The 127014-nt window shown below is 42.0% G+C and overlaps 2 protein-coding genes across 2 annotated transcripts; both read left to right on the forward strand.

Annotated features, from left to right (window-relative positions):
- The first annotated feature begins 36166 nt into the window (after positions 1 to 36166).
- API5 (apoptosis inhibitor 5) lies at positions 36167 to 51396 on the forward strand. Its single transcript, XM_042815103.1, has 14 exons — positions 36167 to 36293; positions 39342 to 39503; positions 40455 to 40548; positions 41434 to 41499; positions 41831 to 41982; positions 42893 to 43099; positions 43615 to 43719; positions 44369 to 44458; positions 45016 to 45197; positions 45345 to 45438; positions 46240 to 46296; positions 47202 to 47278; positions 47641 to 47777; positions 49271 to 51396. The coding sequence occupies exons 1-14, from the start codon at positions 36225 to 36227 to the stop codon at positions 49348 to 49350; spliced, it is 1572 nt and encodes a 523-aa protein (XP_042671037.1). The 5' UTR covers positions 36167 to 36224; the 3' UTR covers positions 49351 to 51396.
- An 832-nt stretch (positions 51397 to 52228) lies between these two features.
- On the forward strand, positions 52229 to 103262 carry TTC17 (tetratricopeptide repeat domain 17). The gene is made up of 25 exons (XM_042815102.1): positions 52229 to 52444; positions 62850 to 62939; positions 64672 to 64841; positions 65745 to 65856; positions 66981 to 67112; positions 67742 to 67851; positions 68110 to 68254; positions 68625 to 68764; positions 69003 to 69163; positions 69760 to 69872; positions 71442 to 71582; positions 71972 to 72087; positions 72606 to 72780; positions 73334 to 73411; positions 75429 to 75653; positions 77820 to 78006; positions 90549 to 90719; positions 91107 to 91357; positions 91952 to 92117; positions 94361 to 94481; positions 94802 to 94961; positions 95439 to 95522; positions 97628 to 97747; positions 99623 to 99766; positions 102150 to 103262. Exons 1-25 carry the CDS (start codon positions 52229 to 52231, stop codon positions 102279 to 102281), a joined length of 3660 nt encoding a protein of 1219 aa, XP_042671036.1. The 3' UTR covers positions 102282 to 103262.
- Positions 103263 to 127014: the final 23752 nt, after the last annotated feature.

A 127014-nucleotide genomic window follows, 5' to 3' on the forward strand; every position in this document is an offset into this window, starting at 1 on the left:
ATCTGCATTTATGGTTTTGAAATATTGGCCTCTGAACAGCCTGGAGCGATAATATGATACGCAGAAAAGTACCCAGCTGCTGGTTGTGAACAGAATCTCAAGTGAAAGATCATGCAAATAAAACCTGTTTTATCACTGGCAGTATCAAAGATTACAGAAGGAACGTTCACTATGCTACACAAAGCTGCTCAGTCCTGTGGATGCAGAGGAATTAACCACAGGAACATTAACTGACAGGGAAAAGCTTTCCCTCTTGCTAAAGAAGTGTATTTGTCTAGGTGGCTGAAAAACTGTCCAGAGGAGTGTAATCATGTCTGTGGAAAATATTTTATATCATCCATGGATATCTATGCTTCATTTCATATTTAATTTCACTTACATTAGAAATTATAGCACAGTGTTGAAATACTAGATGAATATTTATAGATGTTTACTTAGCATTAACAGCAAGTAACTGTGTTGAGTATATCTCTTGTGAATATAATAAAGGCTTGCAAAAGCAGAGGTGAAATTGGACTCATTCTGTGTGAAGACAGCTCAGAGTGGGTTCCAGCTATTTTGTGCCTTTCAGTCCTCAGGTAATGACAGAATACCTTCAATCACATTGCACGCCTCTTCAGTCTCCAAGAGAAGCCTCCCCCATCTCTTCAATCAGAATAATTAGCTCCTTCTCTCTCCACTCTCCTCCACTATCAATTTCCTTAGTCTTTTCCCTGAAGGTATGAAAAGCTGGGCACTGCCTAAATAAGTACTGCGGTATCTTTTTGAAAATGTCTACACATGTTTCTTCATTTGCTCGGATTCTTCAAGGAGAGTTTAGAGAACACAAAACAATCAGTCACTGTCGGCAATAATCAGAGGAACAGCTCTGTTTCTCTTTCCTGTGTCCAGTCAAAGCTCACGGATGAAAAAAGGTGATTGAAGTTGAATGCAGACAAAACAGACCAAGTGGCTGACAGCACTGCTCATGGATTACACCGTTATGGTGCAGGCAACCTAGGCTACTGATATAAAAGCACCTTTGGTGAAAAGTCTGCATAGACAATTTTCTATGTCCTCAGTCACATATGCTGAATTCTCACAACACTTCTTATGAAAACCCAACTAGTAAAGAAAGCTACAATACATTACCTCAGCCTCAGAGGTTATGGGAAATCCACCTACCAGTCTTCAGCTGTGTACATGAGCTTCCCAGAGTACAAGGAATTAAGTTCTTAGTACCAGTCTATCCTCAACTTGGCCTTGATTTGAGGCCAAAAGAAACTAGAAGCTATGCACCCAGAAAATGAGAAACGCACATGCTGTGTTTAAAAGAAAACAAAAACCTGGTTTAAATTACTTATCAATTTCATAATAGAAATTTTCTATTAATATTTTTACACAATAGATGAAGAAGCAGAGGGGCAAGCACAGAATATGCTTCTGTGCTACCAATTCCATTTCTTCATGACACTTGTCTTATTGACTGCACTTAGGTTAGCATTTCAACATGTGACAAAAGCGCTGTACATGAAATGATTTCATGCACTGTGCAAGCCTGACACGGTCCACAAGCAGGGCCCCTGCTGTGCAGTGAATGAGATTCCATGAGAAAAGGTATGCCATAGCATCATCAAAGAGCACGTCCTAAAACATAAAAGAATTACAGACAAGATTTCAAGGGCAAGTTTGGTTACATCTACTTTTCTTGCTGGGGCTAAACCCTGTATCTGAGATTTCCTACTTATTTTGCCAGCTTAATGACATAGAGTTAAAAAATGAGCAAATACTATACAATACAGAAATCAACTTGTTTGGTCTTGAGTGTCACCGAGGCCCCAATTTATAACAAAAAAAGCCAAATTTTTTCAGTATTTCCTAGATTTTTGTTAGCTGAATTTACAGGTTACTGTTTCTCCTGTCTTGTGTAGCCTCAAACTTTCTTCAAAAAATTGTTACCAAAGAGCAGTACCTGAAAAGCAAGTTCTTCTGTGGAGGCAAAGCCAAATGCTAAAAGAGAATGATGATCCACCAAGGCTACCAAACTGTTCCTAAGAACCTTGTTCCTGTCCATAAAATTATTTCTTTTTTCTCCTGTATCTTAAAGGTATCTTCAGATACCTTTAGATCTTCGGGTACCTTCAGATACCTCTTCAACTCTGTCAGATACCTCACCACTTTACACAGGGTAGACACCTTACTAAAACCTGTTTGAACTCTTTCAGTTCATCTAAATCTTTCTAAAATTTATAACTTGAAACTCCACACGCTGCTAGTGAGGTTTCTGTTTCTCCTGCCCTCTATGTTTTCCTTCATATCTTCTCTAGGATATTCTCTAGGATCTTCTCTAGTGCATTGATAGAGCAGAAAGCAGAAAATGTCCAAGGTACTCAAGTGTCTCCAAATTCTTATCACAGAAATAGGAGATAATAATCATGCCTCCACACTCACTGAAACAACAGAGTCTAGAGGGATTTACCAATCAAAGAAAAAGGCAGTAAGTAACTTCCCTAACCATCTAAAGGAGTTTGTGTCTTGGTGACAGCATGTTAGAAATATTTCGGAGAAGCTGCTTGTATAAAATCACAGTATATCAGGAGCATCTTCTTTCCATCCAGTAGTGTGCGTCTAGTTGCTGAGCTGCATTTCAGCCTTCTTCTTGTAATGTACAGCAATCCTCCAGCACTGAGCCTCCCTCGTAACATTTCACACTATGGCCAGCTGTTCTGACCACGATCTGCCAGATCCCAGTGCTATCCTCACTCTGCTCCTGCATATTGCTTCCTCACTGGGTGAGTGCAAGGGTGCTGTGATTCCTTAGCCCAAGGCTAATCACGTCCAGTGTCAGGCTGAGAACAAATGTTGCAGCGTATGCCCAGCACTCACGAAAGCATAACATTTGCTTCAAATACAGCAAATAACTTTGGCTGTATGCACCATGTCTTGGCAGAGTAAGCACAAGTCATTGAGGCTAGTGACATTTTGTCTGCCACTTCATACAGATGCTCACTTGTTACAAGTAAGTGTTGTGTTTATCTCCTGCTTTGTGTTATTTGTCTCTTTGCTTGGATTTCAGTGAAGTGGTTTGAAAAGAGACAATGGTTCATGGCAAGAGAGGGACAGCTTAAGAAATGGGTTTGATGTCAGCCCAAAGAGCCATTAGAAGCAAAAGAAAAGCCAATCCAGAGCTGGCAGGGTGTTATGAGTGCTTTGAGTGCACACAACTGCGTGATGGATGTGACAATCGGATGATGTCCCAGTCGTCCTTTCTTACTGGAAAAAGCTTAAATGCACCATCATTCTCTGGGAGATAAAATTATTCTAGGGCAAAAAGGTTTTGTTTGAGGGTTGAGAGGATACTGAATGAGCTTAAACTTACTTAAAAAAATTATTCATAACCACTGTTTTTATTAGAAATTCGCAAGGGAAGATGAAATATAGCAAGAAGGTGCTAAAAGCATATGCATAAATTTAAACCTCTACTGAGTTAAGAAAGTAAGCTTATGTAGCTTTCCTGATTTACCTGATATAATTTCATGTTTTCATTAAGTCCAGTCCCGAAATCATTTTGGTTATCCCAACCTTCAGAAATGCTTACAAGAAAAATAATATTTTATTATCAATAAAATTATATTTTCTGATCAGCCTGTGAAAATTTCAGATCACAATGTTCTTAATACTACTATGATGATGATTTTTTTCTAGAACAACTCATAATTTGACCTCATTACCTAGAAAGACTACTGAACTATGAGACAATCTCATGAAACTAGGGCCTTTTAAAACGATTGTAGCTGACTCTGGCAAGGAATTCCTGGAACTGCTGCCATCTCTACTGAGCTCCTCCAATTGTCCCTGTGGAGCCCTCTCTGGTATATGGCAAAGGAACAGATGCCCACACATATTCTTCATCCTTCTGAGGGAAGAGCTATGCTGCTGTAGGCACAGCTGTGGATTGATTATACAGCAGGGATGGGCATATTCTGACTTGATTGAATGCTGAATTTTGCTGAGCAGAAAAATATGTGTAAAAATATCTTTGGCAGAACATCATCCTACAGCGTTAATCCTCCCTTCCATCTCTGCATATCTCTGCATCTGAGGTTCTCTCCAATGTTATTCTAATGCCAGAAATCTTGCTCGTGTCACAGAGCTTTTGGAGAAACAAACACAAGTGCATGTATGCCTGTGTAATAAAACTTGGAATATCTCCATCATTGTCCATGGAAAGGCATCAAGAAGGGGAGGATGCAGAACATGTGCAAGAACTGGTGAATTAGTCACCTTTACAGAATAATTTGCCAGAAATTCTCTTCTTTAACACTCCACACTCCCTCTCCCTCCCAATCCATGGCAGCAAAATGTGCTTAATGGATCATACTGAACCTTTACATAATAGCAGCTGCACATTTTACAGATTTAATAAATTAAAAGCCAGATTCAATGTGCTATGGGTCTGCTAGCACCAGACATTAATTGTTCCAAAAACACATGCTAAGCCTCTTCCGTGACCTTCTTTTTTCCAGACTACTGGCCAAGAACTTGAGTTAAATGGATAGCCACAGCAATAATGAATTGAGAGTTTGTCAAAATCAATAAAGAAGGTCCCACACTTGGAAGCCAAGCTCAGTCCTATTCATTTTATAGTTCCAAGGTATATCCCAGTTTAGAAAAAAGAAAAAGTCTGCATTTATTTAACAAAGGACTTGTACTATTTTCAGTGGATTTTGAATTTATTTATTTTTTTCTGAGAATTTCCTGAGTCTCTCTGGTTATCCATTCTTGAGCTGGGTTCTTAGCCAGAGAAGTCAGTGTGAGCTAATAATGGTTTTGGTCCAAGGAAGCATTCAGTCACATCCTAACTTTGATACTATGATTAGTCCTATTAGAATCAAACTCACAGCTCAGATGCTCAAAGGTAGACACACATAAAAGTGTTTTTCTGCCTAAATCCTCCAAATGAAGAGCTAACATTTATAAACAGTAGGTAAGCTGAATAAAAGCACAGAGAGATCCAAAAGTGGAGACTGGCAAATGCAGTTGCAAAGTGTTTCCAATCAAGAAAGGAAGTAGAGGGAGACTGAATGGATGCAAGACAGATCGCTAAATGTAGAGTAGATGCAGTAAATGAGCTGCTGTATTGAATAACAGTACTGCTGAAGGACAACTTTCCCCAAATGCTTGGCCACAGTACTGCCACTGAGGATGTAAATAGAATTAGATTAATAGGAATGTGAATGTCCCCTTTGAAAATATAGCTGCTCACGTACACAGTTGCAATTATTTTGTGTTTAGCAGACAAGAGAGATTTGTATGTGAAATTAGCAACAAGGAGAACTATTGCAAAATAAATAGGATGGGAAAGTACAAACTGCACAGTCAATGCAGCAAAGATCCTGTGTTCAGCCTATGACTCAAGGAATGAAATAGAAAAGTTAAGGGCTCACACCATGAGCTCCCAGCAGCGTGACTGTTTATGTGCAACAAAAGGACTAAGTAAATACAAGGAAATGGGGAGAAAAAAGTTTCATTAGCAGTTTTTAACCGTATGTTCTCTAATGGAACAACCTGTCATGGAACTTTAGCTCCACTTACTGGCTGTAAATTAAATTCTTCATACATACACACTCAAAGGACAGCTCTCAATTTTTGCTGCTTTCAGTCTGATCTCCCTCACTGTTCAGCTGAGCCACCCAGACTTTCCTTGATACAGCACTGTTCAGAGGCACAGCAGCCAGCAGAAGGCAGTGAGGTCCACGTGTGACTGGCCACAACAGAATCCATCATATGTGTGGTGCTCTGAGCCCTCTATGCTACCTACTGCTATTAAGTGGGTCCACACCTAGCTAGACAAAAGAGCATGCCTGGGTATGCAACCATGGTTCATGAAGCAGAAAGATCCTATAAAAGCCTTCATGCAGTTGCAAGACATCAGTGTTTATCAGCATGACACAGTGGCCCCACCTACTCAGTAGAAAAAATCATAGAATCATAGAATCATGGACTGGCCTGGGTTGAAAAGGACTTCAGAGATCATCTAGTTCCAACCCTGCTGCCACGGACAGGGTCACCAACCACTACATGAGGCTGTTTGGAGCCACAAAGCAGACAAATCCCTCATGAACTACAGAGAACTGGGAGCAAAATACAAGCTATCGGTGGTCAGTGTAAGGGCATTGCATTATCCTAATTAAGATTGAACATCAAAGGTCAAAAGTACAGAGCCACCTTTACAAGCATTATAAGGTGGACTCAGAAAAGACTGAGACAAACTTCTGCCACAAAAGCACACCCTTGTGATACCTGTAACATCACATCATTCTTGAAAACAGAAACAACTTGCTTAGTCGACCTCCTGTTCATTACTATATGTTCTGGACATGTGTGTAGCTTCACAGTTACCAGTATTCATAAACATTTTTCTGACCTTCAGAAGGGAAAAAAGGGGAGGAATTTTCCTACAGACTCCTAGCTGTGCCCTGTGGGAGGAATCTAGAGTGAATTAACCGTCTGCTCTTTTAGCTCACCCTCACATTCACCTCACAAGTGCCTGATGCCTGTTGCAATTTGGGAAGCTGGGGTGGTATGTACAGGCAGAGGGTAAAGCAGGAGCATAGGTTCTAGAAAGCACTACTGTTATGAACACTGAGTCTGTAGGGAGTCAAGACTACCTCCTGACCTGCTCAATTGAGGTAAAAAACATTGCAGCACAACTACATTAGCAAAATGGTCATCTTTATGTCAGAGTTAACTGCACCCAACATGACCTTATTTCTGCTCCTTTTTCTAGCCTAGAAAAGCCCAAAGGAATGATGCAAAGTAACATGCACTAAGAGGGACTACCTTGCAAAGGTTACCTCTTCATTTAATCATACATTTCAATTAACATACCTCATGCATTTTCATTCCTTTATTACAGCTGCAGTATCTTTAGACTTGAAGTTGCATGGCTCTGTGCCAGGCATTTACTGTCATCTGCTCAGATAGGTAAATCATTTTCTTTTGTGTAGACTGTCAGCATGTATCCTTTTGAAATAGAGGATAATTTCTGTGGTCTTTCATGAGGAACTACGTCTGGTGTGCAGCACAGTGAGAGAATGCCTGCTTCTTCTCAGCTCCATCTGAATTAGGGTGGGGAGTATGCCTGGCTGTGTGCAGGTTTGGGACCCATCCTCACCTCTAAAGTCTTCTACTCATCAGGAGCTTCTGTTTCTGCACAACTGGTGATATCTAACCTCTCTGCCATTTCAATGAATAAGACTCTTCAGAAGTTCAGAAAGAATGATCAGGAATTTCATAAGCAGAACATCTCTATAATACATCAAATTACCTCAGATCACAGAGTGAAAGATTTTGCTTGCTTATACAATAGTTTGCCATCATGACCATATTGCATCACACACTAGAGCACACAAGTGAGAAGAGATCCCTAGGCAGAATAGTTTGGCAGAGCTCTGGAAAGAATTAGCTGTAGCTCATACTGAGCTTCTTGCCAAGGTGGTCAAGCTGATGTCAGGGCAAAAGCCAGTATCTCCAGACAAGGTTGCACAGCAATACAGCCTGCTCATTGGTTATGCAGAGACCTCAGCCCACACTCCAAGGCATTGTAGATGAGACTTCTGTTGCTTATGTTCTCAGTGAAAAGCATTTGTAACCAGGGCAAGTGAGTCACAGTTTTTGTCTAAAGTGAACTCTGGCAGCATAAACTATATTTAGAGCATCTCCTTTTTCCTCTCCCAGTGAGGCTCATCAGTCACTTCAAATTCAAACTGTCCTGTATCATGCATGCAACAGCTACTGCCCTAGCTGCTTGTCACTGTAAAAGGCAGAATCTTAAATGGAGTGCTATAGAAAATATAAACTGGGTTCAAAACAGGAATTCTACAATATACTGTATCCATCTTTTGGGATATCATCTTCCATAGGGAAGATCCATAGGAAAAAAACGCACATTAAATAATAGATACACAGTGATGCTACTTTGCACAAGCAACTACTGTGTTCTGACCCACAGGGCTGTTTGACTCAATTGCTAAACTTGAGATGATGCTGTTATGGGGAATGGCTTCTGTGACTCCATATGCAGAATTGAAGGCCTTAATCTTACATCTTTTGCCTGGATAGGGCACAGAGTTTTTATGTTAGCAGTCTCCACAGGTAAGAATTATCCTCAACAAAAGCCAGGACGAAAAACACAATCACAAAAGTCTCTCTAATAGGAATGCATTGGCATAAAGGAGAAGAAGAAAAAAAACTTTGAAACTGAAGATGGCTTTGCTTGCCCAGAAATACTTAGCCATTTAATATGAACCCTCAGGAAGGAAACGCAATAATCTACAATATTATCACTGAACTGCTGTATTATCTAAAGTGTACATTAAAAAGTCACCCTGCTGTGAGACAAAAAAATCATTAACTTCCTGATCTTTAGAGCAGCCAAGTCCTTCAAGGGATACTTAATATCAAAGCAAACATATCTCTTTCAGCCAAAACAAGGCTGTACAAAGCATGAGAGAAAAGCAGGCCTTATTTCCATTAAGTATGAAAGCTGAAGACTACAACAAAAACTTTTGATCTTCACATAGCTCTGAAACAAAACACCTAAAGAGAAAGAGAACCACTTCATCAAGAAATGGTCCATCTTTTTTTTTTTTGGTTTTTTTTTTTTTCCAGATTTACTTTCTCAGCATTTGAAATACCAGTTTTCAGTTGGGATATAATTTTCATTTTCATTTTCATTTTCTTTTTTTTTTTTTTGTTCCTTCCCTGTGCATTCCTTCTGGTGTTTCAGATAAAGTTAATAGTGATGGAAATGTGCCCACTAGGTGGAAAAGCCCCATGACTGAGTGGAGGAAAGAATGGTATTCCCTAGGAGAAGATGAGTGAAATAAATAAATTGTAGGGCACATACTTCATTACTTATGAATAATTAGTTAGATTGGGATTCACCTGGCTCAGAAATTGAGCTTAATGTCTTTGGATTTCTTAAGTCTTACAATAAATATTAAAATCATATAGCAGCTTTGGACCATTCATTCTGAACCCACTTCCCACCACCCTGGTCTTCCACTGCAACATTACAGGTAGCACCCTGCCTTTATTCGCCAGACACACTTCTGCCAAGTAAGGTGATACACAGAAATAAAAGGGAGAAAATAGAATTTTGTACAAATATGAGGCATTGTTCCATGAAGATTGCTCAGAAATGTCACAATTTATGAAAAGATTGTGGATCTGTCTTGATTGTTACTAATAATGTGGAAAAGACTAAGGGAAATAATACAAAGATAGAGCAAAAGAAAGACTCAGTTCAGAAGCCAGCATGAATAAATGAGCCATCTTTGTATGCCACCTGCCAAAGCAATTTGCAGCAGTTATGTCACAGCCCCACCGCAGCATCAGGAGCAGTACTAGCTGACACTGGTTAGCTAAATATGAAGGCTTTTCTCTTCCTGAATTTTTGGTCATGCTTATGGCTGCTGTATAGCTCTCAATCCTACAGAGATCTGACAGCCAAAAAAGGGCTGTGGATGAATTTCACTTTTTTATATGAAGTCTCAGCTAATTCTTCAGCTGTCACATGGGACTTGAGCAGTACATAGACCTCTCTGTGGCTCTCTGCAAGGAACAAATATCACTTTTTGGTACTGCATAGTTTACTGTGGCTGATTCTGCTATTCATCTGAGAAGTCAGTAACAGAACTATTAATAATGGAACTATTAATATCAGTATAAAATAAATATGAATGGAAATAGGAAAGCATCAGAAAAAATTGTCAGGAAAAATGTCAAGGGAGTTATGTGTGTTAACTGCTATGGTACACTGCAGCTGTGATTTTGTGCAAGTGGCCAAAAAAGGAAGAAAATACTTGTTTCAACATAAGGTGGAGACGGGAACAGTGCTGGAGCCATAAAATACTCAGATAAGTAGAAGGCAAAATTCATGAGTTTTATCTAAAGCATGTACAGGGCCAAGAAAAAACATGAGTCAACTTTACGAGCATTATGCACTCCACATAAAGACACATGTGTTTCTCACATTCCTACAATAACCTAACACTGCCCAAAGGTTTCAGAAATAGTCCATATATATTTACTTCCTTACTCATAAGTAAGTCATTTTCTCCTTCCCTTTATTATCTGGTCTCATTCCAGCCTATCAGCATCCTCTCTTTTTTGGATGTCAAGTATTTCCAGAGTTCCTTCTGTACACACCCTCTCCAAAAAACATACTCTTTCATCTCCTTGGGTAGTTGCTAGGTTTGTTGCATAAGTGGGATCCTGTAACAGCAAACAAGTCATCCCCACCTCAGTCCAGTCTAAACAGACCAGCAGCCAGCTGCCAAGGAGGTGGAAGCACAAGAAGCACTCCATTTTTCAGCCTCGTGAGCTCTGGGAGAAGAAACCATTGAAGTATATGGGAACAAATGTGTATATGCTTCTAGGTGCAATACACAGCACATAGCTTTGCTGTCCACATCTAGCACTGGAGCAGTTAAAGAATTGGGACCCCTCAAAGCAATCAAGTAACAGAAGACATTGTTAAGTTTCTTTTAAAGATATAATTGAAGACACAGTGGGTTTGGATGCCAGGTGAAACACAATTCATTCAGGAAAGAAACTACTTATCCCACTAAATGTCATGTTATTCTGGCCCATGAAGGAGACTATTTATTGACTTAACAAAGGAATATCAGGAAAGCAGTGGGTTAGGAGCAAGACTGAGAGTGATGGGAAAAGCAGGGGAGATTGATCTCTCTGAAGTCCACTGCCACTTAACATAAGGTACTCAAACTGATGGATGGAGCACATTGTCACAATGGCTAATGCTAATGGCCATTCCTCTATCTGTAGCTACTGCAGTAATTCAAGTTTTGACACCGTGGCTTTCTTTCCTTCTTGTTCTATCCCAGCCAAAGCCCACACAGGGACACAATGTTCCTGCAAATCCACAGGGTGCAAAGAAGCTGTTGGAGACAGGCCTGTTCCTCCTCAGTCCTGATGTTCTCAGTTACCGCATCCTCTTCTGTGCTTTGCTTTGTGCTGTTAGAATTCCTGCAAGGAAGAGACAGTTGCTTGAAACACCAGCACAGCACATGAGCTCTGATTTTTGTCTTTACTTCCAATCTACATACACCTGCGTCATAGAGTATATGTTAATTCTCTAAGCAAATCAACAGCTTCAAAAGTAACACTTTTGAAAATTAAATCTTCCATTTCTTCCATCAGTTCAGCTCTTCTGTATCTCTTTTTGATTTTTAAAATATTCTTATTACAGTTAAAATCAAGACAACAGATTTACTGTCATGACAAGATGGAAGACTGACGAAGACACTCACATAAAGGCTGTTCCTCCATGCTTGGACTGGATTGACTGCATCTTTCCTAAGAGCTGGATTTCTTTGCTTTTTCAATGCAAGGTTATCTAAAGTAATACACACTGCCCAATTGGAGCAGTTTTCATGAGAAAAACCCGTACTGAATACCATGGCATGCTTTCTGCCACAATTATCCAGCTGGTGCTGTTTCCACATCTCTGTAGACTCTTGGTGACATTAATAGCATGGTGAATCCAACAGAATTACCTTAGTTTCTGATGTATTAGATGGCAGTTTTGCAGCCTAAGCTCGCTCTTCTTGTACATTTTAAGTCAGCTTCTTCTATTTTATTCTGGGATATGGAACAGAAGGGAGAATACCAGATGATTTGCCAAATGGAGAGGAGTTAAACTGCCAAGTGCTATCTTGAGTTTACTCACAGACACATACGCCCATTCCACAAACTGTCTTGTGGCAATATTTTTCCACTAATCTAAAAGTGGTGCAAGAGGTGTTACTGTGCATTTCTCCATGGATTACATGCTTCATATGCATTCAGATGCCATTATATTGGTAATATGTGCCCTGCTGTTTTGAAACATGCATTTATGTGTCAGAATGTGGATGACATATATCAGTAATGAAAGTGTTAATGTCTCAGATGCAATAACGCTTCAGGAAAGTTAGCACCTTCATCAACTCAAGTTTATTCCTTGGAAGGCAGATAACACTTTTCTGATCATTTTGACTAAATTCCTTTACAGGAACTCAGATTTTTTATGCACCACACCTCAGCAGCAGCTGATCACATGCAGTGGTCACCCTTCTGTCCTGCAAATGAAGAGCATTTGCAGGCCCATAAGTATATTAGAGATGGCTGGGCTTTCTAAGCTGAACTTGTTCAAAAGCATGGTTCATCTTGTAATTGACTGTCAGTTTGATTTACAATGGCACTTTTGATGGGTTTAGAGACTTCAATCCAAAATGCACTCTGAAATAAATGAAGGGAAAAGTCAACGCAGTGAGGCAACTCAATTTGTTAATATCATCAAAGAACGGGAAACAATTTAGGCGACACATCAGCCCCAAACAAAAAGCACTTAGAACAGAAGCAGCCCAGAGAGAGGCAGTTTATAAAACAAAACACAACAGCTGTAAAAATTATAGAAGCAGATGGAGGAAGGAAGGTCAGAAAGGGGAAGTAAAAAATCTGTCTATTCAAAAGTGAGGCAAGAAATGAGCAACAATGTTTAAGTTCTGAAAATCTTGACTTTTTTTTTTTTTTGCCTTATGTCACTTGAGGAAAAAGCTCCATTTAAAGAAAAAAAAAGTATATATGTATACATGGTGGGCTTGAATTGTTGCATTGCAAATCTTCCAGTCAACCACATTTTGCCTCAGAAAAATTGTGCCTTACGATTCAATTTTCGTAAAATGCCTGGAGCCCTGATTATATATTAAGAATACAGGTAAAGGAGAAGGACAGAAAATGCTAATGAAGAGTTCCAAGTTCTTTCACTGTTCTCTGGAACAACAGCCCCTCAACAATTTCTCCACCTCAGACCCTACAGTAATACTTTGCCTGATACTTCTGTATGGAAGCAACCTTTCTTTATGAAGGCAGCTAAGGAGCATTTTCGCATTGTTCTGTGAAAAGTTAAGAAGCCTGAAATGAAGTGATTTTTGGAAGAGGAGCTGGGTTATTTCCAAATGCTTTTCAGTAAGTCTACAAGAACTCAGTAAGTCAAACAATTAGCCACATCAGCAAGCAGCTGGCTGGAAATAATGCCTGCCAGTTTTGAACTTGACATTGCAAACTTCAAGTGCTGTGGTTTGTGTTTGGGTGTATCAATCCTGTCTGTCAGGCAGGTTCACCTCTTTGGTAACTAAAGCACACAAACAAACATTTGTTTTAAAATCGTGAGTTTCTCCAAAGTGAGCTATTGAATAACAGTCACCTTTGTTCTCCTGCCACCAAAGAAGGAGGACTTTTGAATGCGTGATTCCAGTCAGAAAGGGGACTGTATACATATGCCCTGTATACAGGGCAAAGTCCCATTCCTAGTGCCCCAGTATCTGTCTTTCCTGCATACCAATGGCACTCTTCTCCCTCCTTGAGAAGGATTAATTATTTCTGGCTTTAAAACCCTTCGTCTTCTTTCTATTTACTCGACTGAGTTGTAAAATTATGTCCATATTGTTTACAGAGACAATATTTACATATACGTTCTTCTTTCAGCTAAAAGGAATATATTTTTTAAAGAAAAAACATTCTGTTCCAATTTCTGTTGAAAAATATTTTACCTTACGATATCAGAAGTAAACATAAAACACAAATTCTGTGAAAATGTGTTTCAAGTAAACCGAAATACGAATAACAGATGGTGCTTTTCATCAGTCTTAATTCCTTCTTTACTTCAATTTCATCCCCATTTCTGTCATTTCCAGACAGCCTAGTACAAATCCATTCAACTGCATGACCATTCCCTTTCCATGACTACCTATCTTCTTGGCTTCACTAAAAATTCTTTTACCTTTCCGCTCCTTTCCACCTCCTATTCTTGTTTTGATGTCCTGTGTCCCTCTACAGTCAGTGCCTTTCAGTTCAGATAAAAAACAATGTTCCTAGCTTTAAGGTTCTATTACAGTTTCTCCAATTGATATGAGCTATGGCAATGTTCCCTGTAATACAAAACCAGATCCATTAACTAGACATTTTCTTATGATGCCCTTGACCTAACTCATTGAATTTGGCCTTTAGATATTATCACTTACCTGGCAAAAACCTACAGAGTTTCAGTAAAATTCCTTGCTTTTGCCCTTCTTACCAGAAGAGAATGTAGGACAACCATATTAATTAAAATATAGATGGATCCCAAATTCCCAAATTCCCAATAACATACCCCATGAGGAACGTGCTCACAAAATTCCATCCATTCACATTCCTCAGGAACTGGGTTATTTTTTCAGCTGTCTGTAGCCCTCTTGGGATTGTTAGCTGGGGACTGTCTCTGAGGAACGCAGGAACTGCTGCAGCTGCATAATGCTACTGAGACAAATCTGTTAGCACATTTCCATACATGAATTACTTTATTAAAGTATTTTAAACAGAGCTGGAGAGGCTGAGGTTCAAAACCTCCTGAGTGGTTCAAAAAACTACTAAGATGAATATGGGATTTGACAGCAATGATCTTCAGGGCACTATTACAGAAAGGAGCAATGAAAAGATTCAAGAATGATACTTTGGGGTGGTAGAGAAACAAAGAAAAAAGTATAAAGGAAAAGAATAGGAGAGAAGATGTGGCTAAAATGGAAGTTTCTAAAAATACTAGAAATCTTTGGAGACAATCTGAGTGAGCATACATCAAACATGGCATCATCCGTGTGTAGGGATCAGGGGGCTGACTTAAATTAGATTAAAATATGAGGAAGTAGATGCTCCCTCCATAGCAGCTGTCTTTTGGAATACAAAGAAAATGAAGAGAAGGGGGGAAAAAAAAAGAGAGAGAAAGGATAAAGAATAAAATACGTAGAGTTCCCTGAAAAGATGAGATGTGATGAGACAAAGCCACTCTGGGAAAGCTTTCTTTACAGGTTTCTGAAGAGTCACTGCTTTTTAACAGAGAACTCTGCTCCCCAGGAGACTCCACTACTCAGGTCTGTCAAACCTGCAGCCTGGCTAGCAAAGTGCAGCTGCCTAGAAAGTAAGTTTCATTGTGATGCTGAAAGAAGGGACAGTGTTCCTACTTTAACCGTGCTCTGTTCAAAAATGCAAAGAAGTGTCCTAGACTGGGGAAAGCTCCTGTGAAAGAGTGAAGGATTTCAAAGGGATGCACAGGACGCCAGGAAGTGTAAGAAGGAATGGATGGCCAAAGCCTGCTCTGCACAGAGTACTGGAAGTCTTTGAAAAAACTTGGAAAGAACTCTCATCATGTTCGGTAATATTTTAACATGGAGATCTGTGAAGGAAAAATTAACCTTTAAGTTCCTTACCTCCTTTGGATCTGTCTGCTTGATTACTGCATCTAAGTTGTTACTTCTGCTGAAAAGATGAAAAGAGAGATACAAATGGAAGTATATGCTCAATAGAAGGTTATTTTGAGTGTAAAGGAGGGAGAACTGAGGACCATGAATTAGCTCAATGCTCAGGAACAAAACCAAAGTTATGCCATTGGCATCTAAATGACCATTCCTTATTCTGCTGCCATCAATGACAGCAGAATCCAGCTTCAGCCAGTGATGGCCAAAATATCATCTGCTGTAAATGTGTGTGCCAGTTCTGGGCAAGTCCATCCTCACTGGACAGAATCTGCACTGTGATTTCTGTTTATCGGGCAGAAAATAAAAATAATCTGAGGTTTTTGAAGCATCAGTTTTTGTATGCTGTCAGATACTCTCTTTTATAATAAATGGAAATGAATGTGAGCCAGCAACCTGCTTTGCTACCTTCCGGTCATCCTTCCTTCTACTCATCTATGTGAAGTACAGTAGAAAATCCAGAAGGAGAGGGCAATTATAGAAACAGAGTAACAACGCGAAGTCCTCCTGAAGAGGTTTGAAAGTACACACAAGGAAAACAGGCAAATGATAATTGCCCTAACGTCCTACCTCCAGCAAGGGAGGGAACATGGCCAGGATGCACTGGATGCTGTAAAGCTGAGCCTTTACTGCCAGAGGCACTTTGCAGTTGTGGCCAGAGGTCTCACCACCCAGATGTCCCCAAGCACATCTCCCCCCCTCTCAGCATGTGTGTGCTGTTCCACTGCCTTGTCTCCACAGGAGGATTTCTGCAACATATGGGAGCATTCCTGAGCAGGGAGCTGCTGGAGAGAGCAGGGCAGAGGGGTTTGTATCTGACACTGAAACAATTCACCAGGTGCTAGCTTGATTTTAGGGATACCACAAGCTTTTTTTTTATTCTTTTTTAAAAATGTATTTATTTTATTCCTCTTACAAAAGAGAGTGGAACTTACTCAGCTCAAGTGGAAATCCACTGACTCATTCTAGGGATAAATTTGCCTCTTATGACCCGAAAGTAAGCAGACAGCATTCTGGAATGATGAAGGAAACACGCCTGAACTGAGAGCTGAGACCATGTCCAACACTCTGGTACTTACAGGATCTCTGAAAGTAACATCTGAGTTTTACCAAGGGCCTGTAAAAGCCCTTTTAGCTAGTGTGAGGCTTAAAAGATTAAGTTGTTGGTTAAAAGAAACACTGTTGAGACTAGATTGAGATTCTCCTGATTCAGCAGTACTCAGTGTGCCTGAAAGTGCTTATAAATTTCATCACTCAGCACCTACATGGATGACAAATGGAGATAGACTGGTGACAGCAGAGGTGGGGGGTGCAGCATTTCTCTTTGTTTTTTGCTCCTTAGTGAAACAAACGGCAGCCAAATAACATGCTCCAAACTCCCCCTTCTCTACAAGGTAACAGCAGCTGCAGGATGTACTTCTTCATTAGCTCAGTGGTTTGAAATGTAACTCAAAGGTCGGCTGGTATTTTTCGCAAGGAATGAGGCTAGAAAATATAATTGGAAGGCTTGATGACTGCTTGAGCCTCATCTCTTATTTCTGTGATTTCAGCTGAGAGCTAAGTGTGAAATTTTGCATACAAAATTATGTTATAGAAATAATGCAATACAAGTGACTGTAGAGCTTTTAAAGAAGCAGAAGGCAATGAAACCTTAGTTCTCACATGTTGGAGTATTATTAGTTCTCTTGATTAACTTGTACTATTGACCACTTTTGCCAGTATATTAATTTTGTACTGGTAAAACATAACAGAGCAAGATTCTTGGAATCCTGAATCCTCTATCAGAGGATAAATAAGGAACGTGCAGCAGCAACATGACCTCTCCATCCTTCACTATTAGTGTTTTCTTATTTTCTTTCGTGCAAGAAGATGCAAAACAACCTCTATCCTTTCTTTAGGCTATATATATTCTCCATGGATTCTTTAGGTGCAGAGTGAGAAATGCCAGGTTTGCTCCACCCTTTAGGTTTCTTCTCTTTAATGAACTGTTTTTAATCCATGGTCCAGCTGTGCTGGCCTGTTGTCTACATCCTCTTCATTCTCTGTGTCAAAAACACTTGCTATAGGTGCCCAAAATAGGTCCATTTGTCTTTTTTCCTACTCTGGATGTTTGAGTTCTCCCAGCTTCTTCCTCTGTATCTGTGCATCTGTTATCATTGACCCTGTCACTTTCTGCATTTCATTCACGGTGAGCACATACATCATATAGTTATGGCAATTGTGTTTCTTCATATTCAGCAGCTGTATCTCATCCCAGCAATGTCTGCATTCTGCAATCTGCATCTATGAAAACACAATAGTAAGGGACAATAGTAAAAAATTTGTTGCTGTTTGCAATGGATCTCATTTTCTGTACTTCATTGGGTTTTCTGCTCCTGAAGAAATTATTTTCTTTGCCTTCTTGGAAGATAAAACTTTGCTATTTTTATGGTGTTCTTTTGCTCATCTCAGTAATGGTCTGTTGTTATTTCCCAGAAGGGAGCCCCAGGTGGGACCTAGGCCTGAGACATCAGCTGTTTAAACAAGTGGAACGGCTGTCATTAATCTTTGCTTCTGGAGCTCATAACAGGAAAATGGAGCAAGCAGGGAATTGGTTCTCAATAAAAGAAGCGTCCTTCAGCCTTGCACAGTTTCATGTCCAGCCACTAATCAATATATATTGTTCCCATAGATCACAACAGCAGCAGGTGAGAAATTGCTTGGACTAGAGGCTTGTGTATAGTGGACATGTGAGGATTTCCCATGCACACTGCAGACAAATCAATCTTGTAGAATAAGACTCAGAAGAAGTGTCAGGAAAAGGCAAGAGATGATACCAAGGATATTTGGGAACAGACCCCTTGGGGGAAATATTAAGACAAGAAGAAAGCCTTGCTCTTCTCGTAAGAGTTCTCTTGTACTGCAAAAATCAATACAAATATGTTAGAAAATAAATCTTTGCAAAACTATTGGTAGCTCAGAGCTAACTGAAAAGTGTCACATGGCTGCACAGTAGGATCTCTTTGTGTAAATGACTTTCTGGCTAGTACCTCCAACAGCTGCACCCTCAGGTCCACAAGGAGATCTCAAGCAGCTCTTTGCTCTGACCAACTCACCCCTGCCCCTTACTCCTCTCTCCACCGCAGTTTTCTACAGCAATGCTACATTCATCAATAAAAAGTGATTCTACTTGCTCAGGACAGTTCCTGAGTGCTGTGAGCTGACCCAGCTTTCTTTTTGCACTCATAAACTAATGCAGCTGTTGAAAGTACAATTTACAACAGACTATGAGAGCAGCCCTGAGATCCAAAAGGACCATAGTGCTTAGATAATGGAATGCAATCTTCAGGATACTGCTCTCTGAGTCCACAGAGCTGGATTCAGTGTGGCAGAAGCAGTTCCCATCATGCTTCTGGCCCTTTTTTAACAGAAACCAATTCTCTGGAGTTTGTGTACTACATTTCCTATTAGAGACTTGGGCTAAAAAAATAAATAAATGAATGAATAACCACCCTGAATCATTTAATTGGATTGAATTGCTTATCTAGCTCTGAGCTATTTCATGGCCTATGGTCCACTGCTGGACAGTAGCACAAGTCAGAGCTAGCATGCACTGAACTGAGCATCCCTGCAGGAGAAGTGTAACGGGCCTGATAGCTGTCTTTTCTGTAAAGAAGAGAGGGCACCTTAAAGTGGGCCACGATAGAAAATAAAGGTTTTAATGGCTAAAAATGTGCCCAGTGGATAACACAGCCCCTGTGGTTTTCTTCAGCTGTCGCACAGGAGAGGTTAGGGCAACAGGCATTTCAATTCCCAGAAGGAAAAAAGGATTTCTGGTTATATTACCAAAAGAAAAAGTGCTGTGAAATCAGTTCTGAGAGATAAGAATTGGTCCTGAATGACTGACTGAGTAAATTTTCAGTACAATTCAATTCATATGCTCGTTTGGTACTTTCTATTTTTTCCTCATAAGCAGGTGGTGGGCAGCACAGAGAGCAGCAAGTTCTTTTTCATGATTGGTGATTTGAACTCTTCAATTAAAAGTATGTTAGCAGGTTTCAGCACATCTCTGTGATGAGGAAGATGGAAGAGTTGTGTGTAAGAAGAAAGTCTTATTTTCTGTGTGCATGAACACCTCCACTCCTGTTTTAATCCTGTCATTATTTGACAAGGGGTAAGGCACCGCAGCATGCTGGGGTCAAGGACCAAGCCATCCTTGCTCCTCTGCTTTTGAACACTTTCTAGTAAGCACTGGACTGCTGGATTGCTAAAGCAAGCCTGAACCCTGACAGTGGTTTTGAAGAAGATATTTCACCTTTTTTTTTGCTGAATGACGTGCAATGAATAGTCAGATATAGAATTATAGAATTATTAAGGCTGGAGAAGACCACTAGGATTGTCTAGTCCAACCACCAACACATCGCCACCATGCCCACTAACTATGTCCCTCAGTGCCACATGTCACTTGTCACATGTCACTCATTGACACATATCCTGCAACTGTTAATATAAACGAACTTGTTTATCCTATAAATGATAGATGGTAGAACAACCTTATCTCATGTTTTTAATGAGATTCAGTATCTTTGATGCTTAGATATTTCTATTGCCCTCCAAGCAATGGAACTTATATTGATTTGTTTTATAAATAGCCATTATACGATGGTCATGATTGCTGAGTGATTGTAAGCAAGTTTTTTCTTTTGTTTTCTCTACTTTATTTTAAATTACTCAATGAGGAGCATCTCATTGAATGGCTTATATTTTCACTACCTGAACAGTCCTGGGATGAAAAATGCTTGTTGTCTGTTGGCTGTGAGAAAAGCAGACTTTTATAGCCACGTTAGTATCAGCTGTACTCTGAGCTGGGAATTCACTGACTGTTATTTGCCAGACACTGAAACAACATTGTAAAATGGCTTGTTTCCAGCCCTGCTTTGGAAGGAGTGCATAAACAGTTCATATCGTTCAAACATATCGCATTCCAGAAAGCTAGTTTTGTTGGAAATTGGGGACACAGAGCCGTGTTGATACATCTGTATGGCTTCTGGACTACAGGTGTTATTTCAGTTAGCTGTCATGTCCTGTTAATTTAAGGGATGTTCCTATAAAACTGCCTCTCACTATCTAAATCTGAATTATTCTCTGAAGGTCCCTCTCCTTCTTTCCCTTGACTATAGATATCTTGGTAAATCTTGGTTCCCAGTAAAAGTATCTAGCTTACACATTTTACTCTAAACAGAATGCAGCCAGTCGTGTGCAACCCCTCCTTCATTAAGAGCCATGGAAGGCAATACAACCCTGATGAATTCAAAGAGATTAAAACTGTGGTTTTTCAGAGAGACTGCTAAAGTGTACAGCCTACATCAGGCTGGATCCACAGTTTGAGAAGCTGAAAATATTCTCATTTTAACAAACGTTATCACTGGACCAGAAGTGGCTTGGCCATCCTATATTAACTTTAAATGTATTTAGACAACCAATACAGTGAGCAGTCCATTGTACAAACTTGTGTGGTATTTGGGGTTGGAAGATATTTTAATCAATATTGGCTGTTCTGGAGTATAAAGCACACTGTTGCATCATTTCCACCCACTCCTAGGCCCTTCCAGGTGATGGATTGCTTCTCTGTAAGGTTTCTTATGGCCGCAGGCTGTGTTACGGGTTGATAAGCTTGGCCTTTCCCTCTTTTGCGGTCTGCAGTGGCTTAGATCTGAAATGCACATGCCCAGGCCTTCCTTCAGTTTCCCTTTACGGCAGCAATGATAAAACCTGAGACATGTATCAAGGATGTAGCATTAAATTATTTTGACAGAGCTAAGATTACTTGCCGAGAGTGTCAGTCAGGAAGAAGAAAAAAGATAGCATGAGAAGTACAGCAGCCGAGGCTGGGGTCCAGAGAAGTGACTTGAGAGGTGACAAAGCAGCAGCCTGGGCACAAAGCTTCTTAGAAGAATTAGTCCTGGTAGCATCTGCAAATACTATGCATTGAATGCTGAAAGAGTCTGAGAGTCTCTGCCCTTTGAATATCTATGGATGTTGAAGATAAGCAAGACACAAGCAGTGGTAATTAGCATCTCCCTATCTTTTGTTTACTGTCACTGATTTCCCGGTACCATGGTACATGCACCCTACTGCATCACTGCTTAACGATGACTAAATCAACTCTTATCTGGATTTCCATATGTTTGTTATAAATATTCATGTATTTAGTTTCACAACAAAGCTATAAGGTACATAATTTATTATTCCCATCCTGTGAATAAGGACCTTTCAGCCAAAAGACCATCATTTCTGTGTGTGGCTCCAATATACACTTTTTAAATGGAAATATGTCTTAAAGGAACATAGAGTCATAGAATGGCCTGAGTTGGAAGGGATCTTAAAGATCATCTAGTTCCAAGCCCCTGTCACAAGCAGGGCTGCCACCGACTGGTTCAGGCTGCCTCAGAGCCCCATCCAACCTGGCCTTGAACACCACCAGGGATGGGGGTACCCACGGCTTCACTGGGAAGCCTGTGCCATTGCCTCACTACCCTTACAGTGAATAATTTCTCCTTTATATCTAATATAGACCTACCCTCTTCTAGTTTTAAGCCGTTGCCTCTTGTTCTATCACTACATGCCCCTGTAAGAAGTCTGTCTCCAGCTTTCCTTTAGGTCCCCCTTGGAACTGGCAGGCTGCAATGATGTCTCCCTGATGCCTTCCTTTCGCCAGGCTGAACAATACCAGCTCCAACTCAGCATCACAAGTAGCAAGTGAAAATATTCTGATAAATCTGTCAGGATAAAGCTCTATCTGCATAAATTCATTAAATATTAAAAAAAAAAAAAAAAAAAAAAAAAAAAGGGGAGGGGGGCTGGAACATATGTTTGGGTTTTAGTACAAATGATCTCACAAAATGCAGTTGTGGATAGATAAAGGGGTGGAACTAAGGGGTTATGAATGCTTTCTACCTATTCTTGAAGTTGGAAATTCGGTTCATAGCATTGCCATTCGAAAAATTACTTATTATATTTGTCATTAATTCTAGTTCTTTTTAATGCATTAGCACAGAGTCTATAAAAGTTATGGGAACAGAGACATTGGAAGCTACTTCTTACACATCAGTGAAATAATGAAACTCTGTGAACTAAAAGAGGAACATGAGTTTAAAAGAACAAATTGCATCTGGAAATTTTATTTATGTATCAAAACTAATTATTGTAAGTTACACCTCAGTAGCACTTGAGGATTTCATTACAAGATCTAATTGGACTTACATGTACTATAAAAGTTTTTTATCTTTTAATTGGTAGCAGAGATCAAAGCAAAGAGAAAGAGAGACAAACTTGGTATTTGTTCCAAAAACTCATCTTCTGGCTTCATTTGCATTTACATGGTTCTTTGGAGTCGCTCACAGTGCAGACTTGTATTAGCATGCCAAGAGAGAATCTGCTACTGGTCCTCCAGTTCAGTGCTTCAGAAGTTTGTCAGAGTCATTCATCCAGTCAGATCTTAATTATCAAAGGATGTTGCTTCAAGCTCTCCTCAAGCTTCCCAGGAACATGTTTGGTGAAAAGACAAGTAGCAGCTGTTGTGCTATTTTAATGCATGTTCATGATGAGGTGCAAGCCTATTTTCCCAAGGGTGAATGAGTCCTTGGAACAGCTCATCTGAATTAGGTTTGTGGGTCTGGACCACAGCCCTTTTAATCCTCACCCAACCTGGCAGCACAAATATTTTTTTGGTTCTACATTAAGTGTAGCCAAGCTGAAACCTCCTTCAGAACCCATGGATCTTGAGAATGAGAATGGCTAACTTCTGCCTGCACTGTCCAGTGCGGTTTTGTGCACTCCACTAATGCCAGCCCATCTAACACCAAAACCAGAAGCATTCTTGCTGTTCAGTTTGGATGTTGGTGGCTGGATGCTAGTGTTACTGACATACCATACAACCAGATAGAGCAGTGGGTAGAGTTGGCTTACATGGTAACATCTCCAATATTAGAAGTAGTAAAGCAGCAGTGGGTCACTTTAGAGCCTCAGTGATGAAACCAGTGAGAGACCAGACATCGGTGACACCAAAATATCTGCTCACAAAATTCAAGCAGCGTTCTTCATCTGAGCTGAAGTTAAACTGACCAGAGTGCATCACTGGATGCTAACATCCAATATCAAACTGTAAGTGGACACAGCAACAGAGAGGGAAAAAAATTATATAATAGGGTCTTTTGAATGTTGAGCATTCATCCTGGCAGGCTGAGAAGCTGAATGAAAAAAAGCTGCCCAAGAGACTGAAGATTTTGAGTTGTAATTATTGCTGATAACTGTTCCTGATTTGATTTGTTATGTTTTACCAAATAATAGGTCTAACCTTTCTTCCTTTAAGTTTCTGTTTTGTATGCAAACTCAATGTTTACAAGGGAATTATCAGCAGTTCAGGTTTCAGCTGAGAGGAATATAATCTTCCCAGTCTTCTGCATGTTTGAGCCAGTTTTGTGCTACAAGTATAAGAAGCCTACACTGGTATTGTCCACCTAGACTGGAAGAAACCCTGTGTGTTAGAAGTATAACATCTCCCTATTTGAAACCATGCATGCTGTCATACTACCTTTCTGGTTCTCCAGCAGAAAACAGAATAAACATATTCTGAATCTGCAAATAGAAATGACCATCAGGTTGCATTTACATCACCAGCAGAAGTAGAGAGGATACAGGAGCATTATTTTCAGAAGTTGCTGACCTCCTTGCTGTCACCTTCCTCTGCCACCTTGTGGTTTTTCACTTTGCTGTATTGAAAAAGGAGACCACAATACTTACACACTGTTCTCCATAGGGTAGAATTCAATTGATTTGGGAACCTTCAGAGAAAATGACTCAGGAAAGACAAAAGACAATGCTGACCCAAATTATACCATCATTTTATCTCTATGATGGTCCTAGGATGTAACCTCCACTGAAAAAGAATCCTTCTCCCCTTGTATCTGAACATCAGAGGAGTATTAAGGAAAGTATCTCTGAGGAAGCCCTTTGATTTCTTTTTCTCCAGCTCGTTCTAGCTCTTACTCTCTCCTTAAAAAGGCCTAATGGTTTCAATAGTAGATTCTTCCCTTTCTTTTCCAGATATTAATTTAGAAGTTCAATCTCCAATTCATTTGTTATAATAAAATAACCAAGAAGTATAAAGCAATCTAATTTTCTGTACTTCACAGAGGCCGATAAAATGATCACTTTGGGGCTTTAACATAATGATAGAGTTTGAGAGATACCTAGAGCCATGCTGGAGATTCACATGTTTATGTAGGTTGTGGGTGTTTTATTACATCCTCATTACAAAAAAATTTCTTATTCTATGATGAGGAGTTCCACAGTGACTGAAAGCAGCAGATCATGCTTTATAAAAGCACTTGTAAAAGCAGCCAAGTTATTATAGAACGTATGTGCAGTTCTGTCTCTAAATTAATAGTTGCTCCCAGCTAAACAGCTGCAGAACTGATAGTGATCTGTGATACAGCTATACGTGCATTTGTTCCTGAATCATGACAGCGCGCTGCACTAGGATGTATGAATATGATTCTAAGTCAAAGAAAGGTTGCTGCTTCCCTCTCATGGCCAGTCTGCCCCAGTGGCAATGCTGGGAAGTAAATCTCATTCTTGACTTATTTTTCCTATCTGAGAAAATGTATTTTTGAGATATGATTGTCCACACTCGACATGAAACAGTCCATATTAAGAAAACTGACTGAAAAGCCTCACCTGCAGCTTGTACCTTACAAGATTGAAGAAAAAAACAGCCATGACACACAAAACCACCAGAAAATAAAAAAGACTCCATTAGCTCCTTTGCTTTCATAACTACACGTTTATTTACTGTGGTAAATCTCCTGTAAAAAAGCTCTTCATTGCATGAAAGTTCTCCTCATTCATAATCCTCTGCCTGGAAAAACCTTAATCCTCTGTTTGCACAGGGGTGACCATACTTTGAAGGGCTAAACCACTGGAAGAGGACACTTCACAGACCAATAGCCCAAAAATGCATTTGGAGCTCTGGTGTATCAACATATACATGCAAGCTGATATCCCCCTGCCTGAGCAATCATTTTACATCTGTGAAAATTAACATCAAGCTTCTCCATTTTAATTAGTTGAGTTTCAACACTCTTCATGAGTAAGTTTAAATGATAACCTAAGCAGCAAGACAACAAAAAATCAAACACTATGATATGGATATGCCAGCTCAAAATGGATAAGGCAATAATAAAACAGATTAGCATTGTGGTTTTCTTGCCAGGAATCCTAACATAATTTACATACTCGACAGGAATCACAGGAAAATAGATAGGGACATAGGATTGGCAGGGATTGCTTAAGTCATTGAGTCCAGTCCCCTGCTATCACAGGCAACCATGTCATATAATCCCTCTCATAAATCCTTTGACTTGCCAGTGAGATGCAGCGAACACAGGAGAGAACACTGCAGCTGTTCAGTAGAGCAAAGAAAAACCCACAGCCTGTTTACAATAGAATATTCAATTGAAGTCATACAGGGTTTTAATAGGGGTGAACATAAATGTTGGTTTAATTCATCTCTAACTCCAAAGTTTTCTGGCAGGTGTGAAAGGGCTATGAGTATATGATGCAGGAAAGTCACATTCCTCCTTCACATATGAAGAAGGTCTATGAGAAGTGAGTTTGGGTTGCAGCACCAGGATGGATTTTGAATCATCAATACTGGTCCAGTATTCCAATTTACATATCATTTGAGGCATATTCAAGATGACATTTGATTAGGTTGTCTGCTGGCTCCAGGAAAGCAAATCTGGAAGGAGGAATAGAGCTGGTTCTTAATTCCTATTCTGAGCCAAATATCAGAGACATTCACCTGTGACCTGTAGAGTTCTGAGAAAACCACAGGTTTTCCCCAGAAACGTGAAAGCTTCTGTTCAATATGTACGTCAGACATTTATTTTTGTCTTGCTCTATTTCAAGATACAAATACATAAGCCATTGCCAGCTGATTTGGCTGCCAGAAGGGCCAAATTCAGTGGCAAGAGAAAGGGATTAAGTGGAATAGCTCACTGAGGCTGATAAAACTAATGAGGAAACAGTCTGTATTGTTCGCTTCTATCAAGTGCACATTAAGCAGTTTAACTTCTTGCTGTTTCTTTGTCAGTGGCTGATATTTATGTCTCTGTCTTAATAGGATACGCGTAGGTCTCTCTTTCAGAGCTTTTCATGCTCTGGGATGTATTAGCAAAAATATGAGCAGTAAATAATCAAGACCTTTGAACTAGGATAGTTCCCTGAGGAAAAGAGAGCTGCTATTTATTTATTCCCTGCGGAGGCAGTTAATATTGTGAATGACCGAGGAAGAGAAGCATAGCTGTGGAGCATCTTCTCATCTATCTTGCCAAGTCTGGACAGAGAAGTGGCTGCTTTGGTCAGCAGTAGGTAAGGGCTAAGAATTCATTGGTGTCCCATTGTCATAAGTTCAGTGCAGGAAGAGGAGTGAGTAGGAAATGAGGAAAGTGTAGCTAGTCCACAAAAGTTGCCATTGTAATGCTCATGCTCAGTTACCTTCACTAGCCACAGGTTTGAAACATTTTAAAGGCAGAACTGAGATTAATCCTCTCCAATCGAGCCTTTCCAAACTGCCATGAGATAACATGGTGGGTGTAGCAATGTTCTTAAGTGAGTATTGCACTTCTACTATATATTCTGCTCTTTTTTTTACGTTGGGTGTAAGATTATATTGTGATTTCAGGTTTCCTTTATGAAAGGATATAATTTAAACTACAAAAACAGTTCATTAGGATTCTCTAAAGGACACAGAGAGAAAAGTGGCACTACATCAAGGAGCAAGTGCTTGTTTAGAATATGGTACAGATAAGATGAGGAAAAGAAAGAAAAACGGCCAGTTCACAGAGCTGAGGTACCATTCTTCCAGAGGTATTAATACAGATGTGTACATAATGAGCTATTCTGGCCTTTGAGCCTTGGAAAAGAGAGAAACAAAGAATAAATGTGGGAAGTAAAATAAGAATTAAAACACTGGCAGAAAATGATAAGCAAATGACTTCGAGTCTGTTAGTGCCAAATATATCCAGGGGGTTCCAGTAATGGCCTGACTTACCAGGAAAGCCCTCTTACTGTCTGTCACCTTGTTCAAAACACAGAATGTTGATTTTTCTGTCTGTATATCACAGTAATTTGTGGATATTCAGTAGACTAAACTTTCTGCAGCGTTCCTGACTACTTATAAAAGTGAGATGTTAGTGGGTGTTGGGTTTTTTTTGCCATATGGATGAACAGGACGGAGTGGTAACAGTTCCCTTGCCTTTGTCTGTAGACCCAAACTGGTAGACCTCAAACAGAGACTATACCCTTTTAAGGGAGGTCAAGAAATTCAGACATGAAAAACACACAGACAAGTATCTCTAAAGTAAAATAGTAGAGTTTTTGGGGGTGCAAACTGCAGAAGGCGAATGCAAATGCAAAGTCTCGAGAGGATTTGTCAGTCAGCAAGCTTAGTAAACAGTAACACTTATTTAGAAAATTCATGAAGCTTTATGTCCTTCTTCAAAAGCCTTAAAACATTTTGAAAAGCCAGAAGTATTTTCTTAAAAACCTTTCATTGTGAAGTTTCTTTGTTCTTATTTCCACTATTGAAACTTACAGCATCCTCTTCACCAAAGCATATCCAACAGCACACAGAAGTTATTTCAATCTCCTGTTAACAGTGGATCTATATTCCCCACATTTCCCTGTCACTTGCTAAGGTCCATGTTTTAAGGTCCATGGAGGACTTTAGGTCCATGTCCCTCTGAAAAAGCAAGGAAGGTCAACTGTGTACAGTATTCCTAACATCACAAAATCACAAAATCTTCACACTGTTGCCACAGTGGATGTAATTAATTAGTGTCCTGTATCTTCTGGGCTGACCAGGTGAGGAGCTGACAGGCCCTCGTCCTGTGAGTTCCTGAGTGCCTTGGGATGCCCAGACAGATATGAGTGAGAGCATCAAAGTGACCAGAAATGCAAGAGGGAAGGCAAATAAACTAAACTGCACAAGAACAGGACTCCACACACTGGGCAGGAGTGGCAGAGCCCTGCCAAGAAGTGTCACTGCTGATATGTGTCGATGGCTGCTGGTATTTCCTGAGATTAAAGGCTGAGAAGGGATAATTTCTAAGAGCAACAAAAAGAAACAAAATATAAGACAAGGACAGACACTCACTGCTGCCACATGTTGGAGAGTAGAGAGAAGAATAAGGGATAAAAGAAGCAGTAGCTAATTAAGGAGTAATGTACTTTGCGTCTCTCCCTCCTCTAATTACAGTCACGCTGGCAACTGACTTGCTCCTCTTCCTCTGCCAGGAAACAGGAATGCTGACAAAATGCACTTACACAGTGAAGGGTCCCCAGTGCTTTTCCTGCAGAGTGGCATCATCTGTCCATAGAGAAAGCACACCCTCATCACTTACAACAGAGACGCACTGTGCTGTTCTAAGGGGAATGAGACATCACCCGTTCAGTCACTAGCTTTCCTGCTCAGTACTCTCATAAATGCACCAGATGATACTAACAGGAGTGGGCTGAGAAGGGAAATGACTTGTTTCTTCTCTACCTTTCATCCTGTGCAGCGCTGCTTACCTATTTATATAGCACACTAATACAGCCTGCTGATGGTTGCAACTAGTCTACCTCCTTCTGGGCAGAATTCCCTTCTGTCTGAGGTACAAGAGCAGAGCATATTGCAACTGTGAAAATGTCACCAAATTACAGGAAGGTGAGCATTTACAAGGGAAAAAAGGAAGAAAAAGAAAAAGACCTGCTAGCCAGCAAGCATTTTTAAAGCATGTTAACAAATCCAGCTTATCTCACATGCCAGTTCTCCCCCGCCCCATTCCTATTCCCACTGAATAGACACTAATTGAAAATTATGTTTTCAGTGTGAAGCCTTTTTCTAATTCGGTCTTGTTTAGAAGCATTTAGGGATCCTATGGTTTGTTGTATTTCTGAAGTGGCTTGCATAAAGTCCCCAGGGAAGCCAACAAAGGGCACTGTCAACACTTTCTGGCAGACAGCAAGGCTTTCAGCTCAGCACAGAATATTCATGTGCTCCAAGGAGGACAGATTTCTGGGGCAGAGGATACAGATGCAGAGCTCCAATACAAAGCATCTAGCAAAATATGCATACAGGGGAAATGGTTTCAGACTAAAAGAGGGGAGATTCCGATTGGATATAAGGAAGTTCTTTACAGTAAGGTGGTGAGGCACTGGAACAGGTTGCCCAAAGAGCTGGTGGATGCCCCATCCCTGGAGATGTTCAAATCAGGCTGGACAGGACTCCGAGCAACCTGATCTAGATTCAAGTGTCCCTGTTCATTGCAGGGGAGATGGACTGGATGGGCTTTAAAGGTCCCTTCCAACTTAAATGATTCTATGTTTCTGTGAAAATGCCGCAAAGTCTGTCTCTCTTCAGGGTTCGTTTGCAGTCTTTGAGCAATCAAGGAAGAACTCAGTATGCTGAGTGTATTAAAATATTAAAGTATTTTTTTAATGAAGAAGGTAGAATTACCAATGCAGTATCATTAGATATGCTCACAAGCATGCTTCATAGTCATTAAATCATGTATACACATCACATTGCATATGCAAAAATCTTTTCATGCATTTATATACACTTCCACATAGTATGACAAATGAATATACAAATTATAAAACACTTTGTGTTTACCCAACAAAGTATGAAGTCACACACTCAGACACGCATTATGCATACGTCTAAATATTTGGCATCTGCATACCAGACATTTTTTATATAGGCATATATGTGCAGTGCATTATAAATGAACGTCTTCCCCAGTCAGACAACGCACAGGAGCAGCATGCACCTTTCAACATGCTCTTGTAGGATCTGCCTACCATCAGCCCTCCCAATAAATTTCCAATTGGTTATACCTATGTGCATTAACAAAACCTGTGTGGTTTACTGCATCTTCGAATCTATACATATAAAATACATGCCTGTATATTCATTTACTTAGTACAGCATGGTAATGAGGAGAAAAGCAATGCAATGGAATGCAGTGAAGACTTCAGAAAACAATTTATTAAACAGAAAGCCCTGCTCCTATTTTTGAGTTTTCAGATTAGTGTAGGAACTGGTCTACATCCCAAAGTTTTGCTGGCACAGCTAAGTTAAGAAGATAACAAATGAGCACATTAATTGACATTCCCATGACAACAAAAGTCTTAGAGCTATGCCAGAAGAAATCTCCTTGACAGTCTAATTTCTCTAGCTCGTGAAATGGGAGAAGGGAAAATAACATTTTCCTCTATTTTTTTAGGATAATTTGAGATACAAATTACCATCAAACTTTTTCCAACTTAGCAAAGACCTGAATCTGCTTAGGATGATTTCTCTCATTAAAATGGCTCACGGTGTTAAAGGAATGTTATTTAACTCAAATCTAGTCAAAATCTGGATTTCTGTTCAGATCTGACTGCTCGCAGACTCTTTTTAAACTACAATACAAGAACAGTACCTGCTGCAGTCTGTGGTTTCTGTAGCCACGCTCACACAGCTTGCTGCCATACTTCATCCAGGTGACTGAGACCTTTCATAAAGTGTTAACTGCTATTTTGAATGGCTATTCCAATTATTTCAGATATTCAACCCTATATACTTGGGATTTTCCTTAAGTACCTCTGGAAAATATTTCCAAAGCCTGCTAAGAATAAACATCAAATCCTTCTGATTCTTTTCTCTCTTTTGTCACCATCCATCTCCTCCCACACAGCCTGCACCATTTTCACAGTCTCATCAGCCAGCACAGATGAAAGCAGCGCTCTGTGCCATTCCAATTGCCACTGCAAACACACAGAAGCTGTGGAGATGTTCTCACAGATTGCTGCCATGTGGCCTTAGCTCTGTAACCTGCCACCATGCTGTGGATTGTCCCTCAGGGTTCTGGACATGATTACAACAGCTGTCCCACCAGCTCAGGAGTGCTGGAAGATGCAGGGGGCAGGCGAGTCAGCATTCAGGGTGGAAATTCTCTTTTTGAATGTATAATTCAAGAGGCAAGTGGTAGGGAATGTCCTGGGACAATAGTCAGCATCTGTTGGCTATCTGGGTAAAAACAGGTCAAATTTTTGGATGTCTGTGCAAGATTCGGCTCAAAGTCACTGCCACTTACTACTTAAGCATCAGAGTTCCTGAAGGTAAACATGCCGCCCATGTTTGACTAGGCTCAGTTTGGTGCAGACAGATGGGATGCTCTGCTGGAGATGGGCAGTGACATGAGAAAGGTGGTGCCAGCAGATGTTACAAGGCATGCCGCTGCTCACAGCTCACTGAGGGCTTTGTACACACATGGTTTGGAGTTTGAGAGGAAAAACACTGAATGCTCTTACACTGAATGCTCTTACAAGGTGTCAGAACCTGTTAGTAGAAATGGGTACCAATGCATTGGGCTGCAATATCTGGATGAGTACAACAGCAGGCTTACTAGTGAGAATGCAGATGGTCTGGAAACTTTCATATTCAATAAAACTGGTGATCACCATAACAGACATAAATGTTGTTCATATTCTCCCCGTAATTCCCTAGACAATTTATGTGTGATTAAATCTTCTACTCAAAAACGTACACACTAGAAATGAGTTGTTTAATCATTTGTAGCTTCAGGATAATATTAGAAAGCATTTTAGTGTCAAAAAGGGAAATGTAGCTGCCTCTCAGTAAATGGGAAGACCATAGAGGGCTACCCGTTGGAGGCAGAAGCAGTTTTGCCCAATACTTGTGAGAACAAGGTGGAAATGTGCTCTGAGCATTGTGAGGTAGCCATGCATAATTCCTTCTCCAAAGTGACAGCTGCCTGGGACATGTACGCAAGGATTCCTTATGTTCTGATTTTGTCCTTTTGCTTCATTAAACTTGTAGTTGCATTGCTTTCTTTATGCTTGCTGTGGCATTCCATCGATACTGCTATGAAATTTCATGAATTTAACAGAGTATCAAGAGACAATGCTTCATGGATGGTAGCACAAATGTTTTATGTAGTTACATGAAATATTTCACAAGATACCTGATGAGTATTTCGTATGGTCTGATTTGTGTGATTCCAGGGTTATGTCTTATTCAAGCTGTAGAAACACTTAATCAGAATGGCAAGGAATAATTCATGAAATATTGCTCGAATATTCATATGAAACTGCTTGAGATGTTTCATGACTAGCCATACAACCATTTGGGAAGAATTTTTTACAAAGCTTTCTTTTTGTACCTTCCTCAAAATATTACTACCACTTTTCAATTATGCTAATGTTTAATTCAAAAATACTTTGAGAACAATAGCTCTCTTTCCTTCTTAATGATTGTGTAGACGTGAAAGGGTTTTTCAGTAAGTATGAAACATAGGCACAGACACTGGTTTAGTTTCCCAGTTCATTAGAGCTTTCTAAACATCCTCTTCCCAGTTGTGTCTCTGCACCTCCTTCTCCTTCCTGGGAGTCTGGAAACAGCCAAAACTAAACGATGGGTGCAGATGGACAGCTGCTGTCCTGCTCCAGGATGCTGTTTGCAGGCCAACAGTAGAGGCACACAAACACCTGGAGGCAGAAGTAGGTGTCTGCCTGTGAGAATCCTTCTCTGTTTTTTTGGCTCAAAGGTTGCTTCCTGAGGTTTTTCTTGTGATAAGACTCTGAGTGACTTGTGAAGGAGGCAACTGATGGGTGCTAACTGTGTGACAATCGATATCGCTTTGGGAACATTTGCAAGCCCCTTCCCCCAGAGCTGCTTGCTCTGTAGAAGAGCGGAAGAGAGTGCTCAGGAGTGTTTACTGGCGGAAGATCTGGCCTGTGGCCAAACCGCTCCAGCTAAGTATGGAAGGCTGGGGGATGATACCATTGTATCTTGCGGAGGCAAGATGCTAGTTGTGCCCCCCTGCTTCCTCTTATCTGCTGGCAAGGCCAGAAAGATAAGAACAAAGGAGGTTCCTGCTGAGATCCCAGAGCCAGAAGCTGCCACCGCAAGGAGAACTGACTCAACCACCTTGGGTTTGATCTGTCACTCAAAGGAGAGCTGATTCGACCACTTTGGATTTGACCTGTCACTCCAAAAATAGCTGACTCAACCACTTTGAAGCATTGAAAAAGGGCCATCATCACCATGGTTGTCGTCGTCGTTGGCAACAGGACAACAATGCCTGACGACCCACCGCTACTGAGGATCAAAGACGGAACTACGAACCACGCTGGATCCATGGTGGTGACTATGTCCCTCTTGCTTCCTATAAAGACTCCTTGCTCCTTCTTTTCTATCTTTTCTATCGCCCTCCTTCCCTTCCCCTATTACCCTAATTCATAATAGTGTCCGTTCTCCCCTTCCCCAATTCCCCTAATTAACATTTGTAATAAACTGGTTGGACCAACATTTGAACCGTTGCTTCTTAATCTCACGCCGGGTATATAGATAATAAAAGAACCTCCTCTCCCTCCTATAAATTGGAGCGAGACACTGCCCGAATTATTTTCCATAACCAGTATTGTATACATGTGGATCTTTATAGTACGGGTAGAACAAACCTAGAATAAAACAATTATCCACCTCCCTTTCACAGATTCCTTTGAGCTGTACAATCTGTAGCCGCTATCTCCATTTTTAAGTTGTCTTGCCAAACATTGCACTTCACAGTCACATTTTTCTGTGCTTTGAGATGTTTGCTTTCTATTATTACTCTATGAATGGTCCAGACAAACAAAATGCAATTGGCTTTGGCAAGTGCTGAGTTTTCAATCTTTACATGGCCTTCCCTATGTCGAAAGGCACGCAGCATTATGGGCTCCAAATAATACTGCCAATTAGTGATAGTTAACATGCAAGGCATGAATGCTTCCTGCCAGGCCCTTAGCAGCTTTTGAGCAACAGAAGAGAGCTAAGATTACTACCTGGCTCACAAATCCTTAGAAGGATGTTCTGCAATTGCTACTCAACGCAGTGAGGTAAGTGGCAAAACTGATATCATCAGGCTGCTATCACACATACAAAGTCCACAAGCTGGAAAAATAGGAAAAATAAACATTTTATTTCCCTTATCTCGTTGTCCTGCTGATTTTGGCGATGTCACCGGGAACAGCCTATTGTAACGCTTTTTTTGGGCAGAAATGCAGCATGGTTCTCAATGCTGCATACAAATCGTTTAATAAAGACTCAGTACTGTTCTGGCAGACAGCCGAGGAAATAACTCTTCATCTCCTCGGGATGGCTGAGCTGCCGCCGCTGAGCCCTTCCCGACGGGAGCGGAGGCTGAGACACCCCGCTCCATTCGTGGTGGCCGAGCGCCGCCTGCTGCACGGCCCGGGAACCGGCGGGCGGCTGGTTAGAAGAATTAGAATTCGGGACTGATTGCTCGTCTGGCATAAACGGATAAATGGAACGGGATGACCTCTAAGGTTCCCTCCAATCTAAGCCATTCTATGATTCAATGAGTTGACTGCGGTCACTTTATCTTCCAATGGGAATCTGTCCCACAGAAGCTTTTCAGCCCTGGTCCCTGAGGATTCGTGCAACTAAACCACAGTTCCTGTGAGAATCTTCTATGCTTGTCCACACAGTCATAGCACAAGTCTGTTAAATGCAGCTTCATCTGGTCTGTTCTTCACCAACAGGCAGGGCAGCTGTGGGACATGAGCAGTAATGTTTTATCCTGAAGACATAAACAAATTCCAACGATTTCACAAGTAAATTGTTTTTCCTTTGGAAAACCCACTGAAAACTGTGCAGAGGTCTGCAATGATGTCATTGTATGGAGTTTAGTGGACAGTGTACAGGAATGGAAGTCAAGTGCGCAGTGGTAGCAATTCATTATCAGATAGCTCTGTAAAATTACCGTAGGGCAATTGCCACTTGAACTGGTGCGAGCAGACTCAGGAGAAAGAAGAGATTAAAATCCTGACTGATTGATTACATCATTTGAAATCCAGGAGGCATGCGCTGCACAGCCTGTTAGAAGCTATGTTGCCACTCATGGATATGCATTTCAAGTTTTTGAGTTTCTAGAGATGCATTTCTTTAGATATCTCCGTTTTAACAGACCAACAGCTGCCTGATTAACATTGAAAAATAATTTTGGTATCTCCTAGATTTGTATCAACTTCAGCTCTTTGTTCATTTTCTTTCCATATTAACAGTAAAGACTCGCAGTAACTTGTTTTAAAGTTCAGTTACAAATATGTATAGGTGTGTAAGGTGGAAGCTAGAGAGTGGAAGATGGAAATGGTTGTAAGGAGAGAATTTAGGCACTCAGGGACACGGCTGTGGCACAGAGGGACACAATTAGTGGGCATGGTGGGAGTGGGCTCACTGTTGGATCAGATGGCCTCAGAGGTCTTTTCCTAGATCCACTACACAATTCTGTGTATAACACTGCAGTAATGATGCAAAGCAATAGGAAAGTAGATGAAGAAAAAAAAAAGAAGAAAAAAAGTGATGCATAGAATGAGGAAGACAGCAACAGAATAAGCCCAGAGGACAGTTCTTCTAAAGTGGCTCTGAATACCCTTTCCCCTTCTGATGCCTGTCGGAGCAGCCTTGGCGCCCCTTCTGGAATCGGTGCGATTTGTCGGGTGCTGGTGATTTATAAACGCAGCCAACGCTGCACCGGGCCCATTTCGTTTCCTTTAAGCGCCGAACGCCGACAGGTTTCGCACAGCAGGGCAGGCAGTCCGCCGGCAGCCGCGCAGCCCTGCAGGGGGAGCCATGCGAGCACCGCTCCCGCCGCGCCGCGGCCGCTCTGGGACTTCCGCCTCGTTGGTGCTGACGGCGGCGGCCTGCGCGGAGCGGCGGCGGCCCGAGTGGCGGCGGTGGCGTCAGCGGCGGCCTCGGTTGCAGCGACGGCTCTTCCCCTTCCCCGCCGTGCCATGCCCACCGTCGAGGAGCTTTACCGCAACTACGGCATCCTAGCGGACGCCACAGAGACGGCGGGCCAGGTGTGGCGCGGCTGCGGCCTGCAAGGCCTCGGCAGGCCTGGGGCTCGAGTGGTGCGGCGGGGAGCTCTGGGCTGGGCGGGCCGGGCTGCCGCCGGGGCGACGCTGCAATGGGGGCTGCTTCCGTGCTGATTGCGTGCGGGTTTCCACGGCTCGGGGCAGGTTGTGAAACGACCCTTTCGGCCCTTTCGATCCCGCGGGGTGGGGGGGAAAGGGAGTGGAGCAGCTCCTGCGGTGGATGCCCTTCATTATATGCGGCTATTTAGGAGTCAGTAACAAGAAGCGGGCTGCTCGTGGCGTGGGGACGCGGAGTTTCTCCTACCGGGTTCCGGCCTTTAGGAGGGTGTCGGTAGCCCTGCTGGTGTGGTGCGGTGCTGTTATAACACGCCTAAGTAGTGGATAACACCGCGTACCTAACAGTGGATTGTAAGTATGTTCTACGACACGAGGTTATTTGGGCAGTCCTTTAAGGTTTTGTAGTTTGTTTTTAAAGTTAGTTTAAGCTCCAGTCTGTTTACTTTGCTTGTGTAACTGTGCCCCAGCGAAACAAAGTTGCAGGCAGGTCAATAAAAATATGAGTTCAGAGTGTTGAAAATATGGAGCTAAAATGTTGGGAGCTATGAGGAGAGAAAATAATTAGGTGCCATAAGTATGCTGTTTTAAAGTGTGTAGTCGCTCATCATTTTCACAGTTGTGGGTAGCTCTTGTAAGACAGGAGTGGCTGCATGAGGTAGAACAAACTCCAGAATGGCTACAATTGCTGCCTGTAGCAGGGATCGGTACCCCCGGAGCTGCCAGAACCTCTCAGTGTCAGAAGAGGGTGATGGAGAATGATGGATCCTGTTGCATTTTCCACTTACAAGTTTCCAGAGCCTCTTTGTGATTAGTGTATTGTGCTGGGTTGATCTTCCCTAGTCTTTTCTGACACTTTTTTTAAACTGATTGTATTTCTGGCATGCAAATGTTCTGTGACAAAATGTTCCATTGCTTTGTGAAGCAATTACCTTCTTTAAACTTCTCATTTCATAATCACAATGTCTCTTATTTCTGGATTCTGAGAAGCAGTGAGTAAGTTCTTTATTCATCATTTTTATCCCTCTCCATTATCCCTTAATATCCCTGTGAATGTGATGTCTCACATTCTTTGACTATAAAAAAAACTCATAGTCACGCTATCTCAAAAAGGAAAGTTTGAACATGAGGAAAAGAGCCAGGAGACTACTAGAAATATAACGTTGAATGGAATAATTTAAAGCACCAGAAGTATTCGGCTTCTAAAAGTATTTCAGTTGTGAAAAGGACTGATAGGATGAGTCTGTGTCACAAGTAGAAAGGTGAGAATGTCAAAAGAAAAAAAACAACTATCAAGAAGTGGTTTAAAATAAAGAAGACAACGCGCTTTTCCATAACACTTTGTTAAACTTGTCATGAGGTGTTACAAAGTATTAAATCAGTTCAAGAGCTGATTAAGAGAAATCAATGGATGAGTGGTCAGAAGCTCAAACATTCTTGTGTTAGTGATTGGGAGGAAATGTGCAAAAGTGCAGGATTACTGTTTCTGCAGTTAGCTGCTCTTTCTTGGGCATTGATTGCTGCTAGATGGGTGGTAAGACAAACTTCTGCCTCCACTGAGTATTAGGAGTAATTAGCATGCGGTAATAGAAATTCCTGGAACACAGGCTACTCTATTTCATTTGCTTTCTGGATGGTTTTTAAGTATATGTGAAGTTTAAGCAGTTTGTTTCACAAAAAGTCATTATTTGCATGCAGCCTTTGAATTTGTAACCGTAACAATCTGTATTTGATCATCAGTTTGCACTGGCTCGTTCGTGCACATGCTGAGGCAGGTCAGATGGGGGTGTGGGTCAGCTGGAAAACAAATTTGCCTTGGTAGTTTTCCTTCCACATCAGTGTCTCAGTCTGGTTCAGAATCTGGCACAGATGGGTGTCAAATGGAATAAGGAGTGTTCAAGCAGCATTGGTCCTGAATATTAAAATACAGCTTGCTACAAAGGGAGTAAAAGTAGCATACTGCTTTGTAAATTAGTATCTCCACTTGCTGCAGGTGAACTTTTATATGGAGTAGGGGTGGTGATATGTGTGACTCTAAGAAACTCAGAGCAGATAAAGGAAAGTGTCCTGTACTGTTGAGTTGCTCTTCAAAGTGGGATACACTGCCTGAATCTTCCTTTCACAACCATTAAGAAAATTAATGATAGAAGATGATGATTTCTGCTAGCATCCTAGTGATAGTAACTTTTATTACTAGCAGAAGGTCTCCCTGCCCACGGCAGGGATAGAACTGGGTGATCTTTAAGGTCTCTCCCAACGAAAACCATTGTGTGAATAGCTAACCACAACAAAGGCTTGAATTTATTGTGAAGGTTCGGTCCTACAGGCATGTCAGAAATGCCTGTGTGGTTTGGTTGGAAGAACTGAATGGAGACTTTTCCACCCGGTTGCTTAAGTGCTGTTTTTTCCTCAGTATTTCAACTGCAGGTTTATTTATTTATTTCATCCAATCCTTGCTATCAGATTTTTCAAAACTCTCATACATCAATTCAGCCATTCAAATAGATGCCAGAGATGCTTGAGAGCAGTAAATCATAGAAGTCACTCATGATTTGTTGCAGTTGTACAGTTGTTGGGAGAGGTAACCTCTGCATAAGAGAGCAGACAAAAGACAGAAACTTGTCGGAAAAATAATGCTTAAATTCAGTGAAGAAAGTGATAATGTCATTCCTTTAGTCTGTGCTAATCTAATGACAAGTGGCATGTAAGAGCTGTTAGCTTTAGGGCAAAGAGTTTTTGAACAGTAAGCACTTGAACAGGTACTGGAACCAGAAGAACAGTACAGTCAATAGGGACAAATTTTATTGGATCAGCGAGATTAGATTGCTCTAAGAGAGAAATGCACTTCTTTGTATGAGGCTTGTATAATTCAGTTCATTTTAATAGGTGCAATAGAAGAGGAAAGAGAAAATTCTTTCATTTCTTAGGAATACACCAAAATTATTTCTATTTGCATGTTCTGTTTTTTTCCTCTTCCAGCACAAGGATGCCTACCAGGTGATCTTGGATGGTGTGAAAGGAGGCGCCAAGGAGAAGCGACTTGCAGCCCAGTTTATTCCAAAATTCTTCAAGCATTTTCCTGAATTAGCTGACTCAGCTATCAATGCCCAGTTGGACCTCTGTGAGGATGAAGATGTTTCTGTAAGAATGGGGACCAGAAACTTATATCCAGTTGCTACGATGATTTATATTTTGTTCTCGTTTTCCTTTCTTTTTAGTTTCTTAGCCTATGTCTAGGAGGGGAGGGTTGGCCTCTGGAAGCCTTAAACACGTAGTAGTATTCCTGCAATAGAAAAATCTATTGTGTGATGGTGTGGGAAGATAAATCATTTTTTCTTTGTCTTTTCACTCCCATCATTGATCAACAGAATAATTCTGTAGAAAGAAGCTTAGATGTGGTTTCTTTGAATATCTATTGCATTTCTCCTTTCAAAGCACTTTGTGGTAATGGACTCCAATAAATCTTGCTGGAAGGCAAGAAAATTTCCTTTGCACCTGAGAACCATAAGGTTGTGATCTGGCTTCATGCAGAACTCTTGAGATGCTTTGTGCTGCTTCTTGTTTTGAAATAAGCTGGATCTTAAAGGATGTAAGCAGATGATTGAAGGAGTTTTGGCAATGCTGGGAAAAAACATCATTTCTCTGCCATATGCACACCTGTAACAGTGTCCTTTCCATTAGCAAATAAGATTCCATAATAACTCATATTCCAGCCCTTTGTTGTGTTTGTTACTTGAACTGTTGATCAGATTAATTATTCTGTGAATGTAGTTGCTGGTCAAATTGTCTTTTCTCCAGTTCTGCTTGAATCTAAGAAAAATATATTTTTTTTCATCTTCCAAAGTATGTCTTCATAGTTTCATAGCAAAGAGGATGGTTGGACTGTCATTGGAGTCTGACAGTTGAGCATCACTGTGAGAATGTGATGCTCCTGCTAAGAGGATTTGTGGTCGTTTCCTCAAATTTGGCTGATTTTTTCCGCCAAACTTGATATGGGAGTTAAAATGCCCAAGTTCTTTTGTACTCTTTAATCTTTCTTTTTGTGTTACTTTTCCACAATTTTCCATTACTTTTTCTTTTCAAATTCCACAGATCCGGCGCCAGGCCATTAAGGAGCTGCCTCAGTTTGCCACTGGAGATAATCTTCCCCGGGTAGCAGACATACTGACCCAGCTTCTGCAGTCAGGTAGGAGATGCACACCTGGAAACGGATGCAGTTTGTTCTGTTTTCTGTTGATTATTTTGCTGCAGAGCAGCCTGTCCCAGTGGCACCCACACCCAGCTGTTGCTCCTCTTCCCCTCTTTTGTTTACTCTCCCCTTATGTTGCTACTGTTGTGAATTATTTTGTGAATTTTTTGTGAACTATTATTGTGAGTCTTTTTTTGCCTTGAACCTTTTTCATTCAAGTTCTTTTAAAGCAGGAGAGGAAAACAAATCTGCAGTTACAGACTGCACTAAATTACCTTCTGACCAAGAGCTATTGGATTTCTAATCCAGAAACCTTAACGAAAAGATGGAATGCATTTTTTGTACAAAATATCTAATTTGGAATTTCATATACGATGTTTTTTTAATAATTCAGTAGGTTTATGGAGTGCTAAATATTAGATGTTCAAAACTGTATTAAAAATGCATGCTTGAGTCTCTCCAGTATTGCGTCTCAGAAGAGAAATATTTTTAAGGGACATGGGCATATCTTAGTTTAGGGAAAATTGTTTCTTCCATTGGGAAATTCCATAGATTAAAAAGAAGGTATTGTTTCTTTTGCCTGAATTTAAAGAAGGCGAGTTTATTCAACTGCTCCTTAAAATTATCAAACTTACTGCGTTAAAACTTTCAAGTTTTCAAGCCTGCCACATTTATAATGTTGAAGTTTTGGGGGGCAAGGGAATGAGGATGAGATCTTCATCTTTCACAACCATGGCTATTTCCACAGTCTAATAGCAGTTAAAATACAAGTTACATTATTTATAATGCTGGTGATAGAATCCTTCTTGTTTGACATCAGAAATCTTTCTGCATTTATGTTTGCTTTTCAAGGATATGAATGTGATTTTTTTCTCTCTTCAGATGATTCTGCAGAATTCAATTTGGTGAACAATGCTTTGCTCAGTATATTTAAGATGGATGCTAAAGGTAAAGGACACATTTTTCTGTAAATGTATTTGTTTAATACTTTCTACTACCTAATGCGGTGAGAGCTGGACCAAAATTTGTGCTGTTTTAGTGCAGTGCAAAAGATGGAGATGTATTCATTACTTTGTTTTGCAAACAGTACTGGAATTTGTAATAGCTGTGGATCTGAATTATACAGATTAATAAAAGAATCGTATCTCTTATGTCAAACTATGAAAACTGTTTTGTAAATGTTTTGTGGGGTCTTAAAGGAAACTGCTGTCTTCTATATGGGTGGCTCAGCTGCTAAGTTTTGAAATAATTGGTGTTTCCTGATTCATTCTTCTTTCAGGGACTTTGGGAGGCTTATTCAGTCAAATTCTTCAGGGGGAGGATATTGTGAGAGAAAGAGCTATCAAATTCCTCTCTACAAAACTGAAGACCCTTCCTGAAGAGGTGCTGAATAAGGAGGTTGAAGAGTTCATATTAGCTGAATCAAAGAAGGTGAGCATCTTATGCTACAAGTTTAGATATTACTAAACTATCACTGGCAATGTTTTCAGGTCTGTTACTTAAAACCAGTCACAGTAAAGGCTTAGTAAAAAGTGTAGCTTGTAATCTTGATCACGTGCTCTTAAGAATTGGTGTACTGCAGATAGGTACCACCTCTCTCCATTGCTTTACACTGAAAAAGGCTAGTTTCCTTAAGCTCTTCTCTTAGGGCACGTGTTCCAGACACTGTTGGTGTAGGTGGCTGGACTTCTGAAGCTTATCAACAGTTTTCTTGTGGTGAAGGACCCCCTGCTAGGAGCAGTATTCCAGAATCCTCGATCCCCTTGCTTTCTTTGGCATACTGGTTATGCTTTTGGCCCAGGATATTGTTCACTACTCAAAGAATGCTCTAATTCATACAACCTCCTGTCCCCAGGTTCCATAGTACATTTGCAGCAGAGCAGTTCCTCAGGCACTTGGTTCCCAGAATGTGTGAGCGCAGGGCAGGGAGTTTTTCCCAGATGTAGGACTTGGTATTTGTCCTTGTTAAATTTCATGAGATTCCAATGCACTGCCTAAGCTGAGAAAATAAAAATGTATTAATACAATGGATACTAAATTGATAGTCATTTAACATTTGTTCTGCCTGAAACATATAGTTCTATAGGTAGGAAATGTGTCATAAAGTTAGTGTTCAAAAAAAACATGACTTGTGTGCAGGTTGATGGCGGTTACTTTGTCTCGGAGATTTGTACAATTACACTGTGTGTTTTTCTGTGTTCCTTTAAACTTCCTTCTAAATAAATAGGGGATGATTTAAATGTTAGGTTGTTGCATGCTTTATCTTTTTAAATCAAGTAGTTTTGGCCTGGAGGTTTGCAAATGGCTACAATGGAAATATGTTTTCTGGTGTTTTATTAAGGTACTGGAAGATGTGACAGGTGAAGAATTTGTTCTATTCATGAAAATATTGTCTGGATTAAAAAGCTTACAGACAGTAAGTGGAAGGCAGCAACTAGTGGAGCTGGTAGCCGAACAAGCTGACCTGGAACAAACATTCAATCCGGCAGATCCAGATTGTGTGGACAGACTTCTGCAGTGTACTCGACAGGCAGTGCCACTCTTCTCAGTATGTATTTATTTCTTTCATATGAGAAGTAATGTGGAAAGTTGATAGCCGTAGATCATCTTCAGTATTCTGAGTGATTACATTAGAATGAAAACATACCAATACTTCTCTGCCTTTCACGTGTTAGAATGTTGGTAGGCAGCCTTTAAGCCCACGAATAGAGAGCTTTTGTGTATTCAGATCTTTTCTTTCAAATTTAGATGTTACAGCCAATTATGACAAGACTCTCACACTAGGTTTGTATATGTGTTTGATCGATTCAGGTCTGATGCCAGGCAACTGCAGCATGCATTGTCCTTTTACCATGTTACAGGCACTCTTTTTAGCCCTTGTTGCAGAATGCCTCGAAGTTTAAGCTACCTTAGAAGGGTCTTTGCATTTCAGAGTTAAAGATAAGTTTAATAAAGTTTTAAGGTATATCTGTGTGGTAGACATTTACAAGGCTGGCAGAGTGATGGGGGGGAGTTTTTAATTCATTCAAAAGAGTCATCTGAAGCCTGTGTTGTTTTCTGCAGAAGAACGTTCATTCCACAAAATTTGTTACTTACTTCTGTGAGCACGTGCTTCCAAACCTCAGTGCTTTGACTACTCCAGTGGAGGGTCTTGATATCCAGTTAGAGGTAAGACAAGGTTACAGTGTCTTTGAAATCCTGAGAAGTATGCATCTGTACTGTTGGAAACCTAGCTACACTAGGAAAATAATGTTTGCTGTATTGAAGCACAGCTGAGCATTGACTTTTAAAGCACGTTATTTGTCCAAGCTATTGAGACAAGGCTAGAATATAAATAGATCAGTGTAATCATCTTTATATTGCTGTCAATTTTTTTTTAAGCAGGTAGCATTTATGGAAATTATTGTTGCGTAGCTTGTGTTAATTTAGTCTCCTAAGGGAGTGGCTTAATGTCAGTAATTTTGCTTACGTTAATCAGTGTTGCAGTTGCACTTAAATCATTATGAATCTCCATGTAAAGGTGAGCTATGCATGAGAGAACAAGGTTTTTGTTTGCAGAAAAGTGTTAGTGTTGCTTGCTGAGAGTGGACAGCAATACCTGTGTTTCTGTTTGGGGATGTGAGCAGACTGGGCATATTCCCACTTAAATTCTTTCCTGAGACCAGGAGTTTGATTTCATTATCATTTTTTTTTAATCTGTGGTTAAGCTGACTTCCTACTGCACCAACAATAATTATATGATGATTTCATTTGGTCTGAAAGTTAAGCTTCCTTTCTTCTCTATTAACACATTAAAAACAACTATCCTTATGTGTAGGTCTTGAAGCTTCTTGCTGAAATGAGTTCATTTTGTGGAGATATGGAAAAGCTGGAATCAAACTTGAAGAAACTATTTGATAAGTTGCTGGTAAGACTAATTCAACTTTTTACTAGTGTAAAGCACCAAAATAAGCACTTTTCATCACAACAAGTTGTGCTAATCCATTAATCTGTTTATCCTTTTCAAAAGTGGCTGCATCACAGGTAACGTTCTCCATAATACAAGGACAAACGACATTTGCTATTCAGAGCCCTTCGGAAAATAAAGAAAGGCATGTTGGTCTTAATCCAGTATACTTGCAGGAAAAGGGGGAAAAAAAACAACATAGCAATGAGAGACTCATGTTGAATCTCATTAAATGCCATATCTGCACTGCTAGTGTTAAACAAATTCTGCAATATTTCAGAAACATTGATGCAGTTTGTTGTTGCTTTCTGTAGTAGAAGTGCTACCACAGTATCTCCTATGACTCAGAGATGTCAGTGAACATGAGTGTAGGCTAACTGCATGAACCAGGACTTGTGGAGCAGCTCCACGCAATAGTGTGAGGATGGGAAATTATTCTTACATTGTCAGCAAAAATGAAGCCTCCAGTTCCTCATTATATGTGCCTGATATATTTGTTTCTCCTTTCTGTTCATTAGGAGTATATGCCACTTCCTCCAGAGGAAGCAGAGAATGGGGAAAATGCTGGTGGTGAAGAGCCCAAGTTGCAGTTCAGTTATGTTGAGTGTCTCTTGTATAGCTTCCATCAGCTGGGTCGTAAACTTCCAGACTTCCTCACAGCCAAGCTGAATGCAGAGAAATTGAAAGACTTTAAAATCAGGTAATTGTTTAGGGGCAGGTCTTGGAATTCTGTTAAGAGGTGTTACTGTAAGGATTTTTCTTCATGGGAAAAATGTTTAGAACTTCATTTTGCTTACACATTTTATAGGAATATGTAAAATTAACCACTTGCTTGTCAACTTTCTAGGCTACAGTATTTTGCTCGAGGGCTGCAGGTGTATATTCGGCAGCTTCGTCTAGCACTCCAAGGCAAAACAGGAGAAGCCTTGAAAACAGAGGAGGTAAGTGTTGTGGAAATAGTGACTGTATAGTTGAGTGTACAGAAATAACCACTGGTGCATAATGATAGGCTGCCACCTGTTATAAGCATGCAAATAGGTGAAGGGAGCATGCTGCTAATATCTATTGGTGCTTTCTCTGTACACTTATTTGTGTTGCCTATGTTTTAGATGATTGATGTAAGCTCAGCTTGTCCACTAATCTTATTTCAAAGATGTGGTTTTATTTTATTTTATTTTTTGCATGTGAGATTATGGTTCATTATTAAAATTCAGTTACCAACTACTAAACTTCATATTTCTGGATCCTCTCAGATATGAAATAACGGAAAAGGCTACAGGTTATATAATTTAAATAAACTGAAAATGTTGCTTGGCACTGAGGACACTGCCTTCAACTTGGTGTGAGTTCTGCAGGTTGGCCAGTTTCAAAATAATCAAGAAGGCTTTGAATATACTGAAGCTCTACTGGGGCTGCAGTTGTGATAATGATTCAGTACCCGATTGGGTTATGGTTTATCTTGCATGATTTCCTGAGCATTGTTTTAAAGTGGGTCCTCTGGTGTAACTGCAGTCTAACAACAGAAGAATGCACTTGGAGGAAGGGAGTGGGAATTACACTGGAGCATAACAAGGAACTGGCTGTTGCAGAGCTGCTGGGAGCCTAAAAAACTGTAACCTTGAGAATGTGCACACACCTTACACTGCTGCTACAGCAGTTCACTGAATAGCAACTGGTATAATTTTAAGCTACTGAAAAAGCAAGTATTCAGTGGTAATTTTTAATATTTTTTTTTTTAACAGAACAAGATCAAAGTGGTTGCTTTGAAAATAACCAATAATATTAATGTTTTAATCAAGGTAAGTCTTAACATTATAAGCAAATAATAAGTAGAGTAACCTATGGAGAAAAAAGGGAATAATTTGAAACAAATTGTATCATGTTAAGTTAGTCTTCGCTAGTGTGCTGCCTACTCTTCCATTTCTGAAGAGACGTGAATCTGCTGCTTCTGCTCCTTTGCCACTGTTTGGAAAGGGTATGTATGGAGGCTCTTTTTAGTGGCAGCAGTTGCCAGCAGGAGTAGATAACCTTGTTTTAAGGGAGTGTGGATTACAGCCTTCTGAGCCTTCTCTCCTTCTCATTTGTGCTGTGCTAGAGACAGGTAAGGAATAGTTCAAAGAATTGCAAAGAGATGTAAAGGAAGGAAGAGGCAAAGTAAACTGCCATTTAGAGCTGTTTTCTCCAAACAGTCTGGAAGAGATGGGCTGAGGAAATAAACTTTTATCCACAGACCTTGGAAACATTCTTATTTCTTTGAACAACATTTTTAAAACCACTAATTCCAGTAGCTGCCTTTCTTCATATCCCATCCCTCATCTTTCCCATGCTATCAAGAAACTTTTTTTAACCTTCACAACAGGAATATCAGATGTGCCTGCAGGAGCCATTTAGTTCTTTAAAAGATAGAGGGTGGTTTTTTGTTTTTGTTTTTTTTTTTCTTGCATAGGTAGAGAAATTAAGTGTATTTTTGCAGTATTAGGTCTTATTCTGGTTAATTCAAATCTCTTTTGAATTTCCTACTAAAGGATATGGAACTAAAATAGTTAGCTTCTGTTCCCTTTTCTGCCACAGAATTGTAAAGGTTTGGGTTTTAAAACTCTTCAAAGGCATGTGCTTTTCTGGAGCTTCAATGGGCAACTAAAACTTTGAGTGCAATGGATGTGGATTTGACTGCAGAATTAATTGTCCAATTTTGTCTCCACAGGATCTCTTCCACATTCCTCCTTCTTACAAAAGTACAGTCACACTGTCCTGGAAACCAGTACAGAAGGCAGATGCAAAGTAAGAGGTTTTTCATTAACAGCAATGCTGAAAAAAATGTTGTTAACTTCTGCTGTTCACAAAACACAGATTCCAAGTGTGCATTTATATAATGTACACAGCACGAGTTAAAAGTTTCACAACCGAAATTGAAACCCACCCTGAAAGGACTTAAGGCTGTGATAAAATAATCTTGGTCTTGATTTAGGGATGTGATAGACTGAATCAACTAGAGACTAGTCTACTTGCTCTTCAGAATTATTGTTCAGGACATCTTCAGTAGTTACTGCTAGTTTACAGTTGTTAATCTTTGAAGCTGAATAGTCATTCCTGTACTTGTCACCACAGGGGTAAAATGATCTGTTTTTGTTTTCTTCTGTCAGTCAAAAAAGAACAAGTGAAGATACAACCTCAAGTTCACCTCCAAAGAAAGCTTCGGCAGGACCAAAAAGGGATGCCAGGCAGATATATAATCCTCCCAGTGGAAAATACAGTAGTAACCTGGGCAGTTTTTCGTACGGTGAGTTAGGCAGCTTGCAAAAGCTTTGTCCAGTTACAGTTGTGCCTTTTGGGGTGGGGGGAAAGGGCAAATTAAGCACGTTCTTAGAAGCTCACATTGTACTGTCACCAATTTTTGTGTGTAATGACCTTTTTCTAATTGCTGATCAATTAGTGTTTGAGTACTATCAGCCTATATAGACTGTAATGTGACTTGCCAAGTTAGTTTTAGTAGTGTTTAAATACATAAGCTTTTTAAGGTAACTGTTTCCAGTGCTTTATCTCATAATTGAGAATGTACCCTGGATTTCCAAGTGGCAGATCAATTTCTGCAAGTGACCCCTGCCTGTCTTATGACTTGACCTGTGTTCAGTTTTTCTTATTGCTAACGCTGCAGCCCTTTTCCAAAGCTTTTAGGATTTGTCAGATGTACAGGGCATGCTCCCAATGTCAGAGTCGATCTGTCTTTCTGAAAGTCGTTTTTGTGGGTTACAGCAGCTGCAGGCTGGATGAACAAGTGCAACAGTTGCAGCAGCCTGTTCTCACCATCTTACCCAGATGTCTATTGGGCCTACTTCTGCCAAGTAAATGTCTTGCCATGACAATTTATCACCTATGTCTGTGGATAAAAGAAAAAAAAAAAAAACTGATATAAAACATTCTTATATCTAAAAGAAGGAGAAGGGGAAGTCTGAGAATTTTTTAGTGCAGACTTGAGCTGATGCAGTTCTGTACTTTAATATAATAATACTTGTAATTATAGCAGTTGTAAAAACTAGAAACTTCTTAGTTTGCTAGTTTTTTTTGTTTGTTTGTTTGTTTGTTTTTTTATATTGAGATGCCAAGGCCTCTCATCCACTTTAAATTTCTGTACATTTTAAAATATGCCCATGGTTCTCCTCACAGATTAAAAGACTGTACATTGGAGAGAAAGCATAGAAGAAGAATGAGAGTTCAATTCACTTCTTTTTTTTTTTTCCACTGTGATCAAATTTGTTCTTCACAGGGAGAAACAAAACATCTTTTACAGTATAGAAAGTAGTTTGTGTGGTATCCAGTAATACCTAAGATCTTTCATTCGGATATACATTGTGGTACCAGCTAACAAAGAAACTTAAGTATGCCTATAATTAAAGATAGAAAAAGGCAGGCTGAAAAAGTTGTGAGTTTACATCATTTTATAAAATCCATAGGAGCAAGTCAGGTGAACATATGTCAAGATCAGCATGGTGTTATTGGACTGAAGGATGAACTAGATGGCCAGGTGGAGTTATTTACAGCCCAGTTCAGGGCTAGCTCAGTCACAGTACACAGAAAGACTGTGCTTAGTTTAAAGAGCCTGGTTCTCCTGGCATCCTTTTACAATTACCACTCCAGAGTACAACTCAGATCTTACAACAAGCAAGATTAACCTCAGAGACTGAAGTCAGCCTCAATACCTCTAGCTATTGCTGTTTAGTTCTCATCGGTACACAGCATGAAACCTGTATGACAAGTTTTTGATTTCTATTTCAGAGCAAAGAGGTGGTTTCCGGGGTGGACGAGGAAGAGGCTGGGGAGGACGTGGCAATCGTAGTCGAGGAAGAATCTACTGAGCAGACCATCGTATCTTCCATGGTCCCTGTGGCCTAAGGCAAAAGTACACTCAGCAAAAGATTGCTTGGAGTATTGTTTCCTTCAAGGACTGCCTTCCGCTAAGACTGATTTAAATGTTCTTTATACCTTTGTATGTATGATCTACTTTTCTAACGGACTACAACTTGTCCATAGTGAAACTACAACTGTATTTTTGGATGCTTACAGTCAGCAGTTTTGGGTTCTTGTTTTTGAAGTGTCTTCAGGATTTATTCAAAATTGGAAAGGAGCATAGGTGTTTTATCAAAATTTACATCTTGATTGTTTGCATATTAACCTAAAAATCAGCTACCGCGTTACTGATACTATGTAATTGATTTTATGTATGAAGTAATGGATAGGAAAGGCATGATTACAGAGATATGTCAGAAAAGCTTAGCACCTAAAGTAATCCTTTCCTAGTCTGTAATCGTATTTTGCAATATGTGGAGAAGAGTACTGTTGTTAGATTTGCTTTTATTTACTTACAATGAACTTGACTGAGAGACCTGCTGGTTTTTTGAAGTTTGCAACTTGGTTGGAAATTTATTTTGCTTGTAGCATGAAGCAGTCCTTCTACTTAGAAAAGTGGAGAATGTGGTGTTCTTTTGTTTTGTACATCTTACTCTTCTCCGTGCATTGTAATGCAAAAGTGGTGTTTTGCAAAGGATTTTTAAATGTTTGATATGAATACGTGCATATAATTATGCCATGAAATTACAGGAAATGAGCAGGAAAAACAGAACAATAAATCACTAGAATTGTTCCAGGAATGGGTGAAGACTGATGCAGTGATTAAGCTTTGTAGACTGGAGCTGGACCGTAGCAGTACCTGGCTCTTTTCTGTGTTTTGCAAATTTCTGGGTTAGTTGGTACTCAAGGGTTGTGTTTTTGTTTTGTCTTTTTACCAATACAGTTGCATTTAAAAATATATAAATAAAATTGTATTTTGGGTAACATTCAAAAATTCCAGCAGTGTAGTCGAATTCAAGTGGAAAAATTAACAAATCCATGCTATTGCTTTTTTCATAGCAACTTGGAGTTCTTATTTACTGGTGTACACCCAGAAAATACAATGTAAGAGCACAATGCTTTTTTTTTATTCTCACCACTTAGAATTTTTACTTCTCAGGTCACTCAACATTGTAAAGGGGTTAGCTGATAGTAAAAAAGAAAAGAAAAAAAAAAAGTTGGGGCAGGGGAAGAGAATTTCTAACAAGACTTCCAGGGCATGTTGGTGTAAAATAGCTTAGGTTTTAGAAGAATGAAGATCTTTTCTTATCCTCTTTTTTTTTTTTTTTTTTTCTGCAGTCATTTGGTATTCACATATGAATGCTTGAAAGTGATGTTTTGCCACCTAGTTCCATTTGTATTTGCTTGTGAATCTGACTCAGGTGTCTTCAGTAACACTTCCGTATTTATCACTGCAATCAAAAGGGCAGAATACCAGAATTATATCAAAGTTGGAGTTATTAACCAAATTGTGAGTCTATTTTTGCTCAACTCTGGAGCAGCAGGCATTAAATTTAGGACATTCCAAGACAGGGGAGCTTACTTGTGCTTCTGAATATATGCCAGCTGCAAATCATATTTGTCTCTGAAAGCAACAAACTTAGGAAAGCATTTTTCAAGTACAAATTCATGAGATCGAAGTGTCACTCTGAAAACAGGCACTAGATGGTAATAAGCTTTCATTGAAGGAAAAAAATATATTTTGCACTTGTGGCTATAATTTGTTGTCTTGAGGAAATTTAAGAATGTAATCTCCAAGCCTAAATGTAGCTTGCATTTAGACAAGTAGCTAGGCACTAGCAGCTTATTTTCTCACTGAGTTTGGAGTGAGTTTTCGTGGGCTCCTGTTTTCCAGAGATGACATGCAAAGTTCTTGTGGCCTCAGAAGTAGTTAGATTTTCTCCCTTTAGTACCTAATTTTAATGCAGTGAGTTCTTGCAGAGACACCTGTTCACCATCTTGATGACTTGTAAATGTTCCCTTATGCTTTTGGAATAAATTCATTTTGTAATTTTGTTCGGCTCATTGTTTTACAGTTACTCTGCAGCATTTTATGCTGGCTTAGTAGCAGGGTGCTGTGCTACATTTTGGTTTAGGGACTTACTCATCAGATTGCCATGGATATATCGGGCCGTTTGTCATTAAGGAATATTTATCAAGACTGTATGAGCTGCTTCAGTGTGAGTAATTCAACTTAAATGCAAAATCTTGCACAGGCATTTAAATATTCAAGACAAGTTGCATGTCTCACAGATCCATTATATTTTATTTGGGAATGTATTGTGAAAAGGAGACGTCACATTCACATAATATTCTAGATGTTGGCAATGCAATAAAATATGTTGGTGTCTTGACAGCAACAGCAGCTTGGAGTAACAGCCTGATTTATTTGGTGAGGAGTGCAGCGTGCCTCGTGTGAAAACCTGGGCAACTGTAAGTAGCACAGCTGCGGGACTGTATTCTCCATCTGCCCTTAAGGAACGCAAACCCTTGTGTTAGTCAACTGCTCCATCAGCATTTGTAAGCTTTTTCCTTAATTGTAGGTGCTGGCCGTGTGTTACAGGCACGTTTTTCTGTTCGGCAGGCTGAGGAAGGCTGGTGTTCTGGAGGAGCACAACTGCTCGCAATTTGGCTACAACGGAGGGAAAACTGAACGTGGAAATCCTGCTTGGACCTGGGACAGCGTAGCTGCAGCTGAGCCGGTGTAACTCGTGGTGAACGTGGGTGCCGTCAGCTGGAGAAATGAGAAGTAATTCAAAAGTATCGGAAGTAACGGCGGACCCCCCCCCCGGACGGCCCCCCCGCGAAGCGCGGCCCCCCCCCCCCCCCCGGAGCCCACCTCCCAAAATGGCGGAGCGAGCGTTTCCGGTTCCGGGTGGTGCGGGCAGGCCGGGATTGGGGAAGATGGCGGCGGCAGCGGCGTCCGGGTGGGGCGGGCTGGGGCGGGCGTGGGTCTTCTCTGGCTGGGCGCTGGGCTTGTGCTCGTTGCTGGCCTCGGGGACGCGACCCGCCGCCGCCACCACGCACTGGGTGGTCACGGAGGACGGGAAGATCCAGCAGCAGGTGAGGCTGGGAGCGGGGGGGCAGCCGGGAGCCGCGGCGGTGGGGGAGCTCCTGCCCGCGCCGCCCTTCGTCGCAGCCTGAGCCCCTCCCGGCCTCCCCGCGGCGGGGCGAGCAGCGGGAGCTCTGGGGCCGACAGCTGCCCTATTGCCCTTTGCCGCGCGGCCGTTGCCAGCCGCCGAGCCCCGTTAGCTCTGGGAGCGGCTCTTTGGACGCGATCGGTGCGGTTGGGCTTGTGAATGAGTGTGCGATTTCTCGTTCCACCGCCCCGCCCGCCCGCTTTTCGCTTCTTCTGGAAGCAGAACGTTGAAGTGGCACCGTGGCAGCTAGATGCAGGGGTGTACTCTGGCCTCCTTCAGTTCTTGTGGGAGTACTCGGCGTGCCTTATTTTGGTGCTGGGCCGTGCCTCACGCACGCTGAGAATGTTTGGGTTTCATGTTGGAGTTCTGTCATACGGGCTGTGATCTCTTGTTCATCTGTTGCAGTGTCAGATGTGCTTTGGTTGTAAACGTCACTGCCACGGCTGTCCTTGGCTGGAGTGGGAGGCAGTCATTGCAGAAACCTATGCCTCCATCATTTTTTTATCAACAGTAGAACAGCGTGGAGCAATGAGAGTCTGTTAGCATTGCTTTTCTTCTGAGAGGCTTTTGCTCGGCTCTCCTGTGTGCATCTGTAGTGCTGAGGCAGGAGGAGCAAACTGCCTGGAGGAGGCCCTGCTGCCTACATCAGCCTAGGCAGTGCCTCATGGGCTGCCTGCATGGATCCCAGCGCTCTAACCTCACTTAATCACATGCTAATGAATGACAGCACTCAGTGTTATTTCTCCTCCTTTTCCCACTTATGTGAGTGGGGAAATGATGAAAGTAAATGTTAATGGACTGGAAGCATCCATGTGTGTGTATATTAATTGTATATTATCAATTCTGGGTGAAGTGTTGATTTTGATTATTGCGTGAAAAGCAGCTGTGACTTGAAAAAATCTAATTAGCTAAAATGACTGGCAGATCTAATTAGCTAAATCCAGCACTGCTTTTAAGAAGTGTCTTTTTATGATGTTGCATAAATGATGGATGCATTTAGAAGCTTCTATTGAACCACTGCTCTGCTGTAAGTTATTTAATTGCATTAGTCTTCTAACTAGTGGCATTCTCATGTTCCTTTTGTAAACTACTTGAAAACTGAGTTGACGTGATAAAATAATGTCTGTAGAACAAGTTAACTTTTTGTTTTTTTAACCTGTGCCATCAGAATGAATTCACCCACTACCAGTAAGGAAACCCAAATTATAAGTACAATATACTTAGGATATGAGAAGCTGGGTTCCTCAGTAGCTGGGATGCAGCGCTTTTTCATGAAGTGGTGCTTATTCTTCAGTGAGTTATTTGTAATAGGATGTACTTCAGCATCTGTTAGCTTTTTCTCTCTGGCTCTTGAAAAAGTGGATCTGATCTTTGTGTCTGTTGCTATTGCCACCCCTGCGGAGTACCTCGCACCTTCACTTTTTCCATTTATTTGTGTGCTGGAAAATGAGAGATGTGGATGTTTCTCTAGAGTGAGCTTATATTTTAAGTGTGTATGTGTGTGTATACTTACATATACACAGATATAAATACTTATTTTTCCGCTATGTGTGTATCTGTATTGCTGCTAAATGTTGAATCACGATAGATGACCTCTTCATTCATTGGTAAGGGGGTGATTTGTAACAGATTTATTATCACTTCTTTGATAGAAGCATAGTATTCCAAAATAACTGAGTTCTTAAGACGAATACACAAGTACTTTTAACAGAACTTAAAATTTCCCTTCAAAGCATTCTTTTAAATGTTCAGAGTATCTTTCATTAAGTTGATATTTTTGTAAGAATTTATTTTTACTACTACAGTTAGTAATTCAGTCATCCTTTCTGGGGCTTTCCTCTGTGTTCTTGCAGATCCTTGGCTGTACAGTTTCTTGTGTTTCTCTGCAGTGTCCAACATTTCAGCTTCCCAGCATATGGGGAGCAGTACCCGTCGTCATACCAGTTTTTCTGCCAGGTTTAATAAAACTGTTGGGGTTTTTTTGCAGAAAAAAATATATCATCACATCAGGATTCTGTGTATTACGCCAGTCTTTTCCTTTGAACTTTGAAATAATGGTTCGCTGTGATATTTCCTGCTGTGTGCATGGCAGTCCATGTTTGGATTTTGAAGGACCTTATCTACGATATGACAGCGTGTAAGTGAGGAATCACATTTGAAACAAGCTGCATGTGCTTCTGATTTGAGTACAAAAACATAAAGAGAAGCACAGGGCAATGCTGCCTTCCCCACAGCTCAGAGCAGTGGCAGCTAGATCAGTTCACAAGTTCACACAGTGCTTGGCTGTGTCTGTGGATGGAGATTCAAGGGCACCTGCTCCAGGGCTCAGCTCTTTCAGAGTGTTGTTGTGGTTTTTTTTCTTTGCTCATTAGAACTTCCTGTCCATCAGCTTTGGCTGATTCCTCTGATTGTGGCACCACAAAAAGCATCTGGCTCAGTCTTCTCTGCGCCTTCCGTGAGGAAGCTGGAGGCAGCAGCGTCTCCCTTTGGCTGGCTCCTTGAGGCTGAGCCTGATTTTCATCCTTTCCACATGGGTTTTGCAGGGCTTGTTCAGGTGTGTCAATGTATGGTACCATGCCATGAAAGCTGGTGAACTCTCACAACTGCTTCACTTTCCTTGGCCTGCTGGCTCCAGTCTGCAGCCCAGCATGCAGCTGACCTTCTTTGCTGCACAAGCATGTGCTGCTGACTCATCATAAATTTTTCCCCTAGCAGAACCCACATGTCCGTTTCTGCAATGCCATTTCAATTTGGTCAGCCCCAGCCCTTCCTGGTGCAGGGGCTGTCCCACACTGGGTGCTGTGTTTGCTTTTGCCTTCTCTGATCTGCACAGTGACTTCTCCAGCTGCGTTGCTTCCAGCCCTTCCCACTGCTGTGCCACCCGTGTTTGCAGAGGGCGCCCAGCTTGCTGAGGTTTAGTTGTTCCCCATTTATGAAGACATTAAACAGTGCTGGCCCCAGGATTAATCCCCAAGGGACGCTGCTGGTGACTGGCCACCACTGGACTTTGCACTGCTGAGCACAGCAGACTCACACTGGAAGTGCCCAGTGCTGTCCGGTGACAAACAGTAGTGGCATCAATTAGTATTTCTGTTGTTAGGTTTAGTAGGAGTGTTAGCTTTCTCAGAGTGTGAAATGCATTAAATTCTTGCCTTTTTGGGAGCAGAGAGAATTTAATTTTCACTTGGACTAGTTATCTGAATGAAGCCCAAATAATTAAGCTTAAGTGATAGTCAAATCCAGGCATTCATGTTGTGGGTGGTTCGCTAGCTGTGGAAATCCAGAGAAGCACCAATGAAAAGAGATTCCCTGCAGCCTTGAGTTTGCTGCGGTGAATTGCATTCCCCTTGTTACCAAAGAACACTGTGGCTCGTGAGTGGAAAGGCTGCAGATCCTGACCTGAGACAATCTGAATCTGAGGGAATAATTTATACTATTACCTTAAAATCTCCATTAAGTGTTTTCTCACAATACAGCAAGTATGTAAGCCTTTAATATGAGACTGTGTTCAAGTGTGAATGGTGTTCCTATAAGATAGTTAACAGCCTGACTGATAGTTAACAACCCTGACTGCCTTCTGGAGCTCCTGGAGCTATAACAACCAGGCAGGTGGCAGAGCTATGACATACCCAACGGTTTGCAATGTATCAGCAAGATCCCATGCAATAAATGGGAGTGTTTGCTAAGTAGGCACTGCTGTTCCAGTGAGCATTTCTGAATGATAAAGCAAGTTAATTCTCGGCAGTGAGACAAGAGAATGTTACATGCACTAAGCCATCAAGTGAAGGCCGTCAAGCTCTGTCTTTTGCTCTAGGAGCTGTTTTCAGGTCAAATACATCATTGTCACTCAGATCCTGTTCTTTTTTTTTCGTCTGAGTCCTTCAGTTGTGTGTTCCTGGAGAGCTGGGGGCAGACCATTTACCGAGATGATATCTACACAGTGTATGTGTTTATAAACCTTTTCATTTCACAACTTCCAGTATAAAGTTCAGACTGATATATAACCTGTTTTAGGTTGTGCTTGTCTGATAGTAGGAAGGCTGGCTACCCTACTGAAATACAGGTGTCCTTCCAGATAACGGAGAAACGTGGCACAAGGAGGATGGATTAAATACAATGCTGTAAGCAGTTCCAGCAGTCAGTTGCAGCTCTGTTGGTGCAGACTGGCTGCTGCTGCGTACCAAAGACACAACTGAGCTGAGGTGGAGCCTTGTAGATACTATGTTTGAGCTTGGTGGAGACAGCTGCAGCCCAGCATGTTGTGGGGGGGAAGAACTGCCCTCATGTTAGTTCTGAGCTCCTAGGCAGATGGTTCAAGGCAGGGCTGAGGAAATATTGCCAGGAGTAGAGCCTCTGGCAAGGCCTCTGAGTTGGCAGAATGTCATTTTGCTTTTGATGTGCTGCTGTAGATTTTGATGTTTGTTAAGAGATGAACTGGAGACCATCATGGAAGTACAAGGCTTTGGTCTGTCCGGTGCTGAGAGTAAAGCTCTTCAGTAGGAACAGCACCTGAATTCCACGCAGAGCAGCATTGTGTTTGTTTCTACTTAGTTCATGAAGGGAAGCATTACCCAACAGTTCTTCCTGTGGAGACAGGTTTGAACATGAGTGTGTCCTAAGCTGTGGCATGACAAGATGGTTCATGGGTAGCTGCAAGGCCTACAAGCTGTAAACCCAGCTGCTACTGCTTGGCTATGGACTGATGGCACAGCCTGGGGCTGGAGCCCAAGTTGTGTCCAGGCGTATGCTCAGAGCAGAGAAAAAGCAGCAAAAATCTAGTGCAGACAAATGAAAGGTATTTGCTGTTTCCAAGAACGTTTTCTGTGATACATTAAGCAGTTGTTCAGTCTCATCTTGAAAATGATGGGTGGGTCTTTGCTCTTCTATTTCTCTTAAGGTTCTTTTACTTGACCACACAACCTTTTTCTTGACTGAATCTCTTACCCTACTGAGTCTGTTGTGTGCTAAACAAAATCAATTCCTCTTTCTTATGGAGGTTTGTAGTGTAGCTTAGTCTGTAGATTTTCATGTTTGAAGTGCTACACATAAAATTTCTCTACTCCCTGTAGCTCCACTCTTCTTAACGATACCCATATGACTGATGCTGCTTTTTAACATAGTAGAGCTGTAACTTTTTAAGTAGCTGAATATTTATTATTAAAAAAAAATCAGCACCATTTTTTCTATGTGAATCTTTGTGACATCCATTGGAACCTTCTAACACTCCCTGATCATCATTTAGGTAAGCCACAGAGTCTGTCTTCCAATTTAGTAGCTTGTCTTGTCTTGAAACTCACACAGAAATTTCTGCAGCTTTTTTGGAAATACCATGGTTGTATCACACTATGTAGAGCATCTCCTGTTGGCAGGAATATAACAAAAGGCAAGTGTCAGTTTTTAAGATCCTTCTCTCCTCCTTGAGGCCACAAGGAGTTCTAGACTTTGAGTGGGAATTGCTTTTATTTTGCAAGTAAAGTGACAAAAGGTTCAATATTTATGGTCTGTATGACAAGGAACCCATTTTGCTGCACACCATAGGTGAACGCAGTGCCTTTTCCAGCTTCTTCCTCTCATCATCTGCTTTCTGCCTATCATGGCTTTTAGGATGTGCTCATCTGTTCTGATTTTGGCTCTCCTATGTCTCAATTAACAGTGGGATTTCTGCATTATTTTTAAGAAGAAAAGAAAAATATTACCTAAAAACAGTTGATTGAGGCATTAATCTACCCTTCATCTAAAAAAAAAAAAAAAAATTACCTCCTGGTATAATGTAACTGGACTGTAAGGAAAAAAAATGTTCTGGAACAGTTGGGAAACCTTACAAGCCGAAGTGTTCAGAGGCTTTGATACATGCAGGTAATGGAGGCTTTCCAGAGCTTGAGGGATTGACTCAACTCCTGTGTTTTTTTGTTGTGCAGATTCGGTGTGTCTTGCCGAATCAGGTTCTGGGTGTGCTTTGTGACAGTGAATAAACCTGAACTGTGCTTTATAGAGAAACTTTCACCTTTGGGCAAAGATGAACAGCGAACACGTATTTTAGAAGTGGTTTCCTGGCAGGATTTCTGCAGCGTAGCTGTAGCACTCATTAGAGTTCCAAGGAAAGCTTTTCAGCACTATTTTTTCCCTGTTTACTATGCTTGACTCAAAGTCAGATTCTAGCATTTCAAGCAGTTTGTCTTCAATGTCACCATTTCCAGAGGAGAAGTAAATGAGCACAGAGCTCTGCCAGCAGCCAGGTTAAAAATAAATAATTGGATGGAGCATCTCTTCTGGCGCAGGAGTCCCTGCTAACCTGAGGCGTTCTGCAAGTTGGCTTCCACTGCTTTTCCACCTGAAAGAGCATTCTGGGGAGCTTTGCAGGAGATGAACTAAATGTCAGTAACCACCTGTGGTTTTGCTCTTTATCGTGATGGGATGAGAGGGCACGTAAGGTGAAGGCGTTGAAGGGGTGAAGGATCTGTAGCACTGGCAGGCCGCTGTCCATATCACATAAAAGCATGCTATAAAAGCTAACATTTCCAGTGCCATTTGAATGAATGGTAACATCCTCAGCTCGTCCAGGTCCCGATAGTGTTCTTGGCTGGATCTGAGAGGGGAAGGCTGTGTATTCAGGGCAACTCCTGAGCCATACTTCTATAGGGTGAATGGGCAGCGATGTGCAAGCTGAGGCCAGCTTGGGCTGGTAACCAATGGAGTGGTCCTCTTAAATTACTTCTTAGCTGAACTGAGTTAGCTTTCTCACAGTTGAGCTGGAAGACTACAGACAGTAACAAAAGGGAGGATTCCTCCGCCCGGCACCAGGGTGATTTTTTTGGATTCACCTAAGCAAGTCAGGGAACGCCGCTTCAAATTCTGTGACGTTCTTAAGCATGAGCACCATCATCCTCCAGGCTGATGCCTGGTGAGGACCAGGCCATTGCTATTTTTCTGATTGGTAGGCAGGGTCTCTCTTGTAGTTTTCCATTAAGAACCTGCTTTTCTTTGTGTTACACAGTGTTCCTCTGTAGATCTGGATGCTTTGTGTTTCCTCAGTTAAAAACTGAAGAAAAGTACTGATACATAAAATCATAGAATCACAGGATTGGAAAGGACCTGCAAGATCATATAGTGTAACTGTCAATTGCATACAATTCCATACATTGCACTAAATCTGTTTTATGAGCTAACAAGATGATTTGAGCACTTGTATGTGCTGGAGTTTCCTTTGCAAACCTGATATTGTCTGATGTTGCTGCTTTATTTTTTCCCATTCAGGTTGTTCTTCGAAAATGATTGGACCCAAATGGAGTTTTAATTCTGGGAGCCAATAGCGAGTCCCTGATAATTTCTTACAATGGAAATCTTGACGTTTTGTTGTCAAAAATGGTGAAATATATATGCAAGGTTAGGTGGACTACTGAGGTTTTGGTTTTAGGGCTCTTTGTTCTGACCCTACATTGGTCTTAAGAAAATAATAACTGCTAACATTATTCCCTAGTAATTTTCTACTAGGTTGAAATCTTTTGCTATCATTAGAAGGTCCTCATTTGCAGGTGACAAACTGAGGTCAGATCTGGAAGCAAAAACCTGAAGACTGAATAAAAACTTACTGAGTGCTGCTTAAGCTGCTAAACTTGATAGCGTTTCCTGGTGGATGACGTAACTTTTGAGTGAGTTCAAGGACGTTGCTGTTCGGATGCTTTTGTTGCTTTTGTTTCTGCTGCCAGGTATCATTTGATAGGAATGTGGAACCACTCATAGTTGTGGCACCTGTCAGTGCTTTTCTGTCAACCTGTGCATGCATGGCTGGTACTGTACCACCCCAAATTCCCACACCCTAATCTCAGAACTAACTCTGATAGGATTGTTTTGTCAAAAATTGAATGGAAGCCATTTCTCTATATCATTCTCCTTCTGAACAAATGATCACCTGAGATCATTCAGCTTTCTTAATGAGGTTTTTAAATGGTGATGTCTGTATAACCTTTTGCAGACAATCACTCCCCAGGTACAGTTAGTCACTGAAGGCAGAGCTCATTGTTACCTTTGCTCTCAGCAACTGTAAAGTATCATGAAAGCAGCCTTCTGTAGGCATTAACAATCCTCCTATTTTGGAATGTGGTGTTAAACTTAAACGTTAAGGTGTAACTTCATTTTCTTTGCAGAGCCATGCTACATTTTTTTGGATGTACCACAACAGTTCTTCTAGCAAATGAGCTACGAACTAGTTCTTCAGCCATCACAGAAACTCAGTTTTATGAGCAACCTGCTCAAAGTGAGGTGGAGCCCATAGGAGGAAGTAAGAAATACAGCTGTAGGCAAAGTTCTGTGGAGTTTAGTAATTCTGCTGATGGTGTTGTTGATTTTTTTCAATACAATATTTTCTATGCTTCTGGGATCATTGTGGATAATCTATCGCCCTTTGGCAACAGTGAAATCCATGCTTTACAGGTTCATAGTGTAAAATCTAACTGGTATCAATTATTACATCATCTGATGGTATAAGCATTAATTCACCAGGGAATAAGATGAGGCATGAGTATCTGGGCTGTGTAGATAGCCACCCTTCAAAATGTCTGCTTGCTAAGGGGAGCAGTTCAGCTTTTCATTTGAAGAGGAATTGAGCCAAAAGTAACATTGTGTAGATTATTGTTTTATTTTTGAGGTAGAGGGAACACAGGCAAATGCTTGTCTTTGCCTAGGAGATATGAGTCCTTGCTTACTAAGGGGGTTTGTAAAGAGGTAGACATAACAGTTAGGAGTTGAGGGAGAGTAGTTCTGAGCTTCCTACTTGACTTGTAGCCAACAGAATCTGGCTCAAGGCTTTATCTGTTGAGAGGTCACTTTAAAGTGAGCTGGCAGTTTGCTGCTGTCCTGCTGGATCTGCACTTCTCTGCAGTAAGAGAGTTCCAGAAACATGCCCAAATTGTTTGGAAAGGTGGAAAAAAAAAAAAAGAAAAAAAAAAAGTGAGAGCTCAGAGGTTCTGCTGCACATGTGTTTGTGGTAGGCTTTTCCATCCAATTTCAGATAGGCTACATAAAGGCAACAAAAAGCAATCACTTTTGGCACAGAATGTTCCTATTATTTCAACAAATTAAAAAAATAGGAACAGATTATGGCAGGAAGTGGTGGGCAGCCCTTGCAGGGGAGGTATCAGTGCTAACACAGGCGTTGTGTGTGCCTTTATGCAGTAGCTGGTTCCATTTTCTGAAAACTTGAATGGAAGCTGAACAGATCCACAGATACCTTTCTGTGGATCATCTGTCTTAGCAGCTTGAGGTACAATCCTATGAAAGGGAATGAACTCATCAACATTCAAAAAAACACGTTTAAAATCTGAATTCTTGCTGTCCTTGCTGTCCAGCCTTCTTCTGGTCCTGTCATCACATATTCTCATCCATTTCCTTTTGTTCTCATATTCATTCAGTCTTCCTCGTGCTAATTTTAATTTACTAGTTCAGATAAAGCAGCCAACAGCAGATGATGTCCTGTTGAACTAATGAGCTCCAGAGGTGACACAAGGGGCTGACTGTCGTTGCGGTGACAGAATGGGGGAACCAGGACTGAAAGGCTGTGCTGACACCCACAGAGCATCTTTTCCACTGTTAGGGCTTTCCCCTAGCCTGGGCTTGGCAAGGAGACAGGGCTGGGATATTTCAGCTGCAGAATGAAGAGCTGCATCTTACTGAAGCCATTTAGGGACTAGTGAAAGTCAGCATATAACCTCGCTTGTCTGTGACTTATCCATAATGTCACACTTTATTGAGCTGCCAGTTCCTGTACGTAGCAGTGGAAGCTGTGGCATGGTCTTCTCTAATAGAGTTTTCAATCTTTGTCTGATTACCTTTTGATTTTGTTCATTTATTCCTTAATCCTGAATGCAATAGAACCTTGAAAGACTTAATGCTAGGCCAGCGTGTTAAATTGGTTGTACAGAGGAGTTGACTTGAATCTGAAGTACTTTCTGCCTATTGAGAGTCTTGATGGAGGAGTTTTAAAGCTGTAAGAGAAAATAGATTTTTGCAATTGCTGTTTAAGGTTAGCTAGTACTTCAGCGGTAAGTACTCATAGTGATGTTACTGTGTGAGGGTTTCACTTGCCTCTTGTGCCTAGAACTTGTACTCCTGAATAAACTAGAATAGGTCTGAAAATAAAGCATTGGTTGAATTGGATTTTCAAATCACAATGCAGTTGAACATACAGCTTAAAAATCCAGGTGTATTGTGAATGTTAAGTGAGCAAAAAGCCTCTGAATTAACAAACTGTCGCGGAATGAGCATGGATTCCTGTCTTTTAAAATCACTTTCTTTGGGGAATGTCTTACTCAGGCTGTTGAACTGTCTTGCAGGTGGATTCACCAATGAACTTGAGGAACCCACATGATTTGGTAATACTAATGAGACAAGAAACAACAGTTAACTACCTCAAAGAACTGGAGGTAAAGCCACTAACATTTAAGATATAGATTTTTCTTTTAATGGTGTTAGTGATAGATGTGGACGAGGAACAAAAGCCATTATCAGCACAACTCCAACAAATGGATGAAGAATTCTTCAGATTTCAGGATTTTTGTGGCTTGGGTTTGTTGAATTAGTTATCGTTGTCCTCGGTTGCATCTGCATTTTTGAACTTGAACTTTTATGGTTGGCTACTGTTTTCCAGAACTTTCTATGTAAGTGTTCTCTTAGATTTGTTGTAGCAGCTAATGAGAGTACGTCCTGTGGGCAGTGAGAGTACACACACAGGAGGCTGTGAATTTCCTTGTACACCTCTCAGGACTGGTCAGACCATTTTCACTGCTCTGTGTAGGACATGTGAGAGAGCAAGTCACCACTGTTTTATTTAAAGCTCCTTTATTCCAAAGCTTCAGAATGGCTGAGGTTGGCAGAGACTTCTGGGTCCATCTGGTCCAACCCCGAGCCAACCAGAGCCAGGTGCCCGGGTGGCTTCTGAATGTCTGCAAGGACGAGACTCCACAGCTTCACTGGGCAACCTGTGCTCTGTCACATGCACATCACAGAAGTGCTGCCTAATTATTGTTGAAGTGGATTTTGAAAACACTGTTCTAAAAAGAGCTTCAGTGAATTTTGAACTGATAACTTTCATGGGAATTAAAGCTTAAATGCCTAAAGCTAGTGCTCTCAGACTTTCTTTTGGCCATGCATTCCCTCCTCTTTCTCTTGTGCCAGCTTGCATTCTGTCAGATAAGAGTAACTGGCTAACTGAGAAGTTAAATGAGCACCAGAGATAACCTCAGGCAAATAGAACAGAGACAGAGGAATGGAAAAAAAGCAGGACTGCCCCGTATGAGACTACATTCAGCCAGTCTTTCTTATTGAGGTATACTCATCTTCGAGTCATTGGGCATTTTCACTGTGGATGAAAAAAATTACTTTAGGCTGTTCGGGACATGGGTTGCAGGTTTGTAAATGACTAATGCACAATTTGTGCCATACAAATGACTTTCAGCAAAAATGATTTAAGATTTTGCACAAGATGTCGTCAGTGTAAATATGTTGATTATCGCATGTTAGTGTGTTAGCATGTTAGTGTATGGCTTTAATTAAAAATGCAAAATTTCTTCTCATTTAACACATGCAAATCCTGATATTTAATGGATTTTCAGTTTGCAGATTTGGGTGAGAATTAGGTACAAGGTGATGTCCTGGGCAGAGCCTCCACTACTTATAGGAATAAGGTTTCTAGAGTGAAGCGTAGCCCCAAAGGCACACTGTAAGCTGATCTACAGAAATTATTCTCTGCTATTCCTTTTAGTCTGCTGCCTCAGTTATAGTTTACATACTGACTTGTTAAGATTTCATTTGTTTACAGTCTCTTATACTAATTTTATGAGGTTTTGAAGTTTAAGAGAAGGGTTCAAATATGACAAAATTGATGTGTTGTTAACTACTACTTCATTTACTGAATGAGCAACAATGAATTTGAAATCCTATAGGTTTTCTTTCTAGGTACAGGAGGAAAAATAAAGGCCTGTTTAAGTTGTATTGTCTCTCTTGAAAGTACTCATTTTCTATCTAAATAGAACTTTTTGCATATCCTTTAAATTGACTTTGATTTAAGAAAAAAACTGAATTGTTCACCTGTCCGCTACTGTATGGTTTGCTTTTTCAATGTGCATTTTTCTATTTTCCTTTTTCTATTTCCAACAGAAACAGTTAGTTGCTCAAAAGATTCATATAGAGGAAAATGAGGACAGAGACACGGGCCTGGAACAAAGGCATAATAAAGAAGACCCGGACTGCATTAAAGCAAAGGTGCCCTTGGGGGACCTAGATCTGTACGATGGCACGTACATCACCTTAGAGAGCAAAGATATCCGGTAATGAGGTGTTTTGTATTTTAAGGTCTTTACTGAAAGGAAAAAAAAATCTCTTCTTGCAATTAAAAAGAAAAATACTTTCATGAGACTGTTCTTTAGATGACAGTTGTTTTATATTAATGTGAAATAACATTGAGACAACATCTGCCTGTAGTTACAAAAGGGAGGCGCTGTCTCCCTCAAACTTGGTCACCTGAGCCTTCTCGATGCTTTTCCCAGGCTCCCAGTCAGCGTAGCTCTGTAATGATATGAGCAGACGCTTGCTTGAGTGTTGGGGATTTTTGGAGCTAGATGTGCTTCTTGTAGTGGGAACTGTCATAAGCTTGTATGGAAGACCAAGATGTTGAAGCTCACAGTCAAATTTTTTCCTATGCCTTTAGCAAATAAAGGCTGTATGGGCAGTCTGATATGCAGCTCTGTTTGTATTTTTGCTTCAAAGCTAACTGTTTTTATTTTGTACGTCTGTTTTTTTGAACATGAGGTGGGAAAAGATGATTTTTGTCCTCAGATACCTTCATCTGCACCTGTAACTACCTATTTGTTCTTGTTTGATTGTGAAGTTTGGTTTGTGGGGGTGCAGGGCACGTTGAGTTTGCATGCATGGTCATTTGCCTGGCATATAAATCATGAATCATACCACCAACACTAGATTGAAGTGATGCATTTTGGCAGCTGTCCAAATGTTGATATCTTCTCTAAAGCAGATATCAATTTATTTATCCTGCTGTGTTGGCATCCTGGGAACTGAAATGTGGGGAGGCATCAGAAGTGGTGTCATGTGTGGAAACAGTTTTTATAACAGTAGGTGAAATCAGAATACTGTGTCTGTTAGTTAAAACATTGTATCTCTGAAACTGTAAGGTATCTTCATCTGGAGTCCACTGTGTTATGTTCTGTCCTCAGGCCTGAAGACTATATAGACACAAAGTCTCCAGTGCCTCCAGACTTGCAGCAGCCAGATTGTACAAAAGTTCTTGATCTTCCATACAGCATTCATGCTTTTCAGCACTTACGGGTAAGTGAGCAAATGGAAATGTGCTATTTTATTTTTTCCTTTATCTGGAAGAGAAACAGTGAAGTCCTAGGGGCAACTGTGAGTCAAAGCTGAAAGGTAATGCAGTTTTTTGAAGGCTGTCTTCGTCTTCTTTAGAATCACAATTTTACTGTGATTGAAGTACCTGATTATAGGAGAATGCTTCTGTCAGATACACATTTGTGTCTTGTTTCTACTGGTCTTATTTTAGAGAATGTTCTTAGGATTTTGTTTTCGTGACATGTTTCTTCAGTAAAATGGCAGTTTTTTATGTATATGTTTAAATGTTTCTATCTTGTGGATTGTTTCAGTTGCAAATTAGACAGCAAATTGCTGAGCAGGATCATTAAGCTGTATGGAGATTCAGGGTCAAAAAGTTGTTTGTATGGCTGTCAACATTTTATAACGTAGCTGACTGTCGCTTTGATATCTGAACGCCAAGCTCTAAGCCAGTGGATGAGATAATTGCTCTTTGCTAATGCAAAGTTCATCTGCTACAGAATGGTCACAGCTGAAGTGAGATGCAAAAGTTGCTTTGGTCAACAAAGTTGTATGAGCAGATTTTCTAATGCAGACCTAGCTTTAGCACTCATCTCATTATGTTTATTTTATTACTAGTCTCAAAATTAATTTTTCATCTACAAATAAGTATTTTCTCATAAAGAAAAACAGGAATGGAAATTTTCTAGTTCTGTTCCTGGGTTTGGTTGTGCCTCTGCTATTCAGAAAACAAGAAAAGAGGACAATTCTGTAGTGTGTAACCTGATAAACATGAGTTAAGTGCTTCAGTGGTGACCAATGATGCTGATAGCTACCAAGTAATATGAAGCTATCAGAAGTTAATGCTTATCCTATAGCATTCATCATGCAAAGGCTGCTCTTGGAAGAATTGGGATTAATGACTGCTCAAGTGTTTTCTTATCAATAGTAATATATGTTATTCATCTGGCAAAGGTGACACTATCCTGTGAAGTCAGAGATCTTGTTATGAAAGGATGATAGGAATGTGAAATTGTAAAACTGGAAATTTTCCTGGAAGTCATGTTCTTGTGCATATTTCTCAGGAATTTAGTTTCTCTAAAACTAATCTTCATTTTTTCTTTTAGGGTGTCCAGGAAAGAGTTAATCTTTCTGCACCCTTGTTACCTAAAGAAGATCCAATCTTCACATACTTATCACGGAGGCTGGGAAGAAGTATAGAGGAAATAGGTCATCGTATTTATGATGGGCTAATGAAGGTATGAAGCCGTAAACTTACAGTATGTTGAAAAAGAGTGCTGGAAAGTCCTCAGAGGATTAGACATACCTAGTACATGCAGTCACATTCAGTACTAGCCTTGCACATATATTCTGGTTTTATGTTTCAATTACACAAGATAGAGTAAAAACATTTTCACTAAGGTAAGCAGAGACAGGAGAAAGCGTTAGCAAACCCAATAAGCAGATGCTGTCACCTTTTATAACTCTTTTACTTCTGTGGCCTAGGGAGGCCACATTCATTATTCTGTTAGGATATAAGAGCTTTTAAACAAAAATGCTGGTACTTAAAGGTCACACATGCTTTTTTTAAATGCCTTCCTGCAAGACATAGGAACTCTGCTGTTGCATAAAACGCCATCACTGCTTGTTTCATTTTGAATTTTCACCAGTATAAAATGTAAGAGTTGTGTTTCTTTCATACATCTGTGTGCCGGTTCATTCTTCCTGAATATTCACAGGCATTGCCAAATGCCAGCTTTCCAGAGGAAGAGGAAAACTTAGAGCAGATTAATGCTCAGTTTTCCATCCCTGAGTAATTAAAGCCAATGGATGACCTTTTAGTTCATCTTATTTGATAGTACAGTTCTTGTGTTTCTCTTTACTGCAGAACTCTTCTTCCTGGGTACTTTATAATATGGCTTCTTTTTACTGGCGAATAAAGAATGAACCGTACCAAGTAGTAGAATGTGCCATGCGTGCCCTTCATTTCTCTTCCAGGTGAGAATTGCTGGTGAAGATATTTTTTGTCAGATTGCTTTTCTAGTTAGCCTGATTACTGAGCAGATTTTTAAGAATGAAAGAAATAAACACAGTTAAATATTCTTAGGCATATATATGATTTAGACACTTGATTATTTTTCTTTCAAAAACCATATTTAGTATGTAACTGAAGAATGAGTGTGTCCTTGTGCACAATCCTTACCTAGTCTGACGTTTTAATGGCTTTTTTATTTCTTTTTTTTTTTTTTTAATTAGGCAAAATAAAGACATTGCATTGGTAAATTTGGCAAATATTCTGCACCGAGCTCACTTCTCTGCGGATGCTGCTATTGTGGTCCACGCAGCTCTGGATTACAGTGACTTCTTTACCAGCTATTACACTTTGGGAAATATATATGCAGTAAATATTATCTCATTTTTTAACAACTGTAGGAAAACAATACTTAATCTTTCTGGCTTAACTTATAATGCTTTAGTCTTTTACAGTGCATTTTGTGTCACACACATTGCATGCTTGATGTTTATATTTCTGTTTAAATATTTTCATTCTGTCTTTGCCAAAAGTTTTTATTTGCACCTTGAAGTAAATTCAAGGGAAATTTTCCCACAGCCTCACCTTAACAGATAGAGTGGTTTTAATTTCTGCAGGCAGGCCACCAGGCCACTCATTACTGCATATTAAATTTTGAGTTGATGATTTATTTAAAAATCAAGAAAATTGATCAAGTGTTACAAGCTCATTCTCTCTTTGTCTTTCCATCATTCTTCAGATGCTCGGGGAGTACAACCACTCGGTCCTATGTTATGATCATGCTCTACAGGCCAAGCCAGGGTTTGAGCAAGCTGTGAAAAGGAAGCATGCTGTATTGTGTCAGCAAAAATTAGAGCAAAAACTGGAAGCTCAGCATAGGTAACTAAAGCACCACTGTAGTGGAAATGCGTACAGTCTCGATTTATTGTTCTGCTGCATCAACTCTTTACATTTCCAATAGAATAATATTGGCTTACTTTTTAAATTTCTTAGGGTGCATGATAAAGTTATTATTTTAAGCAACCCAGAATAAGGATGAAAATATACAGTGTTATGGGAAAAGTTGTTATTTTTAAAAACATTCAAAGCAAATCTTTTCTACTGTCCAATTTTCAAGATCACTTCAGCGAACCTTAAATGAATTGAAGGAATATCAGAAGCAGCATGACCATTACCTTAGGCAGCAAGACGTTTTAGACAAATACAAGCTCATCCAGGAGGAACAAATCCTGAGGAACATAATTCATGAGACCCAAATGGCGAAAGAAGCTCAATTAGGTACAACTTTTCAGAGTTCATGCTTATTACAGGAATGAAGAATTGCATGTATTCAGATTAATCACACAGAATCTTTTGTGTTGGAAAGGGACCTTTAAAGGCCATCAAGTCCAACTCCCCTGCAATGAGCAGGGACACCTAAAGCTAGATTAGGGTGCTCAGAGTCCTCTCTGGGCAGCCTGCTTCAGTGCCTCACCACCCTCACTGTGAAAAACTTCTTCCTTATGTCTCATCTGAATCTCTCCCCTCTTTTAGTTAGAAACCATTTCCCCTTGTCCTATCACAACGGCTCTGCCGAAGAGTCTGTCCCCTCCTTTTTTATAGATCCCCTAATGTTAATGTCAGGATGTAACTTCTTTGAATATTTTGGTGGCCCTGAGTTGCTGTTCTGTTTTGCTTATTAAAACTAGTGATTATGGCATGTTCTCCAAATGGGTACTTCTTGAGTCTTTACAAGATGGAATTCATGATGAGTGGGTTTAAAAAATAAAAATAAAAAACTACCTGGGAGGAAGTGGAGCTTTTTTTACTGTACACTTCTCATCTCCTCAATAGCCTCACTTAGACTGTAAAATAACATGTTCTGTGCTATGCAGGGAACCATCAGATTTGTAGACTGAGCAACCAGCAGCACAGCTTGCACTGCCAGTGGGACCAGCCTGTTCGCTATCACCGTGGAGACATTTTTGAAAATGTGGAATATGTTCAGGTTTGTCTGTGAATTGATACTGCTGTTTGAAGTTGTGTCCCGTTTTCCCCATTAGTAAAATAGTGGAGGTTGTGGGTTGTGGAGTTTTTGAGCTGGTTGGATTTTGGGTTTTTTTGAGGCTCATCGGAGGAGGACGTACCTTTGGAGTTTGTAAATTATAGTAAGAAGTGGCTTAGTCCCCTTTTGAGAGTTTGAAGTATTTAATGCTTGTTTACTTTGCTAGCAGTGCAAGCTAAGATCAATAGTAGATTTTAGGAATGCCAAGCTTTTATTAAGTAAGGCTTTGTTTTACTTAAAAAGAAAAAGAAAAAAAAAGATTATCATTATTTACTTTTTTTTTTCTGAAGTTGTCTTTTTTCTGGGAGATTTGAGCTACTTGTGTAGTCTTCTATGCATTTTTAACCTGTATGGAACAGCTAGCTGGTTCTTTCTAGGAAGGATGAAGATTACTCACTTGAGAAATTGCAGCTTTCTCTCATTTAAATGTGCTACATTCAGGCCTGCTAGCAGGAGTAAATGTTTTACTTGCCTTCAAAGAGGACAGGAAAGAGGCAAAGATTCCTAAGGACTTAATTTTCTTTTCAAATATACATGTGGAACCTGGAATAAGAACTACTCCTTAATGGAAACAATATTCCCATAGATAGCTCAGATATGTGTTTAATATTTCATTAATTATTTCTACAGACCTTACGTGGATTGTAATTTCTTTTGTTATGCTATTGTGTGACTCAAGGAAGGACTTCTTCCAATTTAATATTTTGTCTCTACCAGAAGGAGCAGGAAACTGCAATACACAATTAATAAATACAAGAGCAGAGCTTCGTTCTGATCAGTTCAATGACTGCTTTTGTAGCCCTAAAATAAGGAGTTAGCCTGTTTTAGTAAGTATTGGCTATTTGTATATCTTCAGTTAGACAGTTCACCAAGGAAATCTGATACAGGAATATTGGGAAGCTTTGGAAACTTTGGAAACTTTGGAAGCTTTGGAAACTTTGGAAGCTTTGGAAACTTTGGAAGCTTTGGAAGCTTTGGAGGGTGTGCTCTAACACTGAAAACCCAGATCAAAAACCAATGCACTGATGTGCTAGAGCTACACATAAAAATTGTTGTTTAATTTGTTTTGTAATGTGGAATGTGTTTTGGAGTTTCCTGTCATCTGACTTAAGAAAACAGGAATATTTATTTTTAATTATGTTTTCTTCTTGGGTGTTCTTCCTGTTCAGGTTATCGAGATGGGTTTTGCAAGCCGTAAGACTTACTAACTCCAACTTGAATGATTGATATACATGGTGTAGATATGTCGATTTTGTATATGACCTGCTAGAAATGTTTGCTTGATATATTTTAGCATTTTTTGCTTATTTGCAGTTGTATTTTCATTGTTGACTTTTTTGCAATATGAGTGTTTTTCTGTGGTGTGAGTGGATCAAGCTTGAATTTCTCTTTTTTAATGCTACCCAAATTTTAGCTCATTTGTGAAGTTTAACTACGTAAATAGTGGGGTATACATTCCACATTTTTTAGATAGACATCTCTCTTCTTTATGGAATTCTGTTTTGTTTCTAGTTTGGTGAAGACTCTTCAACTTCAAGTATGACATCTCTGAATTTCGATCTTCATGCAAACCAAAGTGGCCACAGCCAATCCTTGCAGTCTTCCCCTGTTGCTCGTTCCATCGTTTCAGTGTGGAGTGTAGAATCCAATAGAGTGAGTGAATGGCATAGGTTTTTCTTTTTTGCTCCTTCAAAGAGGTGTTATAAAAGTGTGCATCTTATCCTTGTTTGTATGAAACTTCTTAGCACTTCTCTAACATGCTGAACATCTCTGTAGTTTCTGTGGACCAGTTTCCAGTCATTTGAAACTTTGCTATAGCACTGACAGGGTTGTTTTTCTATGGCAGTTGAGAAGAAGTCTGCTGCAAGTATAGCTGTACAGCTAGAAAACTGAGCCGCTGTTCTGGAAAAAATTGGAAGATAATAGTTTTAAAGATGTCTATTCTTTTGTTCCTCCAGATTATTTCTTGTGTTCTTATTAGCGTGTTCATTAAAATATTGAAAATGTTGAGAAAATAATTTAAAAATTCCTTTTCCCTTTAGGACAAACAGCATCTTCTTTGGCCTCAGCGTTCTGAGTGTATGAAATCTTTCCCCAAAATTCCTGATCCAGAAGAGCTGCCAACTTATTTTCTGCCTCCGGAAAATAGGGGATTCAGGCAAGTGTTAATTTTATTTTTAAATATCTCTAATTTAGTTTCATATTTATAATTTTTGACACTTAATGTTTTAATGAACATTTTCTCTCTGGATAGGGTGGATGCAACTCGTGTTCAACAGCACAAGTGCTTTCAGATCTCTTCCTTTGGCCATCCCAGTGAAGGAGTGATTTTCCTTTACTGTTGTTATTTCTATAACTGTAACAGACCCAATTTCATGATGATTGTTCCCTGACATTTTAGTACAAGGTGAATGCATGAAACATCTGCAATATTACTAAAAGAATGAGGATTTAAGTGCAGGTATGAACGTGGATTATTCTTTTGGGACAGAGGTAGAAAAACAGCTTAGTTGTGAATTAGCCAACAGTGCTTACTATTAAATAGGGGAAAATTAAAGTGTCTGTGCTGCAATAGCTACTTCCATAAGTCATGATAATTTTATACTGTTCTGTTCACTTAGCACTGCAGTGGTGGTAGGGAAGCTATTGATTTGTCTTGGTTCTCCTTATTACTAGAGTCCAGTCAATCCTAAATATCCCAAGAGAAGCTGTTGGGCAAGAAGACACCCAGGTACCAGACTGTTCTTCCATTACCGATGCTCGTAACAATGAATCTCTGTACCTACTTGTCAAAGAACTAGATGGTAATCTAGATTTGAAAATGAAGATGCCGGATGATCAAGCAAGACAAGTAAGAGAAACATCTCACTGCTTCTTGTCTGTTTGAAAGTTTTCCTCTTTCTTTGCCTTAGAAGTCTTGTTCAGGAAGTCAGCCATTTCTGATATTTAAAAGATGACTTGCTTGCTTCCCTTTTTTTCTTTCGGAAGTGTGGAATCAAGTGCTTTCTAATATTGCTGGAGGAAGGGAGAGCTTGTCACTCAGCATAAGGCTATTGCCTGTCCTCTCTTAAATGCTGACCAAAGCACACGAAGTAAGAAAATTAATTTATTTAAAATTACTCCTTTATTTTGAAACTTCTAAGGGCTACTTGACATGATTCAACTTCTCGGGATTTCCGGTATCTCTTATATTCTTCCAAATTGGCAACTTTAAGGTGAAATTACTCGTTCATATTGTTTTTTGTAGATTGGCTGCTTATGTGATGTGAATATATAATGATTGATTTAGGAATTAGTTAGTGAACTGAATGAAATACTTGGGGAACTGAGACTTAAATGACCAGTTTAGCTATATATTGTAAAATTTCACTTAAAAAAAAAAAAAAATAAAACCCTCTGTTCAGATCTTGCATTCTCGAATCAACAATCAAGCTATTACACAGGAGAAGATGGAAGCATTTCTTGATCATGCTATGAAAAAGGTAAGTCAAAATTTATAGTGCAAGATAAATGAGGAATTCTTATTTAAAGCTTCTTTCTATACTTATAAAATGGTCAGATTGGTTTTAGAAGTAAAGATTTGATGTGCCTGTGAGTGAGATGAAACTAGCTTGATAATTCAGGTTTGTAGGAGAATCTCAAGTATATAGCTATTTCCTTTAGCTCAGTGTATACCACACAGCCCCATGGTTACTTGTTCTTTTTGTGACTGCAGGACGTTGGGCATCAATGTATCAGCTAATCCTGGCAGACGTTTGTTCAGATCAACATAACAGCTTGCACCTACTCCCTCTTCCACCTCCCCCAACACATCTGCCTTTTGCTCTTCCTCCTCCTCAGTAGTCCCCCAACCCTGTACTCCAAAGGCAACCAACCCACTGTCAGTCTTCTGTCAGGATAATTAGCACTCTGGGGCAGAGCATGTACATCTGTGTAACACCCTGCAGAATGCCACCTCCATCTTGCGTGGGGCCTTTGAGTCATCACTGTTCAACTGACTGGAAGCACTGAGATAGAGGTTGGCTCTTTTTCACCTGTCAAGCTGTTCTCTCTCAAATTAAATATCTTCTATAAATTGTGTCAAGGCACTGTATGTATGTATTGTTTTGAGTCTAAAATCAGTAGTGTTTACTATGTGCATCTGTCTTACCCAGAAGAGGAAAAATCAGCAGTAGGAGTTGATTTCTGTTATTAGGGTGATCAGAGCAGTCCTATATATGTCTAATGTCTAACTGTTGCAGGGCATAGATATTTTGTTTCTGACTGTTGTATTTGGTTACCTTCATGCTGAAAGTCTGAACTTGATCATTCTTATGCTGATACAGGAACAGTGCAATGCCTATTCTGTTAATGATAAACTCTTCTACTGAAGAAGAGCAACAGCTGGCATCTTTGTACTGAGAAAGACAAAATGCTAGTAATTTGCTTGGAATTTAGTCAGGGAACATTAAGACCTCTGTATGGAAAGCAGTTCAGTGAGGAGTTTGTGAGTAACATGCAAGTAATAGTATGTACGTGCATTGCAAAATAGAGGCGTTAGGTAATCTTACAATTACTGATTATTATATAAGGTACTCATGAGAAAAGGTAGTGTATCCTACTGATATCTTCCTATGCATCTTGAACCATAGGAAAAGCCCTTCTGTGTGAGGTGTCTGTAAAACCTCTAATATCTTTCTGTCGGTTAACTTTTTCAACACGTGTAACTGGTTAATACTGAAAATGCTTAAAAAACCAAAATGGAACGCTGGTGTTTCTAGAGCATTCTATCTGCTCTGTCTGAAAGAAGTTGTTTTATTTAACTCTGCCTACTTGTCAGGATTTTAAAATTTTGCTATTTCTCCTCTAGGATGAGTGTTTGTTTCCTCTGCCATAGGTCAAAGAGGAGGAGGAGGAATTCAAGGTGTATTTGATGCTTTCTCTGTTATTACACATGCCTTCACTTGTCACTTGCTGTTTTACTTTAAGCAGCATCTCATGCATGTCATGTTGACATCTATTCATAAAACATGCAGAGATAATTAAATTTAAGAAAAAACAACTTTGAAACCTTAAAACATCTTGATGTAGGATATGGGACCTGGAAGCACATCTAACTAGTAGTTGGAAAGTGATTGACCTTCAAATTGGTAACATCTTTTCACAGACCCATGTTGATGTAATTTTAAGACTCCGAAGCGGCTCACAAATGTTCTTCTGAAGCAAACTAACCATTATCAGTTGTGTGTTTTAAGGGATTTTGTGGTTACATTGTAAGATAGTCGTACAAGTAAATGGTGTGAGCAACAGGTCCTGCTAAATTACAGTGCAGACTGTGAGTTGCATCAGTTCACTAACTTCTCTGCCCTGATAAAACTCAAGCTGTGAACAAAGCAAATTGTAATGTGTACCTAGTTAGACAGTGTGCAGAGGTGAGGTTTTTTTGTTTTTACCTGACAGCAGTCACTTCTGTCTCCCTGAAACACCTCTGTGGGTATTTTCATTCTAATTCTCCTGTAGCCTCAAGATCCTCTATGGCTTGTGCTTAATGAAGCAGGATTGTACTGGCGTGCGGTTGGAAATAGCACCTTTGCTGTTGCCTGTTTGCAAAAAGCATTTAATTTGGCTCCACATGACTATCAGGACATCCCTCTGGTCAATCTTGCTAACCTCTTGATTCATTATGGTCTTCATTTGGATGCCAGCAGGCTCTTGCTTCAGGCTTTGGCCATCAATGCCTCTGAGGTAAGACGATGTTTTTTTGTGTTAGTTCAGCAGTGGGTGCCTTTCCATTACTTGGTTAGATACATGTTATGTAACTGTGATGACTTACCTGAAGTATGCTGATTAGTTTCCAGCTTGTGGTTTGAAAGGAGTGTTAATTTTCATTTACATTCTTGTTCTAACCAGTTGGTGCTGGTTACTGAGAACATACACATCTGGAACATAATGCTTCTGTATAGATGACAGGTTCTTGTTTCCAAAAACCTGCATCACCAGTGGCTCAAAGGAATCCAATCATGATGTTTTGGGAGCTCTGTCACCTTAAAAAGAGATTATGATGGTGTTGTTCTACCTTGGTTTGAAAAAAAAGAAACTCTTAAAGCAGCAGATGTGTCTTGAAGGTCTTTGACTGCATAGACATCTTTCTCTGCCACTTGTTTTTGTAGTTTTTATTATATGCAGTTTTATTTGTCCCTAGATTTAAGGTATGTAGCTGGGTATAATCCTGTGTTGGTGTTCTTTTGCCTTTACTTCCAGTTGTAGATTCAAAACAGTTTTTTCATTCCTGAATAGTAGCATTATAGACATTTTGCAGATGGGCACCTATCTAACATAGAAACTCACCATGTAAACTGATTAAACTGTGGAACTGGCCAGAGCAATTGTGAAATGTAGAGAAGAAGAAAAAGAATTAAATTGAGGTGGGACCTGAACTTAGATTGGTGTGTATGTATCTGTGTCACACCACCTTTTATTTGGCAAGTGATTTGGTATTAAATTTGCAATACTTCTGTAAGAAGTGAAAGCTAATATTTCCCATGCTTGTACTTCTGCAACGAGATGAACAGAGGGCTGTAACCCACCAGTCTATCAGGCACCTAGCACTTAAATGCAAGAAGTGGCATAAGCCTTTCTAATGTAAAGGGATCTGGCCAATGTGAGTCGCAGGTAGGAGTGCAGAAAGGAGTTATGAAAAAAAAAAAACTTAAGACATGTGCCTTGAGAGGAACACTTGAAAGCACAACACTGAAAGTTAACGAAGGATCACACTGCCTGGATTAGGGCTTTCCTCAAAAATGTTGGTGAGTCTTGCCTACTACAGAAATGCCTGCTCTTATTTTTTTCAGTCAGTCACAGTCCTGTAAAAAAAATACTGCTTTAAAAAATTGGCAGGAAAATCTGCACTCAAATGAAACTTCCTGGAATATAATGAAAAGTAGATATAAATCAAAATGAATTACAGGTGCAGGAGTTAAGTGTGAGCAAAAATTTGTATAAATAAATAAATAAATTAGAATGCAGTTGCTCAAGTTGCATGATTTTCTGAATAATGCTTAATGATAGAAGCTGAGTCTGGCAAATATGAAGCTGTTGGTCAGTCTCCAAATTTTCGGATAATGAATGTAAAATTACTTATAAGGGAAAAAACAACTAAAACAACTATGTTACAATATTATAGTCATTATTGTAGCGTTATATTAACTATTATTTTTTGTGTGTGTGATTGTTTTCAGTCAACAAATAAAAAGTAATGTTTCACTTCATGCCTATATTTGCTGATTAAATTCTATCCAGTGAAAAGGGTGTTTGTAATCTGTACTTCACCAATGGATGTTATACAGAGACTTGCCAAAAGCAGAGGGCAAAAATATGAAGTTTTATAAAGAGCTGAAAATAAATGTTCATCTCTAAGCTAGTGTGAAATTGATGTTTTCAGTAGCCCAGTTCTGCTCAAGTAAGTGCTGAATATTATTGACAAATGAAATGCATCTGTCCTTCTAGAGCTGTAGTAATATTTCTATGCTTTTGCTAACTTCTAGTAGTTCTAAGATATCTTCAAACATTTAAGTTTAGCTATTGCATTTCTGTGCAGTGACCATTATGTTTGTGATGGTTTATAGATAAGTATTTAATGCTTCATCTCAGCATGTATTTAACAGCTGGTTTTCATCGTGGAAAGTTGGAATCCAGAAGACAACCTTATGTCAGAACAGCTTTTGTTTAGCACAAATGCATCAAGCTGTTAGTTTTGTGTTTGAAGAATAGGCAATCCTTACTGAAGAAGTTTTCCAAATTCCTTCCAGACAAACTGGGGAGGGTGTGGGTTGGCAAGAGTTTTGCCTACTTAGTTTCCATTTCAGCTGCTAAACATACTCATGCTGAGGTGTGTTGCTCTTTTCTTCATAGCCCCTGACTTTTTTGAGCCTGGGAAATGCCTATCTGGCTCTGAACAACATTAGTGCAGCCCTACAGGCCTTCAGACGTGCACTGGATTTGACTACCAAGTGTTTGGAGTGTGAAAGCAGCCTGAAAATGATTCGCTGTCTGCAATTCTACCCTTTTCTCTACAACATCACCTCTTCTGTATGCAGCGGTAAGCAGTTGCTGAAAGATGGACTGTGAGTGAAGTACTGTCCATATCTGCCTTGAGTGGTGCACCTGGAATTCGTGTTTACTGTGCTGCTTCTTTTCAAGGATTCTCCTTTTCGCTTTGTAGTGTATTCTCCCTGTGAGGACCGAGGTTGAGGCACTGCTTTTAATGGAAAAGTTATGGTCCATTAAGAAGTGCTTGAGGATGGCTTCTTAAATATCTAGAGGGCTACCAGTGAGTGCAGATTACTGCCTGAGTATGTCAGTAATACCTTAACAGCCTGGCTGATAGCTCTTACTGGTAAATGAGTAATGCTTAGAGAAATGTACGGCTCAGGTACTCAACAGCCCCTTTGTACATCCTTTCAAATTTTACAGTCAGATGGATTTGTTTTCTCAAAGCTGAAGAAATTGGCAAAGAGCAGCTCTAATTTTCTTATCCTTCCACTGTGTTCAGTCCATTGGATGTCATTTTATAGTGTTCAGTCTTCATGGAATAGACTGAGTCATGTCAGTACAGTATTATTTTGTTTATATGTGGTCTGTGTTCACTGCTTCTAAACTCACAAAAATCTATAAAAAGAATGTGTTTGAACCCAATCTCTCCCAGTTAAAATACTTTTAAAAAGTTGAGGCATAATGCTTTGTTGCTCTTAGTATCTACTTGAATAAAATCCCCCACAAATAGCTATTGGAGACAGGTTTTGTTTCTGTAGGTCTCACTAAGTATTTCCAGTACTTTCCCTGGTCTTGCACATAGCTAATATGCTGGTCACAAGCAATCTTAAAGAACATTTATGAATATGCTTAATAACCCAGATTTCTTGCAAATTGTCACTAAAGTGTCTTCTTCCCTTGTGAAAGAACATGTGAGAGTAATGCTTTTGATTTTTAGTATTACTAGGACTTTCTCTGTTATGGTTTTTTTTTGTTGATGTTGTTACTGTTTTGTTTCTTGTATTGTTCTATAATTCCACATCCAGGTGAGAAACATGGAAAAAGTTTCCTTTGATTTATCATCTAGAATTAGGCTGCCTAAATGCAGGCCATAGGCCTTATATACCTCCTAAATATGGATTATTTTAATGTAGTTGCTATTCCAGGTCTGTGTCAGTAGAATAATAGTATGTTTTATGGCCTCCTGCATTTTCACTAATTTACAGCATGCCAGTTTTGCAGAGAAGTGAGTGCTATTTGGTTAAAGTAGCAATAGGTATGAAAGCACATCTTGGGGGTCACTTTCTGACTCAGAATTGTAGTATATAAGTATTCTACTCTTTATTTATATTTTTGCTTTTTCATGGGACTCCTTCTGTCTTAATATTTCTCTCTCTTTCATTTTTATCTCTAATACCCTTTAGGTCATCTTTTGTCTGGGTGCAAGAAAAACCTGAAAGCGTGAACCTGACAAATAGTGTAAACGTTCTTTGTACCTTCTTCTGCAGAGTGTAAAATAAACATGCTGGCTAATTCAGCTTTGGTGATGATTTGTGGTTTAAATAAAAAATGAGAATTAAATGGAAAGGCAGACAAATCTTATTTTCGTATGGTTTGGGGAAATATTTTTCCCCTGCTCTTCCTCTCATCAGACTTGAAAGGAAACTTGACAGGCTATGGGAAAGTTGAAGGTGAGTCTCTAAAACTGATATTTACCTCCTCCGTCTCCTTTGAGAGCTAAAGAAGAGCTGTTTTGCAGTACCTGGTCCAGTGAAAAAAAAAAATCACCCAGAAGTTGGAATGTCAAGTATTGTCTCTGGTCTAATTACTTTGAGCATTTCTTCACGATTTTTGAAAGTAACAATAGTAGGGCTGCCTGTGCTTTAGGCTGCACGCTCTTGCAGCAAATGCTCGGAGGAATCAGGTGCATGGTGCAGTGAATTGAATACAGGATCAAAATTTTGAATTTATGATCTGGTATTGGGTTGCATTATGTGTCATGGATATTTCATACAAGTGAAACGGGAGTTTTCTGAAGCACACTGGGACATTTGTTGTTAGTGCAGGACTTAAAGTTGGTGCACTGATGCTGACTTACTGGATGCTTGCTAGTATGTTCCTGCCTGCACTTCTGCCTCATGCTGTTTTTTTTCTGTTTCTGTTTTAGACATAAGTTTGTTTCTCAAACTCAAATCACTTCACGCATGTGAGAGCTCATGCCCTTTGTGTTCTTTTAGTTCAGATCAAAATTCAAGATCTTAAACGTCTGGAATACCATTCTACTAATACATGAAGTGTAACATGTTTAAGCTTTGAGTGTCTCTAATCTTACTGTTTCATTACTTGGTAGGATAGTGCTTTTACAAAAAGCTTTGTGCAACCCTTCTGCAAATAGAGGCACTGAGAGCAAGGAATTTCTCTTTATACACTATCAAGATCTCCAAGTACTTGTACGTAGTGAGTATGCAAGTTTGTAGAAGCAGCACGTACTTGTTCACATTCTGAGCTCAGTGATGTGTTCAGCTTAGCGACAGCGCTTTAAGTGTGGGCTTAGTGCCCTCTTGTGGTGCAAATACCCCATACCATATGAAATCATAACTCTTGGTTTATTTCATCTGCTTCATCTTAAAATAGAACATGAGGAAAAAGGTATTTGAGCACTTAAGTGTATACGTTTCCCTTTATCTCCTAGCACATTTAAGTCCTACAAAGTTAGTAAGTTCTGACCTTCAAGTACATAGACCTGACAAGGGAGAGGCTCACCTGAAGAGAGAATCTCTGCTTAAAATCCCATTTATATGGGCAGATTAAATAAGTAACTTAAATCAACATCACAGTTGAAGCCTTCAAATCTTAACTTATTAGCTGCAATTGCTTCAGGTTTTATATAGCAGTTTTAGCTACTCAAACACTAAACAAAGGCCCTGATATTCCAGGACAAACATATGTTTCCTTTACAATATGGTGTGCTAAAGCAGAGATGTGAAATACTCATTTTGTACGTTCTTAAGCATTCTTAATTTAAGTCCAGAATCTGCCAATTGAATAGAATTCTGGAACTGAACACTGCTTTTTCTTTCTTTATCTTGCTTGTCATGTCAAAGCGGAATTCTTTAGTTCTCCTGAAACACCTTTAAGCTACCATTTAATGTTAGTATTTTTATTTATTTGAGTACATTAATGGGAGGGATTGGGTCTGTGACCATTTGTTTTTGTGTTGCTCTTACTCTCACTGCAATCTTACGGGAAGGTTCATCGGTGCAAAAGGAATGGTCTCCCACAGTAGATTTTTCAAACACAGGGATTTCTACTGAGCATGCAAAGTGCATGTTAAAGCTCCTAGAAACATGTCATGGCAGATGTTTGTGTTGTCACTTAATAACCAGGTAGTTCCATGCAGAAACTGGGTCCTGTCTTAAACAGGAGCAGTTCTGCAATTACTCTTGTCAGTTGAAGTGAAATTCTGCTTGGCTTGTTTCCACACCTCCCGTGCACACAAGTAAGGATGCTGTGCCCAGTGAGCTTCATGGGGATCTGAGAATGGAGCTGGAGTCTTTCTCAAGTATCCCTGGCAACAGATATAAGGTCATCTGAAGGAGCTGTTGGAATCTAGGTCACCTACCTTGAGTTCAGCAGTGCTAAAGGAGTAAGGGGAAGTTACATTGTACTCATGTAGAATGAAGACATGACATCTGATGCAGGCAGGTGGGAGACAGAGAAAGAGGGCCACTTTTGGTGGAGGTGCCTGCTACTGTCAGCTGCATCTCTGACTGGGAGGTCCTTAAAAAACCTTATGTGGGATTGTGCTCTATGGCAAAAATGAGACCTAGTTCTTGTTTCAGTGTTGAGTGACCATTTCAGCTCTGCTAGCACAGCAAGAGGAGAATCAGTTCCTACCATCCGACTTTGCTGGGATATGTATGGAATTCATAGAGTTTAGGTGCTGTGATATGGAAGATTTTGAGTAGATATGTTGTTGTCAGAGGATAAATCTCTTTTCTAAGCTTACAAACTGCTGCATTTGGAAGCATGTTTCTTTCCCTGGGGGCTCTGTAATACTTCTTACTATTTTATTTGCTATCTGCTGTGTAAATTAAACCTTTCCCTGAAAAGTCTTTGTCTAGCTTCTCTTGAGTCGCTGAAGGAAGTTGAAAGTGAAGGAACTTGCCTTACAGAAAAGTGAAAAGCCATGCTGCTTTGAAAGAAATCTTTGCTTTCCAATGCTCCAGCTGTTTTTGTCTTCAGTACTGTGCAGAGAAGTATAGATGTTGATTCTTCACCTTAAGAATCAAATAATGTAGCACTGTGTTAAACATGGCATTTCTAGCTACTACCTGTTTCATATTCTTCATAGTCCATGCACACTGCTTCCCAGCTACTGCTTGTTGGAAAGCTGTTGTGTACCTTAAAGGCTCCTGTATCCACCGGACAGTGCATGCTGTTTTAAGATTGTGTTCCTCAGATGTCCTTCTCTATTGCATTTGTCAAACAAGCTGATGATGTGGGTGAACTTGGTCTACAGACTCCTTTTATGTTCACATCAAATGATTTCTGTACAATGTGCAAAGCCTGTCTTGCTAGCTTATGTGCTTACTCTGCTTATTTGCGGGATAATGGTGTATCTAACAGCTGCTCTCAAAACTCACTATTGTCACTTTGTACCATCTGAATATCTGCAAAATATAGTGTTCTGTATTCATTCTGTCTTTTCTCAGGACCAGAAGACCACAAACTGGCAGTAGAGGAAAGAGAAAAAAGCCATTCTCTCAGCTGCAGGACTGAGGAGATGGGGATAGCATGGTGGAGAGTTCAGTGAGAGTTTACAGATGCAAAACTATTAACACTGAAAGGGAAAGTAGTACAGTATTAGATTAAATATAGTATGACAATTCCCATTTTTGTCTGCCTTCATAGCACAAATGATTCTTCCTCATATGCTATCTGGATCTTTCTGTTACTTCAACATAATTTCATGTTCATGTAATAGGAGAATTGATCATCAGGGGTTAGGATGAAAGAGGAAGGAGTTTCTGACTGAATCTTTTAGAACTTGACACCTTCATTTTTAGTTTTCAGGTGTATTAATGTTTCTCTGCAATGCTCTTGGTGATTTTTTTTTTTGTGCTACTGTCTGCCTTCATCTCCTTTTAGGAGGCTGCATTAGCCAGTGGTGATTTCTTGCATGCAGCAGATCTTTTTTAAAAGCTGCATCAACTACGTATGTTTCAAAGGCTTTTTAGGGGTAGTTCCCTAACTACATTTCAAGGCAGATGTGTTTGTGTGAACAACTGTGTAGTAAAACTGCATAGACTGAATTAGTGAGTTGGTTAAAGCATATTTGGAAGGAAAAGAGCATGTGGCCTGGCCCCTGTGTGGGGAGGAATTGACAAGGCATTGTTTAGTCTCATTAACAACTTGCCAATAACTTGTAGGCTGTATTCACTTGGCTTAAATCTGAGAACTTCTAAAGTGGTGATGTGTACCTTCAGCCTGTAATGAGCCATGTTGAGATTGTCTCAAAGCAGCATGTGATGCCATGTGTTCAGATTAAAATGAGCACTGCATGCTGAGCCATGGAGTGCCAGACACTTAACTACCCCTGATCAGTCTACTTTATTGATTTGTTTTTCCTTTTAAGGTTGGTTGCCTGATTCATGTGAGAATCTGCTGTGCTCTGATTATCCTCAAAGCTTGAAATCTATCATCCATTCCGGCTACTAGTGACCGAAACTAGGACAATTCCAGTTTCCCCAGATGAAGAAATAGATACTTCTTGGATGCAGCAGTTCTGGGGAGGCAGGAAATTCTTCCAAAAATCCCTGTATTTTTGCAGGGCCTGCTTTATGGGTTTGTACAATACTGGCATTGCGAGGAGAGTGTTTTCCTCTAGAATCCTAAGCTGGGGCAATTGGCAGCATTCTTGTCTAACTTCATTTTCTGCAAGTTTCCTGCCTGGATTCTAGAAAAGGCTAATCCAATTTCTGCTTGTTGCTCCATCAAAACAAGGATTGATTTTTGTCTATTTCATCTGGAGCAATAACTTTGCTCTTTTTAAGGAATTGTGTAAAATATAACCTGTCAGACAAACAGCTGAGCGAACACTTAGAAGCTATCTTAGTAAGGGGCACACTTGCTTGGCAAGTCAACACCTTCTTTGTTATTTGAGTGTGTCTGTGTCTTTGTGCTTTGATCTTCAGTAAGATTGTGCAGATATTTGTCCCAAACAAATCTGTGAATTGTTGTGGGTTAGTATTAACCATTAATCTGCTCTGGTTAAAGAGTGTAATGTAGAGAAAAGATGCACAGATGAACATAAAAAACAACCTATCAAAACTATTTTCTTAAAAATGCAAAATCAGTTCATTCCAGAAACCCGTTTAAATTCACCATGTAGCACAAACCTTACAGACTGTGGTAGTTAAATCTACGTGCATAACACCATTATACACCCAGCAGGTGTATAATGAAAATCAGGCTTTCCAGTGTCAGCATGGTGAGAAAAGTGGAAAGTTAGCTAACCCCATTATGAGTAACTGCTAGCTGTTCATTTTTAAAGAGTGGGCTACTCCTGTGTTTAGTCCTTTTTAAACTTCAGTTCGTAGATATTGAATGTAAATAGGGGATCTAAGGGTTGGCCTTGAGTCATGCAAAATATTTAATGTTTAGTTTGAGAGGTACATAGGGCTGAACATGGAGAGAAGAGAAGAAAAAGAGCAAAACAAGCATGAGACAATGTCTCTGTTTTATGATAACAATACTTAAAATAAGAATTTCCATGGCTTAATCCAAGCCTACTTTGGAAGTATATTATGTGAAATCAAGGAACCGAGTACTGGCCATTTAGTTGTCACAGCGTATGTTGTGCTATGATCTGTTGTAGTGGGCATTCAATGTTAAGAAATAAGTAGGTATTTTATATGTCATGAGAAAAAAAAATACCCAAGCGTGCAGGAGAACTCACTGAGGACAAACCTTAATCTTTGAAATTCATACGTACTTGTTTCTCTTACTTTCTCCCCCCCTCTCTCTCTCTTTCTCAAAAAAAAAAAAAAAAAAAAAAAAAAAAGGCTGCTATTTCTGAAGCACAAACTGAAATTCAGGCTGGCGTGCTGCTTACCTTGCTACTCTGCCATCATACTCTGAATGAGATATATTCCAATCTCACTTACTGACTGACAGGATTTGAGAATTTCAATTTAGATGTTTCTATATTTTGGATACTATTCCTAGGCATCATAGAGCAAGTTATGGCTTCTAGGTATGCCTCATAATAAAGCAAAAGCAAAACCTCTTATTGTAATGGACAGTGAGGAAGGAGCACAGTGAAGGCTTTAGATAGTCAACTTCCTTGATTTTCCCTCCCTGTTCTTAGTTATGAAAGAGGTGTTTGGGGGTTGTTTAGTTTGAAGTGTTCTGTTCTGCTACATGGTATACACTGCTGAATTCTTCTAGAAGTTTAGCAGGCGTGTCCCTTGCACTGTGATCAAGTTTAAACAGGTATGTCTTCCTATTTTGTGTGTGTGTGTGTATATTTAATGACTTCTATTTCATAAAAAAAATGTGGTGTCTGCATCAGGGACTAATCTGTTACACAATGTTGAGGTGTTTCTATCAGCATGAAGAGATCTGACCGTGTATGGTTGGCATCTGTGTGTTTTTAAAGCTTTACTCAAAGCTGTTGTAATGAGACAAATAGCTAATCTTCAAATCTATAGCTAAGCCAATTTAGAGGCATCTTTTGGTTACAAATCACATTTTAAAACTATTTCGCTACAAGTGAGTGCAGTTGTTTTACAATATAATCCTCTTAATTGAAAATCCATTATTGGAATAAATAATTTTTAAAAATGAATGCTTCATTTTGTGTGCATGAGTCTAAACTCTGACCGTGTAAATTGTTCTGTTGTTTGCTATGCATCGAACCAAAGCTTGTTATGTAGCGCACTCTTATGACTACTGGGTTTGAGTCTGCCCCCCTGCATCTTTGAGGAAGTTGCTACTGACTGCTCTCCTAGGGGAGGAACTTAAGATGAGGTAGGGATTTATGAAACTTTTACAATGCTTGCTACTACTTTCATAGAGCTTTTCATTGCTGCTTGTTAAGCTTTTACCTTAGGTTAGCAAAACATCCTGCGCTGTGATATTGAAACAGTTTTTTTAGGTTGTTTTTTGGGGTTTTTTTTTTTGAGGGAGTTGGGGGGGAAGATGTTTGTTTTGGTTTTATCCTGTAACCCCAATTTTGGAAAGGAGGGTTTTTATGAAAGGAATAATGCTTAAAATAAAGGGTGCTTCCATTTTGGCAGAAAACATAACAGAAGCTTAGTCCAAATGTTGAGACATGGCTGCTGTCCTTCTCAGCTAGTATCAGTATTGATACCTGACTAGAGATACTTGGCCTGAGAAGCAACTTCCTATTCTCTGTCCTTTGTTATTCCAGAATAGTAACAGTGGTGATACGTGGATGGCAGGGGCAATTTGTAGTGATTACTGGAGTACATTACAGCTGTGAAAGATACTGGAGGTACATTTGTATTTGGACTGCAAAACCTAGTCGTGCCTTGTTGAATCTAGCAGTGGGCAAGACTTAACTGCTGAATGGACTGCTTTGCTTTTCAAGTGTGCAGCAAGGCTTTTGGCAGTTCTGTGCTGCTGAAGATGCAGGCTGCCCTTCTGCTCTGTGTCTTTTCTGAGCCCTCGAGCATAGAGGGAATATGTCGTAAAGCTTGGGTATTCTTCCTCAGTTAAATATAGACCCACTGAGCACTTGTATCAGTATTGCATAGCCAGGTAATTGTTAATTAAAAGCTTCTACTTTTCTTCCCACCTCCAGTTGTCACTGTTAATCATTTTCTCTAAAAATAAACTGAGAATCCCTTTGTTATCTGTTGTTATTTTTGCACTTCAGTGTGTGGTAAGCACAAAACTTTGATACAGCTACTGGAGTACCATTCAGTCATGCAGCTCGGGTGGATTTGTTGTGTTTCCAGTGACAGCTCTGTTCCGTCATTGCAGTGTGGTTTGCAGTTTCTGCTTTCTGAGCTGAATCATGGGATTTTATTTTATGTTTTGAAGTCTAAATGTGTGTTTTGTTTTGTTTTTTATTAAAAGAAATGAGTAAGAAAAGGAATGCATGAGTTTTAGAGCAAAAATCGTAATACAAGCATAACAGTTTATAATTCAGAATAGCAGAGCAGCAATGGCTTCTAGAGATGTTCCTCTTGTTACTGTTCATCCTATTGATTTAAAAAACTCATAAAATAACTGGCCTGGATTTTTTTTTTCCCTTTAACAAATGCCAAGATCTAAAGATTATCAGTTTCTTTTGCAACCAAATATCTTTTTGTATGCAGGCAGAATAACACGTTTTCTGGTAATGGCTCACAGGAGCTTTATGAAATGGTCTGTTCACCTTGAAACATCAAGGTAATTGGGTTGTGCAGTATGTAATCCCCAGAGTTATTATTGCTCTCCAAGTCAGAGCTCGTGTTTTAGATGTTGCCTGAAGGAGGGTTCCTCAAAGAGCACTGGACAGGACTTGTCCTATAAAATGATAGATGACAATTCTTCAGTTTCATTTCTCTAGTGAATATATTTAATACTAAAAATGCAGTATCACTGAAACAGCAGGCACCCCCAAAGTTTTCATGTGGTCTAATGAGATTGTTATTAATCTTCATGTTTAAAGGGTAATACAACACTCTTCATAAGAAAAGATAGTTATTGTCACTGCATCTCTCTGTGAAGAATATGGTTTTGAGTGTGCATCAGGAAACATGGAGTTTGACTTCTTGCTGTAAGGTTCTTTAGCTGTAATGTCTGTAGTAGGCACTAAAGCTTTGGTGGAAATTGAGGAGGGGCCCTTAGAATCAAGGTGGTCAATTTTAGATGGAAAGGATGACCTTATCAGATCTTTTCTGTACTTAAAATGTATGCTATCTCTTCATGGCAGGGTGGTTGAGACCATGTGTTGCAATAGTGCTGTACAAGCACTTCTACATCAGCCCCGGAATTAAGCAGATTAAAATGACATGAGGAATAGAGACTTCTAGCATCTAATACTGTTTTCTGCTTTTCATCTTAAGGATCTCCATGCTTTGTTTTAGAATCTGTGTTGCTTTTTCTATCTAGTGGATTTGCTTTATAGCTTATGAACTTTTCTCATTTCTTTTTCTCCCATTTTTTTCATTAAATAGGCACAGTCAGATTATTTATTTGTGGCATTTCCCTCTCTTATGAATAATAATAATTATTATAATTATATTATTATTAATGTTATATAAAGTGCAAAAGACTACATGTGTTGTGTTGGTAACATCTTTGTTCCACTGACTGGTGAGTAACAACGGAGTCTTAGAATACATGAGGTAGAACAGTCTGATACACTTTTATCTGGGCTTTCTGAGCTCGGACATAAAGTCACAACATCTGCTCCCAGAAAATGAATGAGCAACAAAGAGATCCTTCTTCAGTACATTTTCGTGCAGTAAGCTGGAGGATCAAGTACTGCGAAGTGGTTTTAGACTTCAGGTTTTGTAATTGTAATCCCTGTGTCTGGACTTAACACCCAAAATTCACGTGCACATTTGGACAACCAGAATATTTCTGAATAAGAATGAATATTGTATAACTGAGCACTCCTAGGGCAGTGGTCACTTTTGTCCTTCACCAAGGTGGTGTGCAGTAGGTATTGAAATGACGTGGGTCGCGCTCTGCTGCCGGGGAATGTTTCTGGAACCTGGAGCTGCGTTGTTCCTTTGGTGGAACTTGTACTAGGTGTTCTTCCCTGTTGCTTTGCAAGCATGCAGCTGATACAAGCTGTAACATTCTGTGGGCGGTGTTTCCATACCACCACGTCCATGGTAAGCTCATCCAAGACCTTCTCTTCTTTTTTCAGTCAGCCTTTTTTTCCTCCTGTGACATCAGGCAACTGAAAGCAGTAATTTCAAAAAATCAGGCCACTCGGTTTTCTATATATAGCAGCTCTCAGATCCCAAGAAAACCAGCACTCTCATTTAGTCTGTTTTTAGCAGTTAGTATTTGTAAATTAATATTAGCAAGGTTAGTCTTAAGTAGAATTGTGCCTTTTTTCCCTCTTGCTTGCTATTTCTAGTTTTTTTGGGGGTGTTTTTATCTCAAAAATAATTGTCTGTATATGTTGTTCAATTTGCTTTTTTTTTTTTCCTTCCCATTCATACTAATGATGAATTGACCTTCAGCAGAGGGAGTTGTGGTCATTTCATTACTGTGTAGCACCTGCCTTGCGTCAAAATCAGACTGGTTGTGATGGCAGGCAGGGGGACTTGTTTAAGCTTTAGTGTTCTGTGCACGCCACTCTTCGTGAAATAAACATGAGGATCTCCATAGATTGAAGAGGTTTTTTTTTTAGCGAAACCAATGACTTTTTTTATTGACAGCACAGAGGGAGATGTGGCAGGATTAAAGAAAGAGTCACTAATAGGGTAAGTAGGAAGGGAAGAATATAATTACGTGGTAGATGTTAGGACTGTTTCTGAAGTTACCAGCTTCTGGTTTGAATGCTTGGTTATCTAATTCTTGTCTTTTCATATTTGGCAGAAAACTAGTTTTCACTGAAACTTTTTCTGGACAATTTCGTGAATACAGTTATTTGTTTGGTTTTTTTGACATCTCCAGAGGTGTTACCTGAATGTTGACAGATGCAGGAGCACAGAGCATACAGTGTATGTTCCATCACTGACAAGTAGTGGAACAGGTGACACCTATCTGAGAGTTGAGCCGTCCTCTTCATGCTGGCCTGATGAAGAGCGAGGCATTAAAAATATTCCTTTGTAACATGGCATCATTGTGTGGAGAAAACTGCCGTATTCATATTCTTCGTAATTCATGCTGCCAGTTGGAAAAATAGTGCTTTCCATATGCAGTGTATAGTACAAATAACTTTCACAAGTAGAGCAGGGAACATACTTGAGGATCTTGCATTTAGCATGGGCTCTTTGATTCGCTACATGCTTCTTAATTCACTTGTGTATATGAGCTGTGTTCACTCGTAAGTGATTGGAAGGAGAAAGGAAGGATTTTAGAATAGTAGTTTAGTACTTGGAATATCTGCTTTACTTCTCAGTGACAGGCTTCCCGTGTCTTGGCTCTGTAGCTGTGCCACAAAGTGAGGGCAGCTCCCAACCCTCACACCACATGGGAGATGCACATCCCTGTAACTGTGGAACTCTGGGGAGGTGAAGGGGGTCAGCCCTTTAGACACTGTGCCTGAGAATCTGACAAGGAATTACAGTTAGGAAATCTGAGATCTTTGGAAACACTCATTGAAAGTGCTACCACCACACAGTTATTTCTCAAGTACTGTGCAGCTTCCTATCAAAAGATGCTTGTGTTTTCTTTCATTAGTCATTCACAGTGTGTAGGTAAAAACATTTTCTGTAACTTTTTTAGGTAATCTGCCTTGTCAAAAGGCAGAGCAGGGTTGTTTTGGTTGGTTTTGTTTTCCACTAAGCAATGGCTTTGATACTTTGTGAAACCCTACTACTAATCTGTGTGTAGACAACTGCAAGATTGCGCATTTATGACTAAAAGGAGAAGTCTTACGTGGTGTATCAATAAATTCCTCTCTTTCAGGTCACTGTCATGAGAAGAGTCCAGAAGGTAGTCATGACAAGGAGAAATACTTTGATGACCACCATGAGTCAGTCACAGAAATGGCAGAAGGACACTCCGGGAGAGGTACAGAAGATACAGAAATCCTTACTCAGCATTCATTAAGAGATCCCTCCATCTTGAGACTGGAAAGTAAGTCAGCCTTAAAATTCAGTACTGACAGATGAATGATTTTCTAGACTTTTTGGAAGAGCTGCCTTCCTTCCTCCAAGGACCTACATTATTCGCTTCTGCCTATAAAGTGGAAAGTGATCCTTAAAACTTAGTTTGTGGTATTTACTGTTCTTCTCCAAGTCTGGCATGAAAAGTGAAATCAGAGGTAGGATGCTTTCCAAGGTAAAGGATGTAGTCTGCATTCTCCAGTCCCTTTCTCCATATGCAGCATGGAGTGTTTAGTTTGTGCAAATGAAAGAGTCAGATCACAGGGAAAAAAAGAAATGAACAAACTTTTTTTTTTTTTTTTTAATAAAACTTATGGATGAAGCTACGAAAAAATGAGGTTATGGTATTCCCTTTTAGACACTGTTACTGCAGAAAGCAATGGTTCAGAAGGAATGGAGAGTTTAGAAGATGATCAGATGTCTGAAGAGATGCTGGCTTTGGTGGATGAGTTTGAAAACTCATGGCCTCAAGAAGCTTTTGAAGGGGCGCTGGAAGTAAAAGGTCGTCGAATGGACTTACAGGGAATCCGTGTCCTAAAGAAGGGAGCTCAGGATGGCCTGGCAAGCTCCTGTTTTGGGGACTGTGGTGATGATGATGAAGCTGAATGGGTAAGTTTGGGTGAGTTTGTAAAAAACTTGTACCAACTTACTGTTACAGAGGGATAGACTAAAACAGTTTCTGGGAACTTCCCCTGTAGGTTACACAGAGCTGGTTTGTGTTTTACGTGAAATGAGCTATTAGTTTCAGTCCATTCTAAAGGAAAGGCTTCCACTAAAACTAGCATCACTGATTATCAACAGCAGGTGATTGGGTGTTGAATGTTGCTGAGTTCCTCCATGCTACCTGTACAGAGTTACAAAGGAGACAAGATTTTAACCAAATGTCCTAGTTAGCATGAAGATAACAAAAATACCTGTAGTCATCATGTTGCCAACAAAATATGTAATGAGAAATGCATTTCAGCTCTTCAGCAGTCAAATTGGTTTTCTCTTAGGCTAGAGTTTGAAGTTGTATGTTGTTTGTGTAGTGTGATGCATTAAAAATGAGCAGGCTCAGAGAATGAGTTGAGATGGGGAGGAGATGAGATCTCATCATAGCATCTTTGGAATTGAATCCTTGGGCTAAAACAGGTAGTGTATTGGAGCAGCTAATTCTTGTGATGTTTCTTAATGTTAACCTTGCCAATATTGTCCTTTTGGTAGATCACTTTTCAGGTGAAACGTTTAAAAAAACCAAAAGCTGATAGCTTGGATCTCCAGGAGCCAAATGGGAGAAATGGAGAAGAAGGGGCTAACGGAGAAAATGAAAACTTCTACCAAACTGCCTTGGAGATCAGTGGACCAAAGATACCTTCTCCTGGACCAATAGGTAACTTGCCACTTTGAGAGAAAGCAAATCCCTTGCAGGTTTTGAATTACTATACAATCATAGAATGGTTTGGGTTGAAAGAGACCTTTAAGATCATCTTGTTCCAACTCCCTGCTGTAGGCAGGGACCTTCCTCTAGACTATGGTTTATTTCATGGCAGCTTTTATTTTACACTGGTTTATTACTATAAATATGTACCACAAAGATGACGTAGTGGAATATAAATTCTGGATGAGAATGTGGAAAAACAACAGCTCTCTTCCGTGAGTACCTTCTACATGAAGTACAGCATAACTTCCTCCACTGTATGAAAACTTTCTAGATAATACCCAGAACTTCTGGAGATAAAGTGGTAGAAGTGGAGAGTGAAAGACAGTGATAATGTCAGTAGGAATAGTGAATGGAGTGGGGAGTTAATTAATTCTTTTTTAGTAGAGCTAGTGAAGAGTGCAGTCTTGCACCAATGTGGTTGAGGAGGTTTGCAGAAAGAGAGAGAGATTTTACTACTTAAGAAACAAGTATTGTGGAGAGATCTATTAAGATAGTGCACGTTAGTTCCATCAGTGCATTCATTTGGACAGAAATCGTCAGCTCTTGATTGCTTTGATTAAAATTTGGAATTTCTAGAACTTATTGATGCCAAGGAAGAGGGGATGAATAATTGTTCCTCATACGTTTCATCTTACTATGATTTCAATTGATGTAAAATTTTAATGTTATGGGCATACAAAAATATGTTCTCTACATTCCAGTCATTGACAATTTGATGACCTAGAAAGTAATTCACGTTTTTGAAGGCTTTTACTTGAAGTCTTTAGCAAGCTTATAAAGTTATTAGCAACTAACAAATACAAGTTATTAAATTAAATAAGGAGGGGGTTGCATGACAAGTAACTGTTAGTGAGGATGCACCTTTCCTTTTCTCAGTGTGTGTTCTCTCCCTGAGCTACTTTCCTAGCTTTATTACACAGCATTCCTTAATTGTAAAGTCATTAACTTTCTCACACTCCTGAGAGGCAAGCTCTGCTGACATCCTCTTTACAAGAACTACATTATCAAAAGTTTAAATAATGCCTTGGAGGTTCACTTGGGGAGTTCCAAGCAGAACAGGGAAATGACCGTCCTCTGTTTGACTGGTACTCTGATAACTGATCTGTCCCTGTGTAATATTTTCATGCCTTTCAGAGTCTTTTCCTGTTCATGCTGGTAGTAACTTTAAATCAGGTACTGCACAGTGCCACTGACAAAAAATGATCTTTCCCCTTTGGAATTTCCTCAAGTTTTTCAGAGTAGATTTTCCTTTAATCGGAATATTTTACAAAAGACATAGTGTTGCAGACTTTATCATCATTTTGCAAAACTGTGGTGAAGCACTTAGACCTTGATGGGAAATAGATGTTGCATCCAAGAAGTCAAAATTTTAGGTAACCAGAAATAGGTACTAGAATACTGCATCTGTAGCTGATGTGATAGACCTTCATGTTTGTGAATTTGGCCTCTCACTGTGCAAATTTAAGGCTACGATGAGTCGTTTTTATCTTCAAAGTAGTTCAGATGATTTTGATGAGAGAAGCATGTTTCCTAGCAGTTAAGTTGGATTTGTAGGATTTGGTATAAGATCCATCAAATGTGAGGGGAAGATTTCAGTGGATTTTTGGATCAAAAGTGAAGATCAGATTCCTAAAATAAAGTGAATTATTTAACCTTTCCCTTCCTTGGTTAACTCATTTCCAAAATGAGAGGTTGTAAGTAGTTTCAGAAATGTTGCTGTCTTGAGTGTGAATGCAGTAAAACCTTTATTCATGGATAAGAAATGACAGTATTTTTTGTCTCATGTTGTCAGAAGATGGAGTAATCAGCTTTTATTAGTTCTTACTGTAGCTGTACATCATAAATGATAACTCACTTAAGAACTTGAAGGAGTTAGAGATATGACTTGTGAACAAGAATGGCAATTGTTTTTAATCTGCAGCTATTGAAAAACTCTAACTTATAACTTGTATCTTAAAACTTGGCCATCAAATCTCATCAAACCTCAATCTGCCATAGCATCCACTTCTGTCTTTGGATCCCACAAGTTCTATTCAGTATATTTGTATATGGAATTGTTCTTAAAGAAATCTGATGGCAACTCTGTGACTTTTGTGTTGTAGGTATTTACTGGTGTATTTTGTAATTCATTGTACTAAGTCTTTCTGCTTGAAAATAATCAGTTTTATTATTTCTTTTTTTTTTTTCTTCAGGAAAGAGGCATGACTATCGTAGCCTTGGGTGGCCAAGTCCTGATGAATGTCTGAAACTCCGTAGGGTAGAGCTCACAACTGTGGCCAGCACATGGCTCGCTGTTTCTGCTAAAAACATTGAGTAAGTATCTTATATATGGACCTTAAGCACTCACACAGAGCAAGGCAGTTGTATGGCCTCAAGTGTACATTAACTAACGATTTTATTGTTCATTAAAGTAAGAAGGAACTATCAGGATTACAAAGACATTTGGAATAATGATGTGGTATTTTAACAGTAGACTTGCAAAGAAGAATGCAACTTCAGACTGAAGATCCAGTTTCTCTTGCTTCTCAAGCTGTTCAAAGGAGATTCTTCTGTGCAGTTTACATTTACTAGGGAGCTTTGTAATGACTCTTCTCTCTTCTTGTCCTGACTGATTCAATTTATTACCTGTGTAGCATTACAGAACACATTGATTTTGCAACACAGCTGCAAGAACCAGCCATGGAGCCCCTTTGTAACCCCAATCTGCCAGCTAGTATGCATACTTTGGACCACTTGCAAGGTGTCTCTAGTCGAGCAAGCCTGCATTACACTGGAGAGAGTCAACTTAAAGAGGTATGCCACAGTTGAAGGCTGTCATACAAAAACATCTATACCATGGCAGATTCAAGGTACATTTAGTGCCCTGTCTCCCAAAGTGCCCTGCAGTACGTGTACACCTGAATAAGACTGTAAGAATGACGCAGGCTAAAAGTGATTTTTAACCAGAATATTTACCAGACTGTTTTCCCAATCTTCTGTGATCTGAGATGAGGGAAATACTAAAACACCATTGCTGTCTTGGTATTTATCGCTCTAGATAGATGAGTTAGTAGAATAAAATCAGAATATGCACAAACTTCTAGAATTCTCAGTATTCAATGGCATGGAGTTAAAAGATTCTATGATGATAGTACCAACTCTAGTTATATAGTGATTGTTTAAGTTCAAACAAATCAGTGATTTGCAAAATGCTGGGTGAAGAGAGTAGCCAGCAAGTGAAGGATATCTTTTCTCAGTTTCTTTTAAGTACTTTTCCTTTCTCTTTCACAGGTGCTACAGAATCTTGGCAAAGACCAGTACTCACCACAGTCATTAGAACAAGTTGGTACTCGAATAGCCAAAGCTCTGGAGAAGGTACGTATGAATGTGAGAAGAATAATGTCTGGACATACTGCTTGGCTTAGCAGTCAATCCAGTCTCAAACCATCTGTCTGAAATAAGGGATGAATTTGTACTTGGACTTGACATTTGTGTCTATTCAGCATCTATAATGCCCTCACAGGCTTTTACTTGAGCTCTATATACTTTGCTTACATTTGGGAGTCCCACTGTCAGGTCTTTTGCCCATCTTTCTACAAAAACCTAAGCTTGTAAAATTTCCCAGTATTTCCAACCATGTTGTGAGCTGTGTTGTTGGCTGACAATGGATATTATATACAGGAAGGATGCAGAGCTGTTGGAGTGGGTCCACAGGAAGGCCATGAAGATGATCAAGGGTCTGGAGCACCTTCTGTGAAGAAAAGCTGGGAATGCTGTACTTATTTAGCTTGGAGAAAAGAAGGCTCTGAGAAGACCTCATTGCAGCCTTCCAGTATTTGAAGGGAGCTAACAATCTTCCAACTTTTTACATTGTCTGATAGTGATAGGATGTGGAGAAATAGCTTCAAACAAAAAGAGAGAAGATTTAGGTTAGATGTTAGGAGGAAAAAGTTCACTGAGGGGGTGGTGAGGTGCTGGAGTGGGTTGCACAGGAAAGCTGTGGGTGCCCCATCGCTGGGAGGCATTTGAAGCCAGATTGGATGGGGCCCTGGGCAGCCTAATCTAGTGGGTGGCAAATTTGGCCATAGCAAGGAGGATTGAAACTGGATGATCTTTAAGGTTTCCTCCAACCTTAGCCGTTCTATGATATTAAACTGTTTTAATAACTCTCAGTCTTTCTTCAGGTGCTACATTCACTTGGAGCTTAAGGAAAGTCAGAGTTAACCCATGGCTCAGCTCTTCCAATTGCACTTGTGGCAGGAAGACAGTTCTTCTCTTTCCTACCTGTTTGTTTTTTCCCTATGCAGCGTTGAGCTGAAGTGTCAGATGCATTCAGGCAGTGGTATAGCACCATATGCAAGGCTGTATATGTGTACGTATTTGTGTTCCCCACTGAGAAAACCAAGCTTCCTAGCTAGATCAAGGCTACTGAGGGCCTCACCTGGAGAGATGCTTAGGGACATAATTTTCCAATGACACACAAATCAGAATGCAGTGATTGCTGTATACTTCCAGTGTTGTCAGGAAGATATCTCAAACTATAACACGAAAGAGGGATATACAAGAACAGTTTGGTGCCCCTGGCCTATTCTACTGAAGGCTCTCTAAGGAAGTTACTGTGGTTTGAAACTGAAGTCAGTAAGCCTTTATTGTTCCCAGAAAGTGAAGATATTACTCTTAAGTTTGCATAAGCTTAGTTTCTTTTGACTTTAGGTATGCTAAGTCTTGTCTTATGTGCTACACTTGACCCTGCAAACAGCAAGCTTTGTCCAAATACATGGAAAATTTACTACTAACAGAAGAGAAATAGAATTCTTCATAAGGCTAGCTGTGATGAAAATAAAGCACAGTTCTTCAGTCTACCAATCTCATTCATTATTCACAAGAGTTAATCAAATCAAGATGACTACTTAATTAATTGCACATGTGAGCATAAACATTAACTTAAAGTGTCTGAGTCCATTGAATTCAAGCACGTAGTATTTTCCTTTCTAACATGTGGCATGGGAGTCCGCCAGCTGGAGGCAACAAACTTGATCAGCTAGTCTGTTCAGGCTTTGCTTTGAATTGCATCCCAGAGCATCCTTTCTCCTTTGGTGGCAACAGAGAGCCCAAAGAGAACAATCAGCCATGTTAGCTGGTGAAAATTGTTGATTTATATATGGTAATGTATGTACACATCTAGATGCTCAGCACCTGGCAGCTGGTTAGAAGATACTGTGACTGCTGAAGCTGTTGTTACTGTACAAAAGATTAAGAAAAATTATGTCCTGCTTGGAATTTGTGTTTTATTTGGCTCATTGATGAGGCTTTTGCTTATATGTTATTAGATAAACTCTTAAGACACTTTGGAATAGTTTAATACTATTTTTAAGTGAAGCATCCTCTATCCCGATATATTGAGTAAATTCGAAGAGTGAAAGGCAGGAAGGTTGTTAACTACAGGTGTCTATATGACTCATTTTCGTGTTCTCTTGCAGAATCAGACTTCGTGGGTCCTCTCTAGCATGGCAGCTCTCTACTGGAGGGTGAAGGGCCAAGGAAAGAAGGCGATTGATTGTTTACGGCAAGCATTACACTATGCACCCCATCACATGAAGGTGTGTACACATCTGCCTGCTACACAGATAAAATAATGTTGTCCTCATGAGATAGCTGCTTAGTTTTCACATAACGATTATTAAAACTAGAATTGTGCGTATCAGGAGTCTGTATACGTACTGTATATCAGGTACTTGTGATGAAATTGCAAGACTTTCACCAGCTGTGAATGTGGGCTACAAAAGAGCAATTTCCTGCATTTCAGTGGGTTTAACACTTCTCTGTTGGGCACTACAGGCTTAAACCTCCTTCTGCTATGTAGGACTTTGAATCTTTGTCAGCCTCGTCTTGTACAAGTCTTTGACCCTAAAATATGATTGTGCTTTTAAAGGGGTGGGAGGAGGTGAGATCTGAAAGGATAATTTAAATGCTGAAATCATAACTGCTTTGGCTGACTGGTGCCTGATTTTGAGTGGCAGTTTTGTGCTTTAATCCAAAAAAGGTAATATTTTGGACATAGCCCACTGTTTCAGTTGACTGCAATGCTTTGCACCCTTACACTGCCCCATGGGGTGTTGAATATTATGTCTGTTCTTAGACACCAGCTTCACCCTCCTGAACTGGTAAATGCAGTATAGGCCCTTAACTCAGCATTGTGGATTTCACTTTCAAATTGTTTGCATTTTACGATGTTGAACCACTTTTTAACTCTTGGTCTTAAGTTGTTTCCTGAAAATCAGAAGACAAAGTAGTTTACACTGTCATGTTATTATTAAGAAGATTTATCCATTAACCAAAGAAAGGCCTCAACTCAGAAATGTTGATCTCTTCCTATTTCACATCATTACTATCTTTTGTCTCCTGTAATTCTATCTTTTTATCATCATCCTTTTAAAACGAGGTTGGAACCAAGGCCCAACAACAAGCCTGTCTTTCTATTATGGTGCAGTAGTGCTGACTGTTTTCTGATACCATGATATAAAGCTGGCTGGGACTGGCTTACACCAAATCCGTGCTTAGTTTTTGTCCTGGCTCCAGAGAAAAACTCTGAGTCTTGTTTGCAAAGATACAGCTGCAACTTGGAATTAGTGATTTAGCACTGGATGAATAGCAATGTATTATTTGTTTAATCTTCCTTTTTGGCTTTGTGTTCCATCTCACCTTTCCTCATCCAAATAAGTAGTAATTTTTTTCCTGTGGGTTTCTTTTATGATTCTAGCTTCCGTAGTATCTGCATGGCATCAAGGAGGAAGGGATCAAATTGCATCCTAAATTTTTAGTTTTTCTGTTGAATGCGTCTGCAGATCACGTCTGAGTGGTATTTTCCCTTTCTAGGTGTGAAGTCCAGCTCCCTGAGAGCTTGTTTCAGCTGTCAGGGCTCCACAGTTTTGTCAGTCAGACACAGTCTGGAAATTCAGGAAATAAAAACATTGGTGACTACCTGAGAAGATTTTGTTTATAGCTGTTAGCATCTTATAGGAAATCTGTGTCAGGGATGGGATAGAAAACAGCGTGTGAGTTCCATTAATGTTTAACTCTTTTTTCACTTCCCTACTTTCTCTTTATTCGTATTCCTTTTGTGCAACTGCTGAAGGAGAGGGATCAAAGAGCTTCTCTTGTCTCTCAGAGTACATCTTATCTTTGGGGAAAAAGTAACAGCATCTTAAAAATAAATATATGTGCTTGGATATTTAATGTGAGCTAATTTTTGAGTTGTCTGTGCAAAAGCAGTGTTTGCTCACTTTTGTGAGCGGATATATGTATATGAGTTACTGTTTTTGTTCATAGCTCAGGGTCAAGTGCCTTTTTTCTGGTAAGTGTAACTCATCACTTTCAAAGTGACCAGGTGGTGGAGCCTTCTGTCAGTCTTCTCGCTCCTGAAACAATTTCAGTGGAAAGAACCTCACTGTTGATCACTTTCTCTTCTCTTCAAGGATGTACCACTAATAAGCCTGGCAAACATCTTCCACAACGCCAGACTTTGGAATGATGCTATCATTGTTGCTACCATGGCAGTGGAAATAGCACCGCACTTCGTGGTTAATCATTTCACACTGGCGAATGTCTACGTAGCAATGGTGAGCGTGTTTGTTACTCTGATGTGTCTTGTTTATGACACATGGAATTCATAGTTCCACAAGTCATTTTGGAGAAGCAGCATTCATGAAAGAGGGGGAGTGTCAGTAAGAAAATATTTTTTTAATACACTTTTTGGAGCTTCAAAGCTTTTTATTACTCATTTAATACATGAAGGTAGTGTTGTTACAGGCTGGCTTCGGGATGCTGCCTACAAAGCTTTGTTAAGACAACAACAAAAAATTGAGGATTTTGACTGGCTTCCATTCTAAATAAACACAGGATATTTTTGTTGCACTGGGAAATTAATGATAAACTAAGTTTCCATCCTGAAGAGCTTAGTTTAATGTAGTTAGTAAAACCCAGTTTGCAGGTGCAATAAACAAGCAAAAGAGATGTTTAATTTCACTATTTGGATTATCAACACCCAAAATAATTTACAGATTGAATTCAAAGTTCTTCATACTTCCTATGTATTCCAATCTGTAATTCAGCTTTTGCTATTTCACACAAATGCAAAATGTTCATTCCTTTTTCCTTACTAAAGCTGGATTGGTTCTTGGTTGCTTTTTTTTCTTCAACAGGACCAGTATATTTCAAGGTAAGAGTGGCACCATTAAACTGGAACATTGTTAATATGTATATTCATGTCAAAAGTATTTTCAATTACACGTGTTCTATCTATCCCTGCCAGTATTTAGCACTTGTCATAGATCTGTCTGTAATGGTTTGCTCTTCTGGCTGGGGGGGATCATGCTGATAACAGGATAAGTTTGAGAGGTAATGGTGTATTGTGGTTAGCGGGGTTGGAAAGACTTGAAATGTGTGGTACTGTTGAACACACAGTAGAAACACACTGAAGAAAGGAATGACTTTGTTCTATTAAGCTATTGCTTCTGACAGTAGTTTGAAAGAAATGAAGTTTTATGCTTGAGTTGCCAGTGTCTTTTTCAAGTGAGCACAGTGCCTAAGGATAACTTTATTCTCCTGGATCTGAGAGATTTCTCAGTGAAGCCACATATTCATTACGTGAAATGGTTAGCAACAGGACAAAACTTATCTTCTGGATCAAATTATACGGATATAAAAGTGAATTTATTTATTTTGTATTTAGGAAGTTTTCTTTAAGAACTGAGTCTGCCCAACAGATTGTTTAGAGAGGAAAAAAAAAAAAAAACAGTAATCAAAAGTGTAGAATCATAGAGGCCAACATTCCTTAATTTGCAAGACTTTTCATCACATTGCCTTGAAAAGTGGAAACTGTTGGCCTTGATAAAGAGTAAAAACTCTGCATGGATGTTATAGAAGAAATCTAAACGACTGTCAAAGTAATACCAGTAATACTGGAAAAATCTGCTTTTTTTTCATTTTCATTTGTCAGTACTCCCATAAGGTAATATGGGATTTCCATTGTAAGTCCTCTTGACGCTGTATGGAAATACGCTTTTTAAAAATCAAGGCTTTACAACTCCATTGATGTAGTTAGTGTTTATAATGTGGCTAAAAATGAGCATTACCTGAAGTGTATGAACAAATTACTGAGAAAAAGGAACTTGACTAAAGCTGAGCTAATGCTTAGAGTGAGATCCTGGGGAGTTCCAAGTAGGGAGCAATAGTCTGCCCGAAGTTCTGTCGTCTTTTATGTATAAAGAAAATTGAGAGTCTGGAAGTGCTGTGCCACTTGCTGCCTGCTTTCACGTGGGGATGTTAGTTTAGCTCTTTACCAGTAGTTCATCAATAGCCTTGCCATAGGAAATACTGAATATGCTGTTTAAGAGGAAAGGTGCCAAAATCCAACACTGTTTTTTTGGGGGGGATTCCCTTTAGTAGATTCAGGAAAATAGATAAATAAATAAATGAAATAAATAATCCACGGTCTCAAAAATATAGAAGCAGCTCAGTTCTTATGAGGAGGAAAGAGGAGGAAAAACATGCAGAAAGTGGCTGAAAAGAAAGATGAAATCATTTGAGCTGTAACAGACCTTTGAAGGTCATCTGACCCAACTCCCCTGCAGTGAGCAGGGATACCAACAGCTGGATCAGGTTGTCCAGCCTTACCTTGGATGTCACCAGGGACAGGGCATCTACCACCCCTCTGGGCAACCTGTTTCAGTGCTTTGCTGCCATGTTAAATAAAAGAAAAAGTTGTTATATTCAGTCTAAATCTTGGGTTTTGTGTTTGTTTGTTTGTTTTTAACCATTTTACAGCAAGAGTACCAAGATTATTAAAAAGAAAAGGCAAGAGAATTGGTCAGTGATGTTCTGCAGTTATTTGAATCTAGAGAATACCGGAGTTATCTGGAGGAGGAAATGAAAGAATGAGAAAGTTAGTGTTCACTGTTTTTAGAATCTGACTTTATGCAATCTTCTGTTCTGTTTTTATAGGAAGAGTTTGAAAAGGCGATGAAATGGTATGAGTCAACATTAAAACTTCAGCCGGAGTTTGCCCCAGCAAAGAATCGAATCCACACCATTCAGTGTCATTTACTTATGAAAAAAGAGCGACGGTCACCATAGAGATTGGTGGTTTTTCTCTTTTTTCCTTCTTTTTTTAAAAAGCCATTCTTCACTACTCCGCTTTTAAGTGTGCTAAGATAAATTGATGAATCAAAATTTTTAACAAGACTTCTGAAAGGAGGTGGGATTTGGATCAAGGGTTCTTTTATCTTTTCTCAGATATAGAGGCATCTTTGGAAAATGTTTCACAGACAGTAATTTTAAAACATCCATGTAAATATTAAACCAAGGAAGTTCCGTGAGTCCATAACCACTTGCACCGGGACCCAGGCACTGTTAGTTTCTCCTTAATGCTCAGATTGGCATTCAGCGTCCAAAATGACTTGCTTCATGTCTTATAATCTAGGTCAATAGAAATGCAAAGCACACACCCGTACCAAATAGTAAGAGGAGATAATCAGCAGTTCATCCATGTGAAACTCCTGCTTTGTCCAGTCCTGTTTACTCCATGCAACATTGCCTGCTTTTTGGGAAGGAGAGGCACAGAATTTCAAACATTTATTTAGAAAACAAAATAAAAAGGAGTTAGGAACATCTAGCATTTTTTGAATGATTTCTTTCTGTTGGAGATGAGAGAATGAAGGTGGGGAACAGCAGGACTCTGAAGTCAAAGTGTTTTTTTAATCATATTTGCAGGGAAAAAGAAAAAGAAAAAAAAAAGAGTAGAAATCCCAATAAGATGTTTTATATTTGTCTGTATATTCATAGCCCTCTGCCTCCCTGAATGGTTGTTTTACTGATTCTTTGTTCACTGTATTTCTAGTCATTTCAGAGTAAGGTGCAAGTTTCTGCTCTCTCTGAGCCATACTTTCAGCAGCTCAGGAAGGAGCAGGGAGGCATTGTCAAGGTATCATGAGCAAATGAGTCAGGTGGAAGATTTCCAAATCAGTTTTCTCTTTGTTTGGTGGAGGACGTGATTCTCCATACATCATTGTTGAATTAACAAGGGCACATATTTGAAATAAATTGTTTATGAACAAAGCATGGCTTCTCCTCTAATCTGTGTGTCACGCGCCGTTTGAAGGAAACTAGACTTGGGGAGAGCTGCTGCATTTGTCTTGGAGCAAGCAGAGCTGGGAGTTGACACAGCCTTTAACGTTCTTAGTTAGATAATAGTTTGCTACATATCCATAGAAAACTCCTCACCCCTCTTTCAGTAACAGAAATTAAGAGCCTAAATGGTATGGGCGAACCTATGGACATCAATGTAATTTTTGCAATTTACTGTAGCTTTTCAGTTCATAAAATAATCCCTGAATATTTTTATATGTAATTGAAGATGATCAGTTCTAATGCAAATGTTTACCTCTGTTTTACTGCAAGTAATTTTTTTTATTAATCTAGAAAGCCTCACAGAGGTATGAGCAAGTACTGCTGTTGGGTAGATTTTTATTAAAAACGTGCGTGTTGAATTTCTGATTGTCATCTGAGCCAACAGCAAGTCAAATTGTATTCCTTTCCTAAGGCTGTTTGGAAGCCTGATAACATTGACTGGAGATCTGTATGCATACGTTCTGTTGTTGAGAGAGTCAGATCACTTTCAGGAAAGTCTAATACAGCACCATGAAGATCATGGACTTGGGAGAAGGAATTGCAGAGACTCCTCACCTGGTGTTTTGGAAGAAGCCAGTAAGGTAGGTGCATGTTAAAGGAAAGAAGTTCAATTCAAGTTGGAAAAAAAATGTAATATGCAGAGTTTTCTTACCTAAAAGATCCAGCTTGCTGCTTAATGCTCCGGTGGGTCATATGGTTGAATCAAGTGATTGCCACACACACTGATTTCTATTGTGTCAGTCTCACTGGTGATGAGCAATGTCAGGATTTAAGTAAAGAGTAAGGCTGGTCCCTAAGAACCTAAAGTAGCTGTACATGGGGCACAAGTGGGCAGTACTGGCTTTGTCAAAGGTGGAATGGAAGTAGACCTTTTCTGGATCACGTAGCATTGCTCACAGACTGCACTAATGCACGCTTAAAATTAGGCATTAATACCCTTGTGAGTTTACATCTTGCTTACAGCAGTTGGGTTGGTCGGTTGGTATTTTCTTTAGAAGTGTAGCAACGAGCATTGTGTATAGACATCATACCATCATACAGAAGGTAGGCAGGTGCCCTACATTTTGTGTGGTGATCATACCATAAATTGGTGTTGCCACCAAGGAGGTAGCAAGCTACCTTCTTCATCTGTTTGCATTTCCAAAGAATTCATACCTTGTAATGGTTCTTCAAAACCGCAGTAGCCTGACTTCATGTATTTTGTTGTGAATATTGGCTAAGTCCTTCGGGGGAACGTATGTTACCTTACTCATAAAACATCCATGTACAGCTGTTTATTTGTTACTCAGCTGTTCGTTGCTGCATCTGCCGTGCAACTAATTATGAAATAGCCCCTGCTTCCCTGTTAACTTGTCTTTTCATAAATTTTAGGTAATTCTTTGAAGTGTTGTAATGGTTTCCATCAGCTGCTTACAGTGCATAAAATTGATGGCAGAGAAGAAAACAATTTACTCAACCATAAGCTTGGGCTAATGCCAGCGGTAAGGCATGTGCTGGCAGAGTCCTAAAGACTCTACTTTAGGCTCTACTGGGGAACACTGACTCCCATCTTGAAAAATTCAGGTGGTTGCTCTTCTTTCTCATTTCTGTCTCTTAAACCCCATGGCAAAAATATGAAAGATGGTGATTTTGAATGTTCTGGTTGCATTCAAGTGTTAGGGAAAAACTCATGATGCCCATCTTACAAGAAGACAAGTTAGGCAGCATGTTGGGAGAGAAATAATGAATTTGATGGAGCAGAGGTGTGGCTCTTTGCAGGATGAGCTAGCTACTTAAGGATGAGCTCTCCTTTCATTTAATCCATTTTAAAATAAGCTGTCTAAGCTTGTTGTGTGCATCTTCAGCAGATGCAAAAGGTGATTATCTCCAGAGGTTGATCCACCCTCCGTATGACAAGCAGTCTCTTCAGCCTGTTCCTTCCCTTGACTGCTCTGTACTTTTGACCAACTACCCAACTACCGTATGATTTCTAATGGTGATGCTTAATAATACATTTTGCATTGACTAGTACTGCTAAACGCATCACCTAAAGTTGTCTAATCTAGAGATGGCAAAAACCATGGGTAAGGAGCAAAATCCTTTTCCACCAAAAAAAAAAAAAAAAAAAAAAGAAAAAAAGTATTCTCCCTGGTTTTCAGAGTACATTCAAAAGTTGAAGTACAGATGAGAAAAAAAAAAAGTCCCTTTGTTTGCAGATGGCATCATGCACATAACATCAAAGGGCTTTTGAGGGCAGAACATTCAGATACTTTCCGCCTATGGAGTGGTGGCTTTGATTCACCATTGATGGCATAGCTGTACTGATCAGGGCTGCACTGATCCTGTACAAAGAAGAAAAATGCAAAGTACTGTGTCAGTTCCCAGACTGGGTTTTTAATTCCCGTCACCTGCAATCTCTTTTTATCAACTTTGATGACCAACTTTTATAATAGACTAGAATACAAATCAGAAGTTTTCTGATGGAGCTTACAATCTGCTTTTCTCCTACTCCCAAACCCTCGCATCTTCTCTCTTAACCTACAGGAAGGAGAATAAAAAGGAATAAAACCCCATGGCAATTGTACACTAGCCAAAGCTGCTCAAAGATGTTGTACTAGCTCTATCACAGCATTGGGATGCTGCTCGTGGCATTTTACTTCCTGAGACACTCAGTATCTCCCACGAACTTGTCTGGTTAGCAATTTTGGACCTCCTGGGGGTTAGAGCTGCTTCACAAACAGTAGTGTTCCAAGTCCTGTCCTCCTGTGTGACTCCAGGCAAAGCATTTCCCCTTCTCCCTGTACCTCTGCCTCCCACACATTGTCTGATGGCTTTGTAGAACATATGGCTTTTTTGGAGCTGCAATCCTTGCTGTTTATGTCTTTGTATGAGAAACGGTTGTAGTGCCAGGGAATGCAAACAGTTACAGCACAGATTAAAAACAACTGTGTGAGACCTATGAAGCGAGAAATGGGAAGAGTTTAATAGCCCCTGGATCAGCACTGAAAGAGTGAAAATGCTTTAGAAGGACTTCTTTCTGCATTCAGAAAACTACAAGCTCCTTTCCTCCTCCAGGGAAGATCAAGATGGTCCTCCCATCTCAGGCAACACTGGAGGCGACCATTGGGAGTTCTACAGGTCGCCTTGGTTTCCTAGAGGAGCTGTCCAGCAAGACTCCTCCAAGGCGTATCCCGAAGAGAGAGGTTTGTCACTAAGGGGTTTGCTCTTGTTGATTTTCTCTCTTAATTTGCTGAGTGTACTCAAGCATGCCAGTATTGATTCAAACAGAACAAATGGGCCTGTGATGCTGAGGCTTATGAAGCTTTCCTATCAATTTGTGGTTTTCTGGCTGCCACCTGATGGCTGGTGTGTGTGTGAGCCAGCAGAAGTTGTCCTGTGAGCAACTAACAGGAAGGGGCAGGCAGGGAGCTTGTGTGTCTAATTATTATTTCTCTATTAGGAAATCTGGATAGGACTGATTCAATCTATATTCTGTATTTACAGTGTTAAGAAAGCATGGAGTCTTGCTGAATTGAATGAGAGTGTTCTTACACTTACAGCTTTTCTCAGTTTTAAGTATCAAAAAGAGCAGGATGGCTTTGGAACGGTGCCCTGGTAAGGCTGACTGCTTAAAAAAGCAGCCCTTAAAATTTTGGTTAATTGTTGGCTTTGAACCATTTATGCCAACTGCTAAAGCAAAATTAATAGTCACCAATTCCATTAGTAACACAGGAGATACAATAGCAGTGCCACAAGAAGAACCAGTTCAAACACAGCTGGTTGGAGTTAGCTTTGTGACATTTTTGACGTAGAAGGATTGTCTTAAGATAGGTGTTCCGATTGATTAGTATTATTTTAGTTAGTTTCGTTTCGGACTGTTTCTTCCATGTTCAGTCCTTCAGACGTGGGTTATTACCAGCCTAATAGAGTTTTGCTATTTATACCTATTTGTGCTGGTAGCAGGCCAGATGTTTCACAACGAGGCAATCTCTGCTCTGAAGAGAGCGCAATCAGACGCAGGCCTGCAGGAAGCTTCCCACGGCTGTGGGTTGTGTTGGTGGAGTTCACCCAGCGGTCAAGGATCAGGCGGCCGCTCACCGAACCGCGCTGCCTGCAGTGCCCCAACAGGGACATCTCTGTGCTTCGAAGCGTCTGAGCAGTCCCCGTTCCTCTGAGCAGAAGGCAGCTGCCTGCCAAGCCAAGCATCCGTCGTCTTCTTGCATTCATGGAAATCTCTCAACCTAAATGCATTTACTGTTCTCTATGGTCTTAATTTGATATTATCTGCTCTCTACAGTTTTGTAATTCTACGGTAGTTATGAAAGAAAACAAAAAGAAAAGAATCCCAGAGCTGCTGGAGCTACAAACCACAGCATGACAGTGTGAGTTACCCACATTGTGTCTTGGGGCTGCCTCTCGCTGTGCCCTGCCTTGTGTCCCACATGCTGAGGGGCAGAGAGGTGAAGTCCAGGAGTCACTTGGAGTGATGAATGGGCAGATGAGATCCAAACAAACCGAATGGATGCAGGAAGCCAGTTGTATCCAGCAGTGCTGCCAAGAGCTCAGATAGGAAACGGTTCTTCGGAAATGGGGGAAAGTGACCCAATGTTGGTGATGGGACCCTTGAGAACTGCAGGGAAGTGCAGAGGCTGAGGGTCCTGTGTGGTAGCAAAAAACCCACTTCTGACTGTAGGTCTGGGCAGGCTGAGAAGGACAGGGGCAGACCAAGCAGAGTGGGTGGCTTCTGGTAGTCTTTGGACTACCAGACTTGATTGATGGACTTGATTGGAGAATCAAAGTGAGAAGGGTACCTGAGTGCATGCGGCAGGTGCCTGCTTGGCCACATGTGCTGTAGGCTCTGCAGCTGCATGGGATGGCACAAGCACTGTTCCCACATTGGAATGCAGTGTGATACCATTCGGTTTGCTCCCATAGTGTGATCAGCCCATTTTCTGACCTTCGTAGACATCTTAGCATCCATAACCACTTACAGCAGGGAGTTCCAATGTTAGTTTGATTTTTGGTGAGAAACTTGTTTGTTTTATTATTTGGTCCTGCTTGTTCCTGTTTCTTGGATTAGAAGAGACCATGCACAGTTGCTCTCCTTCACCTTTTCCACTTCATGCTCATCTATGACTACACTGAGGCCTGACCAGACTTGTTTTGGCTTTCAACCTGGTGACTCTTCTCTGGGACTATAGAACACTTGCTAAAAATTGCAGTTTTCATCATGAGTGTGTACAGCATCTGCAGCCTGCTCCTTTTCCTGCTTCTCTACCTGTACCACACGCTCTGCTGGAACAGAATGGTCAGTATGTGGCTCAGGTAAGCGAGATGCTGATCACACACTGGATGCAGCAAGGTCTGCATCTGACCACACAGCATGGGGATCTAGAGGGTCAGGGCACTGGAGGAAGTGTTCTGAGCAGGCAGAAAGTGTAACAGCTCCAGCAGAGTTCCCTCAGTATGGTGATGGTATGCCTGGCTGCATTGGCTCAGGGGTATGGCAGCAAATATCTTCCTCATTGCCCCCTGCCCCACCACACCAATCTCTGCACTGCAGCATATGAAGGCACTGCTGTACTGCCATGAGAGCCAACCAACCAACCACCCCGTGGTTAATGGTAACCATGGGGTATGAAATTGAATCACTGATTCATCCACTAGGCTGGGGCTGTGCGCAATTAGACTGCAATAACAGAAATCAGAGCTGCAGCCTTAGTAATCTGTGTGTTATCTATGGGCAGTTGTGTCTCATAGCCTGCTTCAATGACCCAACAGGGGAGAATTAAGTGACCTTCCAGATCCTAATTCATTAATTGCTGATTGTCATCCCAGGACAGTTTTAATTATTTGGAGCAGCTTGGTCAGCATTAGGCTGCAAGAATTCTGTGAGAGTTCATTTCCTAGCCTACATGGACTGTCCTTGAGATCTCTGTGGTGACACCTCCTATGTGCACACTGTCCATGCTGAGAGCACACCGAGAAGCTCTCAGATACTGCAGCCCAAACCATGTCCTCCTGTCCGGGCAGGAGGGGCTGCACTCCTCTGCACTGATCAGGTTGGTGTACACTGGTACTGGTGTCCCGATCTCCCTGTCCTCTGTGGCAAACAGGATATTGTGTGGTTGTAGAAACCCAGAGTGTTTCTTATGAACCAATTCCCCCTAAACAGCTTCAAAAGCATTTTGACCAGAGTAACAAACAAGTGGATGTGTTTTAGTGCTTTGGTGAGGCTTTCATTCTTCAACAGGAGGACCTGCAAGATGGGGAAAAAGAAAAACAAATAAACTGGGTGACAGTTTCCTTAGAAACTTCCAAAGAGAAGCAGGATAAACCCTTTCTGTCCTGTCAGCCCTTCTCAGTGCTGGGCAGTGGAGCAGAGCCTGCCTGTGAGCTGCAGGGAGCTGTGAGAGGGATTCTATTCAGCTTCGCATTGGCTGAGCCCTGGGCTCCATTTATGTTTATCTACGTGCATGTGTGTATATGTATATACCCCTATATATGTATATAGGGGTAACTGAGTGACAGGTGTGGCTCTTTCAGCCTGGATCATCTGTCCTGGTGCACCAGGTGACTTTGACTGTCCAACAGGCAGTCAGCCCTTCAGGTAGTTGACTTTAAGCCTGTTCTGTTGGTGAACGTGAAGAACGACAGTTTCTAATTCTGTCAGAGTGCTGCTAGGAAATTTTGTGAAGGGAATTAGGTGCGTAGCTGAATTCATAATACTAGTTTTAAAAAAGTTGCTATTGAATTGCATGAGCTACATGGGTGCAGCAGATGAGATGGAATTGAATGCGTCCTTGTGGTGCTCCCTTCCACGAGCCACCAGTCACCTTTGGTTACTATCTTGTAGCCATGCTCTGCTCCTGATGTCCCTGGTGAAATGGCCCTGGCTGGCATAGCTGTCTGGGGAAGGTCAGCAATGGCTTTTACTTTTTTTTTTTTTTTTCCTTGATCCTGAGGTAGCTGCTCCCTCCCAGAGCTGTGATAAGTGGCCACAGCTCCCAGGCACTGCATTATCCTGAGCTATGCAGCCTGGTCACTGCTACTCATCCCGAGCCTGAGGAGACTGTGGGGACCTGGGCCTGTGGTGCAACAAGGCTGTGGCAGCTGTCAGCCTCTCCTGCTCCTTGCCATCTCCTCCAGCCTCTCAACGTGGCTGTGTGGGAGGAAAGAGCAGCACCAGCAGCTGGAAGGAGGTGGGAGGTAGAAGAGGAAAGTGCATCTGGGGGCTGGGAGCCAGGCGGGGTACCTTCTCCTCCACAGCCCCCCAGGTCCTCTCCTGTCATCTGCTGGGACCGAGGGGCTGGGGCATTTTTCACCTGCCTCACCCCTGCCATGCTCCTGCCTATGTACCAGGATGAGAGCCACGGATGATGTCAGCCACCCCAGAACTGCCACTGCCTGACTCCTGGATGCTCTGAGCTCCTGAGGGGGCAGCTGAAGTGGAAATGAGAAGTGGCCAAGGCAAAACTGCTGCTGCCTCCTCTCCGAGCGTTTTGGACTGGTGTGGATGGCTGTCTTACTGGTAGGAGCTGTCCCACCCCAGCACACCTATCCCATTCCATGTGTGACCTGAGGTGGCAGGATGCAATGCCCATTTTGTGGCTCTGCCTGTGCCAGCAAAGCAGCACCAGGTGGCCCATGGACTGTGGTCGTCCCCCCCCCCATGTCCCCATCCCCTGCCATAAGCCTCGGACCTACGGGCACCTCCTTTTCTGCTCCGTTTCCCACAGCCCCTCTCTTCGCCTTGCTTTATTCTCACACCCGCAGCCCCGCACCTTCACACCTGCAGCCCAGGCACCGCGACCCCCATACTCTGCCCCCGGGGCTCAGCTCCACACCGCTCCCCCCTCCCCACCCGAGGGGGGGCCCTGCCGCAGGCTCGGCCAGGCGCTCCCCGCTGCGGCCTGCAGGTGGCAGCCGGAACCCGGCGAGAGGCGGCGGGGCCGGGCCGGGCGGGGCCGGTGCTGCGGGCCGGGCCGCCCCGTCGAGGCTGCGGGGAGAGGCGGGCGCGGGGATCCCCTCCCACGCGTATTCGTGCCGCGGGTGTTGCGGGAGGGATGCGGCCCCTCCGGGAAGGCTATTGCTCGATCCCGGCTCCCGTCGGTGTAATGCTGAGCCATTTCCAGCGCATCCCGAAAGCCGGCTCGGGGCTGTTTCCTTAGGTGTTCCCCTCGGGCTGCGGAGCTTGTGGGGTGGAGAGGGGCAGGGGAGCCCCGGCAGCACGGGGCAGAGCCGGCACGTTGCTGGGGGATCCCCGCCCTCTACACCCAGAGCCGGACTCTGCCCCGCTCTTCCCCTCCGGAGGCAGCCGCGCTCCGGGCACGGTGTGCCGGGCCTCCCGCCGGGGAGAGGCTCGGAACGAGCCGCGGAATCTCCCCGTGCGTTTCTTGGTATGTAAAACTCTGCGGTGCCGCTTGGCAGGGCGAGAGCCGCGCCTTTGTTCGGCACTGAGCAGAGTGGAGCTGCCCGCAGCCCGGCCCTCGGCGGCTCGGGGGAGCCACGCGAGTGGGACCGGGGAAATCCCGCTGCCTGCACCGCTCGGACCTCCTCCGCACCCATCCGTCGGGGCCGTCCTGCAGCCCTCCGCCTGGGCACGGCTGCGTGCGGGAGCGCCCGGCTCCCCTTCCTGACTCGGTGTGGGGCAGGCGCTGTCCAGCGCTGCGTCTGTCCCGAAGCACCGGAACCCAACCCAGACTCTGTCCACCTCCCGCCTCTCTGGCTGGATCCTCAGCCAGGGAACAATGACACCACTTTCTTCCAAACTGATTTAAATTCAGTCAAAAGCCAAACGGGGGAGTGACGCCCAGAGACGGCTTTGGCTCGGGACTGGCACAGCTCAGGGCCTTCGTCCTTTGGCCCCCAGTCCCACCCGGGTGATGGCTGCCTGCTGGCAGACCCAGAAGGAAGAGATGGAGAGGGAGTACCTCTATCAGTACCCCGTATCCCATTGCCAGTCTCTGGTTCCTGCTCAGCCTCCAGAGAGCTGACGGGCAGCAAATGGGGCTGTGCCCCTGCAGGGTGTGGCAAGGGCACTGCGCTGAGGTAGGTAACGCCAAGGCCGTGCTGGGGACTCGTCCTGCCTGTGCCTGTGTGTTCTTTCAATAGCTCAGGGTGTTAAGGGGACTGCAGTCTACAGGGCTCCCAGTCTGCCCCCTATTTGCCAGCTTGAAATGCTCTTTAAAATGTAATAAAAAAAAAAAAAATCCAAACACTCTTAAATGCAAAGAAATCATGAAAAACAACAAGGAACAAAAGCTCTCAATCCTAGCTGAGCACTGCACAGACAGGAACCTGCTCTGACGTACATGAGCACCCCATAGGGATTAACTCTCTCCTGCCCAACAAAGCCAGCCTCCTGGTTTCTACTTTGCAGCGCATTCTGTGTGCTATAAATGTATTTAATCTATCCAGATAGAGAGATTAAAAGGTACAGGCTCAGTACCTTGCTGCAGTTGCCTCCACCCAATTAAAAAAAAAAAAAAAAAAAAAAAAAAAAAGAAAGAAAGAAAGAAAGAAAAAGAAAGAAAACTGGTCCAGGATTTTTCTGCCTCTATGACGGATCCAAAGAAATTTCCCCTGTGAAGCAGACACAAGAAATAAGCAGCAGAAGTGTGAAGCAAAATGAAAAGGAGATGCTCTTGGAGTCATTTTCCCTTTGCCCTCCCATGGTAAACGTGCAGGAGGGGCTGTTGCGTGCCTCCCCCCTGCCAGTTTGCATTTTGTTGCCCTCAGCCCCTTTTTGGGGTTCCTGAAGCCCTTTGCAGCTCCTGTTGTCATCCCACTGTGGCCGTGGGCAGGGGAACCTGTGGGCAGCCACCTCCCAGGTAATGCCTGCAGCAGGAATGAGGAAGCTGCCATCTCGGCTCTAACTTTAACCTTCAAGTTGGGTTTTCCTCCTTCTTCTACACCTGCAGTGCCAGACCACTGCAGTACCAGATGTGCAACAGTATCCTCCATTTTCTTGCCACTGTTGGTGCCACAATGCATAACCTGCAGCCTGCAGACCATCACTTGCCTTCGAGGAGCCTGCCACTAGAAAGCTGGGCTAGGAGAGTGCCACTTTGGGCTACCTGCTCTATCCTTCACTTCTACAGGTATGGAGCATCCTTGCTGAGAAGGGCGTTGCTCAGAAATGAGTTGCTGTAGATACGGTGGCACTGCACATGTCCTATGCCTGAGCACAGCCAAAAGGTCTGGTGTTTCTCCTGACATGCTGCCTGCTCCCAGCTCTCTTTGTTCTCTGCATCTCCAGGCAATTCCAAGTCTTTCCATGGGACCATCCACCCAGGGATGCAGCCCTCAGCAGGTCTTGGTTGTGGCTGCAAGAAGAAAAGTGGGGAATGATGTAAGGAATGTTCTCACTGCTGTTAAAGTCAAGGCACAGCACTGTGTAAATGAGCTTGTCCTTTTCACTGTAATCAGAAAAACTTTGGTTTTCTTTTCTTAATTTCAGGTCTGACTAGACACAACCAGCATCCTTGGGTGCCTGATGGGTATCTGTGTGAGAGAGAAGTAGGCATCACCCCTTTCTTTCCTCAATAACCAGTTACTGTGGTACAGCACAGGACATGAGCAACTATCAGCAGAGCCTGAGATGGCAGTGAAACACTCACGACAGGGGGTGGGTCCTTGGAGACAGGTAGGTGGCAACAGGTATGACATTTTTTTTGAGTAATCCAAGTGCCAAATATTTACCTGTTTCTGCTCCACTTCACTTGAAGGAAATTACAAAAAGAAATTGAAATTTCTCCCTCTAAAAAAGAGGTGAAATGGCTTCCTAGGAAGGCTGGAGTTGTGGTAGGGAATGCCTCATGTCTGCACACCTGTTCTGGAAATGGAAAATATTCATGAGCTGTATCCGATCGCTGTTGAAATCTTCTCCCAAAACACCACCTCTGCTTTTCTTGGTTGTGGGGTGGTACAATTCTGGATTGTGTTCTGAGTTCATCCTAAGACCACAGCGGGTTGAAGATGCCCACTTAGCACTGCGATAATAGAACAGTAAGCATGCAGGTGTTACGTGGTATGAAACATGTGGTTACAGATATTGAATTCAACAGCATGCCAGCAAGTCTCTGGCCAACCCTGCCAGTCTTTTTCCTTGTGGTTAGTGCTTTTGCACTCCTCAGCATCAGTGTAACATAGAAATGTTGAGGAATGTGCCACAGGTGACGTCCTGGATTTTTCTGAGCCTCTTCAGTTTCTCTTGGGGCTGAGGGTTGTAGTCAGTGCCCGGGGCCCTTGTCCTGTATGGAGCCCTATGGCCCTGCATGTGAAGTTTCAGAGCAAAGCAGCTGAGGTTGTTGTGACTCAAAGTGGGTGAGCAAAGCAGGGAAAGCAGCAGCTGACATTCAGAATGTGGGGGGAGAGGGGGGGAGGGGGAAACCAACATCTTTTGAGGGGTTGTGTTACTCAAAAGCCACTGTTCAGTGACATTTGAAGAGAAAGGAGGACTTCTGCACTAAGACCAACCTGTCATCAGCATGGTTCAATGGCAACTGCACACCATAAAGGAAGGCTTAATGTCCCTGCGGTGCTCCTCATTTCTTTACATTCATCTAACTCTAGGAAGCCTGGCAAAGGCTGGTTTTCATGTTTTTTTAAGTGCTCTAGAACTTGAGATTGAAACCTAAATCCTCCCTCACCTGTGGCCCTCCCCTCAGCAGTGAGACCACAACACCACAGATCCTCTTAAGGATCCCACCTTAAAACTGCTTCCTAAGCACCACTCCTCTCGTTGTCTCCATTTTCTAATTGTGAACGTGGAAACCTGATAGTCAGAGCCCTCATGCTCGAGCCTTACAGATCTGTAGATTACATGGTTGTAATTAAATTGAAGAAAGTGATGGGAAGGGAATTAATATATTTATTAAAAAAAGAAAAAGAAAACAAAAACGATGACAACCTGACAACCCCAGAAATCAAATCTATGACAATGAGTTTAAATACATGGTGTGTGGCCAGTGACATATGAGTCACTTGAGCCTATCTTTATAAGAGTTGCAAAGTATGAATAAAGCAAGCAGCTGGCGTGGTGCCACTGTCCCTGTGGATAGATGAGCACATAACAGCAGCCCGCATTGTCAGCTGAAGGCTCGTTGTCATCAAGACCAGTGGAAATGTTAGTCCTGGTGCTCAGATAAGGGTCATCCCACACCCCAGCCTCCTCTTACAGCTCTTTTTCAGAGACCACCCCCATAGCTGTATTCCTCTTCATTGCCTTTACACCCCGTCCCCATTTGATATCCTGTTCTGTTTACTAAAAACCAAAAGGAAGGCCCCAGCTGCCCTTTTCTTGCAGTTGCACAGCCCACAGACCAAGCACCTCTGTGGAGTAGGTTCAACTTGAATGGGCTTTTGTGTTTCTGTGTTAACAGGGCATCAGCCAGTCAAGGTGATGGAAATGATGCATGGCAGTGAAGTCCCTTTGACGTGGTGTGAACACAGGCTGCAGCCAGGCCCAGTCAGGCTCTCCAGCCACGGCCACCAAGGCCTTTCTCACTGGGGCTAGACGCAGTGGTCTCCTAAGTGAGCCATAGTGAAGCGGATGAACTCGTTTTAGAAGCATGAGGCAGAGCCCTGCCCTGTGCGGTGTGTGGGGTGTCCGTGAGGGGATCCCTCCTGCTGGAGACTGCTTCTGGAGTGTCCCGGCGGTGTGGGGCAGGTGTGTGGGGCTGCTCAGTTGTCCTTCCTTCTCACTTTCAGCTCTGGGTAGATCCCAACCACACACATCTATGTGAGGGCAGGTTATTCACAGATGTTGCTGGATTAGCCAGAAATGCCCCAATGCAACCACCCCTCTTCCCCCCAGGAAAGCAGGTGCAGCCTATTGCCTTTTGCTGTGCCTGTTCGTAGGGGAGTTGAGAGGGAGCAGCATGAATATGCAGGCTGAGCTCTCCAAGTTTTAAAAAACATACAGTGAACACCACCCAGACCTCTGCAAGCCAAGAAGCAGATAGAGGGCTGATGCTGGGATGGGGCACAGCTCTGTTCCTTCCAGCCTACGTGGCTGCATGCGCACCATACAGGCTGGGACACCTCCAGTGGGAACTTCCAGCATTCCCAAACTCTCTGGCTTCTCCCATCTGTTAGAAAGTAAAAATGGATTTTGCTCCATGCCTTTCCCAGCTGTTCCTACCCTGCTCTACACAACTCATCCAGGTCAGACCACGGCAGAAGCCAGAAGAGCCTGAGAAGAACCACCTCCCCATGCTGTCCCACCTGTCAGGCCGTGCCTTTCCCTGTGCACCCAGGTGGGTACTAAACGTGGTGCCCAGGTGGGCTTTGCCAACAAGCAGGTGTGCACTGACCTCCACATTGCGTTGGCAGTTAATGACTTTGCTTCTGAAGCTGCCTTGCATGGGAGATGGCTGAGCAGTAACACCAAGGAGGAAAGAAATAATGAAGCATCATTTTGGTTGCATGGCAAGTGTTTCATTGGAACGGAAAAGCAGTGATTGCCACAGTCTCACTCAATGGCCTTGGGTAAGTCACCCAGCATTTATTTACTGATGATAAATTAAGCACAAAGGTCTTTCTCTCCTCTTGTCCTTATTCTTTTTTTTCCTTCTCTTACTCCTCTCTTCACCTGTTGAGGTTCTTGTGCAGTCCTTTACTGCCAGGCATGCATCACTCCCAGCATGTCATGGTGCAGATCTCCATGTGTTGTTTGCCCCATCGCCTGATACACATAAAAGTCAGGATTGAAATCCCTGTAGAAATTCACATGTTGGGAGAGGTTATTTCAGGAAGGACAGGATGAAATAAAAAAAAGGATATTGCTAAAATGCAGATGCTGCCCTTCCCAAGTCTGGCTGAGTTCACATCCCACAGTAAAGTGATCAATGCCACTTCCTTCCCTGTGCCCACCAATGCTTCAGCAACAGTGAGCAGAGCCTTTCTGCTGCAGAACGCCTCGTATCCTCAACTGAAGAGGGAAACAGAGAATAACACAACCCCCTGATACCAGAGCTCTGTTCCCACTGTGGGAATCCCCAACCAAGAGCTATGGGTGAACTCCTGCTGCAAACAGCCCCCCGGGTCAAAACATCAGCGCAACTGCAAACCTCTGGGCAATTGCAAAATATTTGCTCTGCTCCTGCCCTGCCCTTTATCTCTGGGGCCTCTCTCTGTCACTAAAGCATCATTTGACAAGCCCTCTCCAGGGCCCTCTCCTTCGGTGATCCCCACCGTTATTAATGGCGACAGGCTCCATGGCCAGGTATTTAAAAATACCCCTTCTCTAAATATAGCCAATCTGTGTGCACTCAGCTACTACGGGGCCGAGAGAGCGGGACCAAAATATTGACACGCACCGGGCGTGGATAATGTGTTTTGATCCCTGCGCTCCCTCCCTCCCTCCCTCGTGCCCAGCTCCGCGTGCTGCCCGCACACCTTGGTGGAAAACCTGTTATTATTTAGCGGCAGGAACGCGGCCGCCTTTCGGAGCCGGAGTTTCCTTTGTTTATTTTTCCATGTTCTGTCCAAACGGTGTCAATGGGAGCGCAGCTCTCGGCGCTATTTATAGCCCGCGTGCTGCAGGCACCTCCTGCACACTGCAGCGTGGCCACGGTCGTGGTGGGGGGGGGGGGACGTGGGGACAGCCTGGGGACAGCGAGGTGGGCGACGGCAGTGCCAGGGACGGAGCTGAGAGAGGACTGGGGAAGGAAGGGAGTGCTGGGAGGGAAGTGGCCGTTCCCTGGTGGGGAAGGAGCTTTGGGAGAAAGCATCCGTAGTGGGGCAACGCGCCTTGGGGCTGGGGGCCTGAGGGGTGGTGGCAGGGAGCCCTGGGAGGAAGCCTGGGGATGCAGAGACGTCCCAGCTTGCCCGCTGCACGGGGAGACTTCAAAGGAAAGGAAGGCAAAAAGAAAGGGAAAAGGAAAGCACTGCTGAGTTTGTCACTTGGGGGAGAGGAGGGGTTGATGGAACCAATGGGAGTGATACTGGGGGCTCTGAGCAGGCAAGGGCGGTGCTGTGGGGATAAGGTGTGGGGTGTGCTCCCCCCTCCATTCCCAGCCCCACCTCTCCGTTAGGGTGCAAGCGCTGAGCTCGGCTTGGAGCGGGGGGAGGAGGGCAAAGGGGCGAGCGTGACCCACCCGCTGCAAGGGGACTTGGCTGGCGGCTGTATCACGCTGACGTTATGGGCTTGCCCTTGGTGCAGTGTGCAGGGCGCTGGGTGCTGAGCAAGGAGCAAAAATGCGGGGGGAGGGGAGTGGGAAAGGGAGATATGCTGGGGAGCACGTGTCCCTGCTCTCCCCCAGGTGAGCACCGGGAATTGGGAGCCCCCTCGTTTTGCTGCTGGGGTGCGGGAAAAAAAGCTGCAGTTTCTGCTTGAGGAATTGCTGGAGCTGGCAGGGAAAGCAGAGCTGGCCAGATGGAGGATGAGCGGGAGGCAGGGAGGGAGCGAGGCAGCAGCGCAGGGAGGGGGAGAAGGGAGCCAGACACCTACGCAAACACAGAGTGAGAGGAGATCCTTGGATGCAAACACAGACACAGGCGTCCTCCTCCTCCTCACATGCCCCTGATTCATTTCCACATGCCATACACGTGACATGCTAATTCAGGGCTACTACAGAACTCCAGGGCGAGAGAGGAACGGGGGAGAGAAATAAAACCCAGCAAGACGCCAAACCGCAGTTTTTTAAGGGGGTTTCGGTGCGGCTTAGCAGCATCCCCGCTTCTTGAGGGGGCGGGGGGACTCGCGGCAGCACTCGCCCCCGCAGCGCCCGGTTCCATTGGCCACGCGTGACCCCGAGGCGCACAGCATGGAGCCGCGGGCATCATGCCCGGCCCCGCTTCTCCCGGAGCCCAGCTGCCGCAGGGCAGGGGGACGAAGGGGGAAGCAGGGCTGGGGGAGAGGAGGTGTCGTTCCGGGCAGGGGGTGACTGTGCTCTGGGCCAAACGCGTTTGTGAGCCAAGGGGAATTCCCAGATCTCTCCCCAGTGCTCCCATCTCCTCTGGCATCCGAGGTGGGAGAGTTACTGCCAGCATCAGGGACAGCAGAATCTCAGCACGGGCATCTTTATAGCAATACCCTCATTAATTTAGTGGCCATGAGGAGAGGGATGCAGCAGAGTTGCTCTCTCTGCAGCGCAGAGCATCAGAGCTATTCGGGCTGTGTTACAGCCTCAGGATGCATTCGTTAACCAAAGCAGCCCTCCTGACATCCCCAGCAAGAGCTCTGAACCCCAAAGGGCAAAACTACCGTTGCTTCCTGGATGGCACTGTGTGTCTCGTGCCTTAATAAGGCACAAAGATGAAATCTGGAGAGCTGAGCTGCAGCCCCTGTGGCTTTCTCCTGCCACCAGGTACTGACCCTCACCCCCATATTGTGATCCAGCACCCCCAAGGAGGACATTTTGGGGAGCTTCTTTCCCTGCCGCAGCCCTGGGAAGGAAGCAGTGATGCGCTTGTTGCAGCCGCTTCAGCACTCCCTGTGTGCAGAGGGGCTTTCTCAGCAAGACTGGATGTTTTGAACCAAGCCCTGTGAAGGAGAAAACACAAAAATCCCCAGTTTAGCAGCCTTAGCCTTTATGAGAGATGCTCTGCTCTCTCACGAGAACAAACCTGTGCTGCTTCATGCAAAGAGCAAGTGAGGAAGGTGAAAAGCATTCCTGTTAAATATTCTACCCGAATGTTTGAAACTGACAGCCACACAGAGGAAAAAACCCCACACGCCATGTGAGGCTGTGTGAGGCTCACTGCAAAAAACGGCTTCTGTGCGAGGCAGAGGGAGAAAAGGTCACTCACAACACCCACTGCCAGTTGTATTTTTAAACCCTTATTATGTCCATTTTCAGCAGCCCAATCCATGACGGAGGTCCCGGTGTGTGCTGGCGGCAGGTGAGATGCCCACCCTTGCATGCTGGTAATGGTGGAGGAGATGATTACATAGGAAGGGGTCACCACCATGCACAAAGACGCATGTATGTGCGTGCTTCATGTCAAGCACGGTAATTACATTACCACCTGCTCTTCTCTCACTTTAGCTGGTTTCTCATTTGCTGCTTTCCACCTCCTGCTATCAGTAACCCAGCCATGCAGCTGCGGGACCTGGGTGCAGCCTGGCAGGGCACGGTGCTACAGCAGACTTGGGGCCTTGTGCTCTGGCTGCCCTTGGGAGGTTCACTCCTCTTCTGGTTTATTTGGGTTTTGCTCTGAGTGCTGAGGCAGGATGGGACCCTGGCCGCAACTCAGTCTCGCCTGCAGGCCCTGCACTGCTGGTTTTACCTCTTTTCCTGCAGCTGGAGCACTTTGCCCCTCTCCCCCCAAATCTAAGCAGTGCACCCTGACGCTCTCAGGATTCCCCCTGAGGCTCAGATCTCCGGGTTCATTTCAGGTCTCTGCAGAAAGCGCTTCGGGTAACTGAAGTGCTGCTGCAACCTAGAAAGCCCCACACTGGGGACGGGGAGGGGTTAGCAGAGGAAAGGCTGCGAAGCGTCGGCTCCGCGTGTGCTCCTTCACAAACGTCAGAGCCATATAGGTCAGGCAGGAGCCATTTCCTCGCTGTGCCCGCTCCATGGAGAAGCGGGGGACTGCATTCTGCGTGCGTGTCAGCAGCGCTGCCTCCCAGCCCCATTAAATTAGCTGAGCCCTTCCGAAAACCGTGCAGAAAGCAATAGCCCTTCCCTCCCCCAGCAGCGGCTTTCCTCATGCTGCCCCTGGGTGCATCACTCCCACACCCCGGGTGCCTCCTCCCGCACCGGAGTGTCAGCAATGGGGGGCTGCCCCCCGGGGTCACCCCGATGCCGTGCCGAGGGGCCCGCAGCCGGAGAAGGGAGCGGAGGCGAGCCACAAGGGGGCATGGTCTGTTCTAATTCATAAAATGTGGATTCATTGACAAAAACGTGGAACAATCGGTGAATGGTGTGTGTGCATAAGTTAATGCTGCTGGGGAAGGCACTTCGGTGACGGTGGAGCTGGGCGGTGGGGCTCACACTCAGGGACACCAAGAGGTACGGCAGGGCGATGCTGTCCTAAAATGCACCCGTGGCCGCCACACCAGCTTTCTTGCTCATGTGGGGAGCGCTGGTGGGGGGAAGGCAGAGAGGCGAATTCCGATTCTGGACTCTGCTGAAAATAAGGACAGCAGCAACGCCAGAGCTGGAGGTGCTACAGCCATAGTCACAGGCTCCAGCCTGAGCCAGCTCTGCTGATGCCTGGGGGTTCTTTTAAGGTTTTGTAGCTAATGTGCTCAGCTGCCAAACATTTTTAATTCCTCTGCTAGACAAGATGGGAATGGAGCCTGATGGCTAAGAAGAATATTTGCACATGGAAAATGTATTTCTCGGCAAATCAGGTATCCACCTCTATCTCCTCCTGGGTGCAACAGGGAGCCCTTATCCCCCTCAGTCATCTCCTGTTGCTTTCTCCTGCCCTGCAGCACTAGGGATGGGGTGTATTTACACTGAGTGCACAAGGGATAGAAGAGGGGTTCCCAGACTGCAGGGGTGATTTAGCCCAGCTCTGCCATGACTTCACTGAGTGCTTGCGATTGTTGTGGGGACAGGAAGGGCTGAGAAATGTTGGTAGCTACTGCTGGGTCCTGCTTTCCAAGAGATCTCCAAGTGCAATGGGTAAAGGAAGAGAGGAGGTGGGTAGAAGATTTTGCTGCTGAGTGTCTGACAGTAAGTGGTTGGTTTATTGCCTGTTTTAGAGTCCGATCTTCTTGGTCCAACATGGAGCCAGGTGTGCTGGAGTCGGTCCCTAACATCACAGTCTGTGAGTGGAAACGTGCAGCTGGCTGCTGGTAATTCCAACTGCCTAGACTTCAGCCAAGGATGATTTTGGTAAAGAGAGGTGGTCAGGACAGTGGTCAGGACAGCCCCCAGTGCTACCAGGTATGTGTGTGCCACACCTGCTACCCACAGCCCTTCCTGCAGAGCGCCCTGGCCATGCCTCTGACCCTCACCCACAGCCAGGACTGGCCTTTGGCACAGGCTGCACCCCAAGCGAGGAGCAGGGCTGTGGTGTGGGCCTGACCCCGCTCTCTGGAATTTTTCCCTGCCTGTCTTTGACGTGGAGGGGGAGGGAATATGCCAGGCAGAAAGAAAAACTGCCGGCGCCGTCCCCACAGCATGAGGAGGGGGAATACTGGATTGCTCCATAGTGACAAGTCAGTGCGTCATAGAGAGCACCTCCTCCAGCCGCCTCACAGGGGAGGACCAGGCCCACAGCCATCATTATTCAGCTTCAAAGATTCAGGCTTCAAACCCTCCATCTCCCTCATAAAAGGCAGAAAGCCCCCATTGTGCGGGTCAGCAGGCAGCCGTGCCCTCTTTCTCTGTCTCTCCCCCGTGCGAGTGCAAGCAGGTCGTGGGCACTGAGAGGCTTTGTACAAAGAGCAAGGCTGGATTCACCTGGGGTGTGAAATAGATTTAGGTCTTGAATGAGTTTGTTCAAAATGGCCTCTCTGAGACTTTGAGCTGCAGCATGGTGAAGGCAGGAAAAACCTGCACAGGGCTTTATGTGCTGACAGGCACCCTGGCACAACAGCGGTGTGTGTGTGTGTGTGTGTGTGTGTGTGTGTGAGTGACAGAACTCATGGGGACATCAGCAGAGCTAAACCCAGTCCCCATATATGCTAAAGACTGGGAGAGGTACCTTAGTGCTGCAGAGGGGTCTCCTGTCAGGAGGTGTGTGGCCATGTCATGAAGCTGGTAGCAACATCACGCTGCTCTGCGACTGTGTGCCATGGGCAGAGCTGTGCTAAGGGGTCAGGAAGCACGGCTCACCATGGAGCTTGTTTGGTAGGCAGGATGCTAGGATGGTAGGCAGGATGCTACCAGTTCACTGGGACTCCAGTAGTGCCCTAGCTGATAATGACTTTGCTTTTGTTAGGTTCCTGCTAAATCTCTATCCCTTGGGCTCTTTGCACTCTGTGCAAAACAGAAGTTTCACACTGGGCTCCAAGTTGCTCTGGAAAGAGAGACATTTTCTTTGCCTTGTGGTTGTGCACAGCCCCGTCCTTGCACGCAGCTGTGCAGCTGATGGTGGCCCAAAGTGCCCCATGACCATGTGCCAAGCATCCCACCTGGACACGAATCTCCCATCACAGGTTCTTCTTACAGGTCTGATCCCTCCACAGTCATTCCCAGTGACTGCCATTTGGATTAAAACATGGAAAACAACAAGATCTGTCCATCCCATCTCAATTCAGTAACTCACCTTCCTCATCCTCCTTCTTTTTTTTGTATTGGTCTTCCTCACATGGTGTCTCATTCACACTGCAGTCTTCCTACATTTGACCATAAAGCACAGTGTGCACTGAGCTGTCTTCTGTTGCTGTTATTTAGTGCTCAGAACATTTGTTGCTGCACAGTTAGCGTGGTGCCTCTCTGCTCTTCTAGAAAGCTCCGATATCCACAGGACTGCAATGCCTGGGAAGCCAGGAATGAAATGCTGAAAGAAAGCAATATCTCTCCCCAGCACCACCTTAACTGTGTCCTGCTGGCACTCGCTCCTGGGAATGGCACAGCAAAAAGTGAGGAGCCTAATAAATAGACCTGAGACACTCTCTTTGGGTGCGCTATTATTAGAAACACAGACAACGAATTGGAAATCTGGCATTTATCTGCATCTATTCTGAGTGGATTCACTGTGTTGACTGTGGTTGTATTGATTATCAGTGGGAGCAGCTTGGAGAAGCTGCGATCAGGATACAGCACACGGTCTGTGCTGGGGAAATGGGAGCCTGTTACTTGCTCTGCCCACGGAGGTCTGTCCCATGTGCCCATGCCAATGTCCTGCAGCAAGTCCTGCCACATTCTGGGCCACGCAGACTTCTTTGGCCCCGTCCCTCCACACAAACCCACTTGAAAAGTCCAGCTACCTGCATGGATCACTGCTTCCATGCTGCTCCCTCTGCTCCCCTCCCATGTGTGTGGCCCTAGGGAAGAGCAGGGGAACAGCCTTGGGCCCTGAGCACACCTCCGGGGATGGTGGAGGAGATAACAGAATCATGCAGTCATAGAATCACATAATGGTTTGGGTTGGATCTTTAAGATCACCTGGTTCCAATCCCCCTTAGCAGGGATACCTCTCTCTAGTCCAGGTAGCTCAAAGCCCCATCCAGCCTGGCTTTGAGTGCTTCCAGGGAAGGGGCATCCACAACCTCTCTGGGCAACCTGTTCCCTCACTGTTAAGATTTTCTTCCTAATATCTAGTCTAAATCTACCCTCTTCCAGTTTAGAACAATTTCCCCTTGTCCTGCCACTACATTCCCTCTAAAAAGTTCCATCCCAGCTTTCTTGTAGGTCCCCTTCAGGCACTGGAAGGCTGCTGTAAAATCCCATCGGAGCCTTCTCTTCTCCAGGCTGAAGAGCTTAGAGAAAGGAATGGACATGAAGGGAAGGTGTAGGAGATGTGAAACAGTGCACTCCAAATCCCTGTGAGGTACAGATGGTGTCTGAGAAGTTTGCAAAGCCCAGCTGGTCAGCTTGCCCTGTTCCTCTCCACCACTTTCAGGCCTGAATCCCTTCCTCCCAGCTCTTTCTTATCCCTTACCATGCTTCAGTGCCTCTGATCTCCCCATTGCTACAGCCACACCTTTGTCCCTATGCCTTCTGACATCTTTTCCTCTCCATGTCTTCTCCATGCCCACATCATTGGCAGCTCTCCTCCTTCCTCCCACACATCCATTTCAGCTGTACCCTTCTCTTCACCCCCCTCTCAGTGTGATTTTGGAGCTGTATGGGGACACAGCACCACACTGATGCTGAGACAAGTGCCAGGGGAAAGAAACTTGAAATCCGGGAGCAGTCTATGTGAGGGAGGGATGTGGTACCAGCGTCTTACTGGGGACGATGACCAAGTCAAGCTTGTTTTCCTTGGACTGCATTACTCACCTTGCTCCATGTAAACCAATCCAGGTTTTAATCACCTTCCATCTTTCCGCACTCACTCATTAGTGATCTTCTTGGAGACTTAGGCTTCGAGAACAAAACCTGACTCTTAATTTTAGAGCAAGTGCTGTCTTCTAAACTAGAGATAGTGGAACTTGGCCAAAGACACTTTTGGGAAACCCAGGCAGTGCACGTATTGTGCAGCTCCTGATGGCTGTGGAGGGAGCAGCCCGCATCTCGGTGCATGGGTGCAGCTGAGGTCGCACAAGCACCATTGGAGCCACTGAGGTATGGTACCTGCAACCTGCCTGGAAAAATGCCCACCCAGCATACACTCATGCTGCTCTGCTGCAAGCTGCATGCCACCGGCTGCTCTGGGAGCTGGAGCTCGGGTGTCTGCTGCTCATGCTGAAGTTCTGTTGGTGGGGGCCATGCACCAATAAAATGAATGGCAACGGCAGAGCAGCCTGAGCAGAGCATCTGCTGCGAAATGAAGAGCAACATTTGAAGAATGAATGGGGCGTTCAGGTCGCGGCCTTGTTTTCCTTCTTCCCCCAGGAGCGAGGGTGGAGCCTCCGTGCCCTCCCCTGCTAACCCTCAGCGAAGCGGCAGCCCGCGGGGACAGCTGCAGTGCACATGTGGCCACTGCGCGAAGGGAAGCGGCTCGTGAACCGCCCACGTGAAGCAGGCTGGGGGCCGGGTCCTGCTGCTCAAATGACCCTAAATCCACGGCATTACCTCCACGAGACACGCGGGCAGCAAAACACCGTGCTGGAGCCCAGCAACCCGGAGGCACGGGACGGAGCGGGGTGCGGCCACGAGGCTGGGAGCAGAGCTGGCTGCACAGCGGTGCTGCGGTGGTGGTCGCTCGGCCCGGCCCTGGTCCTCCAAACGCGTGGGAGTTTAATGTTACTACAGTGAGTAATCCCCTTGATTTCCAACTAGATTAGTCACAGCCTTAACACTTGGCACGTGAAGAAATGTTTGCAGGGTGAGAGCCCTATTTAAGGCCTGATCTCGCAAATTATTACTGTCTAGCACAGTGCTTCTGTTCCTGAATAGCTGCACTAAAGGAAAAACGCCTATGTAGATATTTGTATATAAATCCTCAATCAGTGGAATGGTCTTGGACGGGACCTCTCCTGCACGAGGGACAGCACAGGTGGAGGTGGCCATACGCGGGGTCTGACCCCACTCTTTCTGCTGTCACTGTGCTCCAACAGCAGCCCCAGGGTTCAGATCCTCCTGCTGCAGCGTCAACGGGATTTTATTTTCTGTTTATTCTTAAAGACAGGGAAAAAGAGGATCGATCAGTTTTGCTCAGTTCGGGCTAAGACGAGAAGGAAGAGCCGAGCGGCTTGCCCACGTACACCAACAGCCCGATCGGATTCCTCCGGGCTGCGGTGTCCTTCTGGTGGAATAAGGCTGCATCGAGGGCCCGCGCCGCTGTCTGTGAATGTACCATCGCCGCGCATTACCGCCGCTCGGCTGCATTGTGTCCGTATGAATGGGGGTGACATGTGCTTGCCCACAGGTCCACGTGAGCGAGGTGGGGTGAGGAGGGAAGGATATTTTTAAAGCGAATCTAGAGGGAGAAAGCGGGAGCCGGGGCTCGGCGGCAATGTGAGCGCTATCCTAAAATAACCCCCGGCCCCCGCCCGGCCCTCCGCTCGGTACCGCCGCCCGGTTCGGGGGTCCCGCAGGGCCGACGCCGCCACCGCCCCCGGTCCCTCGCGGCCGCCCTTGGGCAGCGCACGCGGAGCTAAAAACGGAACGATGCAACACAAAAGATACCGCAGTCAGCTCGCGGGGGCTATTTTTAGCTCAGCCGAGGGAAAGGAGGGGAGAGA

Source organism: Centrocercus urophasianus, unplaced genomic scaffold (genome assembly GCF_019232065.1).
Source record: "Centrocercus urophasianus isolate 14NV4802_14NV808 unplaced genomic scaffold, USGS_Curo_1.0 seq_14, whole genome shotgun sequence".
Lineage (NCBI taxonomy): Eukaryota > Metazoa > Chordata > Aves > Galliformes > Phasianidae > Centrocercus > Centrocercus urophasianus.

Coding starts and splice junctions, on each gene's coding strand:
- API5 (XM_042815103.1), top strand. CDS start 36,225: ATGCCCACCGTCGAGGAGCTTTACCGCAACTACGGCATCCTAGCGGAC. Junction 43,100..43,614: donor AGGCAGTGCCACTCTTCTCA/GTATGTATTTAT, acceptor TGTTTTCTGCAG/AAGAACGTTCATTCCACAAA. Junction 44,459..45,015: donor AACTATTTGATAAGTTGCTG/GTAAGACTAATT, acceptor TCTGTTCATTAG/GAGTATATGCCACTTCCTCC.
- TTC17 (XM_042815102.1), top strand. CDS start 52,229: ATGGCGGAGCGAGCGTTTCCGGTTCCGGGTGGTGCGGGCAGGCCGGGA. Junction 73,412..75,428: donor TTGATCATGCTATGAAAAAG/GTAAGTCAAAAT, acceptor ATTCTCCTGTAG/CCTCAAGATCCTCTATGGCT. Junction 90,720..91,106: donor CTCCATCTTGAGACTGGAAA/GTAAGTCAGCCT, acceptor ATTCCCTTTTAG/ACACTGTTACTGCAGAAAGC.